The 144,179-nt window shown below is 38.4% G+C and overlaps 13 protein-coding genes and 2 pseudogenes across 13 annotated transcripts; 14 read left to right on the forward strand and 1 right to left on the reverse strand.

Moving 5' to 3' along the window:
- The first annotated feature begins 11,132 nt into the window (after positions 1-11,132).
- LOC122117822 (olfactory receptor 6-like) lies at positions 11,133-12,059 on the forward strand. Its single transcript, XM_042691679.1, has one exon. It carries the CDS (start codon positions 11,133-11,135, stop codon positions 12,057-12,059), a length of 927 nt encoding a protein of 308 aa, XP_042547613.1.
- Positions 12,060-19,795: 7,736 nt separating this feature from the next.
- Positions 19,796-20,746, forward strand: LOC122117906 (annotated as a pseudogene).
- An 8,834-nt stretch (positions 20,747-29,580) lies between these two features.
- LOC122117907 (olfactory receptor 6) lies at positions 29,581-30,537 on the forward strand. Its single transcript, XM_042691775.1, has one exon. The coding sequence runs from the start codon at positions 29,581-29,583 to the stop codon at positions 30,535-30,537; it is 957 nt and encodes a 318-aa protein (XP_042547709.1).
- Positions 30,538-36,681: 6,144 nt separating this feature from the next.
- Positions 36,682-37,571, forward strand: LOC122117705 (39S ribosomal protein L39, mitochondrial-like). The gene has a single exon (XM_042691488.1). The coding sequence runs from the start codon at positions 36,842-36,844 to the stop codon at positions 37,514-37,516; it is 675 nt and encodes a 224-aa protein (XP_042547422.1). The 5' UTR covers positions 36,682-36,841; the 3' UTR covers positions 37,517-37,571.
- Positions 37,572-43,404: 5,833 nt separating this feature from the next.
- On the forward strand, positions 43,405-44,328 carry LOC122117816 (olfactory receptor 2D3-like). The gene has a single exon (XM_042691668.1). The coding sequence runs from the start codon at positions 43,405-43,407 to the stop codon at positions 44,326-44,328; it is 924 nt and encodes a 307-aa protein (XP_042547602.1).
- A 6,790-nt stretch (positions 44,329-51,118) lies between these two features.
- On the forward strand, positions 51,119-52,042 carry LOC122117817 (olfactory receptor 2D3-like). Its single transcript, XM_042691669.1, has one exon. The coding sequence runs from the start codon at positions 51,119-51,121 to the stop codon at positions 52,040-52,042; it is 924 nt and encodes a 307-aa protein (XP_042547603.1).
- Positions 52,043-60,323: 8,281 nt separating this feature from the next.
- LOC122117815 (olfactory receptor 2D3-like) lies at positions 60,324-61,247 on the forward strand. The gene has a single exon (XM_042691666.1). It carries the CDS (start codon positions 60,324-60,326, stop codon positions 61,245-61,247), a length of 924 nt encoding a protein of 307 aa, XP_042547600.1.
- An 8,279-nt stretch (positions 61,248-69,526) lies between these two features.
- On the forward strand, positions 69,527-70,450 carry LOC122117814 (olfactory receptor 2D3-like). Its single transcript, XM_042691665.1, has one exon. It carries the CDS (start codon positions 69,527-69,529, stop codon positions 70,448-70,450), a length of 924 nt encoding a protein of 307 aa, XP_042547599.1.
- A 5,943-nt stretch (positions 70,451-76,393) lies between these two features.
- LOC122117908 (olfactory receptor 2AG2-like) lies at positions 76,394-77,344 on the forward strand. Its single transcript, XM_042691776.1, has one exon. It carries the CDS (start codon positions 76,394-76,396, stop codon positions 77,342-77,344), a length of 951 nt encoding a protein of 316 aa, XP_042547710.1.
- A 7,657-nt stretch (positions 77,345-85,001) lies between these two features.
- LOC122117789 (olfactory receptor 2AG1-like) lies at positions 85,002-85,952 on the forward strand. The gene has a single exon (XM_042691633.1). The coding sequence runs from the start codon at positions 85,002-85,004 to the stop codon at positions 85,950-85,952; it is 951 nt and encodes a 316-aa protein (XP_042547567.1).
- Positions 85,953-88,535: 2,583 nt separating this feature from the next.
- On the forward strand, positions 88,536-89,139 carry LOC122117909 (annotated as a pseudogene).
- Positions 89,140-93,213: 4,074 nt separating this feature from the next.
- Positions 93,214-94,164, reverse strand: LOC122117910 (olfactory receptor 2AG1-like). Its single transcript, XM_042691778.1, has one exon. It carries the CDS (start codon positions 94,162-94,164, stop codon positions 93,214-93,216), a length of 951 nt encoding a protein of 316 aa, XP_042547712.1.
- Positions 94,165-102,849: 8,685 nt separating this feature from the next.
- Positions 102,850-103,800, forward strand: LOC122117785 (olfactory receptor 2AG1-like). Its single transcript, XM_042691630.1, has one exon. It carries the CDS (start codon positions 102,850-102,852, stop codon positions 103,798-103,800), a length of 951 nt encoding a protein of 316 aa, XP_042547564.1.
- Positions 103,801-121,682: 17,882 nt separating this feature from the next.
- Positions 121,683-122,633, forward strand: LOC122117911 (olfactory receptor 2AG1-like). Its single transcript, XM_042691779.1, has one exon. The coding sequence runs from the start codon at positions 121,683-121,685 to the stop codon at positions 122,631-122,633; it is 951 nt and encodes a 316-aa protein (XP_042547713.1).
- Positions 122,634-131,636: 9,003 nt separating this feature from the next.
- LOC122117912 (olfactory receptor 2AG1-like) lies at positions 131,637-132,587 on the forward strand. Its single transcript, XM_042691781.1, has one exon. The coding sequence runs from the start codon at positions 131,637-131,639 to the stop codon at positions 132,585-132,587; it is 951 nt and encodes a 316-aa protein (XP_042547715.1).
- The last annotated feature ends 11,592 nt before the right edge of the window (positions 132,588-144,179 follow it).

The following is a 144,179-nucleotide window of genomic DNA, read 5'->3' on the forward strand; positions in this document are numbered from 1 at the left end:
GGAGGACTTAAAACCTTTTTTAAAATTAATTATATATTGAAGATTTTTATTCATACAAATATTTCTTTATTTTCCTTTTTTTGGGGGGGAGGGTCCGGTCATGGGGCCTGAACTCTTGGCCTGGGTGCTGTCCCTCAGCTCTTCAGCTCAAGGCTAGCGCTCTACCACTTGAGCCACAGCGCCACTTCCGGCTGTTTTTTTTCTTTTTGCTTATGTGGTGCTGAGGAATCAAACCCAGGGCCTCATGCATCATGCAAGGCAAGCGCTCTACCACTGAGCTACCTTCCCAGCCCTACAAATGTTTCTTTTTTTTTCCCCAAAGAAACATAGGTCCCATGGTTTCCTTTATTTGCAATATCTAGTATATGTATGAATCAAGCAGAAAAGGTCAGATAAGGTGATGTTAGGAAAATAAACCCTAAGATACGTATTTAAATATTGTTTTCTCTTTCATGCATTTGTTTCTAATGCATTTATAAGATTATTTCTTTGTTGCTTTGTATGTCCCTCCCCCACAGTATAACCCCTGCTTTCACTGTATTTGATGTCAGTATAATTTGTGGAGGGGAAGGGGAAAAACATGTCGTTAAGGATACAGGTGGACCCGTTGCAACAATGAGAAGTACAAGTTGTCATGTCGAAAAGAACTTTACAACTTTGGTGGGGGGAGGGGAGGATTGGGTGGGGGTCGGGAGGGGAGGCTGGGAAGGGATGGGAAGGGGAAACAAAGGAGGAGGCTACAATGCTTGATAAGAAATGTGCTCATTATCTTGCCATGTAATTGTAACCCCTCTGTACAGTATTTTCACAATAAAAAATCAATGGCTTTTCTATGTGCAATAATGAGAAGAGCAAGGATGAAATCAGGAAAGCAACTCTTATTGTAATAGCTGCTCCCCCAAAATAAAATACATAGGAATTAAACAAAGAAGTAAAGGAACTCTATGATGAACACTTTAAAAACCTGCAAAAGGAAATTAAAACAGAATTAAGGAAGTGGAAAATCTTCCCATGCTTCTGAATTGGGAGGATTAACATTGTGAAAATGACAATACTGCCAAAGGTTATCTACAAATTCAATGCAATACCCATCAATATCCTAACGTCATTCTTCAAATAAATAGAAGAAGCAATCCAAAAATTCATATGGAAAAATAAAAGACCCCAAATAGCAACAAAAGCAATCCTTTGCAGAAAGAATAGTGCTGGAGGAATAACAATACCAAACTTCAAACTCTACTACAAAGCCATAGAAATCAAAACAGCTTGGTACTGGCACAGAAACAGACCTCAGGACCAATGGAATAGAACTAAAAACTGAGAAATGAACCCACAGACCTATGGCCACCTAAGTTTCGATAAGGGAGCTAAAAAATAGAATGGAAGAAAGACAGCCTCTTCAGTAAATGGTGCTGGCAAACTTGGTTATTCACCTGTAAAAAACTAAAGTGAGATCCTTATAAATCACCCTGCACAGAATCAACTCCAAATGGATCAAAGACCTCGGAGTCAAAGCAGACACTCTGAAAACATTACAGGAAGTAATAGGAGAAACTCAGGTCTCCTTGGCACAGGCTTTAATTTTCTTAATAGAGACCCAGAAACACAACAAATCAAAGAAAGGCTGGACAAATGGGATTGCATGAAGCTGCAGAGCTTCTGCATGGCAAAGGACATAGCTAGCAAGATCAATAGAAAGCCCACAGATCAGGAAAGCTTTACTGGCCATACAACGGACAAGGGCCTCACATCTAAAATATACTTAGAACTCAAAAAATCAAATGCCCCCAAAAGAAATCCTCAAAGAAACAACCGCTCAATTAATAAGTGGGCTAAAGACTTAAAGAGAGACTTCTCTGAAGAGGAAATAAAAATGGCCAATAGACACATGAAGAAATGCTCAACCTCTCTAGCCATAAAAGAATGCAAATCAAAACAACATTGAGATTCCACCTTACACCAGTTAGAATGGCTATAATCAAGAAATCTAATAACAACGGATGTGGCTAAAACGCTATTGTACTATTGGTATTACTGTAAACTTATTCAGCCACTCTGGAAAGCAGTATGGAGGTTCCTTAAAAGACTATACATAGAACTTCCCTATGAGCCAGCAATCTCAATTCTGTGCATTTACCCTAATGATCACAAACAAGGCCAAAGTTACCAGCACGACTATGTTTATCACAGCATTATTCACTATAGCTAAGATAATGGAACCAACCCAGATCCCCTCAGTAGATGAATGGATCAAGAAAATGTGGTGTGTGTGTGTGTGTGTGTGTGTATAAAATTCCATTATATATATACATATATGTATATATGTATGTATATATGAATTCTATGTCTCTATCAGAAAGAATGATATCACCCCATTTGTAAGGAAATGGAAAGACCTGGAAAAAATCATATTAAGTGAAGTAAGCCAGACCCAAGGAAACATAGGTCCCATGGTTTCCCTTATTTGCAATAATTACTTTATGTATAGGACAATCTTAGCAGATAAGTAGAATAGCTCAATAGCTATCTACATATGACCACATAAGATGATGCTAAATGAAATGAACTCCAAGACATGGACACCAGAGGTTTTCCTTTGTTGTCATTGTGATTTCTTTGTGTTTTTCTATATTCTTCCCCTTATGGTGTATCCCTTGTTGTCACTGTATTTGATTTTGGTACCTTGGTATTGTGTCTACGTTTATGTGAATTAGGGAAGGGGAACAACAAAATGGTGAGAGAAAGGACAAGGGAGGAGCCAAGGCAACTGCAACACAAGACAATATGTTGGACGTGATCTGTACAACTTGGTGTGGGGGCAGTGGGGGGCGGGAAAGTAGGAGAAAAATGAGGGAAGGGGTAACAAGAAATGGGACAAGAAATACACTTATTACCTTACTATGTCCCTATAACCCCTCTGCATATCACCTTGACAATAAAGTAATTAACATGAAAAGAGTACATTTCTTTTTGAACAAAATCACTCCTTTCCTCATTCTCTCCCAGTCCTTCCTTTCCACTTACCATGATGTGTGAGTCATCAAGTGTTCTGTGCTGATATTTTGAAATGTTATCTGAAATTTTAATTCTCATGACATTCATTTATTAATATTGTTAATTCATAAGAGAGACTTAAAATATGGAACAATTGGCAAGTAGAAAAATTACTGATTTATGCATTTATTACTAACAAATTAAACCCGTTCTTTCAGAAATCACTGCTAGGTGCCAGAAGGCATGAGGAGACAATGTCATGTGGCTCAGAGAAGAAGGCCTACAAGGTAGGGCTCCTCACCTTCTTTTAGAATTATTCCTCAGGGCAAGATTTCCTGCCCTGACTTTCCCATTTCATGATGACCAGTGGATCCACTCTCCCCAGAATTCATGTCAGTCATCATTTGTTTTTAGAAAGAGGAGAAGGAAGAATGGGGGAGGTAAACGAGGAGCAAAAGGAAGAGGAAGCAAAAGCTAGGTCCACTCTCCTCCATCATATTCCAATTACTCATACATAGAATAATTCAGGTCCTCCAGGACTGTACAAAGATTCTTCAGGATTCCTTTTTACTTCAGTCCCTTGCTTCAGCTCCTTTCAGCTACCTTTGGCTACTAATGTAGCCAAGAGTGTATTTATGGTGTTGTATTCTTGCAAAACTTTTGGCAGTCAATTCTAGGTTTTATAGTTACTTGGACCACACACAGAGGGACTATCTGCTTTACTCTGAACACACACCGCACAATTCCCAAGCATTCAGTCAGTGAATGATGGTATCCAAGGCAGTGGATATAACTTCTTGTCAATGCAGAGATTCATGACTTTGTTACCTTACTTTTTACTATCATTACTCTGTATTCTATTTTTGCCAGTCCTGAGGCTTGAACTCTGATCCTAGTGGCTGCCCCTGAGCTACTTTTGCTCAAGACTAGCCCTCTACCACTTGAGCCACAGCACCACTTCTGGGATTTTTCTGTGATTAACTGGAGATAAGAGTCTTACAGACTTTCCTGCCTAGGCTGGCTTTGAACCATAATTCTCAGATCTCAGCCTCCTGGTAGGATTATAGGTGTGAGCCACCATACCTGGATCACGACTCTATATTCTTTATTATGCAAGTCTCTCTGAACATAGAGCCTTCTCAACTTCTATTGATCAAATCCAGGCTATAATTCATATTCTAACACAAATAATATTCTATATTGTGAAGATATAATAATGTTGTTTTAGCTTTGATTGTAACATCAGTGACATGATATTAAGAATGCAACAATTTTTATTCTATGATGAATAAACTGAGGAAGATGAAATGTCTACAATATGTGTAGGTTCCCAGATTAGGAAGTTGATCTTTTTTAAATAAGTTTTTTTATTGTGAAAATACTGTACAGAGCGGTTACAGTTACATGAGGAAAGTAAAGAGTACATTTCTTATCAAGCATTGTTGCCTCCTCCTTTGTTTTTTCCCTACCATCCCTTTCCTCCCACCTCCATAACTATACTTACCTCCATCCCCTGCCCCGCGCATAAATTGTAAAGTTCGTTTTACAACATAGTGTCTTGTACATCTCATTGTTACGATGGGTCAACCTGTATTCTTATTTAAACATTTTGTTTTTTCCCTTCCCCTCCCCAAATTATGCCAATATCAAATATAGTGAAAACTCTTTTGAAGTAGGTCAGCTTAAACAAAAAATTCTTATTATGCCACTTTAGTACTACCTTTCTTCCAAAAGGAGTGACACCTCTTAGATGATACTTCTCAGATAATACCTCTTTGATTGTTGTTTCTAGTTTACTAATAGAAAACACATATGAGTTTTCACATGTTACAGCACAGATAATAGTCTATGTTCATATGGCATATAAATTGTGTATATCTGTTTTGAAGAATTTAGCTCAAGAAAACTAGGCATTATTTGATCCTGGGGCTTGAACTTAGGGCCTGGGCACTGTCTTTGAGCTTTTTTGCTCAAGGATAGCACTCTACCACTTGAACCACAGCTTTACTTGTGGCTCTTTGGTAGTTAATTGGAGAAAAGGGTCTTAGGGACTTTCCTTCTTAGGCCAGCTTTGGACTATGATCCTCAGAGCTCAGCCTCCTGGATAGCTAGGATTATAAACATAAGCCACTGGTGTCCAGCTAGGAAATTTTTAAAATAATGAGTAAGCTAGGTATGGTGGTGTATGTGTGTCATCTCAGCTGCTCTAGAGATGAAGATCACAAGGATTTCTGTTGGAGGCTAGCCCACGTGAGAGGAGAGTTAGTGAATCCCATTTCAACAAATAAGCCAGCCAGGCGCTGGTGGCTCACACCTATAATGCTAGCTACTCAGGAGGATCTGAGATCAAGGTTCAAAGCCAGCCTGGGCAGGAAAGTCCATGAGACTCTTATCTCCAATAAACCACTAGAAAACTGGAAGTGGTGCTGTGGCTCAAGCGGTAGAGCATTTGCCTTGAGCTGAAAAGCACAGGGACAGCGCCCAAGCCCAGAGTTCAAGCCCCACCACTGACAAAAAAAAAAAAAGCCAGATGTCATCCCACCTATGGAAGAGGTAAAATCAGGTGGATGTTAGTATGGGACCCAATCCAAGCAAAAGCCAGACCTTATCTGAAAAAATAATTCTAAAGTATTACAGGAAGGGGTAGGGGAAACACTAGGACTTCTAGGCCTGGACCAAAACTTCCTAAGTAAAGATCCAGAGTCACACAAATCAAAGAAAGACTGAATAAATGGGATTTCATCAAACTGGAGAGCTTCTGCATGGCAAACATAGCTAATAAGATATATAGAAAGCCCACATAATGGGAGACGATTTTTACCAGCTATGCATCAGGCAAGGCCTCATATCTAAAATATACTTAGAGTTAAAAAAATTATCCCCCCCTAACTTAACCCTCAAAAATTCAACAACCCAATCTATAAATGAGCTAAAGATTTAAAGAGAGACTTCTTAAAGGAAGAAGTAAGAATAGACACATGAAGATATATTCAACATCTCTGGACATAAAAGAAATGTAATCAAAACAACATTCAGATTCCACCCCACACCAGTTAGAATGGCCATTATCAAGAAAACTAACAATCATAGATGCTAGTAGGGATATGGCCAAAAGAGAATGCTAGCAGCTAGCTACACTATCAGTGGGAATGCAAACTTATTCAACTACTCTTGAAAGCAGTATAGAGGTTCCTCAAAAGACTAAACATAGAGCATCCCTATCACCCAGAAATCTGCTCCTGGGCAGTAAACCAGACCACACTAAAACTATCAGCACAACTATGTTCATTGAAGCATTGTTTACCATAGCCAAGATATGGAATCAATCAAGATGTCCCTCAGTGGACTAATGGATCAAGAAAATGTATATATGCACAATGGAATTCTACTCATCCATCACAATATTATATCATTTGTAAGGAAATGAAAAGACTTGGAAAAAATTATATTAAGTGTAGTGAGCCAAGCCCAAAGAAACATAGGTTGCATGGTTTCTCTCATTTGTGGTAGCTAGAATGTGCCTATAAATCTACAAGTTAACACATCAGATGATTAAAAATTATACTAATATACATACATACATACACTGGGACAAGATAAATTATATAGGTCTCTAGACATTCACACACTGAGAATATGTATAGGAGTTGATGACAAAGGCTCAATAGCTATGTGCATATGATCAATAAAATAATACTTTATGAAACAAACTCCAAGAAAAGGAAACGAGATCTTTTATAGTTGTTGTTGTTGTTGCTGTTTTTGTTTTCTTCTCCTTTTGTCTTGTTCATTGGTTTGTATTTGAGAAGGTAAGGGAGACATAGAAAAGGTAGAATAAAGAGTGAACAAATATAACAGTGGTACTCACTAGACACTATTTGGAAAATGAACTGTGTATCTTGTGGGTGGGGATAGAAGGGAAAAACTAGGAGAAAATGAGGGAAGGGAAGTGATGGTTCAAAAAGAATTGTACTCACAAACAAAGGAGGAGGCAACAATGCTTGATAAGAAATGTACTCGTTATCTTGCCCATGTAATTGTAACCCCTCTGTACGGTATTTTCACAAAAAAAAAGAATAAAAAAAAGAATTGTACTCATTACCTGACTCAAATAGCTGTAACCCCCATGCATATCACCGCTACAATCACAGTAACAAATATATATCCATTGTATGGATATATCATTTTTGTTTATCCATGCATAATTGGCATTTGGAAAAAAACTGGAGATATGGCTGAAGTGGTAGAGTGCAATCTTAACTAGCATGAAGCATAATTTTTCTTTTTTTTCTGTCAGTCTTGCGGCTTAAACGCAGGGCCTGAGCACTATCCCTGAGCTCTTGGTTCAAGGCTAGCACTCTATCACTTTGAGCCACAGTGCCACTTCCAGTATTCTACTGGTTAATTGGAGATATGAGTTTCATGGACTTTCCTTCCCCAGGCTGGCTTTGAACCAAGATCCTCCGATCTCAGCCTCCTAAGGATTATAGACATGAGCTATCAGCAGCTGGTTTGAAGCTGAAAATTTAAACCCCAGTGCTGCTAAATAAAAATAAGTAACAAATGAATAAACTTACACTAAAAATCAATTTTCCTAATTAAAATTTGCTATCTATTGACTAACCTTTCTTCAATCCTCCTCCTCTATACTCTCTCTGGACTCTAGAAACTACTAATCTATTCTCAATTTCCATGAGATCATCTGCTTCAGATTTTGCCTATGAATAAAAGTCATACTATATATATTTGAGTAAAGTTAAAAGAAATAATAAACATTTTAATTAATGTGTAAAAATGCTTGGGACATTGTACACTGTGTATGTGTAGTATGTGTATCCAAACATCCACATAGTACCTCATATATATGTATAATTCTATGTAAACTATACTTGTAAAGTAATAGAAGAGTAAACCATTGGTTTTTATTTTTTAAATGAAAAAACAAATGATCTGTTGTCTTATTTATCCAGTTTGGGTTCTTGTAATGGCTTTTGAATAACTTTGTACTTTGTCCCCTTATTTATATGAGTTAGATAAAAGGACCACACCATAACCGCAGGTTGACAGAAAAAGAGACTTGTAAGTTATTGTTTTAGGCATCTCAAGTTAGAGAGATTCAGTTTGCCCATCCATGTCCCTTGACATAACCTCTGGCAGTGCACACAGAGTTTCCCTAGGGCCAGGACAGACTTCATGTGAGATCCCTGGGGAAAGACAGGGGCATAAGGTATATAAATGCTAAATATATTCTCCTGTCTTTGCTTCTACCTTATTTTAATGCTGCAGTACATACCATACAATCTAAGCAAAGACTAGACTTTGATCTTCATATAATATAAACACCTGCCGAGCAACCTGCCTTTCCATTATCAGCTAAAAATGACTGTGAATTTGGTATGCCCAGAGAGGGCAGATGGAGAGGGGTGAATGGCTGGAGGTTCTCAGTAGAAGTGATTGTCCTCTGAAGAAAGCTTCAAGGAAAACGAAGAGAAACTTGGTAAGCTATCAGCAGATATCTTTCCTGGGCATGTGAAATCCTATAAAGGAAATTACAAAGAAAATGAACATTCTGGTACAGTATAGTACAGCCAAGTTTGGGAAATTTGGGCAGGTACAGGATCTTCTATCTCCAGAGAAAGACATACAGGACATTTTTCTTAAGAAATCTGTCAAGGATTTGCTGTCTTTGGAACAAGCACTTAGGAGGCTGAAAATAGTTCTGTAACAAAATTTTGTACACCTGTCCTTAGAGAGCATAAAGATCTCAAGGCTTGGTGCTGTGAATTCTGGTAATAGAAAAAAATAATAAGATTTGTTAGGAAATGGAAAGACTTGGAAATAATTATATTAAGTGAAGTAAGCCAGGCCCAAAGAAACATAGGTCCCATGGTTTCCCTTATTTGCAATAACTAGTATATGTCTGAGACAAGCAGAAATGGTCAGATAAGTTGATGTTAGGTAAAATGAACCCCAAGATAAGGACTCAAATGGTTTTTCTTTCCTGTGATTGTTTCTAACATATTTATAAGATGATTTCTTTGCTGCTTTGTATGTCCCTCCCCCATGGTATAACCCCTGCTTTCACTGTATTTGATGTTGGTATAATTTGTGGAGGGGAAGGAAAAAATTGTTTAAATAGGGATACAGGTGGACCCACTGCAACAATGAGATGTACAAGATGTTATATCGAAAAAGGAATTTACAACTTTGGCACGGGCAGGGAAGGGGGTAAAGGTTGGGAGAGATGGGAGATGGTAATGGGAAACAAAGGAGGAGGCAACAATGCTTGATAAGAAATGTAGTCATTACCTTGCTTATGTAATTGAAACCCCTCTGTATGGTATTTTCACAATCAAAAATCATAAGATATACTCTGCATTCCTCCAGGTTAAGAGGCGAAGAGGCACATTTATGACAAAGAGAGTGGAACAGAATATGGAGCGGCAGGGATATGCTTGAGTGTATGAAAAATATCACTAGAATGAAGACAAGGATAAAGGCACAAATAATCTGAACTCAGAGCTCCTCAAAGATGCCATAATCCTGTCCTCCAGGAAATGTTTTGCCATATATCAAAACTATAACAGAAAAAGTGAGCAAATGAGAATGGTTGTATTTTTATAAGAAATGGTTTATACTCATGTCATATGTGTGAGCATGCATGAGAACTGTAACACAAATATAATAGTAACTAGTTAAGATATGGAACCAATCCAGATGCCCCTCAGTAGATGAATGGATCAAGAAAATGTGGTATATATACACAATGGAATTCTATGCCTCCATCAGAAAGAATGACATTGCCCCATTTGTTAGGAAATGGAAAGACTTGGAAAAATTATATTAAGTGAAGTAAGCCAAACCCGAAGAAACATAGGTCCCATGGTTTCCCTTATTTGCAATATCTAGTATAGGTATGAGTCAAGCAGAAAAGGTCAGATAACGCGATGTTAGGAAAATGAACCCTAAGATATGTATTTAAATGTTTTTTTCTTTCATGCATTTGTTTCTAATGCATTTATAAGATTATTTCTTTGTTGCTTTGTATGTCCCTCCCCCAGAGTATAATCCCTGCTTTCACTGTATTTGATGTCGGTATAATTTGTGGAGGGGAAGGGGAAAAACAAGTCGTTTAAATAAGGATACAGGTGGACCCGTTGCAACAATGAGAAGTACAAGTTGTCATGTTGAAAACGAACTTTACAACTTTGGTGGGGGGGGGGAGGTTTGGGTGGGGGTCGGGGGGAGGCTGGGAAGGGGAAACAAAGGAGGAGGCTACAATACTTGATAAGAAATGTACTCATTATCTTCCCCATGTAATTGTAACCCCTCTGTACAGTATTTTCACAATAAAAAATAAATAAAAAATATAATAGTAGCTAGTATAACCACAGTCCAAGACCTTGTTAAGTGGCTTTTCATTAATCACATTTAACAATCATGACAAACCAGCCAGGTAGGCACTGCTATCAATATCCTCGGTATATAAAAGAGCACATTCAAGTACATTTTTCTTAAGTGATTTGTTCAGCATGACTCTTAAGGCCAGGGAGTCTTAAATTCTATGAACAAGTGAGTGCATAGGATATTATAGGGATGATCAAAATGTGGACTATGATTCATGGCTTCAGGAAACTGAGGCTCTCTACACTGTGCTTCTCGCATGCAAGGGGTAAGCACAGGTGAAAATGCACTACTGTACTCTCAGATCCAGCTGAAATATCACAGCTATTGCCTGATCTGATGTTATTCTTCCTATTTGCTTTTAGGAAGAACAAAGGTTTGTGAAGTGAGTTCCTAGTTAAATAGGCCATTGATAGAGAGAAGAAGAGACAGAGACAAAGACAGACAGAGACAGAGAAAGAGACACACAGAGAGACAGAGACAGAAGATCTACCTTCATAGAAAAGAAACTGAGATGAAAATAGATAGTACGATTTAAATCATTGTTACCAGGTAACTTGCAGTCAGTGTGAAAGTGAATTTTAAAAACTCTGATGTTTTTCTTCACATTTAAAGGAGAGTCTAACTAAAAGAAATTGTTTTATGAGTCTTGTTCACAGGATGGCTGAATTATTAACTTAGTTTGTCTTGTGTCTGATGCCACAGGCCTGATTATTATTCACAGTGGATTAGTCATGCTGGAGTTGAACATCACTCTGGTTAGTGAGTTCATCCTGGTGGGCTTCCCCACTGCTCCATGGCTGCAGATCCTGCTCTTCTTCCTCTTCCTTCTGGTCTACCTGCTAGTGATAGCAGAGAATCTTGTTATCATGATCACCGTCTGGGTCACTGGCTCCCTCCACAAGCCTATGTACTATTTCCTGTGTAGCTTGTCCTTTCTGGAAGTCTGGTATGTCTCTGTGACAGTCCCCAAGATGCTGGATGGATTCCTCCTGCAGAGACGGCACATCTCCTTCAATGGTTGCATGACCCAGCTCTACTTCTTTATCTCACTCGCCTGCACAGAATGTGTGCTCCTGGCAGCCATGGCCTATGACCGCTACGTGGCCATCTGCCATCCTCTTCGATATCCAGTCATCATGACTACAGGTTACTGTGTGCAGCTGGTGGCTCTCTCCTACGTGACTGGCTTCATGATCACAGTGATCAAGGTCTGTTTCATCTCACGGGTAACCTTCTGCGGATCCAATGTCATGAACCACTTCTTCTGTGATATCTCACCAATCCTCAAATTGGCATGCAAAGACATGTCCACAGCTGAGCTAGTGGACTTTGCTTTGGCCATTGTCATCCTTATCTTCCCACTCACCACCACAATCCTCTCCTATGTCTACATCATGTCCACCATTCTGCGCATACCCTCCACTCAGGGAAGGAGGAAGGCCTTCTCCACCTGTGCATCCCACCTCACTGTGGTCATAATTTATTACACAGCCATGATTTTCATGTATGCCAGACCCAGAGCTATTGCATCATTTAATTCCAACAAACTCATCTCAGCTGTGTATGCAGTACTCACACCTATGCTAAATCCCTTTATTTACTGCCTAAGGAACCAGGAAGTCAAGAATGCTATCAAAAAGACCTTGGGGATTGGCTAGTACCTCCTGCTGGACTGATCCCTGGTACCACAGGTCATATGCTGACATTTATCATGGTACTGTTTATTATTAGCACTGACTGCCCCACTGCTGGGGAAATATGAACAAAAACATAATTGAGAAACAAGACATTTATTATGGATTACTCTAAGTATGAACTGTTATTTTACACTGTAGACAGACACCAAAGTACCTTAAAATGATATCATAATTTAATACATTGAATTTCAATACTTAATTATTAAATACAAGGTTATGTTTAACATGTTTTAATGCATGTAAGCTATCAAAGTATAGCTCTAGTTCTTTAAAAATCCATGAATTCCTATCAACTCTGCATGAATTCCACATTCGTTTGTTGGTCTTTCAAGTTTCTTCGTAGGATGAGCTCCACAATCCTTTCTGTTTTCAACTTGATGTCTTGCCTATGATGAACTTGCACAGATGAATAGGAGAATTTTTACTTACAATATTTTTTAAACTTATTTTATGATTCAATACTTTTTACTATTTTCTGCTATTTGCTACACTTTCACATTGAACACAGGTCACAAACTGTCCTTCAAACTCATATGGATAAAGAACTTTCTAAAACTCATAATCTGTTGGGTGCTGGTGACTCATGCCTATAATCCTAGCTACTCAGAAGGCTGATATCTGAGGATCGTGATGCAAAGCTAGCCCAGACAGGAAACTCTGTGAAATTCTCATCTCCAATTAACCACCAGAAAACTGTTGTTCCAAGAGGTAGAGTACTAGCTTTGAGCAGAAGAGCTCAAGGACAGCATCCAGGCCCTGAGTTCAAGCCCTACAACTGAAAACAACAACAACAACAACAACAATAACAACAAGAAAACAATCCTGTAACCCTAAAATCCTCCATTCTTTTCATTAAGAATAGTCCATTTATATTCTTGCAGTTTTTCTATCCATCTAAAATTATCCCCAAATGAAGTGTTTTTAAAGGATAAATTCCATTGTGCTATTATTATTAGGGTTTTTTTTCCCTGTGAAATAATGTAATAGATTTTTTTTTCCCTGATTTAAAGGCTTCTATACTGAAGGTATATGGACAATTCCCTTATGGTTTCAGTAGAATGTTCAGAAAATGCTTTATATTCTTCTGAGAAAAACTGTTGTAGTTTTACATGGATGAAATCTCTTGAAATTCATAGACAAATGCTTTTTTCTTTAACTGGCTGATAAGGAGAGAAACATAGAAACCTATCACACAAAAGGTGCTAGGTTTGGGCTGGGAAGTTGGCTCAGTGGTAGAGTGCTTGCCTTGCATGCCTGAGGCCCTGGGTTCGATTCCTCAGCACCACATAAGCAAAAAGAAAAAAGCCGGAAGTGGCGCTGTGGCTCAAGTGGTAGAGCGTTAGCCTTGAGCTGAAGAGGTGAGGGACAGCGCCCAGGCCCAGAGTTCAGGCCCCATGACCGGACCAAAAAAAAAAGTGCTAGGTTTACTCTCCTTCATAAAATTGCATCCAGTTGAATAAACTAATTTAGATCTTCCAGAACTAGCAATATTTGTCTAGGATTCTTCTTTTCTTTAGGCCTTACTTCAGCTCCTCTTAGCCACTTTTTGACTAACTACCTAGACAGAGTACATCTGTGGGCTTTTGTTCTTGTAAAACTTTAGCAGTCCATTCTAGATTTTAGGCTCGCTTGAGGTACAATTTGTAGCAAGGATTCCAAGAGCTTAATAGGCTGTGGATAACTTGAGAAACAGACAGGGCTTCTGCTTCTTGGTATCCAGGACAGTGGTATGGCCTCTAGTTCCAGCAGAAAGTAGCTGTTCTATTATCTTACCTTTTGCTGTGATTGCTTTGTATTCTTTCCTCTAAACTGAAAGCCCTTTCAGCTTTTTCCTACTGATAAAATCCTTCCTATAGTCCCGTATCTAGCATAGAAAACACTGTATCTGACACAAAGCAGTTTTAGAACTGTTTGTTGTTTAGATTTTTTTCATGTCTACTGTTATGTGTGTTTTTTCCTATGGTTATTTTCTTGTTTTCTCCCAGATTGACTGAGGTATGATTGACAGCATAAAATTGTATTCACTTCAGGTTGACATCATGATGATTTGCATATCATAATCAAGCTAGTTGACCTATCCATCATCACTGCATATATTTGCTCTTCAGCATGTCAGGAGAATGTCAGGAAATTTTCAACTAAACAATTATTATGAACTGGAGTCTCCTTGGTATATATGGGAGCCTAGGACATTATGCATCTTAGATCTGAAAGTTTGCACTGTTTGATTTTTACCACCCATTCTTCTCCACCACTGCCAGGCCCTGTCAATTTAAAATGTAACTTCTATTTCAGTCTTTCACGATATAAGATCAGGCAGTATTTTGTGTTTCTGGCTAATTTCACTTAACATATGTCCTCCAGTTGATCCATGCCATTACAAAGGACTAGATTTTCTTCTTTTTAAAGAATGATTAATATTATATCTACAAATAAATGACATGTTGTTTATGATTCATCATTGGTATAATAAGCTTCTTTGGTCTTTTCTATTGCTTTTGTTTTCTATTTCACTTATTTCTGCTCTTATCTTTTATTTGCTTTCTTCAACTGGCTTTAGGTTTAGTGTGGTCCTCTCTAGTTCCTTGAGATATACAAGCACGTTGTTTACTTATGGTCTTTCTCTTTCTCTTTTTCATAATATAGGCATGTATTTCTATAAACATTCTTTTGGAGTAGTTGCATTCCATAAATTTTAATATATTTCATCTCTACTTTCTTGTCTCAAGATATTTGTCATTCCTTTTATGATTTCTATTTCTTTTTAATATAAAAGCTTGGACTTACTATAGTTAAACACTTGAAGTTCATTCACCTATGGAGTTTTCAACAGCATGTTTGTTAATTGCCACATATTTGTGAATTTTAAATTTTCTTGATTTCTAGTTTCACCTCACTGTAGTAAAAAAAAATGCTTGACAGTACATATATACAGTGGAATTCTATGCTTCCATCAGAAAGAATGACACCACCCCATTTGTAAGGAAATGTAAGGACTTATTAAGTGAAGTAGGCCAGACCCAAAGAAACATAGGTCCATGGTTTCCTTATTTGTAATAATGTATACATCTAGGATAATCTTATCAGATGAGCTCAATAGCTATGTACATATGACCATATAAGATGATGTTAAGCAAAATGAATCCAAGACATGGACATAAAGGTTTTTATTTGTTGTTGTTCTCAATGTACTTTGTGATTTCCTTTTTCTTTTGTGTTTTTTTCTGCCTGTGGTTTATCCCTCTTGTCACTGTATTCGATTTTGGCATCCTGGGTATTGTATACACGTTTATCTGCACTAGGGAAGGGAAGGGGAACAACAAAATGGCGAGACAAAGGACAAAAGGAGGACCTATGCAACAGCGACACTACAAGACAATATATTAGAAATGATTTGTACAACTTGGGTGGGGGAGAACTTAGAGGGGAAGGGAAAGAAGAAGAAAAACGATGGAGGAACAAGTTAGACAAGAAATGTACGCCTTACCTTACTTATGTAACTGTAACCCTTCTGTACATCGCCCTGACAATAAAATTAAAATTTCAAAATGCTTTGGCAAATTTGTTAAAATCTGCTTTTTCACCTACCAAATAATTTGCCACGGACAATATTCAGTGTATGTTTGAGGAGAATATAAATTGATTTTAGATACATTGCAAACCATAGTGAAAGTTAACAATAAATACTGTTTTTACTTCAAAATCACTAAGGTGGCAAGAGTAATAAGTTTCATCATAAAAGATAACTATTTGAGGATATGAGTCTAGATCGACAGCTGTCAGATAAAATAGAAAACATCTCACCCTCCTTAGAGTTCTCAAGGTATTCTTCATACCTCTTTTATGGCACATGTCTTCAATGAATACGAGCTATTTTATTTGTTACATCTTACATTTCTAGAGGTCAGAGCTCATGACCTATCTTTTTTAACAGTGTACATACCACAATTCCTATATTAGTGAGATTCACAAAGGGTGAACAAATGCAGCAGTGGTACTCACTAGACACTACGTAGAAAATGAACTATTCAACTTGTAGGCAGGGATGGGAGGGAAAAACTGGGAGAGAGTGAGGGAAGGGGTGATATTGTCCAAAAACAAGTGTACTTATATAACTGTAACTCTGTACATCACTCTTATAATAACAATAAAAAATTTAAATTGAGACCCATAAAAGCAGAAAGTGTATTTAATACAAAGAATTCAAAACATTAGTAAATATCAGTGTTACTTTTAAAATACTGAAGTTTTGATTTCTAGATTACCTTTCATATACTGGAAAGTAAAAGAACCATACCACACTTAAGTATAAATAACATGGTCCAATATTAAATAGAGATTGATAAGCAGATGAACATTCAACTTCCCAAGTTCCCAAAATGTAGGCTGGGAATGCCCCCCCTGCCAAATTTCCCCAGAGCCAGGACAAAATGAATAAAAGTTGGCCTCTAGGGAGAAGACAGAAAAAATGTGAGCGAGTGCTGAATATATTATGCTGCTCCTGTCTTCTTGCTTCTGAGCTGTGGTAGCTACCATGAAGAAATAATAAAGATCACACATACTTCTCTAAGGGGTTTAAGAATCAGCAGATCAGCTTGCTTTTCCACATCAGTGTAAATGTCTGAAGAATTTTTTCATTCTCAGAATAATGCAAGATGAACCATGTGAGTAGTTAGTGATATGAAGAGAGACTGATTCTCAAAGGAAAATGAAGACATACTTAGGAAAACTGACCACAGGTACTATTCTTGAACAAGAGAAAGGGTATCTGAGTAGTAAAGATGCAGTATGTTTATACTCAAGGTTGGGAAAATGGGCAAAGCTAGATCTTTTAGGTGTTCTAATGTATCTTTTAGTCATATTTTTTGTTTCAGGGGATATCAGTAACTATGGTGTTGTCCTTAGATCAAGGACATTTAGAACTAGAAAGAGTAGTTCTAGGGTGTGATGAAGTTTTGTTTTCTTTTAAAAATCTAGGATACCAAAAAGATAATAATGCTTAGTGCTTTTCCTTCTACATCAAGGACAATAAAATGAGGATTCTGCATTTCTATGTACTCTAAACCTCAAATGTACTTAAGGTACATTTGCTGCAAAAAAATGGAGAAAATATGACGCAAACAAGCGTATACATGAGTAATAAAACTTCTTTAAAAATTAAGTTAGGAAGAAGGCATGAAATCTGTAAGCCAGAGATTTTTCACAGATTCTATAGTCTTATTCTCTAACAAATTTGGGCTGTTTTATTCCCCAGAAGGCAATAGGAAAAATGAATGAGGGGGAAAGTGCGTGTTTATGAGTATATGTAGGTGAAATGTATGAACACATACAGTGAACATGTGTTGGTCTAGTATGTGACATGATAATAGCCTATAGAAGATAAATGTCTTTGGGGCACTGTCATATTCAATTCTTACAACACATTCTAGTAATCTAGGTGTTTCTTCCTTCTTTTTTGCCTTTTTTTTTGCCAGTCCTGGGGATTGAACTCTAGGCCTGGGCACTGTCCCTGAGCTTCTTTTGCTCAAGGCTAGCAGTCTACCACTTGAGCCAAAGCACCACTTATGGCTTTTTCCGAGTAGTTTATTGGAGACATGGGTCTCACAGACTTTCCTGTCCAGTCTGGCTTCAAACTGTGACCCTCAGACCCCACCCTCCCGAACATTATAGGTATTATAGGTGTGAGCCACTGTTACCCTGCTATAGAGGTGTATCTTAATGGAAACAAATTCTGTCCACAGGAGAAAGTATGTAAATACTTACTTGTTAATTGATCTATTCAGTTTGACATAGCTATTAGGTGATGTAAACAAGACTGAAAACTTTCTCTGACTCTAAAGCCAGAATCTTTCCATTCTATGCAGAAGTGAGCATATGGTAAAATGTGTTGCTGATGAAGGGATTATGGATTGCTACACATGACCTTATGAATAGAAACTTCTAGGTTGCCACTGCTTCCTACTGGACAAAACTGGTTATTGTCAGAGACCCAACAGGTTTCTTTTTTCTGTGTAAAGCATTTTGTTAAAAGCATTGGCAAATTAGTCTAAGAACTCATTAGGAACCTTGCTCAGAGGGGAAAGTATACATTTGAATCTACCCTTCTACCTAGCCAATAATGCTGAGCTAAGTCTATGTTTGCTACTCTGGAAAGAAGATAGTGGTGCTAATAATTTGTACTTCTGCACTTCAGCTTTTAATCCATTGCCATGAACTAGGACCACAGATCTCTAGTTTAAGTGCCTAGCACAGTGAACTCTAACCCATCTACAATTTTCTTTGTGCCACTGAGAATATGATGGATGAGAATCTGGCAGAAAGAGGAGCAAAGGTCTATGGCAGCATCCAGTCACAAGCTCTAAGGATAAGTAAGTTATTAGCTAGGTGGGATGGCTTACACATATACATTCACACACATGCCTTCCAGCATGACAGAATACACCCGTACTTTTATTGCACACCTGAGTTCTTCTGCCTTTCCTCGCCTCCTGAACCAGGGTTTGAGACAACGGTTAACCTAGCAAATGAATAGAGATTATAGCTCAGTTCTACTGTTCAGACTTTATGAATGAATGTGTTAGTTTTAAAGTATCTTTAGAGTGCAAGACCTGAATATGTCAAAGATATGCACCCTGACAGATATAGAGAGATGATATATAGACATATAGACAGACAAATAATGTGCCCCCTGCCAGTGGAGAACCAAAGATACTTTTTCTACCTCTGATTATTTCCTGTAAATCTCAAATCTGCCATTGATACATTAATTCACTTATTTATCCATACTGAATTAATATCCATGTGTTTTTAAATAACTGATCTAGGCATCTGAGCCATAATCATGATGAACAAAGTTTTGGGAAGAAGGGAGAAATATTCTTGCATTAAGTCTGTGAACTGGAAAGCAAATGTGCATGAGGTACTTCACCAAGTTTTTACAGATAACTCCTAAGAGACTATTTCTAATACTGAAATTTAAAAGTATATTCAGAATTTAATTTGTAGAAATTGGGTTGGATCAAAAAGTTCAGCTTGCCAGGCACCGGTGGCTCATGACTGTAAGCCTAGCTACTCAGGAGGCTGAGATCTGAGGATTGTGGTTCAAAGCCAGCCTGGGAAGGAAAATCTGTGAGATTCTTGTCTCCAAGAAACCACCAGAAAGCTGGAAGTGACGCTGTGGCTCAAGTGGTAGAGCGCTTGCCTTGAGTTGAAGAACTGAGGAACAGTGCCCAGCCCAGAGGTCAAGCCCCACCACTGAAAAAAAAAGTTCAGCTGAATCACTCCAATATTAAATATGTAAAAGATTTTCTAATGCTACCTTCTATGTCTCATTTCAGCTAGGAATAAATGATTGTTCAGTAATTTCCAAGTTAAAGAAAGAATGGAATCAACATGGAAGAGACAAACAGAGCTAGCTTCATTAACAAAGGAGCTGGGAGTGATAGGAATCTTTACACTCCAATCACTGTGACGTGGTGAAATGAATTTTAGATTCAATGAGACTCATTTACAAAAATACTTAGATGAACGATGGTTGCGTTAGATTGGAGAAGAGACTCTAATGAACAGATTTAGTTTCAGGAAAGAGAGAGACTGAATTACTAATACACTGTGGGGTTTTGTCTGATGACATATGCATTGGACATAATTATTATGTCAAATAATAGTATTGGAAATTATTTGCACTACTGGTAGTCATGCTGGAGTTGAACATCACTCTGGTTAGTGAGTTCATCCTGGTGGGCTTCCCCACTGCCCCATGGCTGCAGATCCTGCTCTTCTTCCTCTTCCTTCTGGTCTACCTGCTAGTGATAGCAGAGAATCTTGTTATCATGTTCACTGTCCGGGTCACTGGCTCCCTCCACAAGCCTATGTACTATTTCCTGTGTAGCATGTCCTTTCTAGAAGTTTGGTATGTCTCTGTGACAGTCCCCAAGATGCTGGATGGATTCCTCCTACAGAGACGACACATCTCCTTCACAGGATGCATGACCCAGCTCTACTTCTTTGTCTCACTCGCCTGCACAGAATGTGTGCTCCTGGCAGCCATGGCCTATGACCGCTACGTGGCCATCTGCCATCCTCTTCGATATCCAGTCATCATGACTACAGGTTACTGTGTGCAGCTGGTGGCCCTCTCCTACATGAGTGGCTTCACAGTCTCTGTGATCAAAGTCTATTTTATCTCACATGTTGCTTTCTGCGGTTCCAATGTCATGAACCACTTCTTCTGTGATATCTCACCAATCCTCAAATTGGCATGCAAAGACATGTCCACAGCTGAGCTAGTGGACTTTGCTTTGGCCATTGTCATTCTTGTTTTTCCTCTCATCACCACAGTCCTCTCTTATATCTACATCGTGTCCACCATTCTGCGCATACCCTCCACTCAGGGAAGGAGGAAGGCCTTCTCCACCTGTGCATCCCACCTCACTGTGGTCATAATTTATTACACAGCCATGATTTTCATGTATGTTCGTCCCAGAGCTATTGCATCATTTAATTCCAACAAACTCATCTCAGCTGTGTATGCAGTACTCACACCTATGCTAAATCCCTTTATTTACTGCCTAAGGAACCAGGAAGTCAAGAATGCCATCAAAAAGACTTTAGGGGGCAGCTAGCGCCTCCTGCTGGGCTCTCCTTGACACCAGGCTTCCTTTTGTGACATTTATTTTGGTGCGACTTATTTTCAGCACTACTTCACAGACCTAAATTTCTAAATAATCACAGTACCAGAAAACTGAAAAAGTAAAACATTAAGGAAAAATAGCACTTATTGTTTTCCAATTTAAGTGTGTACTATTATTATCACCTGTGAATATTTATGTGTACCTATGTTATGTTAATATCAATAAACATATAATGTATATATTATTGTTCTTAGAACTTGTAATACTTGTAATAAAATCTCTTTTTCTCTTAATCTTTCATAAGTCCATTACAGTTAACTTGCTAATATTGCAAATCAGGAAACAAAAATAAATCAATGGCAATTATGTATAAATATTATTTATATGAACATGTATATATGTATGTATATATGTATGTATGTATGCAAATGTGTGTTGTGCATCTTTTAACCTATAGCCACAGTGCCCACACCTTCCAAATTTTATGGCATAGTTTCAATTTCAAATATTCTCTTTATTCCAACGTCTTTAATTTTTAGATAAATGACTGACACCAATTCCTTTATTCATTCTTCATATTTGCTTCAATACCTTCTTAAATGATGAGACTAGAAAGCTGAACATCAGTTTTCAGGCTTTCATTCATGTTTCAATTTCTAGCTATTGTTCTTGTCAGATTTTTCACTAATGTGTTTAAAATTTTTATTTTTAGTAAGAATGACATCTGTATCTATGGAGTACAACATGATATTCTGATATATATTTACAATGTAGATTAAAGCATACCAATTAAGAAATCCAATACCTCACTTATTTTCTTATGGTAAAAGCATTTAAAATTTAATCTTTGAACAAGCCTGAAATGTACCAATGTGTGATTATTTTTTGTAGTAGTCCTCTTACACATAGGATCTATGTGAAACTTTGAATTACGAAGTCACATGCAGACGAAGTCAGAATGTAAGGCATCCATTGGGATTTTATCATCAAAAGTTCTGAAGCCAGCAGCAACAGCAATAGCTTTTTCTATTGTGGCTAAGACAAGGAAGTTCTAGAGCTAAAGATTCAGTCTAAAGCATTCTTTAGGTTCTCTCAAAAATTTTACAAGAATCAAATTTTTTTCTGTTCCAAAGGTCTAAAGTGGATACCACTGTTTATAACGAAATGTTAATAACAGAGTCACCCTAGGATAGCTATTATTTGCTCTGAGCCTTTATTTTCTTGCTATAAAACGTGAAATGGCAATGATACAGAGCTGAAAAAGTTAAGTAACACCTTTGTGGAGAGTTTATTGTGGACCAGTCACAGCTTACCATGGACTTGGTTTTCTGCAAATGGCCTCTTTCATGTATTCTCCGATGGGTCTCTGGCCTTAACCATGGCATTCTTACATTTTAAAGACAGAGATCACTTCAGTTATCTTGCTGACTGAGGATGTGTGGTAAATAAATTACATGCTATAATAATTCAGAAGTTTCTGATTGAAAAATTAAGTGGGTTAATTTATAATTCTGTAAGGCATCTGAAATGTCCCAGAGTTACAAGGTTTCAACTATTAACAAGTAAAGTTTTAAAAATTTGTAACTCTTATAAATGTTGAAAAACATTTCTTAAGTATTCATGAAACAATATTATATCAACCCCATAAAATAACCAGTTATATCCATAGTGTGATTTTAGTTAAATTTTAAAATTTTTTCATCCAAATTTTAAAATAAATCTCAACAGAATGAATAACTCAATATAACTATCTCTGTAAAATAATTTTATAAATTAAAACTTGTATTCTTGCTCATGAATTTTCAGTACTATCTATTTATATGGATGCTGTTCAATGGGGACCAATTTTTTCTTATAATCTTTGCTCATCTTATTTTTTTAATATGAGTACCTAACAGAAAAATGAAAAATATCTCCAAATACTGTCCAGTAACTACAGCTATGATTACCTCACATGCTCGCTTTTTTTCCTCCTTTTTATTCTTTCTTTTACTGGCAGAACTGGGGTATGAACTCAGTGCCTCATACTTCCTGGGCAGGTAGTCTACCATTCAAGCCATGCCTATAAACTCTCTTTTATCTTACTTTTTAGACAGTGTTTCATGTTTTTGCTTGGCTAGCCTCAGATCACAATCCTATGTCATCTTCTGTTGCTGAGATCATGTGTGCTAATTACCAACAGCTGGCTTATTGATTGAAATGGGGGTTCATTAACTTTATGCCTAGGGTGGCTTTGAACCATGATCCACATACCTCCACCAGTCAATAAACTGGGATTTGACTTACTGGTTTCATAGGGTTGTATGAAGGGGGAAGGCCAAGTTGTATGAGGTCAAGACACATTTTTCACACCTTAGATCTGGGCCTTCAAACCTCTATTGGTCTTTCACCCTAGACTAGTCATGGGACATAAGGTCATTTCTTATTCCACTAGTCTTATTCTTATACCTGGAGAAGCCCAAGTAATCTCTGTCCTTTTCCTCAGACCCACAGCCGAATCATGGCTGTTAATGTTTTTGTTAATCTGATGGTAATGAAAGTCAAAGGAAGATTGGAGCAGAAGATATAGAAGTTTGTGTTCTAATTTGGAGTAGAAATACTATTCACTGCCCATTCCACTTGGACTTTGTCTTATCTCCTGCTGCTCTTGGCTGTGGATTCTGATTTGTTTTGTTACTGGTGTTTAAGGATGGATATTCCTCCTTCTAAGCCCCTACTCAAGTTACTCTCAATGCTTATTCATAAAATATGGGAGTGGGAAGAGCAGTTTGAAACAATCCAAAACAGAGAATCAAGATAAATCTAAAAGGCTGAAAAAGCCAAAATTAGGCTACACAGAAGACAAAACTTTTGTCTTTACCAACATATGCTTGTATGGATCTCATGTGAAGGTGGAGAATATATTTTACTTATCTCTAGAGCTTTCTATGAACAATCACTACAAATTACATTTGTGTGTGTGTGTGTGTATGTGTGTGTGTGTGTGCTTTGCTGCTCTTACCAGTATCCCTGAATAATCGTACCTTAATGAGAAAGTCCTAGCTAATGGTTATTTCACTAGAGAAAGGAAGAAAATCAAGGTTGGGACCTATCCAGCTCTAGGTTCTGCCTGCATGAGACTGTGGGAGGAGTCAACAAACAAAGCTGGCAGAGGTTGCTGCCATAAAACAGCTCAAGAGCAAGAGTGAAAGCCAGGCTGGGCACAAGAAAGGCTAGGGACAAGTGGTAATCAGACAAAAGACAGAGGAAAATCATAGAAAGATGTGGGCTGTGAAGTAACCTGTGAATTTTAAATTTGAAATGGTGCTGCATTACTTCTTGATTCAATGACATAATAAGTTTTTATTTCTTTATAATTTGTCTGGACCCTAGAATCTTGCCTACTTCCAGAATCAAAGGTGTGGTATCCTGAACTTCACACAGAAGCAGTCTTCCAGGATTCAAATTAGACTGCTCCAAAATCTCTGCTTTATTTCTTGCCATTTTCCTTTCTGATTGTTTTCTGAAATTCCTTTCAAGCAACATGACAATGACAAGTGTAAGCTATGTTCTTGAGTACACCTGCCCACAGATTTGACCACGGAATAACTGAACTGAAGTCTCCAAGCCAGACACAACCAAGATGGCCTGCTCCCCAAGTCCTTGAAGAAAAATAAGCAGAAGGCAGTTTGGTGAGATACCTGATCTTAATTAAATATCACAACTCATTTACTTATCGAGTGTTAAATTTGAATCAAGACCTGTAACCAATAGTAGAGAAAATTGGAAATATAAAGGATGAAACTTATTATCCAGGTGTTCACAATCTAAGGCTCGTGACAGCTAAGCAACATTATGCATTCTATTGTGAAATGATGCTGTCAGGTTCCAAATGTTATAAAAGAACGAGGGGTTTTAGCTGAGGGTTATGAGCAGAATATGGCTGTGGTTTGACAGAAGACAAAATCTGAATTGGCACAGGACAGGTGGTAAGAGTTAGAAATTCCTTAGGATAAAAGACAGAATATGTGCCACTACATATTCTTAAAAAGAATGCTGTAGTGAAGAGACACAAATTATTCAAGTGTGGGTTGTTTCTAATAAAGGCAAAATGGTAGAAAACAGGGAAATTTGGATATCAGATCAGAAGGGTCTCACAGTAGAAGGAATTCAGCCTTGAAACTCTGATGGGTTTAAACTAGTGAGTCACAAGTTCATGTTTATATTTCAGCAGTCATGAGTCTAGGAGTGCTCAGGGAGTGTTGTTTTTACTCAGACAGTGGAATTTTTGCTACCATTTCTATGGCTTGTATTTTACTTTTTAACCCAATCTTCCACCCTCTTCCTTTCATTTTCACTATTCCCCTAGATCATTTAGCTTCCACTCCCTTCCTGAGAAAATCTACTTCTCTCTTAGAGCATTTTCTGAGTAAATACATCAATCCTATTATTTTGACGGGACAGGTGAGCTCCCTTCTTCCTCTGTGTCAACATTCTACTCTAATAAATATGCTGTGAGTCAGGCGATAGGAGGGGCATAGCTAGTAAATGACTGGATCAGAGATCGGTGTGTATGATGTAGATTCAAAGTATTGATACAATAGGGTTTCAGCTAGGGTTATATGAAGAACAGTATGATGTAGATTCAAAGTATTGATACAATAGGGTTTCAGCTAGGGTTATATGAAGAACATATAAAGTATTAGGAAGTCTTAATTGTTACATAAATTGCTACATCAATTATGTGTCATGATAAACAATTAAACTTTCTAGGTTTTGAAAATTTTGGATGCATCATAACAGGTCAGTTTGAGTGTAAAGAGTAAATTCATTGCTTGTGGAATTTGGACAGAAAAAAAAAGCCTTGACCAAAATAAGACTTCTTTCAAATGTCAAAAGGAGAGATCAGAAAGAGATCAGAATAGAAAAGAACAGATTATATATGAATACTATGTGAGATATGAATTAGGAATGTGATGCAGGATAGACAGTGGTGGAAAGCAATAAGGAAAGCTAAATTACTGCATAGTAGAAAAAAGGATTTTGCATAATGACAATCTTAAATTATAATTCCATATCTGCTACATTTTACTTGTATGAATTTAGTCAATCTATTTACAAGAATGCAGGACCAGTAAAATCTATCTTTCTAGGTTGTTGTGAGAGTGAAGAGATAGTCTTCAAATGGGGTTGATATATATTATGTTGTAAGACATATACCTAGCAAGTGGTAGATATTATTATTATTATTATTAGAGATTATATAAGCTTGGAGATAGCCAAGGCAGAGGTGAGTAGTGAAGATGTGGAAGGCCAAATAAAAAAGGTGGGTGAGTGTTTGGCCAAGAGGGACTGCAGGACAGTAATCCCATGTGTCTTCACCTGTGTATCCAGGGCAGTAGAGCAATACCTTCCTATCATAAAATTTAAAGCTTACAAATAATAGGAGCTCAGTCTGTTATTAGAGAACACAGATGTGAGATTCAGCTCCTTTACTATAGTATGACCAAAGGCAATATTTCTGCAACATCTCGCGTGTGGATTGGAAATGGAGAATTAGCAGAAGATTATATGATAAAAGTCTAAGAAGAGTTTTATAATATAAAAGTCTGAGAGATTCATAGGAAACACCACCCTTTTCTCTCTCTTTCACTCTTTTTTTTCTGGTCATTCCACCAGCTCTTTCTAATCAAATTCTAAAGCATCCCATCATTAACTTTCCATCTCTTTTCTCTATAACCTTTTTGTTTTCTGGTTTTTGTTTTCCCTCCTAATCTCTGCAATGCTTCATCCAGTCTAAATTGTATCTTCTCTCTGAATGTTTTCTGGGCTCTGTAGAAAGAAATAGTCTATTTTCACAGTACTCAATGTTCTAATGTAATTCATGTTATGCTATGTTACAGTTCTCGGTTTTGTTGTATCTTTTGAAAAATAACTCCAGTGTCTTTTTTATCTTGGCACCCTCGGTGTTTGGAACTACATAATCCATGGCAGCCTTAAAAGATGTGGAGAAAGGTGAGGAGTCATCCCATAGAGTGGGAAATTATTTTTTTATTGGTTTTTTGTTCCTGTTTATAGCCCAGACTGGCATCAAATTCACAAATTGTCTCAGTCTCCTCAGTGCCAGGATTGCATGCTGCTAATTTAAAATGAGCATTTTGTATAGTTCATTTTCAACATAGTGTCCAGTGAGTATCACAGTTGCATTTGTTCACCCTTGGTCCCATTATTTCTGTGCTCCTTCTTACTCTCCCAAGACAGATAAATGAATAAACAAGACAAAAGGAAAATAATGCAAAAACAGCAACAAACAACCCTCCCTCCGTTTGCATTTTCTGGAGTTCATTTTGACAAATATTATTTTATATGATCAGATGAACATAACTATTGTGCCTTTGTGATCCTCTCCTAAGAATATCCTTCTTTGGTCTCATTCTGTATGAATGCCTAGAGATCTGTGTAACTTATCATGTCCCAGAACTGGGAGAGAGCAAGGGAAGAGGTGATAGTGTTCAAAAAATGTACTCTTTATCTGGCATATGTAATTAACTGTAACCCTTTGTACATTACCTTTACAATAACAATAAATTAAAAAACTTTAAATGAACATTTATAAGATGGGAAGGACTTAAATTTGTCTGCAATGTAGCAGTAGTAGAAAAGCATCATCTATGCCCATCACATATGTATTTTAAAACAGCATTGATTTGAACTTGCCCTCAAACCACAATCTTTCCAATCTCCACCATTTCTAAGAATATGTTGGAAATTATCTGTACAACTTGGGAGGGATTGGAGGGGAACTGGGAGAAAAATCGGGGAGTAACAAGTTTGACAAGAAATGTACTCACTGCCTTACTTATGTAACTGTAACCCCTCTGTATATCACCTTGACAATAAATCAAAAATATATATGTATATATGTACCAGAAACAAAGAAAGAAAATGGATTCTAGAGCAATGCACCCAGTGGTCCCAGTCTATATTCTAAGTGCATTTATTGTCTTCTCCCTCTCAGATATAGCTACATAGATTTTCTTGTCTTTGTGTGTTTTGTTACTTGAGTGACTTTAAATATCCAAAATAATGCTTATTACATTGTAGATTCCAATAAATTCTAATGAAAGGATGAATTTCACAGAAAAAGATGGAATAGACATTAATTAAATAAATATTGTTTAGTTTCTTAAAAAAATGCAATCTAGAGAAGATGAGAAGGACAGAATAAGCGAGATATCAGAAGGTGGACATTCATGATTTGGTAGTGGAAAGTTTAGTAAATTCCCATCTGAGGGCATGTCTTCTTCCTTGGAGCACCTAAAAAACTGTTATGGCACAAGTTACAAGTTAGGCACAAATAAATCATACTCTTGAATTTGGGCCTTCCAATTATTTGTTCCAATGTATTTGCTGTGCTTTCCTTATATAAGTGTGTTTATATATATATGTATATATGTGTATTTATGAATATATACATATATATTAATATTTTCCACTTATCTATACTTTTGCTTTCCATGGTTTCAGTTACACACAGTTAATTACAGTTCCAAACTATCAAATAGAGAATTCCAGAAATAAGCTGCATAAGTTTTTAATTGCATACCATTGTGAGTCACATGATAAAATCAATTTTTCTACTTTCCCATGAATCACCAGTGTTCAAAATATACATACTCTATGTACTCTTCTTCTCTTAGTCATCTAATTGTTCTTTGGTTATCAGATAAACTGTCACAGAACTTTTGTTCCAACACCCCTATTTTACATAATAATTACCCCATTAACATAACACCAATAATACTGACAATTAGAATATGCAAAAAAGCTATAAACTACTCACTATAAGTAGAAAAGTAAGTCATTGAGTTAATAAAGGAAGAAAATATATGCCAACATTGTTAAGAGCTATGGTACAACAAGCAATTTTGAGAGATGATTTTCATTTTTGACTATTACTATAGCTAATTTATTTTATTATTAGCTGTAGTTGTTGAAATCATGCTATGCCTTTTTATATTTACCATCAACTTTCTTTTTTATTAATAAGTTTTTCATTGTGAAAATACCGTCTATGCTTAAACTATAAATTAAACTTTACCATAGGTATTTATGTATAGGTTAAACATAATATATATAGGATTTGCTATTGCCCACAGGTTCAAACTTCCACTAGGGACCTTGGAACATAGTCCCCATAGATAAAGCGGTAACCACTGTAAGTATTACACACAGAGAAGGGTTGGAAGGGAAGGAGGGAAAATGGAGAGGCTATTTTTTGTATTAATAGGAGCCATATAAATATAAATAGTGTTCAAGTATTCTAAAAGTGTAGCCCTTTCTTCATTAACTCTTTAAGCCATGACTCTACATATAAGCAGAGAATCATTACCAGAGACTTCAAAAGACACCCAACACAGCTGACAAATAGGCCAGAATTAATGGTTCTCCTGAGCAGGTTATTCTACTCTTTTTTTCTGTTGGATGAATGCTTTTGTTTTCTCCAGGTGAACTTCCCTGTTCCCTTACTTTACTGGAGCTTATTTCAACTATCTTGCCTTAGGAGCTGACTCTGAAATCAAGAAATTGACAAAGAAAGTATTTTCTCCTACTCTCATTTGAAGACTTCTTCTTGACCCAGATCCAAAGACTTAAATCATAATCTGACTTCATCATTCTGCTTTGATAAGTTTGACTTTTTCTGGAGAGGACTTGCAGCCTTTTGTGATTTACCATCGTAACTAGGAACTAATGTCTAATAACAAAGTGCCCGCAGCCCAGTCTGAGAGCTCTGTGCTGCTAATGTGGATCTTCTGCTTTAATTGGTGTTATTATCATTAAAAATTGTTTTGTCTTTGGGTGGTCCTAACATGTGGAAAGAAAACATCACCAACATTAGCGAGTTCATCCTCGTGGGCTTCCCTACTGCCCCTTGGCTGCAGATTCTGCTCTTCTTCATCTTCCTCATCACTTACCTGTTGGTGCTGTTAGAGAATTTGGTCATTATCCTCACTGTATGGGCCACTGGGTCCCTGCACAAGCCCATGTACTATTTTCTGGGTACCATGTCCTTTCTAGAAGCCTGGTATATATCTGTCACAGTCCCTAAGATGCTAACTGGATTTCTACTTCATCCCAATACCATTTCCTTTCTGGGATGCATGACCCAACTCTACTTCTTCATCTCACTTGCCTGCACTGAATGTGTGCTTTTAGCTGCCATGGCTTACGACCGTTACGTGGCTATATGTTGTCCACTTCGCTATCCTGTCATGATGACCACAGGCTTTTGTGTACAGCTGACTATTAGTTCCTGGGTTAGTGGCTTCACCATCTCCATGGCCAAAGTTTACTTTATCTCCCAGGTTTCTTTCTGTGGCAATAACATCTTAAATCATTTTTTCTGTGACGTGTCACCTATTCTCAAACTGGCCTGCATGAACTTATCTATGGCAGAGATAGTAGACTTTGTGCTAGCAATTGTCATACTTGTGTTTCCTCTCTCAGCCACTGTCCTTTCCTACGTCTTCATCATCTCTACCATCCTACACATACCCTCAGCCACTGGACAGCGAAAGGCCTTCTCCACCTGTGCATCTCATCTTACAGTGGTCATCATCTTCTACACTGCTGTGATTTTCATGTATGTCCGACCTCGGGCCATTGCTTCATTTAATTCTAACAAACTGATCTCAGCAATATATGCAGTCTTCACTCCCATGCTCAACCCTATCATCTACTGTCTGAGGAACAAGGAAGTCAAGGATGGCATCAGGAAAACCATAGCAAGTGGACAAGCCCTTTTCTTGAGAGATCCCCCTTGCTGAAGAGGCACTGGCCGGCCTTCTTTAGCATTTGTCTTAATCACTTAAACCCACTGCCATTAGTAGAAAGTCGACATTGTAAACATATGAACCTAGAAAATGGTTTAGGAACATGGAAACAGTGATCAGAGAAATTTCCCTTTTTGACAGGTCTTATTTAAATATTTCCTTTTATAAGTCAGAAGATGAATGAGTCAAAAATATTTGTGTTAATGAAAGTAGTATAAAGTAATTTAATCATTTAAGAAGACTGTGTCAGGAAAAATACGTATTATCTAATTCTTCTCAGAGTTCTGTTGGGAGGATTATTTCATTTTGACTTTTTTTTTCAAAGTCCTCTTTCTCTTAAATGGAGTGCACAAAGAAAAGTTTTGCTGTGCAAAATATCATAGATGTAGCTGGGCTCTGGTGGCTCATGTCTGTGACTCTAGCTACACCAGAAGCTGAGATCTGAAGACTGTAATTCAAAACCAGTCAGGATAGGAAAAGACCATGAGACTCTTAACTCCAATTAATCATCAAGAAGCTGGAAGTGGAGTTGTGGCTCAAGTGGTAGAGTGAAAAAGCTAAGGGACAGTTCCCAGGCCCCGAGTTCTAGTTCACACACATGTACACACGCAAACACACAACACATATACATATACACACAACACACACAACATACACACACACTATCAATTGTTTCGAAGACTTTAGAAACTGTCTTCTTTATAATCAATTGGTCTTAATGATTTCTCATTTTGGCTGATTTTGAAATTTAAAAAAATGAAAGGCAAACTTCCTTCAGTGGGTAACAGAAACACTATAAAAGAGAATTCATTACTTATTATGACACAGAGAAAATGAAAATCATTATGATTTCCTGCTTTAATTCCATTCCTTGGTTGAAACTTCTGCACATACATTTTTGATGAACAAAAAAAGTGACTGTTCCTTAAAGACCATTCTTTTTCAGATAAAGGAAAAATTCACATTGGCAATAGGACATGTGTTTTTAAGATGTCCTTGGTCTCTACTGCTGATTCTGTTTTTCACCATTGATGAAGGAATTTTCCCAGGCTTCTCAGACATCTACTTTCTCATTTGTTTTGCTTTTTAAAAAAGTAGAAGAAAGATGTTACCATTATGTTAAATGTTTAGTTATTCAAAGGAGTTACACCACTGGAATCCTCTCCATATATGCTTTACTTTAGTTAACATGTTTGTGTATATATGCATATCGCCCTACAGGAAGCTGGAACAGATGCAAGGTGGGAGGAAGTAAGGGAGAGTTATAATATCAATGTACATATGTGAAAATGGAACTAGGTAAATTGAGGGAATGGATAGGATTGGGAGAGAGGAGGAGAATGAAGAAAGGGGTGACACATTAATATGCATTGTACTCACAAACTGACATGTTGAATTGAAACTACTTAAGGATAATAACTCCAAACAAAAGAAAGATTGTACCACACAGCATATGCTTCCATTTCATCATTATAAAAATTAGTCAAAAAGAGACAAACTCTCTTTGGCTTAATGGGAACAATAAATGAATGGATTAATGAAACATGGGTCTGCTAAGAGTTTATAATGAACATTCCATGTATTTTAAAACGTTAGAAACCACATTTCATATGTAGTTTTACTTTGTTTACCTTCAGGCTGCATGTACTTATTCTTTTTGAGCTGGTATGACCATCTTTTCCTGTCCTTGAACATCAGTGTCTGGTCCTCAGGACTATGGACCAGGGACCTACACAAGCTCTACCATTGATTTGCAGTCTTTTGGCTTCTCTTTGGGAGTTATCAGCTCATCTGGTACTCAATCCTTTAGATTTAGACGTAAGTATATCAATGGAATTCTTGTCTCACTTTCCACTCTCAGCTGGAATGTTGTGGAACTTCTTGGTCTCCATAATTACATGAGAAACTTTAGAAAATTAGAAAATTTAGGAATTATAGAAATTTTTCTATATGAGAGTGTAAACTTGTTCAACCACTTTGGAAAGTACTATGGAGGTTCCTCAAAAGATTCCACATAGAGCTCCCCTATGACCCAGCAATCCCACTTTTGGGCATTTACCCAAATGTTTACAAATAAGACCACACTAAAGCTACCAGCACAACTATGTTTATTGCAGCATTATTTACTATAGCTAAGATATGAAACCAACTCAGATGCCCCTCAGTAGATGAATGGATCAAGAAGATGTGGTATATATACACAATGGAATTCTATGCCTCCATCAGAAAGAATGACATTGCCCCATTTGTTAGGAAATGGAAAGACTTGGAAAAACTTACATTAAGTGAAGTAAGCCAGGCCCAAAGAAACATAGGTCCTATGGTTTCCCTTATTTGCAATATCTAGTATATGTCTAAGTTAAGCAGAAAAGGTCAGATAAGGTGATGTTAGGGAAATGAACCCTAAGATATGTATTCAAATGTTTTTTTTTCTTTCATGTGATTGTTTCTAACACATTTATAAGATTATCTTTGTTGCTTTGTATGTCCCTCCCCCACAGTATAACCCCTGCTTTCACTGTATTTGATGTCGGTATAATTTGTGGAGGGGAAGGGGAAAAACAAATCATTTAAATAGGGATACAGGTGGACCCATTGCAACAATGAGATGTACAAGTCGTTATGTCGAAAAACGAACTTTACAACTTTGGTGGGGGGGGGAGGGAGGTGGGGAAGATTGGGTGGGGGGGAGCGGGGGAGGGGGGAGGATGGGAAGGAATGGGAAGGGGAAACAAAGGAGGAGGCTACAATGCTTGATAAGAATTGTACTCATTATCTTGCCCATGTAATTGTAACCCCTCTGTACAGTATTTTCACAATAAAAAAAGAAATTTTTCTATAATAAATCCTTTCTTTTATATCTCTCTATATTTTATTGGTTCCAATTCCCCGGATAACCTCAACTAATATATAACCTCTAGTAAGGTTTAGGTAATATGTGGTAGCAGCTTTGATTGCTAAAATGATTTGAGAATAGGGCCACTATTGACTGACATTTAATGAGCAACACATAGAGGAATGCTAAATACTCTTCAGTATGTGAAAAGTTTTGTACATTCTTATACTCAGATGACTTGTAAGTTCCTCGCTAAAATGAAAAACGTGTTCATAATTAAACAGATCTAGAACTAAACACTGTCGTTTCCTACAAATAGAGTTTATGGCAAGCTGAGTGCTGGTGGCACACACCCGTAAGCCTAGCAGCTCTGAAGGCTGAGATCTGAGGATCTTGGTCCAAAGCCAGCCCCAGCAGAAAAGTTCCATATCAGGGGTCCTGAAGGCATCAATTTGCTTATTTATAGGCCAGATCCCAAAGAGCCCAAAGCACAGGGTTCCAAACCCACTATTTATGGAGCTTTAGAATCCCAGCATAGACAGTGGCAGAAAGACTTGGCATTTTCTCAAGAAAATAGATCTCTCAGATCTACAATCTTAAAAACCACCTAGCCAGGTTTGCCTTATTAATTCAACCACAAAATTGTGGCAAATAAAAATGAGGTTGTTCTTAAGTACATGAATAAATGTTAGAATGGTATGTTACATAGCAATAAATAAACATAAAAGAAATCTCAGACTCTGCACATGGTGAGTTAGTTATTTCATGAAGATTAGTGCACAATCTGAATGAAACTAGGTTTTTGTTGTTTGCCCTGATAATTGAGGTTACTGTTAGAATCCTAATTGTATGTCAAAACTGTAGCCTAGAATTGGTTCTTATAAAGGCGAATCAAGATGGCAGAGTAGTGACAGGGATTAACCTGCGCTCTCCCAGCTCAAACAGAGGAACAGGGCCTCTAGCACAGAACTCCACAACAAGCAAACTAGACCACATCAAACAAACTAGAAATAATCAGGGTTTGGCACTAACCGAGGAGATTCAAATTTAAGCTTGCTTCTACAAGAGGTGAAAAACACAGAAACCAAAGCAGGCACCCAGCATGGCGCTGCAGCTACTGGCTCCTGCTGGAGAAAGCCATGGAACTTTCTTTTCTCTTCTTCCTTCCCATTCCCCACTCCTTGTTTCCCGTGGCTCTCCTGTGGCCGCTCAACCTTACCAGCAGTGAGGCAACAGACAGCAACAACATACCTCCTCCTGTGGCTGAGTCTTGGAACTGGGTAAGGCAGCCTCAGCTGTACAGGCCTCGAACGCCATTTTCCGAGACAAAGGACTCCAGGAGATGACCAAGGCCGGGTCTCTAACCCGGGATGGACACAGGGGGCCTTGGGAATGGACTCACAGGGTCTCTGACCGGCAAGCAGACAAAAGCGGGGCCTCTAACTCGGGGAATGGACTTGGCGGGCCCTCTAACCCCAAGGAACGGTCTCTGCTGTTCTAATGCGGGAGAGTTCACGCAGTGGACCTCTAAACGCTCACAGTTGCTCCCCGCACACCACACAGGGCACAGGACGCTGCCCGTGCCTCGCTGGGCATCTGCGCCCAGCCTAACCACCTGTGCATCTCCCCAGAGGGACGCAGCTGGCCGACCACAGTGCCAGGGGCCTGTGCCCAACAGGGTGCAAAAGGCTACCAATGCAATCCCTGGACGGATCCTGTTGGCTCCTACAAGTAGGAGGAGCTCTAGGCCCCTTGGACAAAAAAGCCCAATCCTGTGCAATTCTGTGCTAGAAGCTCCCCCCAGCCCAAGCGCCAGAGGTTGCACCCAGACATCCCCAAAGGCCCACTGGGGCATCTCTACGTGGGACACCCACTCATGTCACCTTGAGTCTGTGCCTAGCCCTTCCCCCAAAGCACATAAGTCATTTCCTACGTGAAACGCGCTCCCCAGAGCTCCAGGGAACCAGCCAACCCCAGAAGCCTACCTGAAAATCCTGGCAAGTGAAGCCGATGACAACCCACAGCCCTGTGGTTCACACCTAACAGGGCACAAAAGCCTGCCTATGCATGCCCACACATGACATCATTAGATACAGTGCAGGAGACAGCATTCCGCTGGACCCAAAAGCCTGCCCACGCTTCTCCAAGGCACACCAACGGCACAGGGCCCACAAGAAGACCAGAAAACCACAGCCCACAGCCACTGCACCTAATACCTAATCTTAACGACCTCTGTAAACCTTGAACCCAGATGCATAAATCACAGCAAAAGATCACGAAATTCACGAGCAACCAAGACCATTCTACTCTCCAAAACCAACAACTCAAGGGAGAGTGAAGAAGAGAGGGCGAATAAAAGAACCATCAAAGCAATGATGAGAGATTTATTTGGCTGCACTAATCACAATAGCCAACATACAGTCCAGATACCCTCTAAGAGACGAGTGGATGAAAAATTGTAGTACTTATACACAATGGAGTATTACACGGCCATTAGAAAGAATAATATGATGCCATTTTCAAGGAAATGGATGGACTAGAACAAGTCACGTTAAGTGAGGTATGCTAAGCTCAGAGACATAAATGGTGCATACATTGGGAAATGATAAGTGATACAGGACTCTAGGTATTCACATGCAGTGAGACCAAAGGAGGATGCTTAGGGGAGGAACCCAAGGCGCCTCCAGTCATATAAAATGATATTTATTGAAATAAAAAAAAAGTTCTCATAAATCTGTCTTATGGAGGTTTTGCTGAAGCTTCTCTTTTCATCAAATATGATGTGAGACTCGTAAGTGGGATTCCAGCCAGAAGGATTCCTTCTCGAAGCTGCTTATCATTTACCTATTCTATATGCCAGAGAGCAGCAAAGCACCCTCTTTCCTTTGGTTAGATAGTGTTTGCTGAGACCTACAGAATCACTGATAAGGGCCGGGAAGGACTTTGCCAAAGGTAAACTTTCAGTCTCCTTTTATTTATCTTGTGACTTAAACCTGTTGTTTTTTTATGTTATTGAACACTAGGTGGTATTCTAAGTCCAAATATCCACTATAATTGAACTAGGAGCTCCATAGGTAAGGTGGTGAAGATTTTGGTAACTTAAAAGAAGTTCAAGTTGGACCGCCATGGAGGCGCTGGGCGCGACCGGGCCCTGCAGCTGTGGCGGGCCGCTTCCCGCGGCGCGGCCGGCTGCCGATTTATAGCAACTTCTCCTGCTGTTCAGCTGTCACCTACGGAACTGACAGAAATGCGGAATGAGCTGTTTAATAAAGAGAAAAACAGGCAGTTATCATTAACTCCCCGAACTGAAAAGATTGAAGTTAAATATGTTGGGAAAACCAACCCGGGTACCATCTTTGTGATGAATAAAAACATTTCAACTCCTTACAGTTGTGCCATGATTTAAGTGAGTGGTACTGCAAGAAATCCATTCTGGCTCTTGTGGATGGACAACCTTGGGACATGTATAAACCTTTGACCAAGTCCTGTGAAATTAAGTTTCTTACTTTCAAAGATCATGATCCGCAAGAAGTGAATAAGGCCTATTGGCGTTCTTGTGCCATGATAATGGGCTGTGTAATAGAAAGGGAATTCAAAGATGAGTATATGGTCAGCTTGGTCAGAGCCCCGGAAGTTCCTGTAATTGCTGGTGCCTTCTGCTATGATGTAGTTTTGGATAAGAAACTGGATGAGTGGATACCAACCAAAGAGAACCTATGTTCCTTCACAAAAGATGCATATACTTTAATATATAAAGATCTCCCATTTGAAACTCTGGAAGTTGAAGCAAAAGTGGCATTGGAAATATTTCAACACAACAAGTACAAAATAGACTTCATAGAAGAGAAGGCATCTGAGAACCCTGAGAGAATAATCAAGCTGCACAGAATTGGCGACTTCATTGATGTGAGTGAGGGCCCTCTTATTCCAAGAACAAAAACTTGTTTCCAATATGAAGTGTCTGCAGTTCACAATCTTCAGCACTCTCAGTCACCTCTTATACGAAGATTCCAGGGTCTGTCTTTACCCACTCACTTAAGAGTACAGTTTACAATATGGTCTAAATTATTGGAAAGATCTCGGAAAATGGTTACTGAAGATCGAACTAAACCAACAGAGGGCATTGCATCTACCTAATAACTTGCCAAAATTTAAATATATATAATAAATTAAAATAAAAGCTTTTAATACAAAAAAAAAGAAGTTCAAGTTAATGCAATTCAGTCTTACTTGGTGTTTTTGCTCATGGTGGTGCTCTATCACTTGAGTCATACCTCCAGTCCAGTATTTTACTGGTTAATTGAAGATGGTACGTCCCAGGTTTTTCTGCCCATTCAAGCTTCAAATTATGGAATCCCCTTGGTCTCTTGAGTAGTTAGGATTACAGGCCATTAGAGCCTTAGAATCCTTAGATTCTTTTGGACTCTTCTGTGCTTCTGAGAGAGAATAGACTATGTATGTAAGATATCAAGCTTTCACACCTGTCTTATTTTCTTACTGCTACTTAAATTACACCAATTGACCAGCTTAAGTAATTCAAACGTATTATCCTACTGTTCCAGAAAGTAGAAGTCTGAGTGAAATGAGGTTCACTGAACTAAACTCAAGGCATCGGCCTAGAGGATCTGTGAGAGGATCTATTTTCCTTACCTTTTCTAACCCTTAGAACTCACCTACATTCCCAGGTAGTGATTTCTTTTATCATTCCTTACAGCCACCAACAATCAGTGAGGTCTCAGACTACCCTGCTTTCCCTTCCACTTTCAAGGACTGCTATGATTATATTAGGCTGTTGATTATCAGACTTAGTTCTAATTGCAATCATCGTTTCTGCTTACTAGATAAGATTACATTCACAGGTTCTAGGAATTAGGATATGAAATACCTGCAGAAATCATTGTTCTGCTTATGACAGACTCCAAGGTGTGGCAAATTAGATTTTTCTGTTTATGTGAAGAATGACATTAGGATTTTGATGGGAATTACATTAAATTGGTATATTGATTTGGGTTATAGCTGTTTTCACAATATTGAGTCAATCCATACATGCAGGATAGGGAGGAAGGTCTTTCTTTCTTCTAGAGTCTTCTTTCATGTTTTATAGTTTTCCTTGTAGAGGTCTTTTTCCTCCTTACTTAAGTTTATTCATTGCTATTTCACTCTTTTTCTGGCTATTGTAAATGGAATTATTTTCTTGATCATTTTTCTCAACCTGTTCATTATTAGTATAGAAAAAAACTACTGTTGGGGGGGGTGTCCTGCTGATTTTGCATCTTGATCCATTTTCAAAAGGAATTATGAATAAACCACTACTGATATTTTGAAATCGCAAAATCATTTTATTTTGCCAGGTACCAATGGCTCATATTGATAATCCTAGCTAATCCAGAGGCTGAACTTGTGGAAATCATGGTTCAAAGACAGCCCAGACAGGAAAATTTGTGAGACTCTTTTCTCCAATTAATCACCAAAAAACTAGAAGTGGAGTTGTGGCTCCAGTGGTAAAGGGCTAGATCTGAGCAAAAACAGCTCAGGGACAGCACCCAGGCCCTGCATTCAAAAGCAAAAAGTCATTTTATCATATTGTCACCACACAAAAGACAGATAAATAAAACAGAAATGTTCATCACATCTGTTTATCCTGTAATGAAAATTCAGATAGCTTAGACCAGAAAAAAGTGTCCTTTTCTAAAAGAAGGGAATATGGGTAAAAAGTTACAATTATACTCAATTGCTCAATTTCATTCTCCCGAAATGTTCTTACATATGACATATAATCCAAATACTCGATTTTTACATTTTTCTTAGATATATGTTTAAATATCAGCTAAATTACTTAACAAAGACCATGATATGCTCAAATAAAAAATTACATCAATTTCATTAGAAAGCTACTGAAAAAGGATACATGCTTACATTTTTTATAACAACTCAAAGTTAATTATGCAAAGATGTCTGTCTACAGGCACTGTACACAGCAGAGACAAGATCAGGTTTGATGAATAGCTTTGTGGGTTCCTTATAAAGCTCAAAACACACAAAACTTTTGGTTGTTTAGGGAAGGACTGGAAAGGAGAGGAAATTTGCAGAATTCCATCTATGATTATAAATCAACAAGTTGTAAATGTCCCAAGGCATCTCATTGTGTGAATAAGTAATAAAGTGAACTACTCCAGAGGGGAACCCTGGGGAATATCTTGTTTGTATCACCTCTCAGGACACTAACCTTTTAAAAATTCCTCTTTGTAAAATGTTCAGATCTATGTCAGTGCTTGGAAAGAAAGTGTTCGCTTCAGCCAAAAATACATCAAGAATTTGAAATGGGATTTGCTGCAAATTCCAGTTATGCTCTAGCTGTCAAGAGAGAAGGCTGAGAACTACACAGGCCCCAACTCTATCAATATCTGTAGCTTATCTCTGGGTCTCTACTGTACTCTGTGTGAAAGCCACTCATCTCTAGATCCTATCTGTGGGGACAGACTCCTCCTTGGGCTCCAGGTAAGGAGGGCGATGCTGAAGGGACCAGCATCTTCCTGAAAGAAGAAAACAGGCCCCTCAAAACCCAGAAACCTTGAATCTATCCTGAGAGAAGAGCAAATCCTTATTTTTTACAGCCTTCCATCTCATTGAGAGATTATTTTCTTTTTCCTGTTTTCTCTAGAATCCTCAGCCCTAGAAGTTTTGCTACTGGATTCATAGGGCATCAATTTGGAAGCCAAGAGTCCCAAGAAACAACAGGTATCATTTTACTCAGTCTGGTAACCCAACTATCAGAATCTTCCTCCCCTCTGACCATTCAGTATTCAGCTCTTTAAATGCTGGTAAGTACCAGTGTTCTTCTTTCCCTTTTCTTATGATCTCTTCTTGGTGATACCTACTGGACCCATAATAGGGACCTGTCTATGTGAGATAGAGCTTCCTGCAATTGGCCACGTATTGCCTGGAACACAGTGCATCTTCATGCTGGCTATGTGGGCACCAGAAGCACAGCAACACAGTCCTTAGTGGAAAAGGACTGAAAATGGAAGATATGTTTCTCTTCTTATTGGAAGAATTGTCAATGATGTCCTCTTGCCTATACAAGTAACTCAAGTGATATTGCCAGTGCTTCTCTTTATCAAAGCATCAATCCACTCCAGGGAGATCATCTAGGTGGACCCGCATTAGCTCTATCTTCTAAAGTTCACACTATGCTTTATTTAGGATGAGTAGCACTTAGGAATATCTGAGTATATGCCAGGTCCTGTGTGTGAGGAAGACTCCATTTATTCCTACATGCATTCAGTAATTTATACATCCATTCAGCCAGAAAACATTTCCTAAAGCTTTACAACATACCAAGAGATGCAGATATATGCAGTAATAGTGATCAGCCTAATGAAATGCAGTCATTTCAGAGAGGAAGACTTTTAAACATATAGTCATGAATACTTAATAAATCCCTTTAAAAGCTTATTGTTACACACATAAGCCAACACCCACCACATTTTACATAGAAATAGGCACATTTCATTTCATAAAAACTTGGCATAATAAGTAGTGAAAACGTAATTGAGAATGTGATCAGCAAGGAGGATTTTACTGATAGCAATAGCTTTTGATAATGGCCTGTATAAGGAACACAATTTAAGCCGGGCACCGGTGGCTCACGCCTGTAATCCTAGCTACTCAGGAGGCTGAGATCTGAGGATCTCGGTTCAATGCCAGCCCCGGCAGGAAAGTCCATGAGACTCTTAGCTCCAATAAACCACTAGAAAACTGGAAGTGGCACTGTGGCACAAGAGGTAGGGCACTAGCCTTGAGCTGAAGAGCGCAGGGACAGTGCCCAGGCCCAGAGTTTCAAGCCCCACAACCAACAAAAAACAGAAAGGAACACAATTTACATGATAGCCAAGTCCATTCACACTTGCAAACACACATGAACATATCCAGTGAAACAAACATTTTCTTAAAACTATGCTTATATTGCTGCATAGTATTTTCTTTTCTTCTTCAACTTTAATAAATATTAGTGGAAAACCACTAATTCTGTTCAATTACCCATGACACATTATAAATCACAATTTTGAAGCACTTAAGGATGAGACTGTTTTGGCTATCTTTGAGCCTTTTGTGTCATCTCAAACTCAAGTGAAAGGGAAGGCTTTCCCTTTGATTTTTTCAATCCTTCAAAGTAGTCTCTGACTCTATCTTCCTGGTCATTCAAAAGCAATGCATATCCCAGCAAAGTAAGCTAGATTCAATTGAGACCCAATCTGGATAGATTTTTTTTCACTTGTGCTGATCCTAGGGCTTGAACTCAGAGTCTGAGTGCTGCTTCTGAGCTGTTTTTGGTCAAGGCTAGCACTCTACCGTTTGAGGGACAGGTCCACTTATGGCTCTTTGAAATTAATTGCAAGTAAGAGTTTCATGCCCAGGCTAGATTTGAACCATGATCCTCAGATATCAGCCCCCTTAGTAGCTGGGATTACAGGCATTAACCACTGGCAGCTGGCTATAGATGGAATTTCTTCAAGAGAAATCCTCACTTGATGAGGGCAAACAGGTTGATGAGACAAACAGGTTCTGGTCTCCTCAATTGCCTGCTAAACATAGGGTCTTATGTGTAAATAAGCTCTTATGTGTTGGCAGTCTTGCAATTTTCCCCTCTCAAGGTGGTCCTTCAGGAGGGTTAACTTGCACCTCTGATACTACCTTATTCTAAAGAACAGTTCTAATACTAGTGCTTCAGTCCTGCTCAGGGACAACACTCCAGGTGTGAGGCCCAGCCACTGTTACTTTCCCTAATTCTTTCTCATCTTCCTATCCATTAGATTGGATCCAGTCATCATAATCTTTATTTGTTGCAGATATACACCAAATCATAGATTTTTGGTTAGTGTTTCCTTCCTGGCTTTAGAGCATCAGACCAGTACTTGATTTTCTACTAAAGTATCTATCCTTCTGTTTGGATATTCTGAGTCAAACTGCAGCATGAATGAAGTCAGACACTATTATGTCAGATAAAACACTTTCAATATTCCATTATTGTATCTGTATTTGGTCTTTATGAAGGGCTACTATAGCATGTGGTGCTGTTTAAGGTTAGCCACATTTTTCTTCTTTTGTAGACATAAGAGTCCTTTCCGTCTTACTCATCACTGACCGCATCATAATTAAGGGTTGTTTCCTGTGATCCAATGAAGAATTTCAGGATGGGCAAAGACTGTGGATTATAACACAACTAAAAGCCTTTTTTGCTTGGAAAGATGACAGATGTTCCACTATATAGAAAATGAGTATAGGCCTGGCCTTGGTGGCTCATGCCTGTAATCCTAGCTACTCAAAATGCTGGGAATTGAGGATCACAGTTTGAAGCCAGCCTAGGCAGGAAAGTCTGTGAGACTCTTATCTCCAATTAACCACAGAAAAAGCCAGCAATGGTGCTGTAGCTCAAGTGGTAGAATGCTAGCCTTGAGCAAAAGAAGCTTAGGGATAGAACACAGGCCCAGAGTTCAAGGGACAAAACTAGCAGAAAAAGAAAAAAAGAAAAAAAAGAAAATGGGTCCAGTGATTATTTGTATTTGCTAAAATCAGCCCTATGATCCATAAACAAGAAAACAAAACACAAACATACTAGGATTTTTTTACTCAAGTGAGAATTATTGATGTTTTTCAACATTCATTTATCTATACCATCTTCTTTTGTTTCAGATAATCAGAACTGTAATTTTACCTGTTAACTTCCTAACATGTAATTTCCTAAGAAGATATTTCTGTGCATCATCCAACAGTTGTTAAACAAAAGCTATACAGACGATAGCACTGCAGCACTGATCACAAAGCAGGTGTGTCCAGGGTTCAGTGCACCAACCCAATGTCTACAGAAGCAGTACAGGGATGCGAAAAAATAAGAAAATAAATGTTATAAATATTTGAACGAATTATTCTTCCAAATGAGGACTTCATTTTCTGGGTTTGTTGTCCTGTAATGGTCAACACTTAAATGCCTTTTTATGTTCATCAGTAGACAAGAATAAACATTTATGGGCAAAGAAAACCAAACCTATCTGACTGAATTTATCTTGCTGGGCCTTTCTTCAGATCATCAGACTCAGATCCTACTGTTTGTGATATTTCTCATCATCTACCTGCTGACTCTATTTGGAAATCTGCTTATCATATTCCTAATTCATGTTGACTCTCGACTTCACAGGCCAATGTACTTCTTCCTGAAAAACCTGTCGTTTACAGACCTCTGCTTCTCTACCACCATTGTTCCCAACATGTTAATTCACTTTCTGGTGATGAGAAAGAGCATTTCATTTACTGGGTGCTCAATTCAAATGTTTTTTTTCCTTATAATGGGATGTACAGAAAGTTCACTTCTAGCAGTGATGTCCTATGACCGCTATGTGGCAGTCTGTAAACCCCTGCACTATTCCACTATCATGACTCAGGGGTTTTGTACGCTGCTGGTCATAGGGTCCTGGGCTAGTGGGGTATCTGTATCGCTAGTAGATACCTCATTCACTTTGAGTCTCCCATACCGAGGACCAAATGTAGTTAATCATTATTTTTGTGAGCCTCCGGCACTTTTGAAGCTGGCTTCAGAAGAAACCTACAGAGCTGAGATGGTCATCTTTGCAATGGGTGTGGTAATCCTCCTGGGTCCCATGTCTCTCATCCTGTTCTCCTACTGGAACATCATCTCCACTGTGACTCAAATGCAATCCGGGGAGGGGAGGCTCAAGGTCTTCTCTACCTGTAGTTCCCATTTCATTGTTGTTATCTTTTTCTATGGCTCAACAATATTTACCTACATGCAGCCAAATGCTAAGAAAATGAATGAAGGTGACAAAGTGATCTCAGTGTTCTACTCCATCATAACCTCCATGATGAATCCATTCATTTACAGTTTAAGGAACAAGGATGTGAAGGAGGCATTACGGAAAGTTCTTAGAAGATAGATCCCCTCGCTGGCACATTGTAGATGATCAGGGGCGTGGATACATCCCAAAGCTCAACATCTTTGACAGGTTTAATTTGGAACCATGTGCAGTCTGAGAATAAATGTCAGCAAGGTACACCCTTTGTCTCTAGTAAAGTTTGTCTGCTGCAATCTTGCTCAAGTTTATTCTCTGTGGCTGCAATTCACTTGTCCCACAGAAGACAATTAACCACTATACTAAAAACATGTTGTTACACATTGAACAAGATTTCCATTTGCCTTCTTGGTGATCCTTTTCCACCCAGGAGGTATTTCCTTTTGGCCCTATGCTCCACAGCTACGTGCCATATGTGTTACCCTCATGCCGGTATCATCCATCTAAGGACCTTAAAATCCTGGCAGATGTCAGGTAGCTAGATTCCAGAGTTTCCTGTGAGAAAATGCCAATACTTATATTCCCTGCTGCTTTGACACTGGGAATATGGTTTTAATCTCTAAAGTCCAAACTAATGCTATAGCCAATTCAATCCCCCAAACAGGGGGCTGTCATCACAGTCAACAAGGTTTGGGAATCATATATTGCTGGAAAAAAAATCTTTCTTATCTCACACACTGTTTCTCTCCAAGAGTAACTGCTGTCTTGAGGGAACTAGAAGGGAGGAGCAGCTTCCTACACTAGAACTGTCATGTGAGAAATGCCTCAAAAGCAAGTACTCCCAGCATGCCCCTCTGCCGGGCCTGCTCCCCTTCCCTCTAGGGGTCTGATCTTGCTTTGCTCCATTAAGCCTTCCTCTGTGGAGAGTGGAGGAGAATAGCTAACATATGAACGTGTGTCTTGGAGCTGACTGTGAGAGATGACTTGGCCTCTTCATCTTTTTTAAATACAAAAAGCCTGCTTTATGTGGTGATTTCTTATGCAATGTGTTAGGCAATAAGAATAAGCTAAAAGTAAAAGAAAATTTTAAATGAAAACATTTAAATGCCAATGTATGTATCATACAGCTCAGCTGATCTGGAGAAACTATACGATACTCCAGTGTCATCGTCAGATGCATCTAAGTCATTGGATGGCTTAAGTCATGGCCCTTAACTGTGTGACCATGTGCCTCTAGTCAAACAGCAATCCTCCTGACCCAAAAGGGACACAGAATATGCTTAAGTGATAAGGTGAAAATTTTAGATTTATTGGAGGTGGCAAGTCTTTAGTGGAAATTAGAGGTGGTATGAGAAAATGAATCAATCACGTATGTATCCTGAGCACAGGTTTTTCTCACTGGTGGTCCTGTACTACTGGACTTCTCTGTTAGGGTAAAGCACCACTGGGGACACATTCACAGCATCTCACCCAGACTTCAATATCTCCTCTATCAAAAGGAGCCAAGAGTGCTCCCTGAATTGGCAACAATGGATTTTAAGATGGGAAAATTCAAGATGTATGTTTGGTTGGAGAAATAATGGTTTCATTCCAAATTCTGGCTCTCTCTGGGAATACTCAGGAAGGGAGTGACAGATAGTAGTGGCATTCTGGCTTTGTTAACATCTGGGTGGGAGAGTTGAGATTAAGAAATAGTCTTAATTCTATATATTGATACCCCATTGAACTTACATCTTTGAAAAGGATGATTAAAAAAATAAGCACGTGCATAATATTTCTCATGTTAACAAGTGCTATCAACAAATCAAAGGTAGGATGAGATGCAAATTTCTGCGAGAGGCTAGGAAAGGGATCTTATAGTTAAAGGATTCACTGTATCTCACTGAAATTAGCATTTGAACCATGACCAGAATAGTGAGAACATAGAAACAAGGAGAGGTTTAGGGAAGAAGGTTCCACAAAGAGAAAAAAAAAGTCTAATAGCTTATTTTTGAGATGAAGACAAAAGGTTTGTCTGGTGGCTGAAAAGTGACAAAGGATGGTAAAGAAGAATAACACAGAGCAGGAGCATAGACAAGTAGAGCATCTGTAGCAGTTTCCTAGGGCTGTTATAACAAATGATCATAGACATTTGGGCTGGAAACAACAGAAATCTATTCTCTCATAGTGTTGGAGGTCAGGAACACCCATAAGGCGCCAGCAGACCAAAGTTCCTTTCCAGGCTGTAGTAGAAAAGCCTCCTTCTCATCCTGCTTCTGGTGACTTGCAATGTTCATCAGTGGCAGCCTAACTCCAACCCCTTCCCCTCTCATCTTACAATCTTTACTCTGGCCCTGTGTCTTTCTCTGTTTTCATGAGAATGCTTACAATTGGGCTTAGGGCCCACCCCAAACCAGGATGACTTCATCTCAGAAAGTCCCTTAATCATGCTGACGAAGACCTTTCTTCCAAGATGGACATCTTCAGAGCCTCCAGGTGGACATACCTTTGTGGATGATACTATCAGCTTTGATAGTCCTGAAAAGATGGTGTTAAATTTTTACTTTGTCTTCAATAAAAACTGTTTATTGTATATATAAATATATATACATATGTATATACATATGTATATATATAAATATATATACATATGTATATACATATGTATATGTATAAATATATACATATATGTATATACATATATATATATATATATATATATATATATGTATTCCAGGTTTGAATTCAAGTCCTTATACTTGTGCTTGTTTGGCAGGCATTCTACCATCTTGTTCTGCATCAAGTACCTTGTGTATGGTTTCCCAATAACCAAATGCAGTTAGAGCACTCTGAACAAAAAATGCAGACAAGTCCAAAATCTTCTGTGAACTCTCAGTCTTGCATTATAATGCAGAGGATAAAGGGTAAGCTGTCAGCTCTTTCTGTTATTAGGTTCTATATCCAAGGATTCAGTTATACATCATAAAAATACATATTTTTTAAATGACTCAATAACTGGACATTTTAGGTACTAAAAGTAATTTCCAAATGAGTTACAATATAGAGGATGTGTGTCACTACTCAGTCTATGTAAGGGGCATTAGCATCCAGGATTTTGGTATCTTTGGGGTTCTGAAATGACTCCTCTACAGACACTAAGAGATGGCTGTCTGTCCATCAGCTTCATTTTGCTCTATCACCATTACTGAAATTTCTACTTGAAAATGTCCAAGGTCTGGAGATCCCAGTGATCCGTAGGGTTGTTTGAAATCCTTCAGGGTGGTAAGTGACATCAGATGAGATTCAGGGTATTTCTGTTTCAGATTATTATTTTCAAATACCTCAGGGATCTCTTAGGATACAAAGATTTTTTTTTAAAACTTAATAGCTCTGATTGCTCCAGGGAATAGTATGATTATAACAAGTCTCAGGAACTCAGGTTGGAAAACTTCCTTTAGAAAAATTCTCCTAACAGGTTTCTTAGTGCATTTGGGATGGTGTTCTTTAATAAAGCAGTGCTCCCTGGGTTGGAGTGAAGTCTCATAGATGAGGTCCCAACCTCAGTACACTTGGGAAAAGGCCACAGAGGTGGCCTGCTAGGATAATGGTTGGCAGGCCACAGGTGCAACACCTTTCTTCCTTTAGTACTTCCTCTCCATCACTACACTCGTTTCCTGTGTGTGCACCTGCCAATACTTCAGGTGAGAGCAGTTAAGATGCTGATGGGATTCATCTTTTCAGGGAACCCCAATCTTGATCCTGTTCATGGCGGAGGAGAGCTTTGCCTTTCACTCTCTACACTTCCCTTTTTTTCCATCTGGCTTTTAGAGACTGTAGAGATTCTTCATGAGCCAGATTCTGCAGCTCCTCTGAAGATGGCTAAGCTTTTCACAGTATAACAGAGTGCCTGCCAGGGCTGGAAATTCTGCCTCACCTTTGTCACTAAAAGCCAAGTTAACCAAATCTCTACCATTCCTTGTTCCAGCACACATCCTTCACTATTATTTAATTTATCCTAATTTAAGAAAATAATTTTTGTTTGAAAAAAATAATAAAGCTGCATTTGGGGGGCATTGTGGGTTTGAACACCTGCTTGCTAGGCAGGTGCTCTGCTACTTGAGCCATAATCTAGTCGATTATTTTTTTGCTGGTCTTGGGCTTGAATTCTGGGTCTGGATGCTGCCCTCCAGCTTCTCTTTTGCTTAAGGCTGGTACTCTACCACATGAGCCACAATGCCACTTCAAGCTATTTTGAGTAGTTTATTGGAGATAACAGTCTCTTGGACTTACCTGCCAGGGTTGGCTTCGAGATCTCTGCCTCCTGAGTAGCTAGGACTACAGGCTAGAGCCATCGGTGCCTAGTGATTTTTTTTTAACTTTTAGTAAAGGTTTTATGTTTTTTGCAAGGACTGATCTCAGACTGTGATCCTCTTATGGTCTCTATTATAGCTGAAGTGAACCATTAGTAATTCTCCTATAATATTTACCATTTATTTATTGTCTATTACATTTTAAATATTAGGTTTTTTAAGTTTTGAGATTCTATGTATGGTATCGTTATGTATCCATTTTATTGTTCAAATTTTATTTTGTGAAATGTTCATGCACTTAAAATATTTTGAGTGAAAGTTATTATTGTGTCCTTATTAATTTTGTATTTTTTATTGCAGACCCCATACTCCTTTAACTCAAGAGAATGACAAATGCTCATTTTATTTTTATGGTTATGTTTAATTACAGCTGTGCATGTAAGTGGGCAGTACATAGACATACATTAGACTCACTCAAGTATTTTTCTTTAATAAGGGACTAAAAACTGGTTCTATATGATTTTTTAACTATTTAGTCATTTTCCATAGCATGACTTGGCTTAATGGTGTGCATTTTTCTAGCTGAAATGTTATATTAACATTAAGCTAATTCTTTGACAGCCTGTATAGACTGATTTTCTTCTGTATATTAGGCATAGTAACTACCTTACATAGACTTAAAGAAAGTTAAAATTGAATGCAAAGAAATTAAAATTTTACTGCTATCATAATATACTCAAGCAATGGTAACTTGTGATATTACTGCCAAAGGAGATAAAAGTATGTAGGAAACAGCAAGACAGCATATGGAGTATATGAAGAATGCTACTGAGTAATATTATCAAAGAGGCAAAGATGTGACAAAGAACCTTCTTTATGCTGAAAATAAATGAATTTATACAAGGGATACAATCCTAGTATTCTAGTCAGCTTTTATTTTAACTTTTCATTCTTTACGCTCCATGATCTTTAGAATTATTTTGTAACTATAATGAAAGGTTTGCTTTTGAATAAATGTTTTCATATAGCTTATGAGACTTCACTGGACCTATGTCACATCAATTTCTTTGATTCTTGAAACTACATAAAAGGATAGGTGCAATTTAAGTGGCACAACACTATTGTCATGACTAACAGTTACTAATTGTATGGTCAAAGCAAAGGCTCAGCTTGGGGCATCTCACAATGAATCTTTCCCATTGGAACTATGAAAAAGAAAATTAAAGGAACAAAAGGAGACTCAGCTTTTACTGAGCAAAGAGAACTGAGCCTTTTGTGTAAGGATAAAAATCAATATCTCTGTTTTAGATACTGGTTAATAAAATACCTAAGGATCCTCAGGTTTTAGAAAGAACAGATTCAGGGACTTTTGTGGTTCTTTTCATTTTATTATTTTTTGGGGGGTCTGGTAGTGGGGCCTGAACTCTGGGCCTGGGCGCTGTCCCTCAGCTCTTCAGCTCAAGGCTAGTGCTCTACCACTTGAGCCACAGCGCCACTTCTGGCTTTTTTCTTTTTGCTTATGTGGTTCTGGGAATCGAACCCAGGGCCTCAGGCATGCAAGGCAAGCGCTCTACCACTGAGCCACCTTCCCAGCCCTATTTTTGTGGTTCTATATGACTTTTTGGACTGTCTTCTTTTTCTCAGTGAAAAATAACATTGAAATTTTGATAAGTATTGGGTTAATTGTAGATTGGTTGGGGATTGTGGTCATTTTCATGATATTAATTCCGCTAATCTAGGAACATGGGAGGTCTTTCTGCTCCTGATATCTCCTGTGATTTCTTTCTCCAGTGTTTCAGAGTTTTGTTGTAAAGGTTCTTCAGTGATTTATGTTAATTCCTAAGTACTTTTTGGGGGGGCTAATTGCAAACCAAGTTGTTTTCCTGATTGCCATCTAATTGTTGGTATATAGAAAGCTTGTGATTTTTGTGGGTTGAGTTTATATCCTACTAATTTACCAAAGTCATCAGTTCTCAGAACTTGAGGATGGAATCTTTAGGGTCCTTTTGAAGTAGAATCATATCATCTGCAAATAGAGACAGTTTTATTTCATTCTTCCCTATTTGTATCATCTTTATCTTTATCTTGCCTTATTGCTCTGGCTAGAGATTCCAGTACTATATTGAAAAGGAATAGAGAGAGTGGAAATCCTTGTCTTCATCCTGATTTTAGAATAAATGGTTTTAGTTTTCACCAATTAGTATTATGTTGGCTATAGGTTTGTCATAAATAGTCTTCATTATCTTGAGGTATGTGCCTTCTATTCCTAGTTTTCCCAGAGCTTTTAATGATGAAGGAATGTTACAATTTGGTCAGAGGCATTTTCTGCATCTGAGATTATGTGATTCTTTCCTTGAATTTGTTAATGAGTTTATTGACTTATATTGAACCAACCTGGAATACCTGGGATAAAACCAATTTGATTGTAGGATATGATTTCACTTTTTTTCATTAGTTGATGACTATGGCTAGCAGTTGTTTTGTTAAGGAGTTTTACATCTATGTTCATCAAGGACTTTGGTCTATATTTCTCTTTTTCTGTTGACTCCCTGGCTGGGGGATAAGTTCAATGCAGGCATTAAAGAATGAGTTTTATTGTGATCCTTCCCTTTCTATTGCTGTGGTATAAACAGGATCCACCATTCATGGGACAGGAGAACCAATCCTCTGTGACAGAATTTGTCTTCCTAGGCCTCTCACAGGATGCACAGACACAAGTCCTGCTCTTCTTCCTCTTCCTGGCCATCTACCTGCTCACCGTGCTTGGAAACCTGCTGATCATCGTGCTCATTCACATTGACTCCAGACTCCACACACCCATGTACTTTTTCCTTAGAAACCTCTCCTTCGTTGATTTCTGTTTTTCTACTACCATAGTTCCCCAAATGCTTGTCCACTTCTTAGCAAAGGAGAAAACCATTTCCTTTGTTGGATGTGCAACACAAATAGTTATGTTACTTCTGTTTGGCTGTACAGAGTGTGCACTGCTGGCGGTGATGTCCTATGACCGCTATGTAGCTGTCTGCAAGCCCCTGCACTACTTCACCATCATGACACAGGGGCTATGTGTCCAGCTTGCCATAGGGTCCTGGGCCAGTGGAGCATTTGTGTCCGTGGTGGACACTACATTCACCCTGCATCTTCCCTACCGAGGAAATCACATCATCAACCACTTTTTCTGTGAGCCTCCTGCCCTCCTGAAGCTGGCCTCAGCAGACACTTACAGCACAGAGATGGCCATCTTTGCCATGGGGGTGGTAATCCTGCTAGCTCCTGTCTCCCTCATCCTGGTCTCCTACTGGAACATCATCTCCACCGTGATCCACATGCAGTCTGGGGAGGGCAGGCTGAAGGTTTTCTCCACCTGTGGTTCTCATCTCATTGTTGTTATTCTCTTCTATGGCTCAGCGATATTTGCCTACATGAGGCCCAACTCCAAAATAATGAGTGAGAGGGATAAAACGATCTCTGTGTTCTACTCAGCAGTGACACCCATGCTGAATCCCATCATTTATAGCCTGAGGAACAAGGATGTCAAGGGGGCCTTCAGGAGAGTGATGGCAAAATAGTTTGTATTACATGATGGCGTTGGATTCTGATGTCCATTGTAGCAATATTGTAAGAAGAAAATGTATTGAATTTCATGGAATTGTCATTCCATTCATGCACATTTTTTTCTGTTTTCCTCCATTAAGTCTTCTATCAGATGAACAAATTTCCTAGCCAAAGAGAGGAATCATACTGTTAAATATAGAAAAGAAGTATAAGGTGAGGAGAAAGAAAGGAAGACATACAAGGATAAAGGGGATGTAGGGAGAGAAGAATGGAGGAAGGAAAAGGGAAGGGAGGGAGGGAGGGAAGGAAGGGGGGATGGAGAGAAGACAAGGAAGAAAAACAAGCACTTTTCAGCTTGTTCAAGTAGCCAAGTAGCTCTAGGGCTATATGTCAGAAACAAATAACCACTCAACAACAACGCAAAACCCTAAAACCAGCCATCAGAGATGAGCAAATGTCTCAAATGATGGATTTCTTTCTTTCATTCTTGCAAACATTTGACAAATATTGAGTTCATATTGCATATGCCCCATATTTTTATGCTAAGTAAGACATAAAATTGGTGCTATATTTCTGATATAACTTTTTATCTTAAATTTAATGTTGTTTGAAGCTTAAAAGAGTACAGATGAATGGTAGAATGTTTTTAAAGAGTATATGTATACTTAGGGGAATAGCCATTAATGTGTAAAATAGGCATTAATGTGTAAAATAAAGTGTCCAGTTTGATAACTGATTATAAAGTACTAAATCTAGGTAAAATTGAGAAAAGCTGATTTAAAACTTGCTTAAAGGGAGATGTTGATGTGCTCACCATGCAAAATGTTATGTGAGGTAATGTAAACTTTAATTATCTCCATTTATGCTTTCTATTTTACGTGTATATCAACATATAGATATATAATGCAATACATACTGAATATATTCACAATTCTATTTTTAAATCCAAAATAAAGATATTTATTATAAAATATAGAAGGGAATTAGACTTTATGAGTTCTTTGATTTCTGTATAATATCCCTTTGAGTCAATAGTTCCCTCCTATTGTTGATTGATCCTTATTTTACATGATTAAAATATCCTGACGTGGTTTAGATGCTAAGTATCTCTCAAAGAACCATGTGTTAAAGTTGGATCTCCAGGGTGGTACTACTGAGAAATAATAGAACCTTTAGTAGATTCTCAGGGACTGTTCTCAGGTTTTTAGAGACATGCCTGTGGAGGATTGTGGGACCCTAGTCTCTTCCTTTCTTCTTACCGATGATGCTAGACCTGAAGACACATGGACACCTGGTGCCAATGAGCAGTTTTATTTTTCAGATAATGTCTTCCATCCCATTACCCAGTTCCTGGGGTCAGCCTCCTACCTATCTGTGCCTCCCATAAAGCAGAGATGGCAAGGGTACATCACTTTGTCCAGCTTAGTTGTTGAAATAAGTTCTCACTAATTTCTTTTTTTTGCCCAAGTAAACATCAAAACACAATTCACACCATCTCCCTTATGAGATGCTGGGATTACAGGCATGTACCTCCACATCCGCCTTTGATATTTTGTTTTTACCATCCTGTTGAGGGTTTCATGGAGAATAAATGATTAGAGCACAAGCGTGGAACTAAGGAAAAGTCAGTAAGATGAATTCTAGCTTAGGTGAGAAATAAAGGTCTAAGCTAGGGTTATAATTAGCAGAGGGGAAGAAGGGGAAAGGTGCGCAAGGCGGAGGATATGCCTGATGAAATGAGGAGGACTAAAATATACTTTCTGGATCTTTAGCTTGACCTGTCTGTGGAGAAAGTTATAAAGCAGGATTTGGGTGGGAAAACCAAAACTGTTTTTTGTACTTGTTAATGGGGGCTTGTGTTAGGTGTGGCAGTGTTTTCAGTACCCTTATGTGCTTCTCTAGCTATAGTAAGGCTATGCAAACACTCAGGCTATCTGATTCTGCATCATATACCTCTAGTATGTGTTTTCGCTACTAGCAGAAAGTAATTACAACACTGAGTACAAATTCAGATTAGAGTCTGAAATTTTCTGAGAGCTATTAATCATGAGAAACAATGCAGAGGATAAAAGGTAGTTAGCTCTTTCTATTACTAGGTTCTGTATACAAAGATTTAACCAGTTATAAAGGAAATATTTTTTAAAAATGAGTCAGTAGCCAGGAACAGGTGGCTCAAGTCTGTAATCCCAGCTACTCAAGAGGTTAAGGTCTGAGGATCACGGTTTGAAGCCACCCCAGGCAGGAATGGCCATGAAGCTTATCTCCAATAAACTTCTCAGAAAATGCTGGAAGTAGTGCTGTGGTTCAAGTCGTAGAGTGCTAGAAAAACTGGAAGTGGCGCTGTGGCTCAAGTGGTAGACTGCTAGCCTTGAGCACAGAGAGGCTCAGGGACAGTGCCCAGGCCCTGAGTTCAATCTCCAGACCCCGTAAAAAAAAAAGACTTACTAAGAAAGGATGCACATTGGTCATGTATAAATATGTCTGGATTCATATAAGAAGCTTTCACATCCACAAATTTGGTATCTTTGGGGTTCTGGAATTACTTCTTTTCAGACCCTATGAGATGACCATGCTTCTATCAGTTTCCTCATTACCGAAACTTCTGTTTTAAAGAAAAAGTCCAAGGCTTGGAGATCCCAGAGCTCCATAGGTTACTTTGAGACCCATCAGTATTGTACTTGACTTCAGATGAGATTCATGTTATTTCTTTTTCAGACTATAGTTTTTTTTCTTTTTTCTTTTTAATTCCCAAAGGGATATCTTAGGGTAGCAAGGTTACAAACATTAACAATGTTGCTTGCTCTAGGGAACAGTCCGATTATATTGGCTCTTAGGACCTCAGATTTGAGGATTTCCTTTAGGAGACTCTGGTTTCTTAGTATATTTGGGGTGGTGTCCTTTAATAGAGAAGCGTTTCTTGGGTTGGGATAGAATATTTGGCAGAGATGATGTCCCAGCCTCAGCATATTAAAAAAACAGGGATGGAGGTGGCCTGTCAGCACAAGGGCTGACAGGCTGCAAGGACCTCGCCTCTCTTCAGATGCTATTTTTCTCCACCATCGCATTAACATCCTGTATTTGCACCTGTCAGTGTTCCAGGTGAGAGCAGGTAAGATGCTGAGGTGGGTCGAATACTTTCAGGGAGTCGTCATCTTGATTCTGCTCATGGAAGAGGAAGGCTTGGCCTTTCCCTCTCTGTACTCTTCTTAACGTGTGACTTCTAGGGACTGGAGGAGCTCTCCATGGGTCTTGTTCTGCGGCTCCTCTGAAGATGGCTAAGCTCTTGCCTGGGTAACAGCATGACTGGCAGTGCTGGAGACACTCTGCCTCTCCCTTGGCACTAAAAGCAAAGCTATCAAATTCTCTTCCATCTCTCACCCTTCCATTGAACTTCTGCCCCTATCATTTGTCTTTACCACAATTAAAAATGACTTTTGCTTGAATAAAAAGGAAGAATACCTGGACCAGACTCACACTTGCAACCCTAACTACTCAAGAGTCTGAGAACTGAGGATCCCAGTTTGAAGCCAGCCTAGGTAGGAAAGTCCATTAAGTTCCTTATGTCCAATTACATATCAAAAAGCCAGAAAAAGACTGTGGCTCAAGAGGTAGAGTGAAAAACCTTGAATAAAAAGCTCAGAGACAGTGTCCAGGCCCCGAGTTCAAGATCCAGGACCGTCACCCCTCCAAAAAAGAAAGAAAGCAAGAATAAAGCTATACAAACTCTTGATCCATTTAGTGGTTGTATCTTAATTTTTTTTAATGGTGGCACTGGACTTTGAACTAAGGGCCCCGTGCTTGCTAGGCAGGCTCTATAACTTTCATTTAGAACACAAAATGTAATATCATATTTTTGTGAACAGGTATGTTTTTGTCTCATATGCATTGTTCAATCTACCCATTTTTGAGAACAGGGGTTTATATTTCTTACGTAATTTTCTGATGGATTGCATTACTGATTTTAAGGGCTCTTCATATGTTAGGAATAATACAAATTTCTCTTAATTTTTTTGGTAAATATCCACAATTAAAATTTTTATGATAATGCTTATTAGATATATTTCAAGGTATACAAAACAATGCTATTGAACTGGGCATGACACACACCCATAATTTCAGCACATGGAAGACTGAGGCTAGAAGGTAAACTGTTCAAGACCAGCTTGACCTATAGAGGGAGACCCTGATTCAAAACAAAAAAGAAAAGAAAACTTACAGCAATAAAAATAATGTTATTGGATACATATAAACAGTAAAAAGGTGAATAAAGTGAAGCAAATTAGAATATGCATCACCTTACCCTTCTTTGTTTGTTGTATGGCAAGAGCAGTTACATTATGCTGATTTAGCATGAATCCCAAACCTGGTGCAATTTAATCCTTGTGACTATGGTGCTCTTCCACTAGTTCTCTAGACTTACTTGTCCTGCATATCAGCTACCTCACATACTCCAACCTACGTCTCCTCATTTCCAGCACTTACTCATTCTAATCCCTGATAGCAAGGGCTTTTATCCTCCATTCTGCTGTGTTTAAGTGCTTTTTGTAGATTCCAATGGATAAGCATAGTCATGCCATCAGGTTTTTTTTCTTTCTTTGTCTTGCTTACTAGCATCATGTCTCCCAGGCTCATCCACACTTTGGCAAAATGGCAGGAGCTCATTCTGTTGGTGTTCTTGAATAATATTCCACTTTACATGGAATGGAGACCCCTGAAACCACCTGATGTCCATCAGTGGCTGGTTAAATGAAGTGTGGTGTTTGTGTCTATTTATGTATATGAATAAACATATGTATATATATATATATATATTTAAGCACATGTTCCATACATTAGTATGCTACTCAAAATGATTGTGACTGCTCAGTACATATTGTGTTAAGAAAGCTAAAATAATAATATATGTTATAAGAAATAGGATATGTTTCTTCTACTCCCTTCTTTTCTTTTCCACACTCCATTTTGTATTATTAAACCTAATAATACAGATAAAATTTTGAACACATGTGTTAAATTTCCTTTAAAAGTCCTCTGTAATCTAGATGAGAAGTCTAGGGAATTTCTGTAATCATGAGACCTCTATATTATATTTATAAAGCAATGTTCTTCATATATATGCTTCATAATTTTTTTAAGGCGTCTCAAAAATTTCTTAAGTGTACACCTTGCTAACTCAAGCCATTATTCCCTATTAAAAGACTTTTAGTTGTAGCCAGGCACCAGTGGCTCATGCCTAGCTACTCAGGAGGCTGAGATCTGAGGATCACAATTCAAAGCCAGCCTGGGCTGGAAAGTCCGTGAGAATCTTATCTGCAATAAGACACCAGAAAACCAGAAGTGGCGCTGTGGCTTAAGTGGTAGAGCGCTCAGCTTGAGCTGAAGAGCTCAGGGACAGTACCCAGGCCCAGAGTTCAAGCCCCATGATCAACCAAAAAAAAAAAAAAAGAATTTTAGTTATAATTTCTACTCGATTATTCTCAATATATAATAGCACAAAATGTTTATGAACTCATCATGTTATCATAGGTTAGGGTACACTCTGATGTTTTACAATTTTATTTTATTGTAAAGATGCTATACGAGGGGTTACAGTTACATGAATAAGGTAAGGAGTACATTTCTTTTCAAACATTGTTACCCATTCCCTTGTTTTTCTCCTACTATCCCTTCCTTCCCCGACCTCCCCCAATTCTCTCTCTCCTTGCCTGAAGTTGTAAAGCTCATTTCCAGCATAGTGTCTTGTGAGTATCATTGTTGCAATGGGTTATCCTGTGGGCTCTGATTTTATAAGATGCATAGTCAAGTTCTATCTAAAAAATGTTTGATATTTGTTTTTTTATTGTGAAAATACTGTACAGAGGGGTTACAATTACATGGGCAAGATAATGAGTACATTTCTTATCAAGCATTGTTGCCTCCTCCTTTGTTTCCCCTTGCCATCCCTTTCCATCTCCCCCCCCCCGACCGTCCACACCCCCCCAACCTCATTCCAAAGTTGTAAAGTTCATTTTTGACATAACATCTTCTACATCTCATTGTTGCAATGGGGCCACCTGTATCCTTATTTAAATAAATTGTTTTTCCCCTTCCCCTCCAGAAAGCACACCAACATCAAATAGAGTGAAAACAGAGGTTATACCGTGGGGTAGGGACATAAAAAGCAACAAAGAAATACCTTATAAATATGTTAGAAACAATTGCAAAAAAGAAAAACCATTTGAGTCCTTATCTTGGGGTTCATTTTGCCTAACATCAACTTATCTGACCGTTTCTGCTTGTCTCAGACATACACTAGTTATTGCAAATAAGGGAAACCATGGGACCTATGTTTCTTTGGGCCTGGCTTACTTCACTTAATACAATTTTTTCCAAGTCTTTCCATTTCCTAACAACTGGGGCAATGTCATTCTTTCTGATGGAGGCATAGAATTCCATTGTGTATATATACCACATTTTCTTTTTTTTTATTGTGAAACTACCATACAGAGGGATTACAATTACATGGGGAAGGTAATGAGTACATTTCTTATCAAGCATTGTTGCCTCCTCCTTTGTTTCCCCTTTCTATCCCTTCCCATCCCTTCCCATCCCCATCCTCAAAAGTTGTAGAGTTTGTTTTTCAACATAACAACTTGTACATTTTATTGTTGCAATGGATCCACCTGTATCCCTATTTAAACTTTTTTTTGCCCTTCCCCTCCACAAATTATACCAACATCAAATACAGTGAAAGCAGGGGTTATACCTGGGAGAGGGACATACAAAGCAACAAAGACATAATCTTATAAATATGTTAGAAACAATTGCATGAAAGAAAAAAAACATTTGAATATGTATCTTAGGGTTCACTTCCCTAACATCAATTTATCTGACCCTTTCTGCTTGACTCAGACATATAATAGTTATTGCAAATAAGGGGAACCATGGGACCTATATTTCTTTGGGCCTGGCTTACTTCACTTAATATAATTTTTTCCAAGCCTTTCCATTTCCTAACAAATGGGGCAATGTCATTCTTTCTGATGGAGGCATAGAATTCCATTGTGTATATATACCACATTTTCTTGATCCATTCATCTACTGAGGGGCATCTGGGTTGGGTCCATATCTTAGCTATGGTAAATAATGCTGCAACAAACATAGTTGTGCTGGTAGCTTTAGTGTGGTCTTGTTTGTGATCATTTGGGTAAATGCCCAAAAGTGGGATTGCTGGGTCATAGGGGATTTTGTTCTCTTAATACTTTCTATTGCCTGTTGATTGCCTCTTCTCAGAGTGTTGAAAATTATCTGTGAAAAACGTGCTTGACAGTGATATTTGTGTCCATTGACAATTCTGCCAGTGGACTAATTCTAAAGCCCTAGTGATGGAGAAAGGACATGGGCTTGTCTCCAAAGTGTGGATGTGAGAGATAAGCAGGAAAGTTAGCAAGACTTCAACTTTCTCTACAAGCCACACTTAAGAAAGGAGGCAAATCACAGCACATGTGTTGATGGAGGAAAGCTTACAGCAACCAACTTGAGAATATTTCTGAGTCTTTCCTTAATCTTCTGTACAATAGGAAGAATAATAGATGTCTCCTATGGACTTAAACTAAGAATAAGACTGGATGCAAAGAAACTACCAAAAGTGACTAATACCAGGAGATGCCCAAGAGGTAGTAATTAGAATTATTACTGTCCAAGGAGATAAACGTGTGAAGATAGAGGATATTTGAAGGATGTTACTGTTACTACTAAAAAAGCAGCTGTTTCAACTACAGTGAGAAAGAGCCCTCTATATGCTGAAAATAAATGAGTTTTTACAAGGGATAGGATCCCGATATTCTACTTCATCTTTAACCTTAATTTCCATTTAGTCTCATCATGATCTTTAAGATTATTTTGAAAATATAATGAGAAAATAGTTTTTATAAATGTTATCATACAGTTTCCCACATGCCATTTAACTGGATAAATGTCATATCAATTTATATGATTCATAAAACTATATGAAGGGAAAGATGCACTGTAAGTGGCACTATATTACCGTCATGACAAATAAGCGTGACATGTTCAACTCAACATGGGGCAATTCAGAATGACTCCTTCCCATTAGAGCTACAAAATAAAATTCAAGGATTAAAATAGACTTAGCTTCAGTTGGTAGAACTGCTGAGCAAAGAAAACTGAACATTTTGTTAAAGGGTAACAATCAATAAATTCTTTTTGGATCCTGATATTACAATATCTAGATCCATGGTTTTAAAAACACTAATGCATTTTTTATTGCTGTTGTATAAACAGGATCCACCATTCATGGGACAGGAGAACCAATCCTCTGTGACAGAGTTTGTCTTCCTAGGCCTCTCACAGGACGCACAGACACAAGTCCTGCTCTTCTTCCTCTTCCTGGCCATCTACCTGCTCACCGTGCTTGGAAACCTGCTGATCATCGTGCTCATTCACATTGACTCCAGACTCCACACACCCATGTACTTTTTCCTTAGAAACCTCTCCTTTGCTGACCTCTGTTTTTCTACTACCACAGTCCCACAGGTGCTTGTCCACTTCTTAGCAAAGGAGAAAACCATTTCCTTTGTTGGATGTGCAACACAAATAGTAGTCTTACTTCTGGTTGGCTGTACAGAGTGTGCACTGCTGGCGGTGATGTCCTATGACCGCTATGTAGCTGTCTGCAAGCCCCTGCACTACTTCACCATCATGACACAGGGGCTATGTGTCCAGCTTGCCATAGGGTCCTGGGCCAGTGGAGCATTTGTGTCCGTGGTGGACACTACATTCACCCTGCATCTTCCCTACCGAGGAAATCACATCATCAACCACTTTTTCTGTGAGCCTCCTGCCCTCCTGAAGCTGGCCTCAGCAGACACTTACAGCACAGAGATGGCCATCTTTGCCATGGGGGTGGTAATCCTGCTAGCTCCTGTCTCCCTCATCCTGGTCTCCTACTGGAACATCATCTCCACCGTGATCCACATGCAGTCTGGGGAGGGCAGGCTGAAGGTTTTCTCCACCTGTGGTTCTCATCTCATTGTTGTTATTCTCTTCTATGGCTCAGCGATATTTGCCTACATGAGGCCCAACTCCAAAATAATGAGTGAGAGGGATAAAACGATCTCTGTGTTCTACTCAGCAGTGACACCCATGCTGAATCCCATCATTTATAGCCTGAGGAACAAGGATGTCAAGGGGGCCTTCAGGAGAGTGATGGCAAAATAGTTTGTATTACATGATGGCGTTGGATTCTGATGTCCATTGTAGCAATATTGTAAGAAGAAAATGTATTGAATTTCATGGAATTGTCATTCCATTCATGCACATTTTTTTCTGTTTTCCTCCATTAAGTCTTCTATCAGATGAACAAATTTCCTAGCCAAAGAGAGGAATCATACTGTTAAATATAGAAAAGAAGTATAAGGTGAGGAGAAAGAAAGGAAGACATACAAGGATAAAGGGGATGTAGGGAGAGAAGAATGGAGGAAGGAAAAGGGAAGGGAGGGAGGGAGGGAAGGAAGGGGGGATGGAGAGAAGACAAGGAAGAAAAACAAGCACTTTTCAGCTTGTTCAAGTAGCCAAGTAGCTCTAGGGCTATATGTCAGAAACAAATAACCACTCAACAACAACGCAAAACCCTAAAACCAGCCATCAGAGATGAGCAAATGTCTCAAATGATGGATTTCTTTCTTTCATTCTTGCAAACATTTGACAAATATTGAGTTCATATTGCATATGCCCCATATTTTTATGCTAAGTAAGACATAAAATTGGTGCTATATTTCTGATATAACTTTTTATCTTAAATTTAATGTTGTTTGAAGCTTAAAAGAGTACAGATGAATGGTAGAATGTTTTTAAAGAGTATATGTATACTTAGGGGAATAGCCATTAATGTGTAAAATAGGCATTAATGTGTAAAATAAAGTGTCCAGTTTGATAACTGATTATAAAGTACTAAATCTAGGTAAAATTGAGAAAAGCTGATTTAAAACTTGCTTAAAGGGAGATGTTGATGTGCTCACCATGCAAAATGTTATGTGAGGTAATGTAAACTTTAATTATCTCCATTTATGCTTTCTATTTTACGTGTATATCAACATATAGATATATAATGCAATACATACTGAATATATTCACAATTCTATTTTTAAATCCAAAATAAAGATATTTATTATAAAATATAGAAGGGAATTAGACTTTATGAGTTCTTTGATTTCTGTATAATATCCCTTTGAGTCAATAGTTCCCTCCTATTGTTGATTGATCCTTATTTTACATGATTAAAATATCCTGACGTGGTTTAGATGCTAAGTATCTCTCAAAGAACCATGTGTTAAAGTTGGATCTCCAGGGTGGTACTACTGAGAAATAATAGAACCTTTAGTAGATTCTCAGGGACTGTTCTCAGGTTTTTAGAGACATGCCTGTGGAGGATTGTGGGACCCTAGTCTCTTCCTTTCTTCTTACCGATGATGCTAGACCTGAAGACACATGGACACCTGGTGCCAATGAGCAGTTTTATTTTTCAGATAATGTCTTCCATCCCATTACCCAGTTCCTGGGGTCAGCCTCCTACCTATCTGTGCCTCCCATAAAGCAGAGATGGCAAGGGTACATCACTTTGTCCAGCTTAGTTGTTGAAATAAGTTCTCACTAATTTCTTTTTTTTGCCCAAGTAAACATCAAAACACAATTCACACCATCTCCCTTATGAGATGCTGGGATTACAGGCATGTACCTCCACATCCGCCTTTGATATTTTGTTTTTACCATCCTGTTGAGGGTTTCATGGAGAATAAATGATTAGAGCACAAGCGTGGAACTAAGGAAAAGTCAGTAAGATGAATTCTAGCTTAGGTGAGAAATAAAGGTCTAAGCTAGGGTTATAATTAGCAGAGGGGAAGAAGGGGAAAGGTGCGCAAGGCGGAGGATATGCCTGATGAAATGAGGAGGACTAAAATATACTTTCTGGATCTTTAGCTTGACCTGTCTGTGGAGAAAGTTATAAAGCAGGATTTGGGTGGGAAAACCAAAACTGTTTTTTGTACTTGTTAATGGGGGCTTGTGTTAGGTGTGGCAGTGTTTTCAGTACCCTTATGTGCTTCTCTAGCTATAGTAAGGCTATGCAAACACTCAGGCTATCTGATTCTGCATCATATACCTCTAGTATGTGTTTTCGCTACTAGCAGAAAGTAATTACAACACTGAGTACAAATTCAGATTAGAGTCTGAAATTTTCTGAGAGCTATTAATCATGAGAAACAATGCAGAGGATAAAAGGTAGTTAGCTCTTTCTATTACTAGGTTCTGTATACAAAGATTTAACCAGTTATAAAGGAAATATTTTTTAAAAATGAGTCAGTAGCCAGGAACAGGTGGCTCAAGTCTGTAATCCCAGCTACTCAAGAGGCTAAGGTCTGAGGATCACGGTTTGAAGCCACCCCAGGCAGGAATGGCCATGAAGCTTATCTCCAATAAACTTCTCAGAAAATGCTGGAAGTAGTGCTGTGGTTCAAGTCGTAGAGTGCTAGAAAAACTGGAAGTGGCGCTGTGGCTCAAGTGGTAGACTGCTAGCCTTGAGCACAGAGAGGCTCAGGGACAGTGCCCAGGCCCTGAGTTCAATCTCCAGACCCCGTAAAAAAAAAAGACTTACTAAGAAAGGATGCACATTGGTCATGTATAAATATGTCTGGATTCATATAAGAAGCTTTCACATCCACAAATTTGGTATCTTTGGGGTTCTGGAATTACTTCTTTTCAGACCCTATGAGATGACCATGCTTCTATCAGTTTCCTCATTACCGAAACTTCTGTTTTAAAGAAAAAGTCCAAGGCTTGGAGATCCCAGAGCTCCATAGGTTACTTTGAGACCCATCAGTATTGTACTTGACTTCAGATGAGATTCATGTTATTTCTTTTTCAGACTATAGTTTTTTTTCTTTTTTCTTTTTAATTCCCAAAGGGATATCTTAGGGTAGCAAGGTTACAAACATTAACAATGTTGCTTGCTCTAGGGAACAGTCCGATTATATTGGCTCTTAGGACCTCAGATTTGAGGATTTCCTTTAGGAGACTCTGGTTTCTTAGTATATTTGGGGTGGTGTCCTTTAATAGAGAAGCGTTTCTTGGGTTGGGATAGAATATTTGGCAGAGATGATGTCCCAGCCTCAGCATATTAAAAAAACAGGGATGGAGGTGGCCTGTCAGCACAAGGGCTGACAGGCTGCAAGGACCTCGCCTCTCTTCAGATGCTATTTTTCTCCACCATCGCATTAACATCCTGTATTTGCACCTGTCAGTGTTCCAGGTGAGAGCAGGTAAGATGCTGAGGTGGGTCGAATACTTTCAGGGAGTCGTCATCTTGATTCTGCTCATGGAAGAGGAAGGCTTGGCCTTTCCCTCTCTGTACTCTTCTTAACGTGTGACTTCTAGGGACTGGAGGAGCTCTCCATGGGTCTTGTTCTGCGGCTCCTCTGAAGATGGCTAAGCTCTTGCCTGGGTAACAGCATGACTGGCAGTGCTGGAGACACTCTGCCTCTCCCTTGGCACTAAAAGCAAAGCTATCAAATTCTCTTCCATCTCTCACCCTTCCATTGAACTTCTGCCCCTATCATTTGTCTTTACCACAATTAAAAATGACTTTTGCTTGAATAAAAAGGAAGAATACCTGGACCAGACTCACACTTGCAACCCTAACTACTCAAGAGTCTGAGAACTGAGGATCCCAGTTTGAAGCCAGCCTAGGTAGGAAAGTCCATTAAGTTCCTTATGTCCAATTACATATCAAAAAGCCAGAAAAAGACTGTGGCTCAAGAGGTAGAGTGAAAAACCTTGAATAAAAAGCTCAGAGACAGTGTCCAGGCCCCGAGTTCAAGATCCAGGACCGTCACCCCTCCAAAAAAGAAAGAAAGCAAGAATAAAGCTATACAAACTCTTGATCCATTTAGTGGTTGTATCTTAATTTTTTTTAATGGTGGCACTGGACTTTGAACTAAGGGCCCCGTGCTTGCTAGGCAGGCTCTATAACTTTCATTTAGAACACAAAATGTAATATCATATTTTTGTGAACAGGTATGTTTTTGTCTCATATGCATTGTTCAATCTACCCATTTTTGAGAACAGGGGTTTATATTTCTTACGTAATTTTCTGATGGATTGCATTACTGATTTTAAGGGCTCTTCATATGTTAGGAATAATACAAATTTCTCTTAATTTTTTTGGTAAATATCCACAATTAAAATTTTTATGATAATGCTTATTAGATATATTTCAAGGTATACAAAACAATGCTATTGAACTGGGCATGACACACACCCATAATTTCAGCACATGGAAGACTGAGGCTAGAAGGTAAACTGTTCAAGACCAGCTTGACCTATAGAGGGAGACCCTGATTCAAAACAAAAAAGAAAAGAAAACTTACAGCAATAAAAATAATGTTATTGGATACATATAAACAGTAAAAAGGTGAATAAAGTGAAGCAAATTAGAATATGCATCACCTTACCCTTCTTTGTTTGTTGTATGGCAAGAGCAGTTACATTATGCTGATTTAGCATGAATCCCAAACCTGGTGCAATTTAATCCTTGTGACTATGGTGCTCTTCCACTAGTTCTCTAGACTTACTTGTCCTGCATATCAGCTACCTCACATACTCCAACCTACGTCTCCTCATTTCCAGCACTTACTCATTCTAATCCCTGATAGCAAGGGCTTTTATCCTCCATTCTGCTGTGTTTAAGTGCTTTTTGTAGATTCCAATGGATAAGCATAGTCATGCCATCAGGTTTTTTTTCTTTCTTTGTCTTGCTTACTAGCATCATGTCTCCCAGGCTCATCCACACTTTGGCAAAATGGCAGGAGCTCATTCTGTTGGTGTTCTTGAATAATATTCCACTTTACATGGAATGGAGACCCCTGAAACCACCTGATGTCCATCAGTGGCTGGTTAAATGAAGTGTGGTGTTTGTGTCTATTTATGTATATGAATAAACATATGTATATATATATATATTTAAGCACATGTTCCATACATTAGTATGCTACTCAAAATGATTGTGACTGCTCAGTACATATTGTGTTAAGAAAGCTAAAATAATAATATATGTTATAAGAAATAGGATATGTTTCTTCTACTCCCTTCTTTTCTTTTCCACACTCCATTTTGTATTATTAAACCTAATAATACAGATAAAATTTTGAACACATGTGTTAAATTTCCTTTAAAAGTCCTCTGTAATCTAGATGAGAAGTCTAGGGAATTTCTGTAATCATGAGACCTCTATATTATATTTATAAAGCAATGTTCTTCATATATATGCTTCATAATTTTTTTAAGGCGTCTCAAAAATTTCTTAAGTGTACACCTTGCTAACTCAAGCCATTATTCCCTATTAAAAGACTTTTAGTTGTAGCCAGGCACCAGTGGCTCATGCCTAGCTACTCAGGAGGCTGAGATCTGAGGATCACAATTCAAAGCCAGCCTGGGCTGGAAAGTCCGTGAGAATCTTATCTGCAATAAGACACCAGAAAACCAGAAGTGGCGCTGTGGCTTAAGTGGTAGAGCGCTCAGCTTGAGCTGAAGAGCTCAGGGACAGTACCCAGGCCCAGAGTTCAAGCCCCATGATCAACCAAAAAAAAAAAAAAAAGAATTTTAGTTATAATTTCTACTCGATTATTCTCAATATATAATAGCACAAAATGTTTATGAACTCATCATGTTATCATAGGTTAGGGTACACTCTGATGTTTTACAATTTTATTTTATTGTAAAGATGCTATACGAGGGGTTACAGTTACATGAATAAGGTAAGGAGTACATTTCTTTTCAAACATTGTTACCCATTCCCTTGTTTTTCTCCTACTATCCCTTCCTTCCCCGACCTCCCCCAATTCTCTCTCTCCTTGCCTGAAGTTGTAAAGCTCATTTCCAGCATAGTGTCTTGTGAGTATCATTGTTGCAATGGGTTATCCTGTGGGCTCTGATTTTATAAGATGCATAGTCAAGTTCTATCTAAAAAATGTTTGATATTTGTTTTTTTATTGTGAAAATACTGTACAGAGGGGTTACAATTACATGGGCAAGATAATGAGTACATTTCTTATCAAGCATTGTTGCCTCCTCCTTTGTTTCCCCTTGCCATCCCTTTCCATCTCCCCCCCCCCCGACCGTCCACACCCCCCCAACCTCATTCCAAAGTTGTAAAGTTCATTTTTGACATAACATCTTCTACATCTCATTGTTGCAATGGGGCCACCTGTATCCTTATTTAAATAAATTGTTTTTCCCCTTCCCCTCCAGAAAGCACACCAACATCAAATAGAGTGAAAACAGAGGTTATACCGTGGGGTAGGGACATAAAAAGCAACAAAGAAATACCTTATAAATATGTTAGAAACAATTGCAAAAAAGAAAAACCATTTGAGTCCTTATCTTGGGGTTCATTTTGCCTAACATCAACTTATCTGACCGTTTCTGCTTGTCTCAGACATACACTAGTTATTGCAAATAAGGGAAACCATGGGACCTATGTTTCTTTGGGCCTGGCTTACTTCACTTAATACAATTTTTTCCAAGTCTTTCCATTTCCTAACAACTGGGGCAATGTCATTCTTTCTGATGGAGGCATAGAATTCCATTGTGTATATATACCACATTTTCTTTTTTTTTATTGTGAAACTACCATACAGAGGGATTACAATTACATGGGGAAGGTAATGAGTACATTTCTTATCAAGCATTGTTGCCTCCTCCTTTGTTTCCCCTTTCTATCCCTTCCCATCCCTTCCCATCCCCATCCTCAAAAGTTGTAGAGTTTGTTTTTCAACATAACAACTTGTACATTTTATTGTTGCAATGGATCCACCTGTATCCCTATTTAAACTTTTTTTTGCCCTTCCCCTCCACAAATTATACCAACATCAAATACAGTGAAAGCAGGGGTTATACCTGGGAGAGGGACATACAAAGCAACAAAGACATAATCTTATAAATATGTTAGAAACAATTGCATGAAAGAAAAAAAACATTTGAATATGTATCTTAGGGTTCACTTCCCTAACATCAATTTATCTGACCCTTTCTGCTTGACTCAGACATATAATAGTTATTGCAAATAAGGGGAACCATGGGACCTATATTTCTTTGGGCCTGGCTTACTTCACTTAATATAATTTTTTCCAAGCCTTTCCATTTCCTAACAAATGGGGCAATGTCATTCTTTCTGATGGAGGCATAGAATTCCATTGTGTATATATACCACATTTTCTTGATCCATTCATCTACTGAGGGGCATCTGGGTTGGGTCCATATCTTAGCTATGGTAAATAATGCTGCAACAAACATAGTTGTGCTGGTAGCTTTAGTGTGGTCTTGTTTGTGATCATTTGGGTAAATGCCCAAAAGTGGGATTGCTGGGTCATAGGGGATTTTGTTCTCTTAATACTTTCTATTGCCTGTTGATTGCCTCTTCTCAGAGTGTTGAAAATTATCTGTGAAAAACGTGCTTGACAGTGATATTTGTGTCCATTGACAATTCTGCCAGTGGACTAATTCTAAAGCCCTAGTGATGGAGAAAGGACATGGGCTTGTCTCCAAAGTGTGGATGTGAGAGATAAGCAGGAAAGTTAGCAAGACTTCAACTTTCTCTACAAGCCACACTTAAGAAAGGAGGCAAATCACAGCACATGTGTTGATGGAGGAAAGCTTACAGCAACCAACTTGAGAATATTTCTGAGTCTTTCCTTAATCTTCTGTACAATAGGAAGAATAATAGATGTCTCCTATGGACTTAAACTAAGAATAAGACTGGATGCAAAGAAACTACCAAAAGTGACTAATACCAGGAGATGCCCAAGAGGTAGTAATTAGAATTATTACTGTCCAAGGAGATAAACGTGTGAAGATAGAGGATATTTGAAGGATGTTACTGTTACTACTAAAAAAGCAGCTGTTTCAACTACAGTGAGAAAGAGCCCTCTATATGCTGAAAATAAATGAGTTTTTACAAGGGATAGGATCCCGATATTCTACTTCATCTTTAACCTTAATTTCCATTTAGTCTCATCATGATCTTTAAGATTATTTTGAAAATATAATGAGAAAATAGTTTTTATAAATGTTATCATACAGTTTCCCACATGCCATTTAACTGGATAAATGTCATATCAATTTATATGATTCATAAAACTATATGAAGGGAAAGATGCACTGTAAGTGGCACTATATTACCGTCATGACAAATAAGCGTGACATGTTCAACTCAACATGGGGCAATTCAGAATGACTCCTTCCCATTAGAGCTACAAAATAAAATTCAAGGATTAAAATAGACTTAGCTTCAGTTGGTAGAACTGCTGAGCAAAGAAAACTGAACATTTTGTTAAAGGATAACAATCAATAAATTCTTTTTGGATCCTGATATTACAATATCTAGATCCATGGTTTTAAAAACACTAATGCATTTTTTATTGCTGTTGTATAAACAGGATCCACCATTCATGGGACAGGAGAACCAATCCTCTGTGACAGAGTTTGTCTTCCTAGGCCTCTCACAGGACGCACAGACACAAGTCCTGCTCTTCTTCCTCTTCCTGGCCATCTACCTGCTCACCGTGCTTGGAAACCTGCTGATCATCGTGCTCATTCACATTGACTCCAGACTCCACACACCCATGTACTTTTTCCTTAGAAACCTCTCCTTTGCTGACCTCTGTTTTTCTACTACCACAGTCCCACAGGTGCTTGTCCACTTCTTAGCAAAGGAGAAAACCATTTCCTTTGTTGGATGTGCAACACAAATAGTAGTCTTACTTCTGGTTGGCTGTACAGAGTGTGCACTGCTGGCAGTGATGTCCTATGACCGCTATGTAGCTGTCTGCAAGCCCCTGCACTACTCCACCATCATGACACAGGGGCTATGTGTCCAGCTTGCCATAGTGTCCTGGGCCAGTGGAGCATTTGTGTCCATGGTAGACACTACATTCACCCTGCATCTTCCCTACCGAGGAAATCACATCATCAACCACTTTTTCTGTGAGCCTCCTGCCCTCCTGAAGCTGGCCTCAGCAGACACTTACAGCACAGAGATGGCCATCTTTGCCATGGGGGTGGTAATCCTGCTAGCTCCTGTCTCCCTCATCCTGGTCTCCTACTGGAACATCATCTCCACCGTGATCCACATGCAGTCCGGGGAGGGCAGGCTGAAGGTTTTCTCCACCTGTGGTTCTCATCTCATTGTTGTTATTCTCTTCTATGGCTCAGCGATATTTGCCTACATGAGGCCCAACTCCAAAATAATGAGTGAGAGGGATAAAACGATCTCTGTGTTCTACTCAGCAGTGACACCCATGCTGAATCCCATCATTTATAGCCTGAGGAACAAGGATGTCAAGGGGGCCTTCAGGAGAGTGATGGCAAAATAATTTGTATTACATGGTGGCGTTGGATTCCATTGTCATCCCATCCAGCTATTTTTTCTTCCTTATATTTTCCTATATCCATTCTCTTATCAGATCAACAAATTTCCTAGGCAAAGAAGAACAATTGGGGAGATTCCAAAAATGTCAAACTAAATAATGGGTAAATAAGGAAAGAGATTCAAGGAGGAGAAAAGAGAGGAAAAAATGGAGTAAGAAGGGAAAAGGAGGGAAAAGATTGGAGGACATAGGGAGAGGGAGAGAGGTATAGAGGAAGGTAAGGAAAGAAGGAAAACAAATAATTCTCACTTATCTCTTAATAGTATCTAAAGAGGTTAGAACTTCATGTCAAAATACAGAATCAATAAACAAGAAACTACCACCAAAGCATTAGCATATATCTCAAGCAATAGATTTCTTTGACAAATAGCTTTGATCACATGTTGTATATTCCAGATACTTTCATAATGTCTAAGATAAAAAATAACATGGTGCTTTATGGACTTTAATCTCCAAATTAGTAGCATCTGCCATTGAAAAGAGTACGTTTTAGAAATACTGAATGGTAGAATTTTGCTAAAAGTGTGTGAAGTTAAGCAAATAGCTGTTAGGCCAATAAAGTAAGGTCTTGATTGAGAAGTGAGTCTGTAGTACTAAATCTGTCACATGGAATGGTGAGATAAACTGAATTAAACTTGCTTAATGGTAGATGCTGATGTTCTGACTGTACAGAATTCTATATAAATGTTAATTCCCTCAATTTATGCCTTCAAGAATATATGCATATCAACACATCGTACAATGCACAATGAATATATACACAATTTTATTTTTCAATTAAAACAATTAGAAATGGCAAAATATGCCAAGGCTTTAGACCTTCTGAGTCCTTTGTTTGACTTCTGTATAATAGCCCTTTGACTTAATATTTCCCTTCTATTACTGGACAAAAGTTTTCTTTCCAGTTTTCATCTTGTGAATGGAGCTCGTACATTTTTACAAGTGTAAAACCTTTTGTCACGGTTTAGCTGCTTAGTGTCCCCAAAAGGACTATGTGTTAAATAAAGATTGGCACCCCAAGGTGGTGTTATGGTAGAATAATAGAATCTTCATCACCTGGAGTCGTGTAGCAGGTCCTCAAATCTTTGAGGGTGTGCCTATAGGAGGACCTTGGGACCTCGTCTGCCTCTCTCTCTCCTCCCTCTCTTTCCCTCTCCTACCCCCTACAATGATTCTAGATTGGAAGAATCTTGGACACATGGCCCTGATGAGCATTTTGTGTTGTTTTGTTTTGATCCAATGAGCTCTTTTTTCAGCCAGCCTCTCCACCTGAGGGCCAAAGCTTCATTGCACTAGAACATCCAAACTATCCTGTTCTGTTTACAAGTGAATTGTTTCCAGGTATTTCATTATCATGATGGATAGGTAATGAATACCACTTTGTATTTGTGGCTTTTGTTAGAAAAAATAAAGAGATACGTATCTTCTCTTGTGCTTCTACAGTATTTTCTGGGCTGTATCATTTTCACAGTCAAGAAGTGAACACTTATTTTTAATTTTCTGAAAGGTGAGGGTGAAGAGTTATGACTACTCCAGCAGCATCTTTGAGCACTTACTGGAGAAAGAGTGAGCAAAGGAAAACTGAAGAATGTGAAGGGAAGAGATGGGTAGGAGAAGAGAGAAGAGCTGGGAGAAAAATGTACAATGACAGCTGCAGCTGGAGCAATGTCATTACCCTCAGCTGGATTTGGTTGAGTTTTCTGTTCACAGAATATAGGTGCACAGACATGCATATGAATACATGAATGAAAGAAGCTAGGGATGAGACACAAAAAAGTACTGATCCATTAGGTTAATGCTGGATGCTCACTGAAGATCAGAGCTAAAAGATCTGATGTTAGCAGAAGTTCGAGGTAAATTTCCAGCAAGCACTAGTCTAGACAGAAAGAAAAATAAGGAGTTGTAGCATAGCAGGCCAAACAGAAACCATGATTTCTTTTCTATTTCAGGCAGGAGGTTGGACAAGGCAGCCTTCTCCTTGCTTCAGTTGCTGAAACCATGAAACCATCTATTTAGCGAGAGAGCTTGGTAGCCAGATCATGTGGCTCAGAACAAATCCTCAGGTCCAAGAGCCAATTTAGTGTGTGATGCAGGAAGAAATGTCAGGCCAGGGAACCAGCCCTGGAGGACTCATTAGAATGCCATTTCCAGAAGAAGCCATTTCAGGGGAAGCCATGTCAACTGAGAGGATACTGCTGAAAATCCCCAAGGATAATGTTGGGGCTCTCTGTGTCCTCGGAGACAGTGTGATGGGGCCATGATGTGTATTGTTTGAGAACTTCTGCCAGTACCTCTTTCCCCAAGTCCCTACCTGGCTCATCTGGACTCCAGCTGGGACCATGTATGTCTGAGTATATAGACAGACAGTCAGAACCACTGTAAAGGACTTTCTCACAAGGAGACTGGGTGAATGGTTTTAAGGAATCAGCTCCTGGCTTCCCTAACATCCTGCCTGGATTTTCACCTGAGTATCTTCCTTCCCCCAGCCCCAACCACTCCCTTTCTTCATGAAAACTGGCCATGGCGGTAACTGGAGGAACTTTGATCACTGATCCGAGTGATGTCTACACCCCACCCTGCTGCAAGAATTTTCTTCTCTTTCCTCAGCATTTTGAACCTCCTCATTTCCCCAATGAATCCCAGGGCAAGCAGTACGGTAGGGAAGCCATGTTTTGTGCTGTTTTCCATTTGGAGATTAAGGTTCTTTCTCTGTTTCACAATAATGACTGTTCTTCTAAGACTGAGAGATTTGAGCAACAGAACCAAAAACTCCTGGTTTGCTCTCAGGTTAAGTTCCTCAAGCTTCATAGCTGACCCAGTCTCAACTGTACTCTAGAAACTTGGTGAAATTACCCACATTGTACATGTGGAGATACCATTCAGGGCCACCGGCCAGACCCCAGTCCCTAGAATTTCTGATGCTGGCTTTCTAATTTAAAAGAAAAATGCACTATTACATTTGTTCTGGGCTCTAATAGTCTAATGTGAAACCCCAAATGAATAGTGCCAAAAAAGTGGACTATCCAATCAAGTTCCTCAACTGCTGAAACCTGAAACACCTCAGAAAAGCCAAATGAAGCTAAATGTAGTGGTACACATTTTTAATCCAAGTACCTGGGAAGTTGAGGCTGGAAATTAAGACTTCAAGGCCAGCCTTGAACTGTCTCAACACTGCTTTCCCCAAAAGGATCATTGAAATTGATTAAATATTTTACCCTATGGGACAATGACACAGAGAACAAAACTTACAAAATGTATTTACAGTTGTGTGTCAGTGTCTCACGCTTAAAATCCTAGCTACATAGAAGGCTGAGATCTGAGGATTGTGGTGTGAAGCCAACCTAGGCAGGAAAGTCTATGAGACTCTCATCTCCAATAAACTACCCAGAAAAGGCAGGAAGTGGTGTGGTGGCTCAAATGGGAGAGTGTTAGCCTTAAGCAAAAGCTCAGAGACAGTGTCCAGACCCTGAGTTCAAGCCCTAGGACGAGCAAAAATTAAAAAGAGTATTTTTCAAATAGTTAGCTGTTCTCCTTAATTGAATGATTTTTTTTACAAAGTAAAACAATACAAAAATTATCTTCCATTCACTTCAGCTGACTTCTCTAAGTTGGGGAATCCATACAAGCACCCACACGCATCGCCTACAGTTATCTAGGAAGGCTACTTCCTATGTTGGCACAGTGATAGCATTCTGCCCTTCACCCTAAAGGACATTGGGAGATGTCAGTTGATAGGAAGGAAGGGAAAGCAAGAGTCTAGAAATGGAGTTGGCAGCTAAATAGGGTCTAGTGTTTAGTTTCGACCACTTCTATCTTCTCTTTTTTAAAGATGAACGTATTTTTATTGCACTGTGTTCAAGATTTCAGAACAAGGATTCATATATATGTATATTATTTATTATTTTATGTTTTATTGTCAATATGTTGTACAGAGGGTTTACAGTTACATAAGTAAGATAATAAGTACATTTCTTGTCAAAATATCTTCTTTTCTCCTCTTGAAAACTGTTCAGATCATGGCACAGAGACCTGTAGTAATGAGGCTTGAATAGTAAAGTATCTGACTAGCAATTACAAAACCTAGTGCTACCAAAAAAGCACAAGAAAAAGGGATATGGAAGAATGTATGTTCACCTAATTTTCTTTCCTTTTCCTCTGTCCGTCTTAAATCAATAGAAGAAAATTTCAAGTTTCATATTTACCAAAAACAATGGCCAGATTGGTTTTGAACTTGCCTTTGCTCAAAAAGTAGAGAACATCTTCCAGTCACTGTTTCTCAGGTTAGACCTATAGATTTGATTTCATGGAATGAGAGAAAGATCTCAGGTGACAACTGAAAAAGAGATGTGATTTTTAAAAGGCATTCAAAAATGCTTCTTGAGTGGAGTTCCTTGAGCAAAAATACAAGACAACCTTGTACTGTATTTCATTGTCATGAACTCCACAATGCCATCCACTATTTTTCTCATACATGAACCCCAAACTCTATTCACCCTCAACTTTCACCTTATAGACACTTACTGAATGAATCCTTCCCTGAAATCATACATGAATGGTCTCAAAACCTTTCACATTTTTATTCACACATTAATTTTCAGTACTAATGAAGGGATTTGTGTGATGAATTTTCACATATGTACAATTACCCTAGCTAGAACCAAGTATAGTATCAGATACATTGTAGGTGCTCAGTAAATGCTGATTAAGTGAATAAAACAGAGCTAATATATGGGCTTTCCCTGTCAGGTATTTATGAATCTACTACTTAAAGATCCCAACTCTGGAATAACCAGGATAGTGACATCAATAGAAGAAAAGTAGAATAGGAATACATATACAAAGGAAGATGGGGAATTTACTAGCAATGTTTCCTCATCTCTTTCAGAGTTTCTCTAAAGTCTTCCACCAAATTGTGAATAATTTGCAATGTAAAAAATAGATAAGCGCATGCACACATCTGTGTGACTTTCCTCCTCAATCAATTTCAACCAGTGCTACTACAATCAGCAGGACAGCTTCCTTCTTGTATTGCTAAGATTTGTGAAGCAAGCTAATCATCCCTCATAATCAGAATATTACAGTGAATCCCAGGTAGTAGCTACAAGCCTTGTCTACAATGTCTGCTTTATGGATATTACACATACTAACAGAAACAGACACCATGCCTCCATGAATCCCACCTGTATCCTTCTTGCCTTCTTCTGAGTAAATATTTAATCACTAGCTTCAAAGAGGCAAATAACATTTGTACTGTTGCTATATTTACTCATGCATTTAATTCAGCCCTGGATTCCTTTTCTTTCCAGCAGACAAGCAGTGTGGCCATCAAGGAGAGGAATACTTTTGAAGACTATAGAGTTCCAATGGCCCAAGAGCCCAGAACAGCTTCTATTGCCAAACAATCAACACTGAGACTTCAAAGTAAAGATATACCTCAGAGGAAAGTAGAAAAAGAATAATTTTTACTGAATAAGATATGTAAAATGAATTTTAATCCCTAGTAGACTTTTAAGCAAAAAATAGCTAGATTTTAAACCAATGTTCAATGTATTTCTTTATTATAAAATAAGAGATGTTTTCCTTTATGAACAAAATTCTTTGCCTGTCTTTCTTGTCTTTGATGCTTTATATGAAAGATATTCTTAATAGTAATTCTCAACATGTTCGCTATATATGTAGTTGATGGATCTTCATAATACAATGAAAATATTCAAATGTTAAAAATAACAGAAAAGAAACGATTCTGGATTCTGGATAAGTTCCAAAATCCCTTTCTCCATCCCCATTTGTTAGGACAATCCAAAAATAGGCTAGAAAAATAGGCTAGAACCTCTTTAGAAGAGGTTCTAGACGCATTCCATTTCTAGGCAACTAAAGAGAGCACACAGAATGGAGGTCTGGAACTCTACCTTGAGTAGCAGCTTCATCTTGGTGGGCATTCTGAATGACAGCAGGTTTCCTGAACTGCTCTGTGCCACAATCACAGTGCTGTACATGCTGGCCCTGACCAGCAATGGGCTGCTGCTCCTGCTCATCACAATGGACGTGAGGCTCCACATGCCCATGTACCTCCTGCTTAGGCAGCTCTCTCTCATTGATCTCCTTTTCACAACAGCTGTCACGCCCAAAGTCATCATGGATTTTCTCCTTGGAGATAACACCATCTCTTTTGGAGGCTGTGCCCTGCAGATGTTCCTGGCACTGACAATGGGTAGTGCAGAGGACCTGCTTCTAGCGTTTATGGCTTATGACAGGTACGTGGCCATTTGTCATCCTCTCAAGTATACGATCTTCATGAGGCCACGGATCTGCTGGCTCGTGGTGACCACATCCTGGATCCTGGCATCCCTGAGTTCCCTAGGACATACCATCTACACCATGCATTTTCCTTTCTGCATGTCCTTGGAAATCAGACACCTGCTCTGTGAGATCCCCCCTCTGCTGAAGTTGGCCTGTGCAGACACCTTCACCTATGAACTCTTGGTGTATGTTACAGGGGTGACTTTCCTCTTGCTCCCCCTTTCTGCCATTGTCACCTCCTACACACTGATTCTCTTCAATGTGCTCCACATGCCTTCCAATGAGGGGAGGAAGAAGGCCCTTGTCACCTGCTCCTCCCACCTGACTGTGGTTGGGATGTTTTACGGTGCTGCCACGTTCATGTATGTCCTGCCCAGTTCCTTCCATAATCCCAGACAAGACAACATCATCTCTGTGTTCTACACAATTGTCACTCCAGCTCTGAACCCCCTCATCTACAGTTTGAGAAATAAGGAGGTCATGAGGGCCTTGAGGAGGGTCTTTGGAAAATACATCCTGCCTTCACATTCCAGCAATTAGAACTTACCTGTCACTATTCCTTTCCCTCATCAAATTGCTATACTAACCTACTTTTTAGTAATAGATTCTGTGATGGTCTATATACATTTTAAACTCTTTATCTTCTACTGTGTAGTTAGTATGTACAAAGACATGACATTGAAGTCATGTGGCACACATTACTCTGTCTTGGGAATTTCCACATTAAAAAAGGACTGGAAGAAAATGGTTGAATAGATATCTGAGGTTTACTATGCTGTGAGGAATCATGGACATTACCAAGTTGATAGGACCGGGGATTAAATTTCTACTTCACTTTTACATATTGGAGAGAAATAGTAGGTGTTTTAGACTAGGCAAAAAGTAATAGCATTGACCTTCAGCAGTCTGCTCCCTTTTGATTGTATTCTTAAAATATTAATAAAGGAGACGTTCCACAAAAGATGTATTGGACTCATTGCTTATTTAAAAGAAAGATAGCTTTGTTCTGGGTGCCAATGGCTCACACCTATAATAAGGCTGAGATTTGAGTTTCATGGTTCAAAGCTAGCCCAGGCAGGAAAGTCTGTAAGACACTTATCTCCAATTAAAGGTTTAGTTTGTTTGTTTTCTTTTAAAATTATTATTGCAAAGGTGATATACAAAGGAGTTACAGTTACATGGATCAGGTAATGGCTACAATTCTTTTTGAACTATGTCTCTTTTTCCTTCATACTCTCCTAGTTTTTCTCTCCCATCCCCACCCACAAGATGTACAGTTCATTTTCCACATAGTGTCTCATAAATACCACTGTAATATTTGTTCACTCTTTGTTCCATCTTTTCCGTTCCCTCATTATCTCCCCAAATACAAAAAATAACAAATAAGGCAAAATGAAAAATAAAAACAGTACAAAAGTTTTGAATGGTGTACGAGGTTTGCTCTCTTGTTACCAACTGAAGAGTAGATTCATTGGCATTTTGATTCCCATAGAGCGAATAATAGTTACTCTTTGGGACTAAGGAAACACCCATGGCATCTAATCTTAAAAAACTGCTCCCTTTCTTTTGGATTTTACATAAATAAAAAGAAGGACTTACCAAAGCTACATTAGGCTTCATAGTATTAGGAAAATCTTACTAGTGGGGAAGAATAATAGGTGGTTGTGTTTACATTCTATGCTGAGGAGAAATTCACATTGATAGCACAATGACCAATACATTTGCAGACTAGAAAGGGCTGAAGAAATTCAATCTGGCAACTCTGTTTTAAAACTGTCAGAGTCCTTTTAAAATATGTATGATTAAGACATAAAATAAAGACAGTAGAATTAAATGTACACAGAGAGCAGAGGTATAATAACGTGGAGAGAAATCAACTGCTCTTGTGGTTTGAATTTTTTCAAATGTGATTTTATAGCACACAGATGTGTTTTGATACTAGTTGCTGGGAAGAAACATGGAAATATGTTTATGTCTATGTGAATAGAAAAGGAAGCACAGAAAATATGATTTACTTTGAATATGCTTTTATAACTACATTATTAATATGCAGGAGAGACTGAAAACATTCAGTGAGAACCTTCTGGGTGCAGAAGCTACTGGGTCTTATGTTGGAATCTGCTTGGGAAAACCCAGAATTTAGGTTCTTAAGTCATTTTTAAATTGTTCTATGTGTAAAACTAAGCTAAACTAGCTAAAGTTCATTAAACCAAGAGTCTTAAAAGTTCATGAAATATGGTGGGAGTAGTGCCTCAGGCTTGTAATCCTAGCTAGTCGGGAGCTTGAAATCCAAGGATTGAGGTTCGAAGTCAACCCAGGCAGGAAAGTCTGTGAAACTCTTAGCTCTACTAAGCTACTAAAAAGTCAGAAAGGGAGACATGCCTCAATTGGTAGAGCCTTGAACAACAACAAAAACAAACAAACAAACAAAACAGGAAAGCTCAGAGACAGTACGTAGACCCTGAATTCAAACCCCAGGACTGGCATGAAATGAAAGAGTGGAAGAAAGAAAGAGAGAAAAAAGGAAAGAGAAAGAAAGAAAGAAAAAAGAGTGAAGAAAGAAGGAAGGAAGGAAGGAAGGAAGGAAAGAAGGAAGGAAGGAAGGAAAGAAGGAAGGAAGGAAGGAAGGGAGGAAGGAAGGAAGGAAAAGGATAAAATGTGACTGCCTAAAAAGAAGCAAACATTGCTTTAAGTTTTCCCTTTATTTTTGAGTGATGATTTGACTCATTTTCTTGTTTAGTATTTGGTGGCTCTTCTTTCCTTATTATGATGTGACTGTGTAGAGTATTGATAGTGGGAGAGGGCCTGAGTACCTAGGTTTGAATCTCTATCGGTCCTTTCTCATCTCAGCATCCTTGAATACTGTGTTCCATTTTTGTACCACAGTTGTCTCATCTGATAGAAGTATTGATAAATAGAAACTTATCTCATGAGATAACGAATGTTAAGCATTTAGACCAATACAGGTGAATGGTACTACACTTATATTGTCTTTTATATTTATGAAGAGAAAAGTGTCTTCAAAATCCTAATCAATTTTTTTTCTTTTTAGAAAGACACTTGTATACCATATTTTCTTGATCCATTCATCTACTGAGGGGCATCTGGGTTGGTTCCATATCTTAGCTATGGTAAATAATGCTGTAATAAACATAGTTGTACTGGTAGCTTTAGTGTGGTCTTGTTTGTAAACATTTGGGTAAATGTCCAAAAGTGGGATTGCTGGGTCATAGGGGAGCTCTATGTGGAGTCTTTTGAGGAATCTCCATACTACTACTTCCAAAGTGGTTGAACAAGTTTACACTCCCACCAACAATGCAGTAAAGTTCCTTTCTGTCTACATCCCCTCCAGCATCTGTTGTTTTTAGAGTTCTTGATTTTAGCCATTCTAACTGGAGTGAGGTGGTATCTCAATGCTGTTTTGATTTGCATTTCTTTTATGGCTAGGGAGGTTGAACATTTCTTCATGTGTCTATTGGCCATCCTTCTTTCCTCTTCAGAGAAGTTTCTCTTTAAGTCTTTAGCCCACTTATTTATTTGGCAGTTGTTTCTTTGAGAATTTGTTACTGGGAATTTAATTTTTTGAGTTCCAAGTATATTTTAGATATGAGACCCTTGTCCGTTGTATGGCTACTGAAGATCTTCTCCCAATCTGTAGGCTTTCTATTGGATCAAAAAATGTGGTATATATACACAATGGAAGTCTATGCCTCCATCAGAAAGAATGACATTGCCCCATTTGTTAGGAAGTGGAAAGACTTGGAAAAACTTATATTAAGTGAAGTAAGCCAGGCCCAAAGAAACATAGGTCCCATGGTTTCCCTTATTTGCAATATCTAGTATATGTCTAAGTCAAGCAGAAAAGGTCAGATAAGGTGATGTTAGGGAAATGAACCCTAAGATATGTATTCAAATTGAACCCTAAGATATGTATTCAAATGTTTTTTTTCATGCGATTGTTTCTAACACATTTATAAGATTATTTCTTTGTTGCTTTGAATGTCCCTCCCCCACAGTATAACCCCTGCTTTCACTGTATTTGATGTCGGTATAATTTGTGGAGGGGAAGGCGAAAACAAATTGTTTAAATAGGGATACAGGTGGACCCATTACAACAATGAGATGCACAAGTCGTTATGTTGAAAACGAACTTTACAACTTTGGTGGGGGGGGGGGGGGAGCGCGCGCGGGGGGGGGGGGGGGGAGGGGGGGGGGAGGGGGAGGGAGCGCGCGGGGGGGGGAGGGGGAGGGGGAGGATTGGGTGGGGGGTAGGGGGAGGATGGGAAGGGGAAACAAAGGAGGAGGCTACAATGCTTGATAAGAAATGTACTCAATATCTTGCCCATGTAATTGTAACCCCTCTGTACAGTATTTTCACAATAAAAAAGAAAGAAAGAAAAAAAAAGAAAAGACACTTGTGTTCACTAGAATGGGTAAATGGATAGCTAGCTAGCTAGCTAGATAGATAGATAGACAGACAGACAGGCAGAGATAGATCAATAAGCATAGTGTTCATTATGATGTTTTTTTGTTTTTTTTTTGATATTAAAGAAGCAACTTTATTGAGAAGGTTCCTACACTGACCGGCCAGGGCCGCAGCACAGGCTCAGGAGCTGATACTGCCTCATTATGATGTTTTGATGTGTGTGCAAATTGTAGCATTGGTAATTAACACTTGCTTATATGTGCTTGAATTTGCATTGTATTGTATTTAAGAACAGAAAAAACTTTCTTCAACAATTTTCAAATATACAACGTATTACCATTTTAATCAATATCCTTACCATGATATACAATAGAACAGATGTGCATAAAAGGGATTTTCCTATAAATTATTCCCTCTTACAACTCATTCTTTCACTTTGTAAATTGTTTTTGTTCTAGTATCTCTTCTCACACAAGGTGAATAAACTCCTTATGCTATTATTATTTGCCGATTAAAATCACATTAAAAAGATAACATGGACATGGATCTAAAATCAATACCAATAAAGGATAAGAAGTATAAAAGAAACAAAGGGAGAAAAAGAGACAGAGCTAAAGGAAACATGAAAAGGGGGAAAAGAAAAGAAAGAAGAGAGAGATGAGAGAAGATAAGGAAGAGCAATATGGGAACCTAAACAGTGATTACTTTTAAACTCCATGAAATCTGTAAAGGAAATTAATGCAAGTAAGTTTACAGACCTATAGAAACAACAACAACTTCTAAAGTAAACTACTACAGAAGGACATTCAACAAGACTACTGCTATCAATAGGACCTTTTCACAATTTATACAAATCTCTACTCCTCTCCATGGCTGCCTGAGACTTCATGAGGGTCTCCAGTCCAAACTAATGCCTCTGTCTCTCAAATGGATTCAGTAGGCAAACTAGAAAGCTCAGAGACCATGATCAATTTTGTGATACCTTCAGAACCCTTTAATAGCTTTATGGCAAGATGAAGACTAATATTTAAAGAGAGAATATTAAATGCTAAAAACTGAAATTCATAGCCTACAAAATACCTCCTCAAAATTTAAAGAGTATTCCACGTGTCCAATCATATTACTGTATTATTCTGTCAAAAGATTCACTCTTCACTATAGTTGTTGTACAATAATTTGTTATTTGAGTCAGATATGACTTTGAGGAAAAAATAAATTTAAAAGGCAACTGAGCTCTACCTAGAGGGTAGGATTTCCAGAAACATATGTTTAATCAGGAGAGCCTTAAGGTCCCTAAAACTGTATCATTCCTCAAGCTATAGATAGATTTTTAGTACTGGAGTCATTATGGACAAGACTAACTCGAGCATGTTGTCTTGTTTGGGGCTGTAGAATGACAAAACATATCAGTGTGGCAGCTCCATAATACAGCCCAAACACAGCCAGGCAGGAGAAACAGCTTTCTGTTTCTGTAATTTGTGTGCACATGAAGCACCTAGAAGAGAATTAGCATGTAGAAGACCTGATGGTAACAAGTGGGGAGATCATAGGATCTGAGCTAGGGTAAAGACCTGAATGTTACAATATACTTGTCAATTGAATGATTAGGATTAGAAGCCTTCTATATTGTTTCTTCTTAAATTCAAAATAGTGTTAAACTATCATTTCTGTTGTTTTTGTGCAGTATCTTTGGGGGATATATATATATATATGTAATTTATATTATTATGAAAAGGTATTATTTACTTTCTGCAAGTTGAGAGTGCAGAGATAGAAAACTCCAGCAGCTCTTGACTGGTGAGAGGAATGACACTGAGGAGACATGAAGAGCAGGTGGAGAGGGGAGAAAGGCCTGAGCTGGAGCTGTAACCCAGAGGGATGGAACTGTTCATCATCTTGAGATCTTGTACAGATCTGTCCCCTGAATACGATACAGAGGCAAAGGAGCAGACAAGAAAAATGACAAAGGACAGACAAGAAAAAAAACTAACAAAGCACAGAAGCATGGATTCGATCAGTGTTGCACACTGATGGAAGACTTGACTCCTTTATAACTTGGGCAGAGGCTGGCCATGGTCTCTTGCTGCCAGGCCAGTTACTGAAACCAGCCATTGAATCAAGGTCCTCAATGGCCAGATCACATGGAACAAAACAAAGCCTCAGGACTCAGAGTCATTTTGATGGGCGATGCCTGAAGAAATGGTAGGACTGGGGCAAGCCTGAGAGGATTCATTAAAATCCACTTCCCAGGAGAAATATTTTCTTGGAAGCCCAGGCCACCAGGGATGTCACTGTGAGAAGGCTCCCAGGACAAGGCCAGAAGCCCAGCTGCCCCAGAGACAGTGGCTGTGACTCCTTGGAGCCCTGCTCATACAATAATGTCTCTTAAATTCTCTGCCAGGCACATCTTCTATCATCAAGTCCAGCTAAGAATACATAGACACCATACCCAGCCAGAACCCCTGCAGTGCTATGATGGACTTTCTCACCTGGAGATTGGGTGAGGACATTTTTGAGAGAATCAGGGACTGGCTTACCCCACATCCTGTCTGGATTCGCAGGTGACTAACTTTAGCACCCATCCCTTTCTACAGAGAGGACTGGTCATGGTGGTGTCCTGAGTCTGCTGACTGTCATGAGTAACTTCACCCCGCACTCTCAGAAGAAACACCTACTCTTCCCTCAGTGTCTTCAGCCCCTTTTTGTCCCTAATTAATTCCAGGACACTGGATATGGGCATGAGGCTGTATCTTTCTTCGTTTGAGATAAGGGTTCTATCTTTGTTTCTAGAAACTACGGGGAAGCAATGAATCGTGAATAACAAGACTAAGAATTACTGTTCTGCTACCTAATTGTCTAGTTTTGCATACTTCATTCCTAACTCACTCCCATCTGAACTTTAGGCACTTTGACAGATATCTATTTCATAACATGACGGAACATACTGAATATTCAGTACTACTGGCCAGACCTAAGATTTTAGATTTTCTGATACTGACTTTCTGTTGTAAGTCTCAGTACTAGCTGCATTCCAATGGCTACTATGCTTCCAGAAACCACATCCAGTTCTTTCTCTTTGATTTCCACTGAGTAAATAATTTATTACTAACTTAAAGAGGTAAAAAAAAACTTTTGTGCACTTCATCTCAATTCACCTTTTACCTCTATCTAGCATATCAATTCTTTTTAGCTCAGATTTACTTTTCCTCCAGCAAATCAATGGTACAACCATCGAGGAGAGGAGTACATTTGAAGATTACTTGGGATAAGGTCATTGAGTGATTTCTCTGTGGAGGAAGCTGTGGAGGAAACTAACACCTTTGAGATGAGAAAGTAAAGGTAGACTTCAGGTCAAGGAAGAAAATGGAAGAATTTTTTTATAAATATAATTTTAAAAATGAGCTATGTCATAAGTACATTATAAACATGGAAACAATTAGATTTTATTACAATACCATGTTGTTGCTTTTTCATTATAAACTAAGGGCTGCTTTGCTTTCTTTCTGAAAATATTTGCTCTGATGTATTCTATTGGATGACATATATGTATATATTTAATAGTATCAATCAACATGTCTGTAACCCATTTAACTCAAAAATGGTTATAATTCACTGAAAATATTGAAAATCAGAAAGCACAGAAAGAACATAGGGAATTGAAAGATATTCTACAGGATTTCTGTTGGCTACCCCAGTTGGTCTGAGTCTACTCAAACATTGACTGAAATCCCTTAGAAAGACCTCCATTAGACATCTTATTCTATGCACAGAATGGAGGTCTGGAACACCACCTTGGAAAGCAGCTTCATCTTGGTGGGCATTCTGAATGACAGCAGGTTTCCTGAACTGCTCTGTGCCATAATGACATTTCTGTACATACTGGCCATGACCAGCAATGGGCTGCTGCTCCTGCTCATCACAATGGACGTGAGGCTCCACGCGCCCATGTACCTCCTGCTTCGGCAGCTCTCTCTCATTGACCTTCTCCAAACATCAGATATAGCCCCCAAAGCCATCATGGATTTTCTGCGTGGAGATAACACCATCTCCTTTGGAGGCTGTGCCCTTCAGATGTTCCTGGAACTGAATCTGGCTGGAGCAGAGGCTCTCCTTCTATCGTTTATGTCCTATGACAGGTATGTGGCTATTTGTCATCCTCTGAACTACATGATCTTCATGAGACCAAGTGTCCTTTGGCTCACGGTGACAACAACATGGATCATTTCCTCTGTGAGTGGCCTAGGATATACCATGTACATTATGCATTTTCCCTTCTGCAAGGGCCGGGAGATTAAACATCTGTTGTGTGAGATCCCACCTGTGCTGACGTTGGCCTGTGCAGACACCTCTAGATATGAGCTCATGGTTTATATAATGGGTGTGATATTCCTGATCCCCCCACTTTCTGCCATTCTGGTCTTCTATGCACTAATTCTCTTCACTGTGCTCCACATGCCCTCAAAGGAGGGGAGAAAGAAAGCCCTTCTCACCTGCTCCTCCCATCTGACTGTGGTTGTGCTATATTATGGATCTGGCATAGTCATGTATCTCCTGCCCAGTTCTTTCCATAGTCCCAAACAAGACAATATCGTCTCCTTTTTCTATACAATTGTGACCCCAGCCCTGAACCCTCTTCTCTACAGCCTGAGAAATAAGGAGGTCATGGGGGCCCTGAGGAGGGTCCTTGGAAAATACATCCTGCCTTCACACTCCAGTGTTTAGGGCTTGATCTTTACTATTTCTTCTTCCCATCAGATTGTTGCCTTCAGATATTTTTCCATAGTAAACTCAGTTGGAGAATTTACATACATTTTTAAACTTCTTTCACTTCTGTAGTTAGTAAATAAAAACATTTTATATTCAAGTCATTTGCACATAACTTGGTTTTGGAATCCTCCCCTTGAAAAGCCATTAGAAGAAAAAAAGTTTTGAATAGATGCGTAAATCTCACTCTGGTGAGGGAGCAGCTAGTCACCTACCTTACTCATTAGGGAGATAGAATATTAACTTTCCATTTCAAAATTACAAAACAAGGTGAAATATCAGTTGTTTGGTCTAAGCAAACACCAATATCATCTTACTTTAGAAGACTCTTTGCCAACTATTGGATTTCCATATAATTTAACAAGTGGAGGAACACATAAAAGCTACATTGGACTTCTTCGTATTAAGAAATTTGGTATCGGCTGAGACAAATAATAGACCATTGATTGTAATTGAAATTTTCTCTGAGGAGTATTTCATATTCATGCCACAAAGACAAATAGCCGACATTTACATAGTAGAAAATGTGAATGAAGAAAGCCTAGAAATTTTCATTAGAGATTGTCAGGGTTCTTTTTTTTTTAATCTGTTGTGGGGGCCTGAATTCTGGGTCTGGGCATTGTCCCTCAGCTCGTCAGCTCAAGTCTAGTGCCCTACCACTTGAGCCACAGCCCCACTTCTGGCTTTTTTGCTTATGTGGTGCTGAGGAATCAAACCCAGGGTATCATGCATGCAAGGTGAGCACTCTACCACTAAGCTATCTTCCCAGCCCCTGTCAGAGTACTTTTTAAAATATAATAGGGATACAGGTGGACCCATTGCAACAATGAGATGTACAAGTCGTTATGTCGAAAAACGAACTTTACAACTTTGATGGAGATAGGAAGGGATGGAAAGGGGAAACAAAGGAGGAGGCAACAATGCTTGATAAGAAATGTACTCGTTTTGGGCTGGGAAGGTGGCTCAGTGGTAGAGCACTTGCCTTGCATGCATGAGGCCCTGGGTTCAATTCCTTAGCACCACATAAGCAAAAAGAAAAAAGCCGGAAGTGGCACTGGGGCTTAAGTGGTAGAGCGCTAGCCTTGAGTTGAAGAGCTGAGGGACAGCGCCCAGGCCCAGAGTTCAGGCCTCACGACTAGATCCAAAACAAAAAACAAAAAAGATGTACTCGTTATCTTGCCCATGTAATTATAACTCCTCTGTACAGTATTCTCACAATAAAAAAAAATAAATGTACTCATTACCTTGCCCATGTATTTGTAACCCCACTGTACGGTATTTTCACAATAAAAAGTTAAAATAAAATAAAATATCTTTGATTGAAATAGAAAATGTAAAAGCTGGGTGCTGGTGGCCCATGCTTATAATTCTAGCTACTCAGGAGGCTGAGATATGAGGGTTGTAGTTGGAAGCCAGCCAGGCAAAAAGTGTGTGAGACACTGATCTCCAATGAACTACTCAGAAAAATCTGCAAGTTTCACTGTGCCTCAAGTGGTAGAGCACTAGCCTTGAGCACAAAGAGGCTCAGGAACATATATACATATATTTATAATATAATTAAAATACAAGATACAATCAAACATATATTTAAACAGAAAAGCAGATGTGATAATAGTTAGAGTTTATTGTTTCTGTGGTTTGAATTTTTTAATGTGTTCTTATTGATACACTAGTGTGCTTTCAAAATAATTGCAAGGAGCTCATAATCTTGATGTGAGATTATGTTCATATCTGTGTACAGAGGAACAAAAGCATAGACTATACAATCTCCCTTCTTTCTATCCTAAGTATGCTTTATTTTATACCACTAATAGACATAAGGAGACATAAAAATATGTGAGAATTTTGTGGGTGCAGAACCTCTACACTGCTGTGGTTTATCTTTGGCAGCAATGCTTGGTGAAAACCCAGAAATTCTGTTTTTTCCTTAAGTCATCTTAAGTAAATCTGTAAAACTAAGCTATGACAGTTAAAGCTCATTTAACCAAGTATGTTCAACAATTGTGAAAATTCAGTATCTAGAAGGAAGCAAAAGTCAGTTTCCTTTTTTGCTAGGCTTTGCTAAATTTTTATTTGAATTGTAATGTTTAGTGACTCTTCTGGCTTACTACTATGTTATGATATTTTGGAGTGTTCATAGAGAGGGAAAGAGCCAAAGTCCCTGAGTTTGCATCCGTACATCCTCAGGATCTGTTTCCCATTCTTTTTGTAACTTGGTTTGCTCATCTGTTAAAAGTGGTGATAAATAGAAGCCTTATATTATGATTCTTAACACAATATAACAAATGTCAGGCCTTTAGACCAAGTCTGTAAATAGTCTTTTATATGTATAAGTGGTAAAGAATCTCCAAAATCCTAATATGATTGTTTCTTTTTAGAATTGACACATCTGTTAACTGTGTATATTATAATGTTTTAATGTGTGTGTAATTATAGCATTGATAATTCCAGCTTATTGGGATGTTCTTGATTTCACATACTTTGTTGTAAGAACAGTTAAAACTATGTTCAGCAATTTTCAGGTATACAATGTTCCTGACAATGATAATGGGTAGTGCAGAGGGCCTGCTTATAGCCTTTATGACCTATGACAGGTACGTGGCCAGTTGTCATCCTCTCAAGTACTCAATCTTTATGGGGTCAAGATCTGCTGGCTCGTGGTGACCACATCATGGATCCTGGCATCCCTGAGTTCCCTAGGACATATCATATGCATTTTCCTTTCTCCATTTCCTTGGAAATCAGATGCCTGTTCTGTGAGATCCTGCTCTCTGCTGAAGTTGACCTGTGCAGACACCTTCACCTATGAAGTCTTGGTTTGTGTGACAGGGGTGACTTTCCTCTTGCTCCCCCTTTTTGCCATGGTCATCTCCTACACACTTATTCTCTTCTCTGTGCTCCACATGCCCTCAAATGAGAGAAAGAAGAAAGCTTTTGTCACTTGCTTTTCCCACCTGACTGTAGTTGGGCTGCCATGTTCATGTTTGTCTGGCCCAGTTCCTTCCATAGTCCCACACAGGACAACATCGTCTTTGTCATTCCTGCCCTGAACCCCCACATCTACAGTTTGAGAAATAAGGATGTCATGGGGGCCTTGAAGAGGGTCTTTGGAAAATATATCCTGCCTTCATACTCTAGCAATTAGGACTTACCTGTCACTATTCCTTTTCCTCATCAAATTGCTATACTCACCTATTTTTTAGTAATAGATTCTGTGATGGTCCAAACACATTTTAAACTCTTTATCTTCTACTGTGTAGTTAGTATGTACAAAGACATGACATTGAAGTCATGTGGCACATATTACTTTCTCTTGGGAATTTCCACATTAAAAAAAGACTGGAAGAAAATGGTTGAATAGGTGTCTGAGGTTTACTATGCTGTGAGGAATCATGAACATTACCAAGTTGACAGGACAGGGTATTAAATTTCTACTTCACCTTTACATATTGGGGAGAAATATTAGTTGTTTTAGGCGAAGCAAAAAGTAATAGCATTGATCTTCAGCAGTCTGTACCCTTTCGATTGTATTCTTAAAATATTAATAAAGGAGAAGTTCTACAAAAGATGTATTGGACTCATTGCTCATTTAAAAGATAGCTATTGTTCTGGGCACTGGTGACTCACACCTATAATCCTAACTACTCAGGAGGCTGATATCTGAGTTTCATGATTCAAAGCCAGCCCAGGCAGGAAAGTTTATAAGACCCTTATCTCCAATTAAATCACAAAAAAAAATTGAACATGGTGCTGTGCTTCAAATAGTAAGGTGTTAGCCTTGAGTAAAAGGATCGCAGGAACAGCACCTAGACCCTGAGTCTAAGCCTCAGGACTGGCAAAAAAGAAAGCTATTGATGAGGAGGAATAATAGATATATGATTACATTTGTATTCTATATCTGAGGAGAAATTCGTGTTTACAAAAAAAATAAAAAACCAGTAGTGAGTACAACAAAGGGCTACAAAAAGAGAGCCTGACATTTCAAGTTGTAAACTTTCATGGTTTCTGTAAATGGGCCATTTTACAATGTCTAAATATAAAACCAAAAGTAAGAAATGAATAATTGCAATGGAAATTTAGCTACACATAAATAGAGAAGGAAAGAATCCCCATGGATTCTGGTCACTTCCAATCTTACTAATATTCTAAAATATTTCATCATAAGAAGGAACAAGAGTCACCAAATTTTAAATGGCAAAGGGGTTTTTCATTCATATATAAAGTTTTATATTTATATTCATGTACATTATACCTGCACTATGTATGTGTGTGCATCCACATAAAATATAAACAAAATATTATACATGATGTTTCTAGAGCAATGTTGACTACATTTCTGAAACTTTTTTTATTAATAAGTTTTTACTGTGAAAATACCATACAGAGGGGTTACAATTACATGGGCAAAGTAATGAGTACATTTTTTATCAAGCATTGTAGCCTCCTCCTTTGTTTCCCCTTCCCATCCCTTCCCATCTCGCCCCGCGGCCCCCTTCTCCCCCCACACCCATCGAAGATCCTCGATTTCAGCCTCCTGAAGAGCTAGGATTTCAGACATGAGCTGCTAGCTCCTGACTCTAAACACATCATCATCATCATCATCATCATCATCATTATTATTATTATATTTTGGTGTGGGAAGACTTAAAGCCATTGTTGGCCTCATATTTGCTGAGTGCAGGTATTCTAAAATATTTTGATTTATGTCAATGACATTATTTCTGATAGCAGTACTTGAGAAAATTCAGAGATTTAGAAAATAGCAACCAAAAAAATCACCTGGAACTTTTCCCCTTCATTTTGTGTATATCCATGTATATTTTATATATTTCTAATTAAACTCTTTTGTCATTTACAATTTGGAGATTCTTTTTTCTTGCTATGATGGAATATTTTGCAATATTAATAGAACACAAAATTACCAGAACCCCTGAATTTGAAACACATCCATACAGTTAAAAACATCCATACAGTTTAATTTTATGCTATCGTTTAGCATTTTCAAGGCAATTTAATCATCTAGGAGTTAGGAATCACATGAAATAGCCATATGTCAAATCCCTCATTACACATCACATATTTAAAACTTAATCCTCACAAAATTCTATGAAATGAGTCTTTTAAATTACGAACACTTTATTGCTGCCTCTAGTTCAATGGGATTAAGATTCATGTTCAAAGTTATGCAAGTAAGCAATGCACTTTGTAGAGTTCTCAAGCCTGACAATGGAGACAGCAATCTTCAGTATTGCTCAGTCTGCCACCATACAGTGCAGAGGAAAGCATCACTAAATATCCACAGGTGAGAAACAACTGTGTGCCTGCATTAAAAATGGAAGGAAATTCATCTAACTGTGTGTAGAGTTTATCCCTGGGTGAAAGTTTTTCTATACTTAGTATATTAATTTTAAAAGAACTTTATCGTAACAGATAATATGAGCATGAAAACTGTACCAATTAGTGGTGCATCATGTTACGTTATCATACATGTATATGCTTACATATATTTATTTTGTCAGCTGTTATTACTTCTTTTTATTAAAATATTTGAGGTTCTTTATTCTACCTTTTCTAAATGCATATTTCCCTTTTCTATATTCATTATACTGTGGAATAACAAGCTAGATATTTTTGCTCCTAACTGTAACTCAGGGTTCTTTTTGTTTGTTTGTTTTTGTGCCAGTTCCTGGGCTTGAATTTAGGCCTTGTTCCTGTCACTGAGCTTTTGTATTAAAAGCTAGCTCTTTATCACTTGAGCTACAACTCTATTTCCAGTGTTTTGGTGTTTAGTTGGAGAGAACATTCTCAAAACTTGCCTGCCTAACTGCTCAGGAATCTAAGAATTACAGGTATAATCATCAGTGCCCTGATTCAATATTCTTGAACAATATTTCTCTGTTCCTTCTCCACCCCCAACAATCACCAGCTTCTAGTAACCAGTCTTCTACTTGAATGACATCAACTGAAAAAGAGCACCTATTAATGCTATAAATGAACTGCTATTGTGCTATTTTATTTGAGGAAGAAAAAATAGAACAATAGGACAATATCGTCAAAAATAGTTTAGCATAATTAGTTTAACAAGAAAAATTATATTGTTCTTTCCTTTTCTTTTTGAAACTTAAATTGATTTTAGTGGCACATAAAAATGGAAAATTACATGTCTATATGGAATAACAGACTTTTTTGATACATTTATAGATTTTTGTAATACTTAAACACCCATACCATGCATACTGACACTTTGCAATTATGGAACATATTAAAATAGGTTAAGAAAAATGGAAAATTCCCTCCTTTGATCTGCTAGTTTGGTTTTATTACCAATGAGACAAAATCATCAATGCTTATTTCAGTCTTTAGCTCTATAAAAGGAGGAGAAGGAAGATGAGAAAAATGTGCTTTTGATGGTTCTTACAAATGGATGTTTTAAATTTCTTTAATATTTGAATTTAAATATTATAAAATACCCTCAAATAACAAACACATACATGCTCAATACAAACAATCATACCTATTAAAGCTGATGCTGGAAAGAGGAAAATAGTGAACATAATGCAAATGTATGAAAACTTACTAGGACATTAGACAAAGACTGTCAAGAAGCTTTTAATAAGGGTTGGCCTACAACTGGTATAAATCTCAATCCCTCTACAAGTGATATCTGTGCCTTTCTTAGACCACTGACTTGAAACTGTTGTTTCTGATACTTAAGTTGGATTAGTAGGTAATAAAAGGCTCAGGAGCCAAATCCAATTTGGCCATACCCTTTAGACTCTTTTAAATAACTAGCCATATGGTAAAATAGAGACTATGAAAGAGTAAATGATAAGGAAACCTATATAATATGACTCATCCTGTCAAATGCCACATGAAAAGAAAATGTTAAGAGCATTTGATGAGTCCAATTACATGGTTATTTTTCTCCATCAAAAGATATTACCAAGCTGGGTATTGGTGGCTCACATCTGTAATCCTAGTTACTCAGGAGGCCAATAACTGAGGATCACAGTTCAAAGCCAGTCCATCCAGGTAAAGTCTATGAGACTTATCTCCAATTAATCACCAAAAACACCACTCAAAAAGCCAGAAGTAGAGCTGTGCAAGTGGTAAAGCACCAGCCTTGAACGTACAAGAATTCAATAGAGGGCCCATGTCAAACCTCAGGACCAAGACCAGAAAAACAAAAACAAAAACAAAAAGAAGCTAGCTATGACACTCAGGGAGTTGGGTGTGTTGGAAATAAGTGTTTTCCCAAGATCCTCCTCAAGGCCCCCATGACCTCCTTATTTCTCAAACTGTAGATGAGGGGGTTCAGGGCTGGAGTGACAATTGTGTAGAACACAGAGATGATGTTGTCTTGTCTGGGATTATGGAAAGAATTGGGCAGGACATACATGAATGTGGCAGCCCCATAAAACATCCCAACCACAGCCAGGTGGGAGGAGCAGGTGAGAAGGGCTTTCTTCCTCCCCTCATTTGAGGGCATACGGAGCACAGTGAAGAGAATCAGTGTGTAAGAGACCAGAATGGCAGCAAGTGGGGGAATCAGGAATGTCACACCCATCACATACACCAAGAGTTCATAGGTGGAGGTGTCTGCACAGGCCAACTTCAGCAAAGGTGGAATCTCACAGAGAAGATGGCTAATGTCCCGGGCTTTGCAGAAGGGATATTGCATGGTATAAATTGTATATACAAGGGCACTCAAGGATGCCAGGAACCACGATGTGGTCACCATGAGCCAAAGGACTTTTGTGCTCATAAAGATCGTGTAGTTGAGAGGATGACAAATGGCCACATACCTGTCATAGGCCATAAAGGCTAGAAGCAGGTCCTCTGCTCCACCAAGTGTCAGTGCCAGGAACATCTGCAGGGCACAGCTTCCAAAGAAGATGGTGTTATCTCCTAGGAGAAAATCCATGATGGCCTTGGGTGTGACAACTGTTGTGAAAAGGAGGTCCATGAGAGAGAGCTGCCTAAGCAGGAGGTACATGGGCACGTGGAGCCTCACGTCCATTGTGATGAGCAGGAGCAGCAGCCCATTGCTGGTCAGGGCCAGGATGTACAGTACTGTGATTGTAGCACAGAGCAGTTCAGGAAATCCACTGTCATTGAGAATGCCCTCCAATATGAAGCTGCTTGCCAAGGTGGAGTTCCAGACCTCCATTCTGTGTGCTTTCTTTAATTGCCTAAAAACAGATGGATTTTTAGTGAGGTCTTATTAATATAAATAGGTTAGTACCATCATTATGTATTTCAACAAACAATATAATTTCAACAAATGATATATGTCTCCCTTGTGAATTGTTCTGCATCTTGAATTTAAAACAAGTGATTTTTTTTACTATATCTTGATTGAAAATTTCTCAATATGGAGAATAAAAACTGCAGAATTATATAAACATCAAGAGGTCATTCCATGAAAATATTATTCAGCATGTTAATCCTAAACATGTATCTATCAAGAAAGATTACATTATCCCTCTTTCAAGACTAAGAAATATTCTGACATATCCTTGTTTTTCTTTTGTTTTTTCGTTTTTGTTATTATTAAAGGTGTTGTACAGAGGGGTTACAGTTATATAAGTCAGGTAAAGAGTACATTTATTTTCAGACAACATTACTCCTTCCCTTACTCTCTCCCAGTTTTTTTCTCCTATCCTCTTTTTTCATATTTATTTATTTATTATTTGCCAGTCCTGGGCTTGAACTCAGGGCCTGGACACTGTCCCTGAGCCTCTTTGTGCTCAATGCTAGTGCTCTACCACTTGAGCCACAACACCACTTCTTGCTCTTTCTGAGTAGTTTATTGGAGATAAGTGTCTCACGGATTTTTCTGCCCGGGCTGGCTTGGAATCATGACACTCAGATCTCAGCCTCCTGAGTAGCTAGGATTATAGGTATGAGTCACTGGAGCCCAGCTACTTTGTTTTTCTTAATGTAATGTTTGATTAATGCTTTAAATAGCAAGTTTAGGGTTCCCTTCTGTCCACATCCCCTCCAGCATCTGTTGTTACTAGAGTTCTTGATTATAGCCATTCTAACTGGGGTGAGGTGGTATATGGAAAGACATGGAAAAAATCATATTAAATGAAGTAAGCCAGGCCCAAAGAAACATAGGTCCCATGGTTTCTCTTATTTGCAATAACTAGTACATGTCTGAGACAAGCAGAAAAGGTCAGATTAAGTTGATGTTAGGTGAAATGAACCCCAAGATAAGGATTCAAATGTTTTTTTTTCTTTCTTGCTATTGTTTTTAACATATTTATAAGATATTTCTTTGTAGCTTTTTATGTCCCTCCCCCACGGTATAACCCCTGTTTTCACTGTATTTGATGTTGGTATAATTTGTGGAGGGGAAGGGAAAAAATTGTTTAAATAGGGATACAGGTGGACCCACTGCAACTATGAGATGTACAAGACGCTATGTCGAAAAATGAACTTTACAATTTTGGTGCAGGGGGGTGAGGGAACTGTGGGTGGGGGGGGGGGGGAGATGGGAAGGGATGGGAAGGGGAAACAAAGGAGGAGGCAATAATGCTTGATAAGAAAAATAAATAAATAGCAAGTTTATTTGCATTATGACCCTGTTTTTCTACTTATAAGTTCAGGGATATGAATTTAAGAAAAGATCTTCTTTTCTTTATCTACTTTTTTGTGGGTGATACATCCTTTTTAAAGCCAGCTGCCTTAAAATTTGCAATCATCCTGTCTATGAGAACGGGGATCGTGGGAATGAACTGCTATGCCTGGCTTCTTTTCCATGTTCCTTAAAGCCACAATTTTCTGTAGCATTCAAGGCTACAGACACTAGTGAGGTTAAAAGTGTGCAAATTTATCCCTTTAGTTACTTCTTTTGTCCAGAATCTCATTCTCTATTAGCTTTCAAACCACAGGATGTTGAATCTGAGATAATGTTGCTTTTCTATCTACACTTGCAGAATGCATGCAAACAATTTTGTTTGCTTCTTAGTTTTAATGTGCTATTATTATGCCATGTGAGATTGGAAATGAGGGCATTTAGAGTTGGGATAATCAATGAACAGACAGATGAAGCCAACCCAGACAGGAAGTGAAAGATTCAAGTGAAAGATTCCACTTCCTGCAACTCATTTAGATACATCATATCCTATACATCCTAATGGTTCAGTGATTTTCATTGGCTTCTTTTGAGTACTGAAAAGGTTTAAGAATGTTCAACAATTACATCAGAAATTCTTAGTTGGCCTGTGATGGTGGTTCATCATCAGATAAGTACAAAACCATGGTCAGAAGCTAGTAATGGTGACAGGATCTGAAATCAGGTATTGAGATTGCCACCAGGAAGCAGGTACTTTGTCCTAACCTATAGTATAGGCTTTTATCAGTTCTGACTGGTTGGCTCTTAATCAGGAAATCGCTGAGAGATTAAGGAAATGGAGACCACAACACAAGAAGTTGGTGGGCAAAGTAGTTCATGTTAATTACGGTTAACCTTGAACCCTAATTTTTTTGACCAGTGTGCTGAGAGAGTATACATTTCCATTAAAGACAGAAAAATGTCTTACCTCTGGTGGAGAGAAGCCCAGCTTTACTGACTGTCTCCACTCCTTTGGGTTATTTGAAGGTTGATGCTGTTTCAGTAGAAATGGGGAAGATGTGGCTTTCTGCAGTAGTATTCAGTATGCTAAGTTGGTTGTGTTTCAGGATTCCATCCGATATCAGGTGTCAGGCTCCACTGGTACTCAGATGTTCACTGGCGGTACAGTAGGAACAGACAGGCAGCTACCACAATCTTTGGCTTGTATCCTATGGAGCAAGAAGCTGGACTTCCTCTTCTTAATGCTGAGAGGAATTTGCAGAAACTGCTTTTATCATACAATCTGCCACGGAATGAAAGCCTTCTAGCCCTTCTAGCTCAGTTTTTGACTGAGTTCTTGGATCCAGTTGCTTAAACTCTATTTTATTCCTGCTGGCATCTGAGAGCCACTGCCATTATTCAAATCCTCTGGAAGGAAGTAGATAATGCAAGAGAAGCACAAAAGTCTCTGGTATGTCCCACATCAGCATCTCTGGAACTTGCAGAGAGCTGGGCCCTTGTACTAGAACAGGGTTCTCTGTCTTCTGATCCCATGCCTCCTCCCTCTACTTTGTCCTTTACCTCTCCATCTTGAGAGGAACTTTATGTTCTCTGCTGAAATGGTCTCCGTGGAAATGCTGGCCCAGGAAATGGAAGGTTAATGAATACTCTTGGGTTGGTTTGTGGACCTGACTTTCTTCTCTCACTAAACGCAATCTGAGCCTTACGTTCCTTTCCTTTCTTCCTACCCTCCTTTCCTCCATTCCCTTTGTTTCCCTCTTTCCCTTCTTCCTTCCTTCTTTTCATCCTTCCTTAATTTCTTCCTTCCTTTCTTTTCACCTCCTTTATTCATTCCTTTTTATTTTTTGACAGAATCACTCTGTAGCCCAGGCTAGCTTTGTACCTGTGATCTTGCCTCGGCCTTCAACTAGTGTCATTACAGGCATGTGCGAGTGCACACAGCCGCCTAGGTTTCTAGTCAGCCCTACACAAGATCTTTACAAATCTTTAAGTTGCTACTGTAGATAGCAGGAAGCAAGTGTCCTTGTGCTAGCATTCAGCCCCCAAACATAAGATGGGTTTCTCTGTTTCTGTGAAGCGTTGCTTTCCTCCATTATGGTCCTTGCAGCCTGGACTATTTCCAATGCCATATGGCTGCTCTTGCACAGACTGTAAACGTAAACTCTTTCCTTTCTTTGCCTTTTGAAGTCAGTAAAGCTTATTTGTGTGCACGTCTTGGTGCTAATATTCTGCCATCTGTGATGCTAAGGGAGAGAGTTCAACTTTCCAAGTATTGATCAACTATGAAAAACAAGTCCACATAGTACTGAAGCTTATAGAGTATCAATATTAATTATAACCCTTTCAAGGCTTGCAGGGATTAAAATGATACATTACCCACTATGTAAATGTACTGAGGTAACAATGGCCTTCCAAAGGCAATAATAGGACAAGGGACACATACATTTACAGAGACTCTTAAATATAGCGGCACACACACCTAGATTATCTTTACACAGCTAAACTATAGTTACTGACGGAATCAAAATGAACAATAAAAGCAAAACCCAAAAGTCTCCTAATAAAATAAATTCAGCCAGAAAGAAAAACGAAAGCTAGGAGCTATTTACAGTTCCAGGAAGAATGTTGAAACTAAAATCTGAGTCAGTGAGTGAATTGAGAAGTTTAATTCTTGAAAAAAATATACATTATATTCTTAAAAGAGATCTAATTCACAAGAATGACAGCACTTGGTTGATACTGCTATGTATACTTATGAAGGCAGTAGAAATAGAGTATTAAAATATTCATACTCATTTAGTTATTTCCTTTTTATTTTAAAATGAGAAAAATTTAAATACATTAATATCAGTCATTTTTTAGTATTCTGTTTTGCAAGGTGTTTTTGTTTTGTGTTGGTGTTGTATGAGGGATTGACCCTTTCACTAGATACACAAGCACTTGGAACATACACCAAATACTCAGTTTTGCAAGTTTGTTAAATAAACAGTCATGTAATGACCACCGAAGTCAAGATATTAGCTGCCAAAATTTTACCAGCCATCTGAACTCTCTAGTGCTCTTTGATTGTAATATTTTCCCCTCAACAAACTCCATCTATATGCCTGATCTGTTTACTGCCAACATAACTTTGTCTTTTATATCATACAGATTAAGTCTAGCTTCATTCTTCTAGCATAATGTGTTTGAAATTCATTTATATTCTTCTGTCTGTTAGGAGTTCTTTTCCATTTGTAGCCAAGTGGTATCCAATTATATGGACTATTCCTATTTCTCTCTTCATTCACCAATCTGTGGACATTTGTGTTGCTTCCAATTTTCCTGGCTATACAGAAAAGAATCAGATACATTCATGATCACAAATAGTCTATTTACTCAATAAAGACTATAGATTCTGCTCTGTTGGATCATAAAAGAATATTTGAATTCATAAGAAATTGACAGTCTATTTCCATAAAACATTGAGCTCACATATGCAGAGAGCAGAATTGTGGTTACAAGAGGCCAGCAGGAGGGGAGAGAGTGTGGTGGACATGCTGAATACAGGAGGCAAATTTCATCTATGAAGATGGAATAAGTGCAAATGAGCTATTGGAGGACATACTACAATTGTAGCCATGTACCATATTTATGAAAATTACAGAGTAGACTTTAACATTCTCATTGCACAAAAATGAGTGGAGTAGTGCAAATGTAAAGTGCTACAATTCCTCCATTCTACAAGGGATATATATATATATATATATATATATATATATATATGTCAACATTTCATTTAGTAGGCTATAGGAACACAAAACCATTATTTTTAGTTTAAAACCACTTTCAGAAATAAATATATTACATAAATGCAGAGCCGTCTTGATCCTTTGCTTTGATTTCTATATAGCAGTAAATATTTACTACTTCTAGTGAATAACTATTCTACTGCTATGGGCACAAGGTTTGCTTCCACTTTTGATCCTGTAAAAATAATAAATGGAAATAACTTAAAATACCTATCATTTGCATTGTGTTTGTAAAGTAACTTGGGGCTAGGGATGGGGGAACATAATGGAGGAGAATGATGGTGTTGATCAAAATGTATTGTACTCATAACCCAACATGGAACTGTAACATCTATGTGCAACTACTTAACAATAAAAATGTCTAAAAAGCTTTGGGGAATGTGTACATTTTATAATTAATATGTGAAAACCTATTTTTATTTTAATTTGCTAATGTTGAGGGCAAAAGAAAGGTAGAAAAAAACCCCAGCTGCTTTTTTTTCCAGCCTTGACTGGTGAGGAGGGAGACTGAAGACTAAGAAATGAAGAACTGGCTGAGAGCTGAGAAGGGCTGAGCCAGAGCAGTGACAGCTGGGGGATGGGTTGTGTCATCATCCTGACCTCTGCCCAGCTTCATCCCCTGGTCATTGAATACTGAAGGACAAGGACAGGCACAGGCATGCACACACATGAAAGAGCGTAGATGTAAGAAACAAAGAACTCGAAGCATCTATTACACCAGTGTTAAAGTCCAGTGAAGGAAGATCTGAGGTTACCAAAAGCACACTGTTAAAATCCTGAATAAGAGACACAGGGAGGTAGAAGGAGAGTGACAGTCCTAACCTAGACATGAGTCCCTTGATAACTTAAGAGGCTGCATCAGAGCCCGTTTGCTTCTGGGTCAGTTGTTGAAACCATCTATTTAATCAGGGACTTAGGCAGCCAGAATACAAGAGATGAAACAAGTCCTAGGACTCAGAGCTAGTTTAGTATGTGATGTTTGCAGAAATGGTAGGCCAAGGGACAAGTCCGGAAGGACTCATTAAAATCTGGCTTCTAGGAGAAGTAATTTCTTAGGAACCCATTTCACCAGGGAGGATGAGAGTATGAAAATTCTCCAAAGACAAGACCAGGATCCCTACTGCCCCAGAGGCAGCGAGGATAAACAAATGGTGGGTCTCCTTTGAGCAGCACTGCCCATTCATCTGTCTCAGAGTCTCTACCAGGCTCTTCTTTTCATATAGACTCCTGCTGGGAGAGTAGATGGAAGTTGATTACAGGAACTTAAGGAAGACTCAGGAAACCTTCCAGGAGCTAGGAGAGACTTTCTGGCAAGGAATTTGGATGAAGACATTCTGAGGGAATCAGGGCCTGGCATCCACAGCATCCTGCCTGGATTCTCAGGTGATTATCTGTATCCATCTCTTCCTTAAGGAGGGCTGGCAAAAATGATGGTGAATGGAGGAGCATATGACTCCTGATCCTAGTGACCTCTGTGCACATCCACACCTCCACCTTTCAGAAGAAATGCTTCCTCTTTCCTAAGAATCTGGAGCCTTTTCATATCCCACGTGAATCCTAGGATAATAGGTGTGATCTAAAAGCTGTGACTTTTCTCTTTGGAGGTAAATGTTGTATCCTTGTCTCTAGAAAGTATAGAGGGTGTGATTACTGAAAAACAGTTGATGTTCTACTCTCTATTTCTCAGGCTTCACAGCTCACACACACACATATATTCTAGGCACATGATACACATATCTACCTTGTACAGGAGAAGCTACCTGAAATATGCATAACAGTGGCCAAACTCAAGAATCTAGAATTTCTGATGTCACCTTTCTGATAAAAGCCTCAGTACTGATCAGAGTCTAGTACTTCATGCCGACAATCCTATCTATTCAGGAGGATAACACCCACATGATCATGGTTTGAAACTAAACTGGGCAAAAAAGTCCAGCAGACTTCATGCCCAAATATAGAGACAAAAGCTGGGCTGGAGGCATGTCAGAAAAAGCCAAGAACCAGCATAAGCAAATTAGTTAATAAAACACTCAGCCCCTGAGTTCAAGCCTGGGTATGGTTTAAAAAAAAAAAAAAAAGACTGAAAGCTGGGCTCCAGTGGCTCACGTCTATAATCCTAGCTACTCAGGAGGCTGACATCTTAGGATTGCAGTTCAAAGCCAGCCCAGGCAAGAAAGTCCATAAGACTCTTATGTCCAACAAGCCACCAGAAAAATGGGAGTGGTGCTGTGGCTCAAGTGTTAGAGCGCTTGCCTTTAGCTGAAGAGCTCAGGGACAGCACCCAGGCCCAGAGTCCAAGCCCCATAACCACCACCAACAAAAAACATTGCAATACTTGCTTTTGGTATAACTGATCATTCCTGGACACCAACAGTCCGATGGGAACCCCAAGCGAATAGTACCACAGATAGTTATTTATCAATGAGAGATAAGTAGTTTAGTGGACATTTTTTATTTCTTTCCTACAGTGTCTCTTAAGTCTTCCTAACAATGAGGGATGCATTTATAAAAAGCAGGCTTCATGATTAATGGATGCTTTCACAGATACCACACACACCATGTTTTTTCCATTTCAATTCCTTCCACCAGCATTTTCATTTAGATTCAGCATCATCAGAACGGCATCTTTCCTCACATTACTAATATTTGTGAGGGAAAAAACTGTTTCATGCTTGGTGCTGCTGTGAGTCTCAAGTAGTGGGGTGGCTTTTACCTTTCCTACAATGCCGGCATTATGTACCCAACACCTTAAATACATACCCTTCACTAATGGAACCTGCTATCATGCCTCCAGAGATCCCATCCAGTTTCTTGTCTTTGCTTCCACTGAATAAAATTTCTATTGCTATCTTGAAAAAGTTAAGTGATCTTTCACTATTTCTACCAACTTAGCGCTAAAAACAATTTCACCCCTTCATTCATTTTAGCTAAGAATTACTCTTCCTTCAGCAGACCAACAGTGTAACTATCAAGGAGAGGAGAATATTTGAAGACTACTGGAGACCAACTGGTCAGGACACAGATATTCTTGTGTGGAAGAAACAAACAAGTCAAGGAAGAAACTAGCAAATACTACTCCTTTGAACAAACTTTAAAGTATACACCTAAGTAGATTTTAAGCATAAAAGTAGCTAAAGTTTAAACCAATATCAAGTTTACTATGTAATTATGAAGTAAGAGATGTTTTCACTTCTTTGAAGATATTTGCCTGGGTGTATTCTATTCATAAAGACATATATGATATATTTAATGGTTAGCAATAATCGATATGTCTGTCATTCATTAGTTGAAAGATCGCTATAATTCACTGAAAACTTTAAGACAAATCAGAAAACACAGAGGGAACATAGACAATTGAAAGATATTCCACAGAATTTCTGTTGGCTACCCCAGTTGGCCTCAAAATACTCAAATATTGACTGAAATCCCTTAGCAAGGCTTCCTTTAAACATCTGGTTCTAGGCAACTAAATAGACCACAGAGAATGGAGCTCTGGAACTCCACCCTGGGAAGCGGCTTCATCTTGGTGGGCATTCTGAATGACAGCAGGTTTCCTGAACTGCTCTGTGCCACAATGACAGTGCTGTACACACTGTCTCTGACCAGCAATGGGCTGCTGCTCCTGCTCATCACAATGGATGTGAAGCTCCACGTGCCCATGTACCTCCTGCTTAGACAGCTCTCTCTCATTGACCTTCTCCTCACATCAGTTGTCACACCCAAAGCCATCATGGACTTTCTGCATGGAGATAACTCCATCTCCTTTGCTGGCTGTGCTCTTCAGATGTTCCTGGAACTGATTTTGGGTGGGGCAGAAGACCTGCTGCTAGCTTTTATGGCCTATGATAGGTATGTGGCTATTTGTCATCCTCTGAACTATATGATCTTCATGAGACCAAGAATTCTTTGGTTCATGGTGAGCACATCATGGATCCTGGCATCTCTGAGTGCCCTTGTATATACCAGTTACACTATGCATTATCCCTTCTGCAAAGGCCAAATGATTAAACATCTGTTCTGTGAGATCCCACCTCTGCTGAAGTTGGCCTGTGCAGATACCTCTAGATATGAGCTCATGGTTTATGTGATGGGTGTGATCTTTCTGATTCCCCCACTTTCTGCCATTCTGGTGTCCTACACACTAATTCTTTTTACTATACTCCATATGTCCTCAAACGAGGGAAGAAAGAAAGCCCTTGTTACCTGCTCTTCTCATCTGGCTGTAGTTGGGATGTATTATGGGCCTGCTACATTCGTGTATGTCCTGCCCAGTTCTTTCCATACTTCCAAACAGGACAACATCCTCTCCTTCTTCTACACAATTGTCACCCCAGCCCTGAATCCCCTCATCTACAGCTTGAGAAATAAGGAGGTCATGGGGGCCTTGAAGAGAGTCCTTGGAAAACATATACAGCCATCACACCCCAACATTTAGAGCCTGCCTCTCACTATTTCCTCTCCTCAACAAATAGATATACTTATCTCTTCCTTAATAGTAGGCTTGTTGGGAATGCCACATATACTTTTGAAATGATATTTAAAAAAAGAAAACCAAAAAAATAATGTTTCCTGGGAAGCATGGGTCAAGAGTTACATGACAATAAAAGAAAAAAATAAAAGAAAGAAATAGAGGAAGGAAGGAAGGATGGAAGGAAGGAAGGAAGGAAGGAAGGAAGGAAGGAAGGGAAAAACATAGCTAAGAGAGCATAAAAAAGGAAAGAAATGAAACAAAAAAGAAAGGAATGAATGAAGCTGGGAAAGAGCCACATGAGAACCTAACTGTAACTATTTTTCAATTTCATAAGCTTTAAAATTGAAATGAACACATTTACACATATATCACAAAATTCACTGCAGACATCCAGTGAAAAACAAACCACTATACAGAGAAACATCACACATATTAGAATGTGTATGGGCAAATGAATTCACTTCCAACATGGTATGCATATATATATATATAATATATATAAATATATACACATATACATGTATATGTATGTGTATATGTTTATGTGTATATATATATATATATATATATATATATATATATATATATATATATATATCCCAGACACATCTTTGATAGCTAAGGATATAGATATGAAACAGAAATATCTCATGGTTATGGTGGTATATTTTTAAAATGGCCTTCAGTTCTAAATTTAATGATTTCTTGGGGCTGGGAAGGTAGCTCAGAGGTAGAATGCATGCCTTGCAAGCATGAGGCCCTGGGTTCGATTCCTCAGCACCAGATAAACAGAAAAAGCTGGAAGTGGTAGTGTGGCTAGCCTGAGCTGAAGAGCTGAGGGACAGCGCCCAGGCCCAGAGTTCAGGCCCCATGACCAGCAAAAAAAAAAAAAAAAAATTAACGATTTCTGAAAGTGAAAGATGTGCATATTTATAGGATTATTTTGTTCATGCTGGAAAGCAAGCCCACAGCTTACACACACTTAGCCAGTGCCCTAATACAGAGACATATATGTGTGTAAGTCAGAAAATAGTGAAATAATACATTGAAAATAAGGGTGATATGCCTCCATCAGAAAGAATGACATTGCCCCATTTGTTAGGAAATGGAAAAACTTGGAAAAAATTATATTAAGTGAAGTAAGCCAGGCCCAAAGAAACGTAGGTCCCATGGTTTCCCTTATTTGCAATATCTAGTATATGTATGAGTCAGGCGGAAAAGGTCAGATAATGTGATGTCAGGAAAATGAACCCTTAGATGTGTATTTTAATGTTTTTTTCTTTCATGCATGTGTTTCTAACACATTTATAAGATTATCTCTTTGTTGCTTTGTATGTCCCTCCCCCACAGTATAACTCTTGCTTTCACTATATTTGATGTCTGTATAACTTGTGGAGGCGATGGGGAAAAACCAGTTGTTTAAGGATACAGGTGGACCTGTTGCAACAATGAGAAGTACAAGTTGTCATGTCCAAAACGAACTTTACAACGTTGGTGCGGGGGGGGGGGGGGGCTGGGGGGGGAGGAAGGAGAAGGATTGGGATTAGGGGGGGAGGGGGGAGGCTGGGAAGGGATGTGAAGGGTAAACAAAGGAGGAGGCTGCAATGCTTGGTAAGAAATGTACACATTATCCTGCCCATGTAACTGTAACTCCTCTGTACAGTATGTTCACAAATAAAATTAAATTAAATTAAAAAAAAAAAAAGAAAATAAGGGTGAAACATCTAGATTTAAAAAATACCTTTAATTCAGTAATAAGGACTATGTACTGCATGCAAGCTTCAGAGAGGGAAGATGGGAAGAATTGTGGGACAGCCCTACAAAATAAAGATGAGGTAAAAAGAGAGAATTATGGGAGATTGTCAACGTCTTTGGTAGAATATTTGAATTTTATAATATAGAATATAGTTCGTATACCAGGATTGTAATGGCTTCTTAGTTGCAAATGAAAGATAATATTTCCTAATATAGTGTGAAATGTAGAAGATAATCTGAGAATTTTTATTTAAAATAAGCCTCATAGGATTGCTAACACAATAAAAATCCTGCTGTTTTTGGGCAAAGAATAAATTTTAATAATGACATATGTAAAAATTTGTTTGTGTGAATCTTCCTTAGACTGCAATCTAATGTAATAAAATAACATGTTATTCCCAGGTTCTACAGTTCTTCAAATTAAAATAACATTACTTGCTCTGTCTTTCTTTCTCTGTTTCTAAATAGATAGATAGATAGAAAGATCAGCAAAAGATTTCTGTTCCTTTGATAAACTGCTCAACTCTGCTGTTACAGCAGGGAAGCAATCACTATTGATACAAAAACAAATGTCTCAATAAAATTCCATTTACAACAGCAGGGTGGTGAATCTCATCGGTGTCATTCTTAGCTGTTTCTGCTCTTCAACCCCCGCCATTCAAGGCAATGAATCCTTAATCTCTATAAGCTTACAGATAAAAACCTTTTTTCACATATGGAAATCCTAGATGAGGGATGAAATGGCAGGTGCATGGACCCAAACTGGCAGATTTATTCTTTGGGGATTTCAAAGATGTCTAACTCGGTAACATCCACCAAAAGGTGAAGACAGGATTGTTCTTTACTGGTCGGTTTTATGACTTAGAAGACGCAAAAAGTACACAGGCTCACATGGAGTATCACAAGGAAACTTAATCACGTGCCCATATACTTGCTAAGGGGATTACGACACAAGAAGATAGTGTATATGGAGTAGATAACATGACACAAAACTATGTTTTTAGCCACTTGAAAGTATTATTTATTTAGTCATTTGAAAATAGTCCAAGAGAATTCATACTTAGTGTGGTAGTTTGGCTTTTAGAAGAAAACTGCATTATTGCCTCTGTGTGTGTGTGTGTGTGTGTGTGTGTGTGTGTGTGTGTGTGCGCGCCAGTACTAGAGACTTGAATTCACGGCCTGAACTCTGTTCCTGAGCTTCTTTTGTTCAAGGCTAGTTCACTACCACTTGAACCACTTGAACCACTTCTGGGTTTTGTTTTTGTTTTTGTTTTGTGGGTTTTTTTGTGATTTAGTGGAGATAAGAGTCTTGAGTACTTTCCTGCCTAATCTGACTTTGCACTACAGACCTCAGATCTCAGCCTCCTGAGTAGCAACAATCACAGGCATGAGCAGCCACCAGCACCTGGCTTACAGTATAGTTTTGAAAATTTGCTATCAATATTAGAGATGTTACTTACTTTTTGTTTCTTTCCACCTTTTTTATAATGTTTTTATTGTAGAAATACTGTACAGAGGGGTTACAGATACATGCGTAAGTACATTTCCTATTGAGCATTGTTACCTGTTCCTTTGTTTTTCCCTGCCATCCCTTCCCTCCTCACCTCCCCAACTCCTCCTCCCTCTGCAAGTTGTAAAGTTCTTTTTCAACATAGTGTCTTGTACATCTCATTGTTACAATGGATCAACCTGTATCCTTATTTCAGCATTTTGTTATTTACCTTCCCCTCCCCAAATTAGAAAAATGCATATACAAGATGCAGTTCCTCAAAAGATTCCACATATTGCTCCCCTATGACCCAGCAATCCTACTTTTGGGCATTTACCCAAATGATCACAAACAAGATCATACCAAAGCTACCAGAACAACCATGTTAATCGTAGTATTAGTCACCATAGCTAAGATATGGAACCAACCCAGATGCCCTCAGTAGATGAATGGATCAAGAAAATGTGATATAATAGATATAGATATAGATATAATACACACACAATGAAATTCTATGCCTCCATCAGAGAGATGTTACTTATAAATGATAGGTTATTAAATAAAACCTTAACATCTTTACATGAATGTTGAACTCCTTTTAACTTATATTACATAGTCCTCTATGAACTCTATGTAGTCAATATGTACACACACACATTTACATTCACATTCACATTCAAAGGATTTTGGGAGGGTTTTTTTTTATAGTAGAATGAAAGAGGAATGAAGGAATAAAGTAAACTTAGGTCATGAAAAGATTTCTATTCATGTTTAATGAGATGAATGGTAACATTGTGGTTTGGGTGCATGTTACTTAGACTGGCAGGTTCTTTGACAAGCTAGTATTTAAGCTAAGTTTAAATGATGAGATGTGGTAAGCTATACAGATTTGGCAAGGGAACACTGCAGACTTATGAGAAAAGCTAATTGGTACTAAACAAGTATGATTATGAGCTGAATGTTGGCAGCAAGAAGGCCAAGGATCTGAGTTGGTGTAGGCACAAAGGGACAGTTTCAGATGTGGACCAAATGCTTGGGTGAAACAAGATCACGTGCCTCCTTGTTGACAATTGACATGATCTGATTCATTTACATGGAGGTCAGTGTATGCTGGCCAGAATATTGACCACTGCTGGACAAGACAAAAAAATGGGACCCTTTAAAAGTATTGTAAAGGAATTGTGACAACTGGGACTAAAGTACCAATGCAGAGAAGACAATATGGAATCTATCCCATAGATGGGATTGTACGCATGGCAAGATTTGTCTCCTGAAGCAGTAATCCAGGTGAGAAAAAAAAATTCACATTTATTTTTTCACATCACACTTATGTGTGTGCTGTGGTTGATTTAGAATAATAAAATAAGAGAACAGATATCAAGGAGATAAATTGTATAGAAATGGTTTTGAGCCCGTGGGCTGGGAGAAGATCTTCACTAGCCATACAACAGACAAGGGTCTCATATCTAAAATATACTTAGAACTCAAAAAATTAAATCCCCCAACCACAAATCCTCAAAGAAACAACTGTCCCATTAATAAATGGGCTAAAGTCTTAAAGAGAGACTTCTCTGAAGAGGAAATAAGAATGGCCAATAAATATATGAAGAAATGCTCAACTTCTCTAGCCATAAAAGAAATGCAAATCAAAACAACATTGAGATTCCACCTCACCCCAGTTAGAATGGTTATAATCAAGAAATCTAGTAATAAGAGATGCTGGAAGGATGTGGCCAAAAGGGAACCTTATTGCATTGTTGGTGGGAGTGTAAACTTGTTCAACCACTTTGGAAAGCAGTATGGAGGTTCCTCAAAAACCTATACATAGGGGGCTGGGAAGGTGGCTCAGTGGTAGAGTGCTTGCCTTGCATGCCTGAGACCCTGGGTTCAATTCCTCAGCACCACATAAGCAAAAAGTAAAAAAGCCGGAAGTGGCACTGTGGCTCAAGTGGTAGAGTGCTAGCCTTGAGCTGAAGAGCTGAGAGACAGCGCCCAGGCCCAGAGTTCAGGCCCCATGACCGGACCCAAAAAACAAAACAAAAACAAAAACAAAAACCTATACATAGAGTTTCCCTATGACCCAGCAATCCTACTTTTTTGGGCCTTTACCCAAAGGATCACAAACAAAGTCATACCAAAGCTACCAGCACAACTATATTTATTGTAGTATTATTCAACATAGCTAAGATATGGAACCAACCCAGATGCCCCTCAGTAGAAGAATGGATCAAGAAAATGTGGTATATATACACAATGGAATTCTATGCCTTCATCAGAAAGAATGATACTGCCCCATTTGTTAGGAAATGGAAAGACTTGGAAAAAAATTATATTAAGTGAAGTAAGCCAGGACCAAAGAAACATAGGTCCTATGGTTTCCCTTATTTGCAATAACTAGTATATGTCTAAGACATCCAGAAAAGCTCAAAAGTTATTTTCATGTGACCATATAAGATGATGCTAATGGAATGAATGGATCAAGAAAATGTGGTATATATACACAATGGAATTCTATGCCTCCATCAGAAAGAATGACATTGCCCCATTTGTTAGGAAATGGAAAGACTTGGAAAAAATTATATTAAGTGGAGTAAGCCAGGCCCAAAGAAACATAGGTCCCATGGTTTCCCTTATTTGCAATATCTAGTATAGGTCTGAGACAAGCAGAAAAGGTCAGATAAGGTGATGTTAGGGAAATGAACCCTAAGATATGTATTTTAAATGTTTTTTTCTTTCATGAGATTGTTTCTAACACATTTATAAGATTATTTCTTTGTTGCTTTGTATGTCCGTCCCCCACAGTATAAACCCTGCTTTCACTGTATTTGATGTCGGTATAATCTGTGGAGGGGAAGGGGAAAAACAAATCGTTTAAATAGGGATACAGGTGGACCCATTGCAACAATGAGATGTGCAAGTTGTTATGCTGGAAACGAACTTTACAACTTTGGTGGGGGGGGAAGGGAGCGGGAAGGATTGGATGGGGGGGCAGGGGGAGGATGGGAAGGGATGGGAAGGGGAAACAAAGGAGGAGGCTTCAATGCTTGCTTGATAAGAATTGTACTCATTATCTTACCCATGTAATTGTAACCCCTCTGTACAGTATTTTCACAATAAAAAAAGATGATGCTAATGAAAATGAACCCCAATATAGGGACACAGTGATTTTATCCTTCTTGCTCTTGTTTTTAATGTATTTATAGTGTACCATGAGATGTTTTTATTTCTTTCATATATTCTTCTCCCATGCTATAACACCATGTTTTTACTGTATTTGATTCCTGTGCCCTGCATCTTGTATATACATTTTCTAATTTGAGGAAGGGAAGGGAAATAACAAAATGCTGAAAAAAAGATACAGGTTGACCCATTGTAACAATGACATGTACAAGACATTATGTTGAAAAAGAACTTTACAACTTCGGGTGGGGGAGGAGTTGTGGAGGAGTTGGGGGAAGGGATGGTAGGAGAAAAACAAAGGAGGAAGTAACAATGCTCAATAGGATATATACTCATTACCCTACTCATGTAACTCTAGCCCCTGTGTACAGTATTTTTGCAATAAAAATATGAAAGAAGAAATGGCTTTGATTATGTTTGAAATTTCTACTAGATATGGAAAGTACAAATAATTTGCCCTAATAGTATACAAACCCCAGAAAATGCAAATGATCAGGTCATTTGGCATCAAGAACCTGTAAATGATACTTAACCTACATGAAATTACTCAGGAGAGTGTCGGTTAAGAAGAAAAGGGTGTCTGTTCCGGTTACCTGTGGGCTTCCAGATCCATAAAGAGAAATGGATCCAAAAGGGTGAAAGGGGTGAAGGGAAAAGGGAAAGAAACCAGGAGCCTGTAGTTTTCAGAAGCCAAGAGAAGTCTTCAGAGAATAACTGATTGTTTGAATGCTGGTAAAGGGCTAAGAATAATCAATATATATAGCAAATCAATAATGATCTATGGAAAGAGAAGAGCACTTGGTTTGATTGGATTTTATATTTAAATAGAAGATCAACAGAGTAGAAAGTGGACGTAAAATACTAGTTTTCATTCTTTTCTTGTAAAGAGAAGCAGAAAAGTGTGACCATAGCCAAAAATATATACTTGTGTTATATAAAGGGAGCTTCATTATGGGGTAACTGACATGCTTTAGTATTTTTTGGTTTTTTATGATGACAATTGAAAATTAGTGTTTCAGAGAGAAAATATTCTATGGGAGCAAAAACTTGAGAAGGTCAGTGAGATTGAGGAGTTCGGGTAATATTGGTGTTTAGCATTGGTTAACAGTGGGAAAAAAAGACAATGACGATAGATGAAGCAGAGATGCATTTGGGTGAGAAATTCAAAGAAGGCAAGGTGAAATATTTTGTGGCTCTTAGCATGTTCTACATGAAGCACAAAACTAGATTCTCTCATGAAACTAAAGTCTGAAAGTGTTTTCCTTTAAGAACTCATTTCTAAAAACTCAGTTTGTCATGGATGCTGAAGCTGAGTATTATACAAATAGCCATATTATAAATTAATTGATGTTGAACATATGTATGATCAAATCATGCATGGCAGACTTAAAAGGTTTTGAAAGTGGCTAGTGAAGACCTTCTCTCAAGCCGTGGGCTTTCTATTGATCTTGCTAGCTATGTCCTTTGCCATGCAGAAACTCTGCAATTTAATGCAATCCCATTTGTCCAACTTTACTTTGATTTGTTGTGTTTCTGGGTCTCTATTAAGAAAATTTCAGCCTGTGCCAAGGAGACCTAGAGTTTCTCTTGTTCCATCCTGTAACATTTTCAGAGTGTCTGCTTTGACTCCGAGGTCTTTGATCAATTTGGAGTTGATTCTGGTGCAGGGTGATATATATGGATCTAGCTTTAGTTTTCTACAAGTGGTTAACCAATGTATATAGATGGATCATATATTTTCAGGAAGAATGAGAGGAAAACCCTGTTAGAATTGAGGATCATGGGGTTCAGGCCATCAGTTCTTCCTGGAGATCTGCAGGTGTCTCGGTAAACACACATTGTGAAGGTGAAAACAGAGGAAATCAGTGGAAATGGTTGAATTACATAAAAATATTGTAAGAAGAGTAGTAACTATTTAGAAAAAAATATGAACACTGATCTTTTGACACACCAGAGGGCTGAAATCATAGAACTGTTGTCCAGGATCTTCTAGACAGAAAGTTCCTCTAGACCCCATCTCCAATTTACCAGCAAAAAGCAAGACTTTGCTCCAGTGAAATGTATGCCTGCATTAAAATTGGAAGATAGTTTTTCTTAATGTGGATAGAAGCCATTTCAAGGTGAGATTTTACATGAGATTTGGGTGTGTCTAATTTAATCACCTTTATGAATTTGTACAAACAACTTTTTATTTTAATATATAAATAAAAGAATATGGTTATACAGTGTTTCACATGACATTTTTATATTATCTTTTAAAAATTTATTTATAGTTATAACAAAGGTGATATACACAGTGGTTTCAATTATGTAAGTCAGGTAAAGAGTATTTTTTTTGGAGGTCCGGTCGTGGGGCCTGAACTCTGGGCCTGGGCGCTGTCCCTCAGCTCTTCAGCTCAAGGCTAGCACTCTACCACTTGAGCCACAGCGCCACTTCTGGCTTTTTTCTTTTTGCTTATGTGGTGCTGAGGAATCGAACCCAGGGCCTCAGGCATGCAAGGCAAGTGCTCTACCACTGAGCCATCTTCCCAGCCTGAAGAGTATTTTTTTTAACATCTCATCCCTTCCCTCGCCCTCTCCCAGTTTTTCTCTCCTAGCACCACCCACAAGTTGTATAGTTCATTTTTAACATTATGTCTAGTATCACTGCTGCATTTTTTTCATCTTTTTTACCACCATTTCTATGTCTGCCCTTACCCTTCTAAAGATAGATAAATGAACAAACAAGACTAAAGGAAAGAAAGCAAAACTAGCAACAAAAAAATTCTTGTTTCATTTAATGGAGTTCATTTCAATAAATATTACTTTAAATGATAAGATGCATATATGTATTGTGTTTTTATGATCTTCTCCTAAAAATACCTTCCTTTCACACAAAGAAACATAGGTTATATGGTTTCCCTCATTTGTGTAACTAGAACATGCCTATAAATCTACAAGTAAACACACTCAATGGTCAAAAAAAAGAAGACACGGTGACATGATAAATTATACAGGTCTCTAGGCATTCACACAGAGTGAGACCAAAGGAAGATATTCTTTATTGTCTCCTAAATACTTATACAAAGAAGTTGCCATTTAACAAGGCAGTTTATGCATACAATATATGTTGAACAATGTCATCCCTTTCAACATTCTACAAATATATATATATATATATATATATATATATATAATGTTCAAATATTTATTATTTCTTTATGGAATACTTTAAAGTTTTTTGTGATGGTACTGTCCTTTACTCACATCTTCTGTTACTCTTCTATAGAATAGCTCACTAGTCCTTCTTGTTCATACATAACCCTATCTCAATACTCTTGATCAATGTTTCTCTATTTTGCTCCTAACCATAGGGTATAGAAACCAGTTTTATTTTCAGATTGAATCACATTGCTTACGTAGAAATTCTTTAGATGTTAGAAATTAAGCAGTTATAGTTCTAGGTTATTTAAATAGTACCAGGAAAACAATGACTTATTTTAGATAGGACAAGGCCTTCCTCACAATTAAACAACATAGTGAGGTTAGGAAGCAAAGGAACTAAATTTTCTTCTCTTTTCCAATTTTAATTTGTTTATATATGATACATAGAATCATACAATGTATGAGGTACCATGTTATATGTTGTTATACATTTTTATAATGTTTAAAACAAATACACTAATCAGGTAGAAATTGCAAGATCATAACAATCAAGCTTAGGAATATAGAAAAACAAAAATTTTGTTCTTCTTGTTTGTTTTCACTGTCAGGAAAATAAAATCATAGACATTTACTTCAATTTCATGGTACAAAAAATAACAAGCATATCCTAGACAAGGACTCATGAAAGAAAGAGAACTATAGATCCATTTCTTTGATGAACATCCATGCAAAACTTCTCAACAAAATTTTGACCAATCCACTTCAACAACTCATCAAAAAAAATCATACACAATGATCAAACAAGATTCATTTCAGGGATGCAAAGCTAGCTCAATGTACGCAAATCAATTAATATAATTCATCACATCAACAAAAGCAAGGATAAGAACCACATGGTTATCTCAATAGATGCAACAAAAGCATTTGACAAGATCTGACACGCCTTATGATGAAGGCTCTGGAAAAACTAGGAATCCATGGAGCATTCCTCATAAAATAAAGGCTGTGTATGACAAACCTACAGCCAGCATTATAATTAATGGTGAAAAACTAAAGCCATTTCCTCTTAACTCAGGAACAAGACAAGGATGTCCACTCTCTCCACTTCTCTTCAATCTAGTATTAGAATGCCTAGCTACAGCAATAAGACAAGATGCAGACATAAAAGAGATCCAAATAGGGAAAGAAGAAATAAAACTCTCCCTCTTTGCAGATGACATGATCTTGTATTTAAAGAATCCCATAGACTCCACTCCCAAATTACTCAAGCTGATTCAAAACTTTGGCAAAGTAGCAGGGTATAAAATTAACCCCCAAAAATCAATGGCTTTTCTGTATGCCAATAATGAGAAGAGCGTGGCTGAAATCAGGAAAGCAACTCCATTCATAATAGCCCCACTAAAAATAAAATACCTAGGAATTAACCAAAGAAGTGATGGACCTCTATGATGACAACTTTTAAAACCTGAAAAGGGAAATCAAAACAGAACTTAGAAAGTGGAAAAACTTCCCATTGTCCTGGATTGGAAAGATCAACATTGTGAAAATGACAATACTTCCCAAGGCTATCTACAAATTCAATGTGATACCTATCAATATTCCAACCTAATTCTTCAAGAAAATAGAAGAGGCAGTCCAAAAATTTGTATAGAACAATAAAAGACCCCGAAAAGCAAAAACGATCCTCAACAGAAAGAACACTGCTGGAGGAATAGCAATACCAAATTTCAAACTCTACTACAAAGCCATAGTAATCAAAACAGCTTGGTACTGGCACAAAACAGACCTCAGGACAAATGGAATAGAATTGAAAACCCAGAAATGGACCCACAGACCTATAGCCATCTAATCTTCGATAAGGGAGCTAAAAAAATAGAATGGAAGAAAGACAGCCTCTTCAGTAAATGGTGCTGTCAAAATTGGTTAACCACTTGTAGAAAACTAAAGCTAGATCCTTATATATCACCCTGCACCAGAATCAACTCCAAATGGATCGAAGACCTCGGAGTCAAAGCAGACACTCTGAAAACATTACAGGATGGAATAGGAGAAACCCTAGGTCTCCTTGGCACAGGCAGAAATTTTCTTAATAGAGACCAAGAAACACAACAAATCAAAGAAAGGTTGGACAAATGGGATTGCATAAAATTGCAGAGTTTCTGCATGGCAAAGGACATAGCTAGCAAGATCAATAGAAATCCCACGGATTGGGAGATCTTCACTAGCCTTACAATGGACAAGGGTTTCATATCTAAAATATACCTGGAACTCAAAAAATTAAATCCCCAAAAAACAAATCCTCAAAGAAACAACTGCCCAATAAATAAGTGGGCTAAAGACTTAAAAAAAAAAAAACTTCTCTGAAGAGGAAAGAAGGATGGCCCACAGACGCATGAAGAAATGCTCAACCTCTCTAGCCATAAAAGAAATGCAAATCAAAACAACATTGAGATTCCACCTCACTGCAGTTAGAATGACTATAATCAAGAACTCAAATAATAATAGATGCTGGAGGGGATGTGAACAGAAGGTAACCCTACTGCATTGTTGGTGGGAGTGTAAACTTGTTCAACCACTTTGGAAAGTAGTATGGAGGTTCCTCAAAAGACTCCACATAGAGCTCCCCTATGACCCAGCAATCCCTCCTTTGGGCATTTACCCAAATGATCACACTAAAGCTACCAGCACAACTATGTTTATTGTAGCATTATTTACCATAGCTAAGATATGGAACCAACCCAGATGCCCCTCAGTAGATGAATGGATCAAGACAATGTGGTATATATACACACAGAATTCTATGCCTCCATCAGAAAGAATTACATTGCCCCATTTATTAGGAAATGGAAAGACTTGGGCAAACATATTAAGTGAAGTAAGTCGGGCCCAAAGAAATATAGGTCCCATGGATTCCCTTATTTGCAATAACTATCATATGTCTGAGGCAAGCAGAACCGGTCAGATAAGTTGACGTTAGGCAAAATGAACCCAAGATAAGGACTCAAATGGTTTTTCTTTCTTGCTATTGTTAATAACATATTTATGAGATGATATTTTTGTTGCTTTGTATGTCTCTCCCCCACGGTATAACCCATTTTTACTGTATTTGATGTTGGTATAATTTGGTGAGGGGAACGGGAAAAACAAATTGTTTAAATAAGGATACAGGTGGACTTATTGCAACAATGAGATGTACAAGACATTATGTCGAAAAACGAACTTTACAACTTTGGTGGTGGGAGGAGGAAATGGGAGGGGAGCTGGGAGGTCAGGGATGGTAAGGGGAAACAAAGGAGGAGGCAACAATGCTTGATAAGAAATGTACTCATTACCTTGCTCATGTAATTGTAATCTATCTGTATGGTATTTTCACAATAAAATAATGTATTAAATAAAATAACAAGCATATGGGGCTGGGAAGGTAGCTCAGTGGTAGAGTGCTTGCCTTGCATACATGAAGCCCTGGGTTCGATTCCTCAGCACCTCATAAACAGAAAAGGCCAGAAGTGGTGCTGTAGCTCAAGTGGTAAAGCGCTAGTCTTGAGCTGAAGAGGTGAGGGACAGCACCGAGGCCCAGAGTTCAGGCCCCACAGCTGACAAAAAAAGCATAAAAGTCAACCATAGTTCCTGTTTATGGAGTTACATCCCTTCAGCATTTGAATTTTAAGCACAATAAAATAATCCTTATGTGAAATACAAAACGCAAATATCAGCAGCATACAAGCAATGACACCTGTTAGAGTAAATTTGAGGGCTGATACCAGAGAAGAAGGCGAAGATGATGAAAACAAAATACCTGGAAACCCCTACAGTAGGATAGAGCCAAACTTGTCACTGTCATATGACATTTTTGCAATTTGTACAACTTTCAACTCTTCTCCAATGATATCTGAGCCTAGATGAGGGCTACTATCCTAAAGTCTTCAATTGATTCAATTCAGATTAGAATGCTCATGACCAAGCTGGTGATATACAATAGACCCTTTTAAGTAGCTAAATGGCAAAATAGAGACTAAATTTTCAAGAGTGAAGATTAATGCTAAACCATGAAACGTACATCTTCCCGGAGAGAAGTTTCAAATGTATCTTACCCAACCAGTCATATTCCCATACTATTCTATCACTAGACTGGTTGTACCATGACTATTACTGAATCATGTCTTCTGACTTTGAGGAAGCATCAATTGTGGAAGCCACTGAGGTCTGCCTACAGGGTAGGGTGTGCCAGAAATCTGTTTTATCAGGACCCTCCTCCAAATCCCCAATATCTCTTTATTCTTCCAGCTGTAGAAGGAGGGGTTCATTTCTGGATTGACAACAAAGAAGAAACAAGAGATGATGCTGTATTGTTGGGACTGTGGGGTGAGCTGGACAGGTCAGACCCATAATATACCCTAAACCCAGCCAGGCCGGAAGACCAGGTTACAAGGATGTAAATCTTCCCTTTTCAGGCTATGTGGATCACACTGAAGAGAATTAATGTGTAGGAGACTGGTAGTAATGAAGGAATCAATTAGAAGTAACCTAAAGATACATCATCTCAACATAGTTGTTCCTTCTGTAATTAAAAAAATGAATCATTTCTGTTGTGTGTCTGCAGTTCCTTAGAGAATATATGCATTTCATAATCAATATGTGAAAATTTGTATTTAATTTAAAAGATAGGGAAATACCAGCATGTGTTTTTCATCCTTGCCTGCTGAGGAGATTGACTGAAAGGAGACTCAATGCTGAGAAATGAAGAGCTGTCTGTAAAAAGAGAAAAAGTGAGTGAAACCCGGGGCGTGAAACCCGGGGGCTGCAGCTGTATCATCATCCTGAGCTCAGCCACCTTTCATCCTCTGGTCACAGATACAGAGCTAAAGGCACACTTTTGCAAATGTATTACAGGGTAAAGGCAGGAAACAAAAGAGCACCCATTACATCAGGATTACATATCGTCCAAAGGTCAGTTAAGGGAGGTCTGAGGTTACCAAAAGCACATCATCAACACCTCAAGCAGGTAACATCACAGAAAGTAGACAAGGGGATGGATTCAGAGAGTGGGGTACTAACACAGACATGAGACTATATGTTTCTTAGAACGAAGGACAGGGACCCATGCTAAAGGGCCAGAGGTTGAAAACATTTCTTTGTTCAGGGTCACCCTTAGCCAGATCAGAAGGGACAAAACCATTCATCAAGTAACTAATTTCATAGTGATGTTTGCTCAAATGATAGCCCAGGGCACCAGCCCAGGGAGACTCATTAAAATCCAACTTCCAGAAGTTTTTTTTCTTGGGAGCCCATGACACAAGGGAGGAGAAGACAGTGAGAAGTCCCCCAAGACAAGGCCAGAGTCCCTCCTCCTCTGACACAGTAATAATAAACAATGGAAGGCTTCCTTTGAGTATCCCTGACCATTCTCCTTTCCAAAAGCCCTACCCAGTACCTCTGTCATTAGGGACTGCAGCTGGGAGGGAATATGAAAGTCTGGGCACATGGACTCATCCTCGACCATAAACACTGCAGAGCTGGGAACAGAGATTGGATGAGGACATTCTGAGAGAATCAACTTTGGGCTTCCCCTGCCTGGATTCTCACATCATTATCTGCATCCATCCCTTTCCTCAGAGAGGACTGGCCATGGTGGACACAGCAGGTGCCTTTGACCCCTCATCTTAGTGGCAGCCATGCCCACCCACACCCTCCCCTCATAAGAAGCACCTTCTCTTTCCTCAGCATCTTTAGCCTCTTCACCTCACAAATGACTCCCAGGACACGGGTGTGAGCCGAAGGCTGTATCTTTCCTCTTTAGAGGTAAGGGTTATGTCTTTGATCCTAAAAAGTGTGTGAAGGCAGTGAATCTTGGGTAACAGGACCAAGAATTACTGTCTTACTCTCAGACTGTCTCATTTCTCAGACTTTAGAGTGCACTTGCTTCCATCTGTACTCCAGGTGATTGATTACAGACACGTGTACCTGTATTGGTGCAGGCATCTCAGTACCTCATGCAGGAGTGGGCAACTGCAATATTTAGTACTATTGGCCAGACCTAAGTTTCTAGAATTTCTGATCATGATTTTTGGGTAAAATGCTCATTTCATGCTTGGTTCAAAGGGCTCCTGCTTATAAATCCCAGCTTCTCAAAAGGCTGACAAACAGACTATACAGAAATGTCCGCTAGACTGAAACTATACTGTGAAAAGCTGGGCTGAAAGCATGACAGAACAGGTAGAATACCAGCATGAGCAAATGAACCAAGGAAGCCCCAGGGCTCCGAGTTCAAGCCCAACTACCGTGTTATTTTTTTAAGTCTCAATACTTTGGGTGCATCTGCATTTCCCTAGACTCTACTAGTCTGTTAATAATTCCTTGAATAGTACCTCAAAAGAGAACTATCACTTAACCGTATCAGTACATTAGTTTGAGTTTCTCTCTCTTACATAACTACTTGGTGAATATATGTCACAAAAGCCAATTAAAAACAGGCATGGTGCTGGGTGTTGTTGGCTCACGCCTGTAATCCTAGCTACTCAAGAGGCTGAGATCTGAGGATCACACTTCAAAGCCAGCCCAGGCAGAAGTGTCCATGAAACTCTTATCTCCAAATAACTACCAGAAAACCGGAAATGGAGCTGTGGCTCAAGTGCTAGAGTGCTGGCCTTGAGCTGAAGAGCCCAGGGACAGTGCCCAGGCCCAGAATTCAAGCCCCACAACTGACAAAACAAACAAAACAAAAAAAGAAAACCAGGCATGGTGATGCCTGTAGTCCTAGCATTCAAGAGGCTGAGGGAGGAGGATCCATACATCAAGTTTAGCCTGTGTCTACATAGTAATGGCCTTTTTAACCCAATCCCAATAAATAGGAAAAACGGAAATCAATTAATCATTTAATATACTGAGCAATACCAAACCAAAAAGAAAAGTAATTAAAATATACTTTCAAATTTTAGTTTTGTTGTAGAGTGAGCATTTCCATAAATTATCCATATCGCTCTTTCAGTAATCTCAGCATGTGAGGAAAGCTATCAGTGTGAAGCTCACCCTTCCTGAACTTACTTACACCACACACTTTACAAGATTGAGCTCACCCTCTGCATACCCAGTGTATATTTACAGGCCTCTCTCAGATGATAGAAGCAGAAGATATGGGTGTATATGTATTTACCCTATGTGTATGTATGTATTTGTGTGTGTGTGTGTGTGTATATATGTGTATATATGTGTATACATACAAAAGAAATAATCAATTTAGTGAATATTTTTCACTTCTCTTCCACAGTGCCTCTTAGGTCTTCTAGACATCTAGGAATGCATTTATGAGAGCAGGCTTAGTGGAAGCTTTCACACACACACACACACACACACACTGCATACCCTATATTGTTCCAATTCAAACCCTTCTACCAGTATTATCATTTACATTCAGTGTCATCTGAGCAGCATTCTTCCATATATTGCTAAAATTTAGAGGGAAAATAACCTATAGTTGATGCTCAGAATGTTACTGTTAATCTTAGGTAGTGGGATGGCTTTTACCATTCCCACAATGTTTGTGTTATAACCTGACACGTTAAATAGCTACCCTTCACTACCAGAAGCTGCTAACAGGCCTCCAGAGATCCTATCATTTCCTGTCTTTGCTTCAACTGAATAAATATTTTAACACTACTTTGAAAAGTTAAATATTTTTATATTCTTTCTACTAATTTATTTATTACTTAAAGTAATCTCACCCATCCTTTTGTATTTGCTCAGAATTATGTCTCCTCCAGCAGAAAAACAATGCCACCATCAAGAGAGGAGTATTATTGAAGACTACTAGAGATCAAGTGACATAGTCCTAGAGATTGGAGACCGGAAAGCAAAGGCAGACATCAGGTCAAGGAAGAATGGCAAAGAGTTTCTCATGAAAGAAACATTTTAAATAAACTGTACCTCCAAGCAGATTGAAAGGATGGAAACCCCTAGATTTTACACCAATGCTACGTTTATAAATTGAGTGATGTTTTCTTTCTCTTTAACTAGTATGCCTGAGTGTATTCTACTTGATGCTTTGTATATGATACACTTCATGGCAAACAATAATCAATATGTCTGTATTCTGTTTAACTAAAAAATCATTATAATTCACTGAAAACATTCAGGAAATCAGAAAGCACAAGGGGATCATAAGGGATGAATAGATAGTCCACAAGATTGCTGTTGGCTCCTCTAGTTGGACTAAGTCTATTCAAATATTGACTGAAAACCCTTAGAAAGACTTCCACTAGACATCTGATTCTAGACACACAGAATGGAGGTCTGGAACTCCACTTTGGGAAATGGATTCATCTTGGAGGGCATTCTGAATGACAGCAGGTTCCCTGAACTGCTCTGTGCCACAATGACAGTGCTGTACTTGCTGGCCCTGACCAGCAATGGGCTGCTGCTCCTGCTCATCACAATGGATGTGAAGCTCCACGTGCCCATGTACCTCCTGTTAAGACAGCTCTCTCTCATTGACCTTCTCCTCACATCAGTTATAGCCCCCAAAGCCATCATGGATTTTCTGCGTGGAGATAACACCATCTCCTTTGGCGGCTGTGCCCTTCAGATGTTGCTGGAACTGATGCTGGGTTCGGCTGAGGATATCCTCGTTGCTTTTATGGCTTATGACAGGTATGTGGCCATTTGTCATCCTCTAAACTACATAACTATCATGAGTCCAAGAGTCCTTTGGTTCATGGTGATGACAACATGGATTGTGGCATCTCTGAGTGCCATCGTATATACCAGTTACACTATGCACTATCCCTTCTGCAAATCCCGGCTGGTAAAACATCTGTTCTGTGAGATCCCACCTCTGCTGAAGTTGGCCTGTGCAGACACCTCTAGATTTGAGCTCGCAGTTTATTTGATAGGTGTGATGTTCCTGATCGCTCCACTTGCTGCCATTCTGGTCTCCTACATGCTAATCCTCTGCACTGTGCTCCGCATGCCCTCCAAGGAGGGGAGGAAAAAAGCCCTTCTCACCTGCTCCTCCCACCTGACTGTGGTTACGATATACTATGGCCCAGCCTCGTTTATATATGTCCTTCCCATTTCCTTCCATAATCCCAAACAGGACAACATCTTCTCCTTTTTCTACACAGTTGTCACCCCAGCCTTGAATCCCCTCATCTACAGCCTAAGAAATAAAGAGGTCATGGGAGCCTTGAGGAGGGTCCTTGGAAAATACATCCTGCCTTCACACTCCAGCACTTAGAACTTCCCTGTTACTATTCCATCAAATTGTCACACTTACCACTTCTATAATAATAGATAAACACCCATAAGAATTCAAATTATTATTTTTTTACTTCTTACTATAGCTACTATATTCAAAGGCATTACATTACAGTGAAGTGGCAGGATGACCCTATGTTTTGAATCCCCTCATTTGAAAAGAAGTTGGGGAAGAACAGCTGTGAAAGTATTCTTCAGGCCCACGTTGGTTGAATACTGTGCACCATCTATACTATGTGGTAGAGGTAGGGGATCCATCATTCTATGATAAGTGGACAATAAGGCATAGAATTTTGGCTTGAATAATATGATCCTTAAAATATTTTCTAAAAGAATTATAGTTCAGTTAGTGTGGTCGTTTCTAAATTTGTAGCCATTTCTTTTAATTATGTAGTTAGTCATACCTTATTGCTTATTTCAAAGCTGCCAAAATACAGCAAAATTTTACTTTAATGTCCATATTGTTAGTCAACTACCTAACTCTTTTATTTTTTCTAATTACATAGCTATTTACTTGTACAAGTTCCTTAATTATTAATGTTCTTTCTTTTTATGAGGAAGCCACATATAATGCAGGAAGCTGCAGCATTTAATTCATGAGATATTTAGCAAAAATTAATATACTTAAAACAAAATGTTAAACTCCTTTTAACTAAACAGTTTCCATTTTCCTGTAAGTTGTTAACAAATGCACACATGTGCACATGGACACACACACACACACAACACAAAACACTCACATTCAATGATGCTTGGAGAGAGGTTTTGGGAATCGAATTGAATAGAAATGAAGTAATGTTATAAATTAAGGCATAAAAAAGGAAATTTTTCTATCATGATAAATATAAAGAAAATAAATCAAGATGCATGGTAACCTGCTTAGAGTTGCATGCACATTACTTAGATTGGTAAGTTCATTGACAAGCTAATGTTTTAAATGAAGAATTGTAATAAGTCATGGATGTTTGATAAAAGAATTCTGCAGACTTAGGAGAAAAGTTAATTGGTACTAAATAAGAATGATTATGAACTGAGTTCTTAAAAAATATTTTTATTGTAAAGATGCTGTACAGAGGGGTTACATTTACATGAGTAAGCCAACGAGTACATTTCTTGTCAATCATTGTTACCCCTTCCCTTATTATTGTCCCACTAGCCCTTCCCTCCCCCACCTCTCTCACTCCTTCCCCTGAAAAAAATAGTTTTGCAAATAAAAAAGATTAGGGAGAGGGGACTGGGAAGGTGGCTCAGTGGTAGAGCGCTTGCTTTGCATGCCTGAGGCCCTGGGTTCGATTCCTCAGCACCACATAAGCAAAAAGAAAAAAGCAGAAGTGGTGCTGTGACTCAAGTGGTAGAGTGCTAGCCTTGAGCTGAAAAGCTGAGGGACAGTGCCCAGGCCCAGAGTTCAGACCCCACAACCAGACCCCCACCAAAAAAATGATTAGGGAGAAAAATCACAATGTATGTAAATTATTGCATATAAAACTTATGGAATATTCCATCCTATTAGTAAAATTAATAGAGAATAGCAATAGCATACTTCATTATTCAAATACTTTACTATCTTTTTCTTTTTAAATCCCCATCTTCATGATTTAAATGATACCAAATATTAAAATTATAAAAGAAGTCATTACTATAATAATGAAACTATCCATGTCTTAAAATGTAAAACAGTGAAGATTTTAATAAGAAAATTATACATCATGCAAATTAAAATAATAGATTTAAATGATATTCCCAATAAATTAGTAAAGACTGGATTTAAAAGAATATAAATGTTTGTCATTATTAGAAAATAATCAGTTTGTTCTTTAATAGCAAGAATATTCAGTTGATTTAAGCCTTAATTTAGACAATCCTATTCAAAAGATTTTTCTAAGAAACAGCATCAGTCATGAGCTCAACAGTTACTACTGCTGTTTAATATAAACAGATAAAGACATACACATAAAATACTAAATATGTAACACTAATGAAATAGCTAGCTGCATTCAAAATGTCCACATGATATAAATTTATAACAACAGCATATTCAGAGCAATACAATCTTTGTAGGTTTCATATTAAGTAATTATTACATGGTTGATTATTAATATCACACTTATTTTTAGGGCTTACGCTTTCCAATTAGAATAGGAAATGGATCTCTATATTGATGCCACTTTACTGCTTGTGGGACTACTGACTCCAGTTCAGTAAGTGTAAGTATCACATTCCACATTAGCAAAGTGTGTGTGCTGCATTGCATCCTAATTTGAATTCTGCAGTCCAGAAACTGATCCCAGATGCTTCACTATTGCTCAGTCTGCCACCACACAATTCAGAGGAAAGCATCACTAAGTACTATAGGTGAGAAACACTGGTTCTGCATGAACATAATGGCACTTATCTAAATATACATAGAAGTTATCTCATGGTGAGGGGATTTCACATGTTTTTTCCGTATCTAGTGTAGTCAGTGGATTCATTTGTAGAAAGAAACTTTATTAATATTAGTAGCTACATATAAGCATAAGACTATATGTGCATATATAAATGGTATATCGTATTGATTCCTCCATATTTAATTTAAAATATTTAACTGGGATTAAATATATTCATCTCAAATATTTATCAATGACCTTTTACTTTATTTATTGTTTTGTGACAGTACTGGGTTTGGAACATAGAGTTTGCCACTTTCAATTCATTTTGTAGCCCAATGCTGGAGCTTTCCACTGGAACCACAACTCTACTTCCTCTCGTTGCTTCATGGTACAAGTGTTCAGAATCCTTTCAATCCTCTATCTACTGTCACTCTACTATGGAATAGCACACTAGTCTCCTTGTTTCGATCTAACCCCATCTCAATACAGCTGATCAAGAGATCTCTGTTTTTCCCCTACCCCTCATTTACCAAGGCTCTGAAAACCACTGTTCTATTTTCAACTTCAATAGCATTACTTAAATAAAAATCTTTTAATGTTATAAGTGAAGTAGTTGTAGTTCTAATTTACTTGGAAATTAAAATTTAATTTTAATTTAAAAGCCCAGGAAAATAATGAGCAAAATTCCACAGAGAACAAGACCCTCTTCAGAACAGCACAGCATATTTAAATATTAAATAAATTTAATAAATTTAAACAAATTTTTTGTTTTCTTCTCTTTTTAAAGTTGTGTATGAATGATACATAAAATATACATTATAAGGGGTATCGTGTTATATTTTGATATATATTCCATTTTTAAATTTTTAATGTTTTTATTGTTATTATAAATATGATGTACATATAAGCACTTTTTTTGCCGGTCGTGGGGCCTGAACTCGGGGCCTGGGCGCTGTCCCTCAGCTCTTCAGCTCAAGGCTAGTGCCCTACCACTTTAGCCACAGCACCACTTCTGGCTTTTTCTGCTTATGTGGTGCTGAGGAATCAAACCCAGGGCCTCATGCATGCAAGGCAAGCACTCTAGCACTGAGCTACCTTCCCAGGCCTGAGCATATTTCTTTTTGGACAAAATCACCCTTTCCCTTACTTTCTCCCAGATTTTCCAATGTGTTTGCATTTTATAATGGTTGAATACAATCCCACACCATGGAAGTACACCCTTTACAGTTGCAGGAATATAACAAGTTTAGGAAAACAAAATAGCAAATTTTTGTTCTGTTTGTTTGGCTTTTATCAAGAAGAGGGAAACACAGGTGCTTACTTCTATTTCCAGTGAGACAAAAATATAATAATAATTGCAGATGAAATGCATGATTAGCTCTTATGGAATCATATTCTTATAATATTTTTATTTTAAACATGATGAAATAATCCCATAGTAAATACAAAGCACAAATACACGCAGTGCTAATGATGCTTGTCAGGGCATACAGGAAGGCTCAAGCTAGGCAAAGGGTAAACATGACACAAATACCTGAAAACTATGATAATAGCTTATTAAACAGAAGTACCTCTGTCAATATGACCCTTTTACAATTTGTGTAAATCTCTGAACCTTAATAAAGAAGTTTTGTGAAAATATTGTCACTGGTTCTCAAATTGATTCAATATAGACCAGGAAGTTCAGCAGCCATGTCCAGGTTGGTGATAATCTGTAAAACCTTTCAAGCAATTAGCTATTTGGCAAGATAGCGACTAATTTTGAAAGAGAACAGAAATCTTCCTGGTACTGCTGCCTTACATCCATAATCCCAGATACTCAGGAAGCTGAGATCTGAGATCACCTTTCAGTGCCAGCCTGTGCAAGAAACTCTGAGACTCATCTCCAGTTAACCATCAGCCATCAGTGGGCCCATGGCTCAGGTAATATAGCTCCAACTTTGAACTAACAAGCTGAGGAACAGTTGGAACTGAGTTCCAACACCAGCACTATCATACACACACACACACACACACACACACACACACACACACACACACACACACACACACACACAAGATAGATTAGCTAGATAGACAGTAATATTGAACTGTGAAAATTCTAGCCTAAAATATACCCACTGAAGAGGCGATCTAAGAGCAATTCACATATCCAGTCACATTCTTATACAACACTTATCAAAAGGTTTTCTCTTCACTGTAGTGGTTGTATCATGATCATTAAGTTTGAGTCAGATCTTGATTTTGAAGTAGAATTAATTTAAAAGCCAGCTGAGATCTACCTAGAGGGTAGAGTGTGCCTGAAATAAATGTTTTACCAGGATTGTCCTCTAGACACCCACCTGACACTCAAATATCTTTAGTCCTCTAGTGGTGGGTAAAGGATTCACTATTGAGTGATAATTACAAGGAAAAAAAAGGAATAGTATTGTCAGAGTGGGGAATGTGGAAGGAATGGGCCAGGATATACATGACTGTGGCAAATTCTTAAAACATGCCAACCATAGCCAGATGAGACAGTAGGTCACAAGAGTTTTCTTTCTCCCCTCCGTTCAGATGACCTGTGTTACAGAGAAGACAATTACAGTGTAGATTAGGATGGTAGCACTGAGTGAGATCATATGCCCTGGGCTAGAGTAGGAGTTCAGACATGACCCTCACAAGACGCTCACCATTATAATAGTCAGAACAAAAGAAAAGATTTACCTTTTCTTTCTTCTACACAAAAATAATTTATAAAATATGGACTCTTTTCACAGTAATATTTGGGAGTATACACATTTTATAACCAGTATGTAAAACTATATCATTAATTATTTAGAATTCGAGGGTAAAAGATAAGAAAACACCAGTAGCTGTTTTCCAACCTTGACTGGTGAGGAGAATGATTGGAGACAGACTGGAGACTGAGGAGGGAAGAGCTGGCTGAGAGAAGAGGAGGGCTTGAAATGAAGCGGTGACAGCTGAACGCTAGAGCTGTATCAACATCTCCAGTTCTGTCCAGAGCCATCTTCAGAGGGTCAGGCATATATGAGAGATGGTAGAGATGAAAAAAAAAGAACTTGAACACCATACAAGCATCCATCTCATGAGTGTTATCTGTTAGCTAAATGTCAATGAGGAAGACCTGAGGTTAACAAAAGCACACTGTTATGCTCTCCAGCAGGTGACACGGGGAGGTACCAGGAGAATGGCAGCCCTGACATAGACTTGAATCTCTTGATAACTTGGACAGAAGATGGACTAGGGTGTTACCACCTGGCCAGTTATCAACATCATCTGTTGAATCAGGAACATAGGTAGCTAGCATATGTGGGACACAACAAGTTGTCAGGACTCAGAGTCCAATTAGTGGGTGATGTGTGCAGAAATAGCAAGTCATGGGAACAAACCCTGGAGAATTCGTTAACATCCAGTTTCCAGGAGAAGTATTAATCTGGGAGTCCATGTCACCAGGGAAAATAAGAGTGTGATAAGTCCCCCAGGACAAGGCCAGAATCCCAACTGCCCCAGAGAAGGAACAGTGAAGAGAAACAATGGCAGGGTCCTTTGAGCAACCCTGCCTATTCTTCTTTCCCCGATCATGCAAAGCTCATCATTTATCACAGATTCCACCTTGCAGAACATATAAAAATCTGAGGACAGGAGCTCCAGACCCAGACATATACACTGCACACCTGTGAAAGGAGATTCAATAAGGACATAATGAGCAGTCACATCCTGAATACCCCAGCTGGCTGCCTGCATTCCCAGGTGATTGTCTACACTTGTCCATTTCTTTCCTCAGAGAAGACTGGCGATGGTGGTGACAGGAGGAACCTTTGACCTTTGGCTCTAGTGGCAGCCATGCACATCTACACCCCACCCTCTCAGGAGGTACACCTCCTCCTTCCTCAGCATCCCGAACCACTTCAAGGCCCAATTGAATCCCAAGACTTTGGGTGTGGTCTGGAGTCTTTAACACTCTTTGGAGGTAAGTGCTTTGTCTTTATTTTTTTCCTATAAAGTATATGAGGCTCTGAATCTAGAGAAACAGGTGCAAAACTTCCTGTTCTGCTCTCAGACTGCCTAGTTTCTCAGGCTCTATGGTTCTCCTGCTCACATTTGTGCTCTAGGCTCTGGATAGAGATGTCTACCTCATTTGTATATGTGAAACCATCTGTAACATTTAGTGCTATTGGCCAGACCTAAGTTTCTAGAATTCTTGATGCTGGCTTTATGGTAAATGTTTCAGTACTGATGAGGTTACAGTGGCTCATGACTATAATCCTAGATTCTCAAAATGCCTGATATCTGAAGAATCAGCCTGGGTAGAAAAGTCTATGAGAATGCATCTCCAATTATCCATCAAAATGAGGACTGGGGACATGCTGAACAGGTAGAACACTAGCATGAGCAAAAGAGCCAAATAACACCAGACCCCTGAGTTCAATACTCCAATACTTTAAAAAAAACAAAAAAACTGCACTTAGAACTTATAATTGCATTTTCCTGGAGTCCAATAATCTAATATCTATTTCCAAAAATGAGTAGTTCCTCAAAATATCAGTTACATGACTCCCTCTCTCCTACTTATCAACTTAATACCAAAAATATACCCCCCCAAAAAAGCCAATAAAGCAGACACGGTGGGAGCAACCTGATACTCCTCGCTCTGAGGAAGCTGGGAGAGGAAGATCAATACATCAAGTACAGACTGAGTCTATATATTGATATCCAAATGTTTTTCCTCAACCCAATAAATATAGCCATGTTTATCAACTGAATATTGTATTAGTAATGAGCTACAACCAAAAGTACAAAGGGGAAAAACTGATAAAACTGTACTACCAAATTGTACTTATATTTTAATAACTATTTCGATGAAATATAATGATTTTCTTCCTTTAACCTGAGGACAGCTTTTTTGTGATTTTATTTATTTATTTATTTATGTTGTGAAAATACCATGCAGAGGGGTTACAGTTGCATGAGCAAAGTAATGAGTACATTTCTTATCAAGCATTGTTGCCTCCTCCTTTATTTCCCCTTACCATCCCTTCCCATCTCCCCGCCCCCACCTTCCCATACCCCCAGTACCCCCCCCCCCAAGTTGTAAAGTTCGTTTTTCAACATAATGTCTTGTACATGTCATTGTTGCAATGGGTCCACCTGTATCCCTATTTAAACAATTTGTTTTTTCCCTTCACCTCCACAAATTATACCAACATCAAATACAGTGAAAACAGAGGTTCAAGTGCTATGTACATATGACCATATAAGATAATGCTAAATGAAATGAACCTCAAGATATGGACACAAGAGATTTTTCTTTGTCATTGTTGTTTTTAATTAATTATGTGATTTTTTTGGTTTCTTTTGTATATTCTTCCCCCTATAGTATATCCCCTATGGTCACAGTATTTGATTTTGGTACTTCGCATCTTGCATATACATTTATCTAATTTGGGGAGGGAAAGGGGAATGACAAAATGCTGAAACAAGGACACAGGATGACCCATTGCAACAATGATACTCACAAGACACTATGTTGGAAATGAACTTTACAACTTCTGGGGGGTGGGGAGGAGTGGGAGAGGATGGGGTGGGGAGAGGGATAATAGGAGAAAACCAAAGGAAGAAGTAACCATGTTAGATAAGAAATACCACATATTGTAGGTCCCTTCCATTTCAGCTCCATACACAGTAGTATCATTTATATTCAGTGTTCTCATCATCTTTCCTCACATTGCTAAGATCTGTGATGGCAAAGAATATGTTTCATGCTTAGAATTCATGCTGTGAATCTTGGGTAGTGGGATGTCTTTTGCCTTTCTTACAGAGACCATATTATGTACCTGATACCTGAAATACATACTTTTTACTTCCAGAACCTGCTAACATGTCCTCAGAAATCCCATCCAGATTACTGTCCTTGCTTCCATTGAGTAAATTTTTTCCACTATCTTCAAAAGTTAAATAATTTTGAACACTGTCTACCAAGTTATTACTAAAACTTGTATCACCCAATCATTCAAATTAAAAGAATTGCTTTTCTTCCAGAAGACCAACACTACAACCATCAAGAGGAGGATATTTGAAAACTATAGAAGTTCAAGTGACAAAGACCCAGAAATTTCTGGAGGAAGTTCACATCTTTGAGACAAGAAAGTAAAGGCATATATCAGAGCAAGAAAGAACATAGCAAAAAATCAATCATGAGGCAAACTTAATACTGACTTATAAACACAAGTAGCTTTTAAGCCTGAAAGCAGTAGTTTAATTTTTTTTACCACTGTGAAGTTGTTTTTAGTTATAAACTAAAGGATGTTTTTCTTTCCCTATTAAAATACTTGCTAAGGTACATTTTATTGGAATATTACTATAAAGGCAATCTTGATGTTGAGTAATACTCTACATGTCTGTAACCCATTTAACAGAAAGATCATCATAATTCACTAAAAAATATTGAGAAAATCAGAAAGCACAGAATAATATAGAGAATGAACAGATATTTCACAGGATTTCTGTTGGCTGCCTTCAGTTGGACTGAGTCTATTTAAATGTTGACTGAAATCCCTTAGAAAGACTTCCACTAGCTATCTGACTCCAAGCAATTAAAGGAATCACACAGAATGGAGGTCTGGAACTCCAGCTTGGGAAGCAGCTTCATCTTGGTGGGCATTCTGAATGACAGCGGATTTCCTGAACTGCTCTGTGCCGTGATCACAGTCTTGTACATGCTATCTTTGACCAGCAATGGGCTGCTGCTCCTGCTCATCACAATGGATGTGAGGCTCCACGTGCCCATGTACCTCCTGCTTAGACAGCTCTCTCTCATTGACCTTCTCCTCACATCAAGTATCACCCCCAAGGCCATCACAGATTTCCTGCGTGGAGATAACACCATCTCCTTTGGAGGCTGTGCCCTTCAGATGTTCCTTGAACTGATTCTGGGTGCAGCAGAGGACCTGCTTCTAGCTTTTATGGCCTATGACAGGTATGTGGCCATTTGTCATCCTCTAAACTACACAACTTTCATGAGTCCAAAAGTCCTTTGGCTCATGGTAACCACATCATGGATCCTGGCATCCCTGAGTGCCATCGTATATACAAGTTACACTATGCACTATCCCTTCTGCAAATCCCGGCTGGTAAAACATCTGTTCTGTGAGATCCCACCTCTGCTGAAGTTGGCCTGTGCAGACACCTCTAGATATGAGCTCTTGTTGTATGTGGGTGGTGTGATGTTCCTGATCCCCCCACTTGCTGCCATTCTGGTCTCCTACACACTGATTCTCTTCACTGTGCTCCGCATGCCCTCAAATGAGGGGAGGAAGAAAGCCCTTGTCACCTGCTCCTCCCACCTGGCTGTGGTTGGGATGTACTATGGCCCTGCCACATTTGTTTATGTCCTGCCCATTTCTTTCCATAGTCCTAAACAAGACAACATCCTCTCCTTTTTCTACACAATTGTCACCCCAGCCCTGAACCCCCTCATCTACAGCCTGAGAAATAAGGAGGTGATGAGAGCCTTGAGGAGAGTCTTTGGGAAATACATTCTGCCTTCCATCCCCACGGATTAGACCTGGCTTTTACTATACCTTTTCCTTGACAAAATGCTACACTAATCTCTCCTTTAATAATAGACTGTTTTGTGAATATTGCAGAAACTTTTTAATGAAGAAAATTGACTAGACCCCCCATACACAATGGACTTTTACTCATTTATCAGAAACAATAAAAATGTTATTTGTAGAGAAATCAATGGTCCTGGAATAAATTATGTAAGGCAAATGAATCAGACTCTGAAACACAAAGGACTCATATTTTCTCTCATGTGGAAGTTAAAAATAAATTATAACCATATATGAACATATACATGGCCATGTGTAGATATGCACAAACATATTGTCTAAAGTATGGTGTATGAGGTTTGCAATAGTCTACCCCTTCAAACATCTAATTCATAGACAACAAATGAATACCAGCAAGCTGAAGTATATGCTGTTGGGTAGTGGCAGTGAAATGGAGGGGAAAAGGGAATAGTCATAATTTCAATGTACACATGTGGAAATGGAAATGGGGTAACTTGAGGGAATTGGTAAAGTTGAAAGAGATGGGGAGAAAGATGGGAGTGGTAATAGTAATCAAGAGGCATTATACTCATAAATTGCAATGTTGAATTGGAAATCCACTGTACATCTACTCTACAGTCTCTTGGCATATATCAACTGGGTTTTGAACTCTCTCATTTTTAAGGACCAGGGATACAAATGTTTGGATGTCTCAGGTTTGCTCTGTTTGCTACCAAGTGGACAATGGATTGATTTTCATTTAGATTTTGCATAGCAGGGACACATAGTTATTCTTTGGTACGAAATAAACACCAGTAGCATCCAATATTAAAGACTGCTCCCTTTCTACTGGATTTTACCTATACTAAAAAAGAAGGACCAACCAAAGGTATGTTGGGTTTCTATATTATTGAGAAAAAGTTATTAGTGGGGGAGAATAATAGAGTCATAATAGAAAAGGAAGAGTGTGAAAAATAGGAACACACAATTTACCTTGAATGTGTTTTACCACATTATTAATGGACATGAGAGACTGAAAACAAGCAATGAGAGCCTGGTGAGTTCAGACGCCTCCACACTACTGTGTCTCATATAGGAATCCTTGACAACAGTGCTTGAAGAAAACACAGAAATTCTGTCCATTTAATCATCTTAAATTGTTCCACCTATAAAACTAACCTCTAAGAGCTAAAGCTCATCAAACCAAGTGCCTTTTACAAACTGCTGAAATCAATTGTGCACTGGTGGCTCATATTTATAATCCTATCTACTGAGGAGGTTGAGATGTAAGGCTGGAGGATTGAAGCCAGTCTAGGCTGAAAAGTCCATGCAACTTTTATCTCCAATAAGCTACTAAGAAAGACAGAAGGGAATCTGTAGCGTGAGTGGTAGAGCACTAGCCTTAGGCCAAAAGAAGCTCAGGGACAGCACTCAGACCCTGAATTCAAACTCCAGGACAAGCACAAATAACAAAAGAAGGAAAACTGGATAAAATTTGAATGCCTAGAAAAAAGCAAAAATTGTTTCAAAACCTTACCTTTTATATTTGTTACACTTTGCTAAATTGTTGCTTGAGCAATTTAACTCACTTTCCTGTTTAATCATTGGTGGCTCTTCTTTCCTTACTGTGATGTAACTGTGTAGAGTATTGATAGTGGAAAAGCACCTGAGTCCCTAGGTTTGAATCCTTGCCCATTCTTTGTCATCTGTGCCTCCTTACATACTGTTTTCCCTTTTTTTTCTTTTTTGTCGGATGTAAGGCTTGAACTCTGGGCCTGGGCGCTGACCCTCAGCTCTTCAGCTCAAGGCTAGCACTCTACCACTTGAGTCACAGTGCCACTTCTGGTTTTCTAGTGGTTTATTGGAGATAAGGGTCTAACGGACTTTCTTGCCAGGGCTGGCTTTGAACTATAATCTCAGATCTCAGCCTCCTGAGTAGCTAGAATTATAGATGTGAGCCACTGGCATACAGATGTTTTCTTTTTTTTTTTTTTTATTGTGAAAATACCGTACAGAGGGGTTACAATTACATGGGAAGGTAATGAGTACATTTCTTATCAATCATTGTTGCCTCCTCCTTTGTTTCCCTTTCTCATTCCTTCCCTTCTTCCCTTCCTCTCCCTCCACCCCCGCCCTCCCCCATCCCCCCCGCCAAAGTTGTAAAGTTTGTTTTTCGACATAACATCTTGTACATCTCATTGTTGTAATGGGTCCACCTGTATCCCTATTTAAACAATTTGTTTTTTTCCTTCCCCTCCACAAATTATATCAACATTAAATATAACGAATGCAGGGGTTATACCGTGGGGGAGGGACATACAAAGCAACAAAGAAATAATCTTATAAATAGGTTAGAAACAATCCCAAGAAAGAAAAACATTTGAGTCCTTATCTTGGGGTTCATTTCGCCTAACATCAACTTGTCTGACAGTTTCTGTTTGTCTCAGACATATACTAGTTATTGCAAATAAGGGAAATCTTTGGGCCTTGCTTACTTCACTTAATTTTCTCATCTGTTAGAAGTATTAAAAAATGGAAGCTTTATCTCATGACTCTTAGCACAAGATAACAAATGTCATTCATTTAGACCAAGATTGGTGAATGATGCTACACATATTTGTCTTTTTTATTTATGAAGAGAAAAATGTCTTCAAAATCCTAATATGATTTGTTCTTTTTAGAAAGGACACACATGTTCATAAGAATACATAGATACAATGGATAGACAGATAGATAGATAGATATAGGCATAGTGTTCATTAAGATGTTTTGATGTGTGTGTAAATTATAGCATTGGTAATTAAAGTTTGTTGTTATGTGCATGAATTTGCATCCTATTGTTAAGAACAAATAAAATTTTCTTCAGCAATTTTAAAATATGCAATGTATTGCTTTTGTAATTAATATCAGGACCACGATACACAAAGAACACATGTACATAAAAGCAATTTTCTTGTAAATATTTCACACATTTAATTTCTTCACTTTTTAAATTGCTATTTCTTCTTAGCCAAAGTGACCAAAATCTCTTATTTGTCCATTAAAATCATGTTAAAAAGGAAATCAAAGCAAAGTAACTGGGCAACAATGGGTCGAAAATTAAATAGCATTAAAGGAAAAGAAATATAAAAGAAAGAAAAGGATTAAGAGAAACAAAGCTAGAGCAAACATGAAAACAGGGATAAAGGAAAGAAACGAGAGATGAAGGGAAAGCAATATGAGAAGCTAAACAGTAGCTACTTTTTCAATTCCATAAAAATCTAAAAGGAAATGAATGCAAAAAGTTTGCACACCTATAGCAAAAAGCCAATAACTATATAAAAAAAAACTACTACAATAGTAGTAGGGCATTAGACAAGACTATTACTATCAACATGACCTTTTCACAATTTACACAACTCTCCATAGATACCTGAGACTTGGTGAAGGCCTCCAGTTCAAACTACTGCCTCTGCTTCTCAAATGGTTTCAATATACAAAGTAGAAAGCTAAGAGGCCATAATGAAGTTGCACCTTCAGAGCCCTTTAAGTAGCTTCATGGCATGATGAAGACTAAGATTTAAAGAGAGAATATCAATGCTAAATAGTGAAAATTACATCCTTTAAAATGCCTCCTGAGGAGGTTTAAAGAGTAGCTCTCATGTCCAATCACATTGCTATACTATTCTGTCAAAAGACATACTCTTCACTAGAATTGTTGTGCCATGATTATTATTTGAGTTATATATGACTTTAAGGAAGAATGAATTCTAGAAGCCAGCTAAACTCTACTTACAGGGTATGGTGTTCCAGAAATATTTTTTTTAATGATGAGAATACACAAGGTCCCCAAAACATTGTTCATCAACTGTAGATAGGTCTTTAGTACTGGAGACATATGAGAAAAATAATATGAAAATGTTGTCTTGTTTAGGTCCATGAAACATAAGGACGTACATCAATGTGGCATCCCCATAATACAGCACAATCACAGACAGGTGGGAGAAACAGCTTTCTGTCTTCTGTCATATTATGGCAAATGAAGCGCAGAGAAGAGAATTAGTGTGTAGGAGATCAGATGGTATCAAGGAGGAAAATTACAGGATCTGAGCTAGGGTAAAGTTTCAGACATGCACCTTACAATATACTTATCAATTGAATAATTAAAAGTTTTTATATTCAAAAAGTACCAAAACATTATTTCTGTTATGTATGTGCAATGTTTTGGGGAATATGTACATTTTATAATCAATATGTGAAAGGTATTTTTTTATTTGCTGCAAGTTGAGAGTGCAGAGATATGAAAACTCTAGCAGGTCTTCAGCAGTCTTGACTGGTGGCAGGAGTGACTGAAGAGAGAACAAAGACTAGGAGAGATGAAGAGCTAATTGAGAGGAGACAAAGGCCTGAGCTGGAGTTGTAACACTGAGGGATGGAGCTGTGTCATCATCTTGAGATCTGTGTGGATCTGTCCTCTGAATACAGATAGAGAGGCAAAGTCACACTAGTATCATGAATGACAAAGGACAGACAAAAGAAAAACAACTAGGAAAGCATAGAGCCGTGTGTTAAATTAGTGTTGAATGCTATCTAAAAGTCAGTGATCAAAGACTTGACTCTCTATAACTTAGGCTGAGGCTGGCCATGCCTCTTGCTGCTGGGCCAGTTACTGAAACCAGCCATTGAATCAGGGTCTTCAGTGGCCAGATCATGTGGAACAAAACAACTGTGCAGGGCTGAGAGTCATTTTAGCGGGCAATGTTCAAAAAAATGGCCCCAGAGACAGTGGGTATGACTCCTTTGGAGCCCTGCCCATGTAGGTCTCATCTCCTAAATTCTCTGCCAGGCACATCTTCTATCAGAGACGCCAGCTAAGAATACATGGGTTCAGACCCAGCCAGAGCCCCTGCAGCGCTATGAGAAACTTTCTCTCCTGGAGACTGAATTGAGGGAAACGGGCCTTCCTTACCCAGCATCCTACCTGGAATCGAACGTGATTAACTTTAACACCCATCACTTTCCAAGAGAGGACTGGCCATGGTGGTGACCCCAGGAAACTTTGACTCTTGAATCTGCTGACTGCCAAGAGCAACTTCACTTACATTCTCAGAAGTACCTCCTCTTTCCTCAGCATCTTGAGCCCCTTTTGACTCTAATTATTCCAGGACACTGGCTGTATCTTTCTTTTTTAGAGATAAGGGTTCTATCTTTGTTTCTAGAAATTGTGGAGAGGCTGTGAAGCTCAAGCTTTACTGTTACACTGCCTAATTCTAGTTTCTCATAGTTCATTCCTAGCTCAGTCTCAACTATAATCTAGGCACTTTGACAGATATCCTTTTCATACATGAAGGAACATACTGAATATTCAGTACTTCTGGCCAGGCTCAAGTTTTTAGATTTTCTGATACTTTCTGTTATAAGTCTTAGTACTGGCTGAGTTCCAGTGGCTCATACCAGCAACCCAACCTTCTCGGGAGACTGAAACTTGGATTCTCCTGATTCAATGTCAGCAAGGATAAAAAAAAGTTCATGAGATTCATCTATTTACACAATTCAGGAAAATAAAAAGTAGAGGCATTGATGATCTGATTGAATACTAGAAAGAGGAAGAGAGCCAAGCAATAGCTAGCCCCTCTATTCACACCCTGATACTGGTAAAAAAAAAAAAAAAAAATCTCAGTCCTTCTATTACATTTATTTCCTGGACTCCAATGGTGTGATGTGAGCCCCCGCCAAAATGGTACTTTGAAAGAGAACTATCAAATAACATCATATTGATGATTCAAGTTTCTCTCTTCCACATACTTGCTCAATGAGAAAAAGTATATCAGAAAAGCTAATTAAAATTGTGCATGAGCTTTTGAATTTGTAATCCTAATACCTGGGGACTGAAGTAGTAGGATCCATAGATCAAGACTAGCCTGGGTCTACATAATGAAATAATTTTACTTCTCTTTCATAATTCTGTTTAAGCCTTTGAAACAAGAAGGATATGTTGATGTTTTCACAGACTCTATATCCTTTGCAATTAAAACCCTTACAACAGTACTATCAGTTAGATTCAGTGTATTCAGATTGAATGCTTACTCATATCACCAAGATTGCTGAGGTATGAAAGGAAGAATCAATGTTTCTTGTTAAGAGTGTTGCTGTGAAGCTCAGATAGTGGTATGGCTTTTACCTTCCTACATTGTCTTTATTATACACCTGGCACCTTAAGTACATACCCTTCACTAACAGAAACTACTACCATGTCTCCAGAAACCACATCCAGTTACTTGTCTTTGCTTTCCTCTGAGTAAATAATATATTACTAACCAAAAAAGGTAAGCAACGTTGGTGCAGTTCTTCTCAATTCACTTGTAAGATGTATCTAGCCTATAATTCATTTTAGCCCAGATTTGGTTTTCCTCCAGAAAACTAAAAGTACAACCATCCAGGAGAGGAATATACTTGAAAGAATCCTAAGATCAAGTTGTTTGGAGGTTCCTGTGTGGAGGAAGCTAACAACTTTGAGTGGAAAAAAAAAGAAGAGGCTGACACCAGGTTAAGGAAGAACAGAGGAAAATTAATTTATGAGCAAACTTTAATAATGAATTGTAACCTCAAGTATATTTTAAGTATGAAAACAGCTGGTTTTTCTACCAATCCCAAGTTTTATTCATTATGAATTAAAGGGTTTTTTTCCTCAGTGAAAGTATTTGTCCAGGTATACTCTATTTGATAATTCATATATAGGGTAAACTTAATGGTTAGTAATGCTCATCATAGCTGTAATCCATTTAACTGAAAGATCATTGAAATTTACTGAAAACACTGAGAAAAACAGAAAGCACAGAGAGAACATAATGAATTAAAAGGAATTAATGGAATTTCTTCTAGCTACCTACCCGGTTGGCCTGAGTCTATCCAATATTAACTGAAGTCCCATGGAAAGGTTTCCACTAGATTTCTGATTCTAGGCAATTAAAGAGAGCACAGAGAATGGAGGCCTGGGACTCCACTTTGGGAAGCAGTTTCATCTTCATGGCATTCTGAATGACAGCAGATTTCCTGATCTACTCTGAGCTACAATGACAGTCCTGTACACGCTGTCTCTGAACAGCAATGGGTTGCTGCTCCTGCTCATCATAATGGATGTGAAACTCCACATGCCCATGTACCTCCTGTTTAGACAGCTCTCTCTCATTGACTTTCTCCTCACATCAGTTATAGCCCCCAAGGCCATTCACAGATTTCCAGCATGGAGATAACACCATCTCCTTTGGACGCTGTGCCCTTCAGATGTTGCTGGAACTGATACTGGGTGCAGCAGAGGACCTGCTTCACCTTTTATTGCCTATGACAGGTATGTGGGCATTTGTCATCCTCTAAATTATACAACCTTCATGAGTCCTGGTCTTTTCTTGGGAGGGAAGCCTCTTATTGCTGTTTCTATTTCAGTGCTTGATATGAGTCTGTTAAGTTGGTTTAAATCATCTTGGTTTAGTTTGGGCATGCCAATATTTGCTAGAAATGCATCCATATATTTCAGATTCTCAAACTTACTAGCATAAAGTTTTGAGAAGTATCCCTTTATTATATTCTGAATTTTGGTTGTTTCTGTAGTGATGTTTCAATTCTCATCTCTGAGTTTGTTTATTTGGGTGTGTTCTCTTTATTATCTAATAAGGTTTGCTAAGGACCTGTCAATTTTATTAAGTTTTTCAAAGAATCACCTCTTTGTTTTGTTGATTCTTTCTATAGTGTTTTTGACTCTAATTCATTTAATTCTGATTTAATTGTAATTATTTGTTTTTGTGTACTGCATTGGGTGTAGCTTGTTGCTCTTTTTCAAGGAGCTTTAGATGCCTCATTAAATTTTTGGTTTCAGATCTCTGCAATTTGTTAATGTACTAACTCAGACCTATAAACTTGCCTCTGAGTACTGCCTTTGCTGTATCCCAGAGAAGTTTGTGTGTTCCTTTTTGTTAAATGTCATGAACATTTGAATTTTCTTTCTAATCTCTTCCATGACTCACTGGTCAGAAACACAAGAAAAATAGTAAGTCCAGGTATTTCAACTCCTGCTCATGACCATCAGCAACAGAGCAGTCAATGATTAACCCACAAGAGAGTTCCCAAAATGCTCTACAAGCAATACTGGTAAACATACTGAATGAAAGTTTTGAAAGCCCACAAAGGTCTCACTGTGAACATGAAAGGGAATGTGTGAGCATGATGAGGCTAACCAAAATTAGTATAGGAATATCACCTGTGGTGAGTCTAACCAAAGATTAATACAGGAATATTGTGAGATTGATTAGGCTAATCTAAGATTAATAGAGGAATTGTGTGAGTGGGATGATTAATAGATAAAGATTAATTTAGGCATTCATAGAATCCACAAACAGACAGCTGGAGAAATCCAGCTCCCTGGAGGAATCCAGGGAGGCCACAAAGGGAATGCTGAATGAAGCCCAACAGAAGGAAAGGGAGTCCAACGAAACCATAACCAATCAACTAAGGGACTGGATAATGAACACGTAAAACCAAATTAAGGAGTGAAAGAAGTGCATACAAGATCTAAAACAAAGAATTTGAAAGCTTTTAAATCTGACCAATTAGAAGGAAAAGAAATTTAAAAAAAAGTAGAAAGTCTTGACAGTAGGTTAGACCATGAAGAAGACCAAATCTCTGGGATTGAAGACAGCCTAGATATTATAGAGAAAGAACAGACAACTATTCAGGACAAATCCAAGAAATATGATAGATCTATTCAACATCTAGAAGACATCATCAGATGGCCTAATTGTGTAGAGGTACAACTAGAGACAGAAGTTAAAAGTCTAGGAATTTTATTTAACAGGATCCTCACAGAGAACTTCCCAAACATGCAAAAAGATAGGGCCAATCAAATACAAGAAGCCTTTAGAACTCCAAATAGACCAGACCAGAACAAGACATCCCACCATCACATTATAATCCACACAGGATCAATTCAGACCAAGGAAAGGATCCTTAAGAAAGCTGTCAGAGAGAAAAGATCAATTAACTATAAAGGGAAATCAATCAAAATAACTTCAGATTTCTAAACAGAGACAATTAAAGCAAGAAGAGCCTGGAATGATGTATGACACACCCTAAAGTCAAACAACTATCAACCAAGAATACTGTACCCAGCAAAACTCTCCTTCAGAATGAAAGGTCAAATAAAAACCTTCCACAGCAAAGAAAAATTGAAACAATATATCTCCACCAGACCATCCCTACAGAAGATACTTAAAGTTGTCCTACACATAGAAAATCAACAACAGCACAATAAAGGCCAAGACACAGCCACCAAACAGAGAATCCAAGAACTATAGGAAGAACCCAGTTGGCACAGCCCCCAAGAAGGTGGATAGCATGGCAGGCACCATCAAACACCTCTCAGTCCTTACTATCAATATTAATGGACTTAACTCTCCAATTAAGCAACACAGATTGTCTAGTTGGATCAAAAAGCAAGATCCTTCAATATGCTGCTTTTAAGAGACACACCTTGTCCACAAAACCAAATGTATTCTGAAAATGAAAGGCTGGAATAAAATCTACCAAGCAAAGAGCCCCCATAAACAGGTGGGAGTTGCAATCTTAATAGCAGATAAAATAGACTTCAAATTAAAATTAGTGAGAAGAGATAAAGAAGGTCATTACATACTAATTAAGGGATCTCTCCTTCAGGAGGATATAACAATACTAAATATCTATTCACCAAATAAAGGAGCACCCAAATTTATCCAAGAAACACTGCTTTCCCTCAAATCTCACATAGATCCAAAGACATTCATTGTTGGGGACTTTAACACATCACTCTCCCCACTAGATAGATCAACTTGGCAAAAACTCAGCAGTGAAACCTAAGATCTACACAACTTCATAGATCAACTAGACTTAACAGGCATTTACCAAATATTTCACCCAGCAGCATCAGAATACATGTTCTGTTCTACAGCACTGGGAACATTCTCAAAATAGACCACATTTTAGGCCACAAAGCAAATTTGTCCAAATTCATTAACAATGAAATTATGTCCTGCATTCTCTCAGACCACAGGGAATAAAATTAGTATTCAACACCAAAAGCCAGCAAAGGAAATCCTGTAACACATGGAGGCTGAACAACACTGTTGAACCACCAGTGGATCATGGAAGAGATTAGAAAGGAAATCCAAATGTTCATGATATTTAACAAAAATGAACACACAAATTACCAGCTCCTCCAGGACACAGTAAAGGCAGTACTCAGAGGCAAGTTTATAGCTCTGAGTTCCTACATCAACAAATTGGAGAGCTCTGAAACCAACACTTTAATGAGCCACCTGAAGCTTTTTTAAAAAGAGCAACAAGCTAAACTCCAATCCAGTAGATGGAAACAAATAATTAAAATTAAATCAGAAGTAAATGAATGAGAGTCTTAAAAAACCATAGAAAGAATCTACTAAACAAAGAGTTGGGTTTTTTAAAAAAAATTTACTTCAACAACTCATCAAAAAATCATTCACCATGATCAAACAGGATTCATTTCAGAATGCAAAGCTGGTTCAATCTATGCAAATCAATTAATATAATTCATCACATCAACGAGAGCAAGAATAATAAGCACAATTGAAAAGATCCAAAACTCTTTTATCATGAAGGCTCTGGAAAAACTAGGAATCCATGGAACATTCCTCAATATAGTAAAGGCTGTTGATAGCAAAGCTACAGCCAGTATTATATTTAATGGCAAAAAGCTAAAGTCATTTCCTCTAAATTCAGGAAGGGGAAAAGGATGTCCAATCTCGCCACTTCTCTTCAATATACTATTAAAATGCCTAGCTAGAGCAATAAGACAAGATGCAAACATAACGGGGATCCAAATAGGCAAAGATGAAGTAAAACTCTCCCTCTTTGCAGATGACATGATTTTGCATTTTAAAAACCCCATGGACTCCACTCCCAAATAACTCCTTTGGCAAATTAGTAGGGTATAAAATTAACCCTCAGAAATCAATGGCTTTTCTGTATGCCAATAATAAGAAGAGTGTGGCTGAAATCAAGCAAGCACTATTTTTGCAATAGTCCCACAAAAAATAAAATGCCTAGGAGTTAACTAACTAAAGAAGTGAAGGACTTCTATGATGAAAAGTTTAAAAACCTGAAAAAGGAAATTAGAGCAGAACTAAGGAAGTGGAAAAGCCTCCCATGCTCCTGGATTGGGAGGATTTACATCATGAAAATTGCAATTCTCCCAAAGACTGTCTACAAATTCAATGTGATACCTGTCAATATCTCAACTTCACTCTTCAATGAAATAGAAGAATGCCACGCCTACTCCGGTGGAGTCTGCTTAGCATGGGAAACCTGCTTTCAGACCTGAGAATGGGGCTTCACAGAAGCCTATCTCTGAGAATGGGACTTCACCGAAGTCTACCTCAGAGAATGAGGCTTCATAGAGACCTATCTCTGAGAATGGGACTTCAATGAAGTCTATCTCAGAGAATGGGGCTTCAAAGAGCCTACCTCCTGGAAAGGCTGGCAAGCCCCTGTGGAAGATGTGTTTATGTTCCTGTTTTTCTTTTCTTCACTGCATAGGAGTGCCTATTAATCCTTTACTGT

The sequence above is a fragment of the Dipodomys spectabilis genome, unplaced genomic scaffold (assembly GCF_019054845.1).
Source record: "Dipodomys spectabilis isolate Male_0828 unplaced genomic scaffold, ASM1905484v1 ptg000145l, whole genome shotgun sequence".
Lineage (NCBI taxonomy): Eukaryota > Metazoa > Chordata > Mammalia > Rodentia > Heteromyidae > Dipodomys > Dipodomys spectabilis.

Excerpts from the sequence above, each read along its gene's own strand:
- LOC122117912 (XM_042691781.1), top strand. The coding sequence starts at position 131,637 with ATGGAGGTCTGGAACTCCAGCTTGGGAAGCAGCTTCATCTTGGTGGGC.
- LOC122117908 (XM_042691776.1), top strand. The coding sequence starts at position 76,394 with ATGGAGGTCTGGAACTCTACCTTGAGTAGCAGCTTCATCTTGGTGGGC.
- LOC122117817 (XM_042691669.1), top strand. The coding sequence starts at position 51,119 with ATGGGACAGGAGAACCAATCCTCTGTGACAGAATTTGTCTTCCTAGGC.
- LOC122117911 (XM_042691779.1), top strand. The coding sequence starts at position 121,683 with ATGGAGGTCTGGAACTCCACTTTGGGAAATGGATTCATCTTGGAGGGC.
- LOC122117816 (XM_042691668.1), top strand. The coding sequence starts at position 43,405 with ATGGGCAAAGAAAACCAAACCTATCTGACTGAATTTATCTTGCTGGGC.
- LOC122117822 (XM_042691679.1), top strand. The coding sequence starts at position 11,133 with ATGCTGGAGTTGAACATCACTCTGGTTAGTGAGTTCATCCTGGTGGGC.
- LOC122117910 (XM_042691778.1), bottom strand. The coding sequence starts at position 94,164 with ATGGAGGTCTGGAACTCCACCTTGGCAAGCAGCTTCATATTGGAGGGC.
- LOC122117785 (XM_042691630.1), top strand. The coding sequence starts at position 102,850 with ATGGAGCTCTGGAACTCCACCCTGGGAAGCGGCTTCATCTTGGTGGGC.
- LOC122117705 (XM_042691488.1), top strand. The coding sequence starts at position 36,842 with ATGTATAAACCTTTGACCAAGTCCTGTGAAATTAAGTTTCTTACTTTC.
- LOC122117907 (XM_042691775.1), top strand. The coding sequence starts at position 29,581 with ATGTGGAAAGAAAACATCACCAACATTAGCGAGTTCATCCTCGTGGGC.
- LOC122117814 (XM_042691665.1), top strand. The coding sequence starts at position 69,527 with ATGGGACAGGAGAACCAATCCTCTGTGACAGAGTTTGTCTTCCTAGGC.
- LOC122117789 (XM_042691633.1), top strand. The coding sequence starts at position 85,002 with ATGGAGGTCTGGAACACCACCTTGGAAAGCAGCTTCATCTTGGTGGGC.
- LOC122117815 (XM_042691666.1), top strand. The coding sequence starts at position 60,324 with ATGGGACAGGAGAACCAATCCTCTGTGACAGAGTTTGTCTTCCTAGGC.